This window comes from Parasteatoda tepidariorum, chromosome 3 (assembly GCF_043381705.1).
Source record: "Parasteatoda tepidariorum isolate YZ-2023 chromosome 3, CAS_Ptep_4.0, whole genome shotgun sequence".
NCBI lineage: Eukaryota > Metazoa > Arthropoda > Arachnida > Araneae > Theridiidae > Parasteatoda > Parasteatoda tepidariorum.
Window position 1 is genome coordinate 22,223,842 of NC_092206.1, and position 125,473 is coordinate 22,349,314.

Below are 125,473 nucleotides of genomic sequence, written 5' to 3' on the forward strand. Positions count from 1 at the left end.
ATAATAAATCTCGAAAATACCTTTACGGAAATATAACTTGATAAAAAAAAATTCTCAGAAAGAGCAATGTTGAAAGTCTGTTATAAAGTTGGTCAGATTATAAAAAAAGAGCTGTGTGTTGAATTCTTAACTGCCAGGAATCGCAAAATTGTCGTAATCGGCTTTTTCTCAGAATCATTAATCATTTCAATATGATTATGACTGATTCTTCTTATCGTATTCACTCACTTTTAGTTATAACTTTAACTTAAAATACTATATTTTTTTCAAACTTTTATTTATGAGTACAGTTTGATTATTTTTCAATTTGGTTTTAGCGAGAATAACATCAACTAATTTGGTTCTTATGGGGTAATCGATTTTACTGCATATGATATGCATTAAAAAATTCCATCGCCATTTTTTTTTAGAAAAAATAAAATTAAAATCACAATGTTTTTGGGAAAATAGCTTTAACTTCCAAATATTACATCAACTTTTCGCATTTTCTTTTCTTTATTATGTACATATTTCATTATTTTACATTTTAATTTAATTAATTTGGGAGATATAGATGATCGAATACTCTACACATTAAATAAATAAATGAACTGAAGAGGTGAGATATCATCCAAATAAAAACTTCGTTAGCTTCAAAAAGGTACGAATAGAAAATAACATCTAGATAATTCATGCGCTCCAAAAAATGGCACCCATACTCAAGACTTACCAGACGTGAATGAAAAGAAGCAACTCTGATTTGAAATAAAATAAACGTAAAGTTGCCAACGAAAACGAAAAAATAAAATTAAGAAACGAAACTAGAAACATCACAGCAGTCGAGAGAGAGAAAAAAAAGGAGAAAGGGAAGAAGAAAAACCACAGTTGTCAAGAGAGGCAAATCAGGGAAAATGTATTTCCACGCGCTATGAAGAGGTGGTGAGGAACAAGAGAAACATTCATATGAATAAAACAAGATTCCAGGGCATGAAGATAGGGTGGAAATAAATTTAGCATTGTCGAAATTTAATTTATGTCCAAGATTCCAACATCTAATCTAAATTATTTTTCAAAAAAAGAAATATTTACTAAAATTATAAAGTGCTTGAAAAAATAAATAAAACGATCTTTAACCCCTATCGATATTTATTACAATTTTGTTTACTCTTTTATATTTATTCTATAGAGTCCATTCCTCTTTCGTTTATAAAAACGAACTGAATTCAATAATCCTGAAAGTCAAGGTTTCAGTGAAGGACGATTTTCAGGGTAGTTGCCCTCTTAAATTTCCGTTTCCCCCCTTTTGGGGGTGAACTAAATTGAATGAAGTTTGTAACTGAATCAATCCTCTCGCTTGAGCCTCGGGCTCGTATATTATGAAAGAATTCGAATATTTTTTTATGCACTTAAACCATAAACATTCCTCCAGAACGTGTAACTGGTCATTATTCATTGAATAATAAAGACCGGTTATTGACTAATCATTAATTCTGAGAGCGCGGAAACAATTTGTGAAACTGGTTCCCGTCCTCTTGTTTGTATTTTTTTAACCCCTTTTTTACCGAAGCTAGAATTGTGTTATTTCAATTTAAGTTGTTTGAGATTTTTTTTAATATTTTGGCTTATAGATATAATTTTTTTTTCTCGATTGTTATATCAATTTCAATTTAAAATGTGTAAATATATACAGCTATATTTTTTTATCGAATCTCATATTTGTTTCAGTAAGAATTCACATTAAGATTTTATTATGGAATTGGTTTCTATCTTCTTTTTTTCTTTTTTTTTAACCCACTCTTCTTAAAGGTAGGACTGTGTTGTTTCATATATNTATAATAAATAAATAAATACAAGAAAACACGAAGAAAGTTAAGAAAAACAATAAGTTTCATTTATTGCGCTTAAGCTGCAAGTAAACAGAACTCATTAGATAAGTTCAAAATGAAGAATGAAACAAACAAAAATTATAGACATATGAAAAAAGGGGGGAAATAATAAGTAAAAAAATAACAAACAGTTTTAAAAAAAAAAGGATGGAATTTTATTTAAAAAAAACGGAAAAAAAAGATATAATCTTTTCATCAGCCCACCCGATTATATCCGTTTTTCTTAACTTTCTTCGTGTTTTCTTGTATTTATTTATTTATTATATTTGAATTATATATATATAATTCAAAACTCATATTAGTTTAACTAATTATGGACATTGGTAAACATCTTAACCAATTTTATTGCGATAAGTCGAATCAAACTCAGTTTAATTGAGTAATTTATAGCACATTTCTCAATTAGTCTAAAGGCATATAGGTTGATTGTAAAAAGTTAAAAAATATTAGGTTGATAAAGTAAATATTGAAGACTTTTCTAAATAGCCTAACGCATTACGAACTAGTGTGATATTTGCAAAGGATTGGATTTTTCAGGTTACCCATCAATAAAAAAATAATAAATATTTAATAAAAGTTATAGATTTGCATAGAATTATCTTTGGATAAACAAACTTCATAATTGTGTTCAGAAATTTTTCAATTCGCTTAAAAAGTTCTCGATGCAGGGCAAAAGTAAAGTGTTAACTTTAATACTTTGAAATAGGTAAAAAGTAAAGTTAACTTAAAGAGGTCCATACAGGATCGCTTTTCTGACCAAACTGTGGGGAGCATGTATTTCGGGAGTCAGAAATCCGAATCCGTTGAGAAAAAAAGGTATGTTTACTTAAAAAAAGTACATTTTTATGTCTGATTTCCTAACTTAAAATATCGTCTGCGATAATTAATTAACATATTTGAGATCATCCGCTCGAACCATTAAGATTGAGTCTTAGAACGTAAGATTCGATTATTCGATCAAAATTTATTCAGGATGGAGCGTATATTTTTTGCTCACTGTACACTAGATACGCAATGTTAGAATTCTGATACTTTAACCATAAATATTAAAATCACTATAAAATTTCGACTTTTGCACTTGAACTTTGATTTGAATCAATTGCACTATATATTTCATGTGAACGAACTATTTCCACATTTATATTCTACTTTTTGTACAACATATAACTATATGCTTCTACATAGCAACAATTAAATGCCTGTTTATCTGCCTGTGTAACCAGAGCATTTCGAATAAAAAATTTATATTTTGCTGTTACGAAAAACAACACGAAAGTCAGAAGATTACAACAAAGGTTGCACTTGAAACCCGGTTTTCTATTTAACATTTTTTATTTGTAAAGAATCCTTTTCTTGATTTCTAGTGATTTCTGCGCATTGAAGCCCAATTCGTTTGAACTTTGTATTTTTCTCAATGTAAAGTTCTTACGCTTTTTTCAAAACTTTGCCTTTAATTTTTTTGTTGTTGAGGAGTTGTCGATGCTTAGCAAATTATATAACTAATTAAAATTGTAAACTTAATTACCTAATTACTACTAAAATTACCGACATGGCTAATTAAAATTACCTTCTCCATCTTCTCCCTCTAACAAGAAATTTTAAATTAAGTTTTTCTGGAATCTTTTGTAGATTAAAAAGCACTGGACAAGGACAATAAGTTCATGTTGATAAATCAACTGGCAGCGAGTAGTCAACTAGCACCTAGATGAAATATAAAAAAATGACGCAACTTTGAGATTGCTTTTCGAAAATTGTCGAATGAAAGTTTTAGGCAAGAAAGCATACCAAACTTGTAAAGTTTAGTGAAATATGATAGATATTGCTATGCATGTGCATAAGAACCATTTAAAATTATCAGAATTGGTGATACGACAAGCCATTGTCTTCCCATTTCTCCTATTTATTACTTTGAGAAAAAAGATAAAGTACAGTAACGTGCTTCTGGCTCTATGTGAACACCAAGAAGCTCGGTAATTTTCCCAAAAGCACTTTGGTAACAGTTTTGGAAAAATAACAATAAAATAGGATTTTATAACAATTGATAAAATTTGGTAAGCGTGATAAAATGTAGTTATTTTAACATGATACCTTCAGTTTTCCCCAACCTTTTCATCACCTCGGACGTGTCTACGTTTGATAATTTTATTGCAGCCCNGGGGGGGGGGGGGGTGCGTTGATTGTTTATATTTCAGATTATTTTGATTTATTAATTTTAATTTAATTGTTTATTTTAATTGTTTATTTAATTATTTTAATTAATTTTAATTAAACATGCCTTCAAAATAAAATACAGTTACACCAAAAAATAAGTGCAAAGTGATTTAACATTTTAACTTACTAGAACGTTAAATTAATGAGAACCCTGAGCTTGTTTCTTTGCAATGAGACGCTTCCATCTAGGAGGAATCGGAGACAATGATACATTACAAACGTTGAAAAATTTCTGTCACCACCGGGGTCCCTTTTCTTTTTAAATAAATAAATTTATTTGTGGAACACAGATATTTTTAATTTGGGGTATAAATTTAGGAATTTAAATTTAGTTTCAATGAAATGGACGGCCTGGTACCATTTGATCCACGGACCGGTACCGGTCCGCGGACCGGGGGTTAGGGAACACTGCATAATCGCAAATAAAAAGAAGAAAAAAACCCTTTTGGTACTTTTCAATTTTGTATTTTTTTTACCAAATGTGTGGTAATAGGGAATATAATTTTGAAAACCAGAATTTCTGGTAAACCGTTCCCATATAAATGGAAAAATTACCAAATGAATGGTTTAAATACTGTATATTTTGATTTTAATAACAGAAATTATGTTGTTGTTGTTTTTTTAACCAGAAATGTCATTACCATACAGTACAGTAGTTTCACCAAAACTTTTTTCCGTGTATACTTTAGAGCAATTTGCCTTTCTTTTTGTTGTGCAATGCATATTTTTTAATTAAATATGCAAATGTAAAATTTAAAAAAAATTAGCTCTCAAAATGTATTTTTTAATTTCAATAAAAAGTATAATCAAATTTAGTTTTCCAAAAACTAAACACGCTTCGTAGATTATATAATGAATTCTTATCTTCAAAATCGATAAGTATTAATAGAAAAACAGGTTAATCATAAGCAACTAACACAACCACAAAGACTCTGTATAATATAACCAGTAAATCCTTAATTAATAATTAACAAGGAAAAAAGTCCATAAATCTTGTCTGAATCAAGCTTAGTGTCTCCTTGAAGCAAGCAAACGATATTTATAGTCATCAGGTGCTGATATGGAACTAAGATTGTTTTAATTTCTTGTCGAACAGCTCGTTGCCTCGCGGAGAGGGTGTTGGATAAATGAATCAAGTTCAGTGACTCTAATTAGGCTATTACAAAACAAATAGGGTCATTCCAATAGACGCAGATCCATTCACTCGTTGCAGTGTAAAGTTTCCGTCGGTCAGGTAAAATGGGAACAATCTCAGCTGAGGCTCAGCTTTCTCTCTATTGCACCTTTTTTATCATTTAGGTCATGTCTTATGAATTCATAATTGTTATCGAATCATTGAATGTCTGAGTGGTTTTGTTTTTATTTGAAATATGGAGAAAAGTAATTCGAAAGGACAAAAATTTTCTATTGAATGGATTTTAAGGTAACTAATTCATTCGAACATTTAATATATTTCTCCACTATTATGAGGTTATTTTTTTCCCTCCAATCAGTTTTCGGGAATAAAAGCAAAGATAATGCTTTTGCGAAAATAATGGTTAAAAAATTGCAAGTATTTAATAATTTCACATTTTTTACCTAAATATTCGCTTTCGAAAAAGGAATTAGAAGTTGAAGGTTAATTGAACAGATTCGAAAAAAGTGTTTTGGAATAACAAATTGGTTCATGTAAACACGAAAGAATATTTCTTAATTGTCCCCTTACATTTTATGTAAGCCAATTTCTTATTCAAAACCATTTCGAACATCGGTGTAAACTATGTTTTCCAGTTCGTTTGTCTCCTTAAAGTAGTGTAGCATTTACTGCAATTCTAAAGTACCTTGCAGTCACTACATTTAATAAAAAGCAATTGTAGTTGTAGTACTACATTCGTAACAGAGAAATTGTACTTGTAGTAAACTACAAAAATAATGTAGTTTTCTGACAACTGGCCTTACTACCTATGTTTATTTAACATCTGCAACAAATCTACGTAGTTCAACGATACCCAATTTTTTTAAGTTCAATTTTGAATAAAGTAATAGTTTTACGAACATAATCTAGTCAAAACTACATTTTTTTCAAAATAAAGGCATATTAAAAAAGTAAAAATATAAAAACTGAAACTAGATAATATCATAAAATAATCCAATAGTGAAAGAATACACCAGAAACTCAAAACAATTAGGATCGAGAAACAATTGCAAGAATTTAAACGACATGAAATAAAGTTAAAAAAAAACACGTTTTATGCTCTACAAAATAGTATGATTCAAAAAATTTAAAAAACAAATTTTTTTTAAATTTCCAATGAGCTGCACAATCGGTCTTGCCGATGAGCAGACCTAGTGCGTTCTCCAGAGGTGGTATCCACTCTTTCAGGACCACCACAATGGGTGAGATAACGTTGGTCATCTTAATTTGGACGTCTAGTTTCTGCCATACTAAATGGCAGCACCGAGACTCTAAAAAAAAAAAACGGATTCCTGCAAAAAAAAATACACTATTGAAAATGCAGATTGTATGTTATCGAAGTTTTGATTCGTTGAAAAGTATTCGATTTTAATAACAATAATAATAAGAAAACAATAACACTATTACACCTCAACATCGTTGAATTAATTCTTGTACAATATCTGAAGTTTCAAGTTTCAAGAGACCAGTTTTCATCAGACACTATAGTTCTAATAAAATCGAATCGAATGTTCAGAATTAAAAGTTAGTTTGATTTCGGAGGAGCTGCTTATGTCATCCTTTGAATTTGATGACAATCCTCTTCATGTGTGTGCACAAAGTAACTCAAATAAATAAATATAATTACAATATTTTTTTGAAAAAAGGAATGCATGATTTATTAATATCTTCTTGGAGAGTTAACGTTATTGTATAAAGGCAGTTAAAACAAACTTCATTTGTAACAAAAATTTTAAAATGAAATAAAATTTTGCTCATGATAGTAAAAAAGGAAATCATCAAGTGAAGTAAAATTTCTAACTGAAATATCTACATAAGGTTTTTATTTTTTATTATTATTATAACTGGCGTTGAACAGCCATTTTTGAGTTTTAGGCATTTATTGTTCAACTCCTTAGTCTTGTAATATATTAAAAACGTTGCAAGCATTTACTAGATATTATCAAAAACGTTGATATTATCTAGATGTTATCATTGCAAGAGCGTTGCAAGCATTTACTATACTTAACTCCGTTGTAAAATCATCGCCAGTATGTATTACGGGGACCGGAAAGTAATGTCATTTCGGCTATCTAGATGAATTATTCCAAACTAGAAATAGCATGACTTCTAGTAATTTGACTTGTAAATAAATGAATTACATATTACTAAGTACGATCTTTATTTAAAATCATATACAAGTATTAGGAGGATCGGAAAGTAATGTCGTTTTGGCTCATTAAATATTCGCTAGTCTTAAAAACCAATTAATTTTTTTCGAACCATTTCGATTCATTTTCAATCCGGCATTGAAAGGTTAACTAGGGTGAATACATTATTGATTAAAAATAAGATCTTGACAACAAATATCAAATGCACCGAAACGATATTACTTTCTCGTCCCCCTAATATATTTCGAAATAAAAATCTTCTTTCTGCGAAAACTTCCAGTTCTAAAATTTATTATAAATAATATGATAGCCATGTAAATCTAAAAACTCAACCAAAATAAATTTACTAAGATTTAAGTTTTTTGCTGCAACACTTCCAACAATATCTATTTATCACAATTCCGATCAATTTAAACTTTCAAAGCATTTAAAGAGCAATTTATTTCTTTTATTCCTTATTTTCCATTTAGAACAAAAAAAGGCGGAAACTAAATGGACCACACCTCAATTTACACTAACCAGAGAGTGTGTTTCTTTTTTATTGCATCGTGAAGCAACATCAATCATACAAAAGAATTAAACAATCAGAGGTGCTTACACTATTCCATTATGTCATTACAGACATTTGTTTGGAGATTTAACTCTAAAAATACACATCCTTAACAGTTAACTTTTTCCTTTTTTTTATGTTTTTCTCCAAAGGGATTCGCTCTGATGACTTTCCCACGTTATTTTGGCATTATGTCCAAAATCGCGTGTTTCGTTATTTTAGACATAGTTACTTTGGCGATCATTTCCACAAGGAAAATTTGACCAGGAAAATAGAGATCACTTTACTTTTTTCAGCTCTGATGAAAACACATTGATGCCGTTATGTTTCCAAAGTGATTGTTTCCTCGCTATTCGGAAGTTGGAAAATTTAGATTAATACTCTAACATTAGCAATTTAAATCCCATTGTGGTTGTATCACTTTGCGTGTCGCCTTTATTGAAGTAAAAGTTTTTTTTAAGTGATTCTTGATGTAGAGTTTGACTGGAATCTTGTTAAAGAGAAATAGGGAACGAGGAAAATAACATTTATACACGGGAAAAATGGTAACTGAAAAAACTAGAAGACTTAACAAGACCAGTGGTTCCCAATTTTTTTACAGCAAACTTCTTTTTTCGGAACACTGACATTTAAAAAATTTTCATTATCTGTGTGAATATACTAACCGGAAAAGAAACAAACTACAAATTAAATTGGAAACATCTTATGAAAAGAATAAGGACTGTAGTGGCTCAGGGTATAAAGCACTCGCCTCCTAATGAGGTGTCCCGCGTTCGAATCCCAGCGAGGCTCCCACCTGAGCTGGTCGATACGAATAGAGGGAGATTTCCGTATCGTGATCTGTGGCAGAATGATCGCCAAGTCTTGGCATCTTCCGGGCAGTGGCCAGCAAGAAACTTTAAAAAAAATTATATATATATAAAAAAAAACGACATGGAAAGGAACTAATTTGAAAGGTATAAGTCGTAGCTACCCCCAGGCAAACATATACATGTTTTTTTTTTAATTTGCAAGTTTAAAATCTATTTGGCACCTTGGCGATTGTAGTTGCGCAACAGATCATGATACTGAAATATCCTCCGAATTCCGCATCCGGCTCGCACCGACCACAGTGCTGACGTAAAACATCCTCAGTGGTAGACCGATGATAGGTTAGAGTGTTCTTGCCGTGAGGCTAACTATGGGAGGTTTTCGGGGTTTTCCTCTCCATGTAACTCAACTGCGGATCAGTTTCATGAAAAAGTCCTCCATTAAGGCAAACTTTTCCCAATACTTGATCCAGGAGTTCCTTTGTTTTCTGGATTTTGTTCAAAATAACAAGGCTATGGAGTTTAACATTGGTAGTTGTAAACTCAAAAATTGGGTCGGCATTTCAACGATGATTATAAAATAAAAATAAAATGTGAAGATTGAAAATTTTTTTACTATTTCATCAATAACGATCTTAAAATTTGTATATGGCAATTTAATTCTGAAGTCTGTATCGGCTTTTAGTTTAGTAAATTTTTCTAGTGTGCATAAATCAAATTGAATAAAATAAGCTGAATTATGGTGTTAGAAAGTATTATAAACGGCGAGAACGGTTATACTCTCTCAGGGTGCTCATGAATATGTTCATCAATATATCTCAGGGTGTTCAAAATATTCATAAAAATGATGAAATATATAATTATAATAAGCTTGTTTCTTTTTAAAGTTGTTTAAAAAGTATTATTTTTATGTGAGTCATATTATGAATAGTATAATTTTTTGTCTTCGAGAAATTTTGAAGCTGATATAAGAATATAAAATCAAATCATTAAGATATATGAAATGTGAAAAATCTCTTTCTGCAAATTTCAAATTAATTCTTGTTTATTTCAATTTAAAAATAATATTTTATTCATTTATTAACATTTAATTAATTAAAATTGATATGCAACTGATTCAGGCTGATTTGATTAATTTTTCCTGGTAGGTGAGTTATAATTAAAAAACGGCTGGGAATTTATTTATAAATGAAAAAAATATTCTTTTCAGAAAAAGAAAGCAAAAAAGACAATTTTTAAAAAAAAAAAAAAACTAGCTAGCAGAAAGACTAATACTTATATATTTACTTCGTATTAGCTGACCTTTATGACTAAATATAAAATTCTTGTCAAAAATGTATTTAAAAAATATACACTCTAGGGGTCACTGATTAATAATAAAGCAATGGATAAATCGCTATCAAAGTATAACGAATCACCAGTGAGGAAAATGGGACTGAAGGTATCAAAACATGTTTGAACACCGGTCGAAAAGAGAAATTGAAAGGCAATTATATAAAACACTTTCAAGTTTCATTAAGCAATCAACTGCTTTTGTTGTTTTCCAGCACGTTTGCCTTTCTAGTTGTTCGACAATAATTCAAATATTAATTTGCTGTTAAACCCCGAAAACTTTATTTGCGAATTAATAGCTGTCATATATTAATTTGCGACACCTTTTAATGCGTACACGTTTTTACTTCCAAACTGCTATAAATTTTACTACAATAAATCGATACTAACTATTTTTTAACTATGAACGTGAGAAATTAAAACTGCTTTTGACAATATATAATTATTTTACAGTCTTTTCAAAAACCTGGTTGAAAGACGCTTTTTATCTCTTGTATAAAATTTCTGAAAACCCAAATTAAGCTAATTTTAACAGTCGAGGCCTCATATATTCCATGTGCCCTATGGAATGGAATATATGTAACTAATTGCCAAAGTAATCCCTATGTAAAGTGAGCTGTGGCAATTTTAAACTAATGCTTGTGTAGTTGGATATTGATATCATCAATATTGGTTATAAATCTTCAAGATATTCTGCAAAATTCTTAGACATTTTATTAAAATGCTTACATAAAGTATATTGCTTACTTATATAATGTAAAATTAACAAGTGTTATATATAAAACTTAATTAAGAGTTTATGTTCTTTTATTCTATGACTGACGCCATTTCATTCTATCAATGATATCATTAGAAAATATGGAGTTTTAAAAACACCAAAATTTCCTTACGACTTATATGAAAGGCTCATTATATTAGTCGATAGCCATAAGAAAGATTGAACAATTAAGATCCTCGTCACATTAAGTGTGAAACATTTTTATGACTTTAGAACAAAAGAGGATTAAAACAATCAGGAATTATATTTGCAATAATAAATGCTTTCATGTAACATTTTCTCGCCTTAATTTCTACTTCCGGTAAAAATTGCAAAACATTTTAACCAACAAAGAGACATTACGCAATCTGTCAAAGCTATCTAACATCACAGGTAGTCATCAATATCTGTGTTTGGAATCTTTTGAATGGCGCCAATTTCTAAAACCTACAGAGACCTTACTTCCTCGATCATTTGTAGTAAATCAATGAAACCACTATTCATTCTCTTCTATAAAAACAACTTCATTCGGACATAATAAATCCTTAACAGTTATCTCGGTAAACGATCTCACGTAATTTTTCTTCCGACTCTTTCATAAATGGCAGACGATTCTAGAATTCATATTACTGAAACGAAGAAGTGAGTTCAATACTGGATCTTACGGCAGACGATTCTAGAATTCAATTTAGGGAAACGAAGTGAATTCAACACTGGATCTTATAGAACAAAATTTGCCATTCCGTTGAGGTTACTTACACCTCGGAAGGACTTAAAAGTAGTATACCTGATCAGTGATTGGGCACGGAAATATCAGAAAATGACTCGCAGTTATAAAGAGATACCGGATTTGCCTGAAATGTGTTTCGCAAACGTGTCTAGAATATGAATCAGGCGTTAAATTCAACTTCGGGGTGGAAGGGGTAATTACCTTTCCGACAACTGTGTAGATTGCTATCGTGCAGTGCAAAAAAATGTAGAGTTGATATTCATATCAAGCTATTTAAGAGTTCATTTGTAGTACTATGTGGAAAAAAAGCTAAGTTTCTATGCTTTTTTTTATTTCAAGGACATGCTGGAACTTTCACTAACATCCCTCGCATTAAAGTAAAAGAATAATTTAAAGCTGAAGGTTTGTTCAATTAATAAAACTACGGAAAATGTAAAAGGATAATATTTAGAGAAAATAAACCATGCGATAATTTTAAGAAAGCTCATTTAATTTTCACGCATTTTATTTTTCCATCCAGTTTATGGACGATTAATTTACTAATACAAGCAATTGACAATTTAAAAAAAATCATTTATTCAAATCTAAGACTGGAGGATGTCTTGAAATGTTAACTTGAAACATCCTTCATTTTAAAGAGGGAAGGTTTTATAAAGATTTGCAATCTGTAAGAAATAGTTATGTTCGAGAACTTATGTAATGTTTGGTTTCATTGACGCAAGCAACAGCAATTAAAAAAAAACATAAGTTCACATCTAAGACAATTCAAAAAGTGTCTCATAAATATCAATTTGATGTGCTCATAATTTTAAAAAGGATAGATAATACAATCGTTGTAAAATGGTATGAAATAATGACATTTCAGAACTTAGGTAAGGCATAAAGTCATTGCAAAATTTCAAATCAATATTTTTAATCTTAAAATTAAACACAAGGTGACACTTAGCTTTCAGGAAATAACAGTTCATGTTCACGATTTTCGCAAAATTTATTGCACGAGATAAACAATGTTTCAAACTATATTTCTCACTTTAAAAGTGAATTCACACAATCCGCTATATTAGTTGTGCACGCATAATAATTGAAAATGAAATTATTATAAACGGACCAATAAATACAACAGTGCTTTGAATACATAAGATCACCATTTGAGCACATGGCTTTTGCAAAATTAAACATGAAGTATGCATTTATTCAAACGAAGCTTTTATTCTTTTGTAAATTTGCATCAACATCGATTTTTTCATCGATTAGCATTCTCGATCAGTTGGAATAAATTCATGTCATACCAAAACCCCATTAGAAGGCTTAAATTCTAACAAAATGCTTCGGGGGAAACGATCTTGGTCTCATTTTATCGGTCTCACTTTGAAATTAAGCTCTTATTATCATCCAATGCAATTGGTAGAACACATGCATATATGATATTCCTCAAATATGATATTCAGTACAGTAGTTTTGCAAAGTTTACAATTTGAAGCATAAAAATAGAGTAAATGTCTTCTGCAACAGTCAGAATTGTTGGTCAAAGCGGATATGATGGAAGTTGAGGTTCCACAATTCCGCGTTCAACAGTATGATAGTGGCAATGTGGACACTGTTGTGCATCGGCCGCTTCTCATACAACTTATTCTATGAAAGCTTCAATCTTAGTCAAGTCTCAGCTCTATTTTACTATTTTTACTTGCATTATCATTGATTTCAATTCTGCATTATTTTAAATTTTTTGCGTGATAAGTGAAGTACTTTATTCTATATGGTATCATTGGAAAAAATATTATCGTATATCATAAAAAAATAAATAAAATACACAAGACGTAAGGGCTGGAATTTTAAATTCATTATTTTTAAGAAACTGGTTAATGCAGCATTGTTTTTTATTTTAAATTTCAGTTTAAAATTTTTATTTAATTTAAAATTTATTACATTATAATTGCGTTTTTATTTAAAAGACACGCGATGGTTCAGTGGTTAGGATGTAATTGTCATTGTGAAGAGCTGTGAGGGTGCCTTCAAACCCAATGTATTCGTATATATGGGTAATAGGATGTCCTAAGTAAAGGCTGTCGGTGTGCAATGCTGACCACATTGCTACCATCCGTGCTGTTAGTCGTCAAATTGTATGACTTTAATCTCCATAACCTCCTGGTCTGCGATTGTTTTTTAAAAGATGTTGTTAATGAATGAACAAATGCAAAAATCAATTGCGCGATTTAACTTTTAACTTGACAAACGCAATAAATATGAGTCAAAATTTCAAGCAAAAGGATTATGATTGAAAAAAAAATGATATAAATGAAAGTAATAAAAAATATGAAATAATCGATAAATCCAATACAAATCATTTGAATGGACGTATTAACTATATCAAGAAATTACTATATCAATCGCTTAAATATCAATTATTGTAAGCAATCGATTTTTAAAAAAATCGTTTTTCAAATTATTTTATTTTAAATTTATACTCCTTGTTTTCTTAACACTAAAAAGACACTGTTGTTAATGAATTAACAAATGCAATAATCAATTTCGGTGATTTTTGAAAAAATAGTCTTTTAAATAAATGAAACATTAAATGTTGCATTAAATATACAACACAATTTCAAGTAACGAGTTCATTAAAAAGAAACTTAGTTGTAAATGAAGGTATTGATTAAGCTGAACAGTAATTGTAAAAAAATAACCAAATGAAAATAAAAGATGGAAATAATGTTAGAAATATCTCCTATGGTTTGTTTCATCCCAAATTATTACATGATGCAGATTTTGCTAAAAACAATTTCAAATTATTTTATTCTATCATAAGTTTACAGTCTTATTTTTTAAAATATCGATTATACAATGATTTAAATTGTTATTGTACTTAAAGGATCCGCAAATGCTATTTTCATTTATTATTAATGCAACTTTCATTTCATTTTTACTTATTATTAAATAAAATAATGAAGAAAAAAAAAAGACAAATGGAAGGTGATATGTCATTATTTCACTGAAATATCGGTGAAAATACTTGTTATTCGAGAATTTTTTCAAAACAGCAAAATAAGATTTAACCTATTTAGAGCAGAAAACAATTCTCAAATATCAACAAAATCTCCTAGAGAGAAAAAAAAGAAAACAATAATCGATTCCTTTCTAAATTTAGTAGAAATCGTCAGTTTTATATCCGCTTATAATGACGAGTTAAATGTCAGTGCTTTTTCAAGTAGACTCCATGCTTTAAACTGGGACAAGACTATTGGCGTTATGGTCCATACCCCAAAGAAATTGCTAGATGATATTTATTGATGTGAAACAAGATAATCAGTCGTCGTCGCTTGATCGTTAATCAACTCAAAGGCAGCATTTTCCAAAATGTCCAATATTAAAATGACACTACTACTGGTTTTGGGCAAAGAAAAGGGTGTCACGTCGACGTTTGTCCGTAATTTCCAGTCATTTTTCGCTGTAGCGCAATTGGATCAATTTTTTCCAGATATTCTTTTGCGTTCCAGTTTAAACAGACAACAGACTGGATTCTGGGTTCGTCTTTTTCAAACACTTTTTTGTTCGCCGTAATTGCTTTTACGGACGCTTTCGCGGTAATTACATTGTAAGTTAAACAACTCTCGATGTGGACGCTTTCATTGTGAATGAAATTGACGATTTTGTGAAGGGAATTGAAGAAAAAAAACTGAACTAATAACCACTCCAAGCTTTGCTCCACTTTACTCTTCTTGTAAAAGATGGCAATCGGGTCAAGGTTATTGACGTTTTCCATTCTTCGTGATCGTAATTTTCAAGGGTATATTTAAAAAAAAAGTATAATAATCCCGGCTCCATTGATTTTTTCTTTCTATTTTGATTACTTCTTTCTGTTTATTGTTATAATTCTATATATTACCTTATAATAAGTTAATATTTTACAAAGATTTAATAATCGTGCATTAACACTGTTAAAAATTCTGGATCAAAATACGGTAAAAGTACCGACAATTATCCGTAAAATCCATTGTACCGTAAAATCCATTTTTGTTGTAAAATATTATACCTCTATTTTTACAGTAAGATTTATTTTATTAGAGTGATTCAGGGATTTTACTGCAGTTATTACTATAAAAATGAAGGTACATCAGATTTTTTGTTCCGTAGCATTTTCCGGTAAAAATGGATTTAACGAAAAAAAGTACCGGTAACTTGAGTGGCGGATCATGTGTTAAAAAATCCCAATGCCATCGGGCTAACCATGAGAGGTTTTCCTTGGGTTTATTTTCCATGAACGTAAATGCGGGTTAGTTGCATCAAAAAGTCTTCCTGGAAGGCTAATTTGTTCCATCGTTTGATCAAGGATTTTTCTTACCTTCTGGATTGGAAGCAAAATAACAAGACTGCGGAGTTGAACATTGATAATCGTAAACTCAGAATCGATCTCAGTTGTTCAACACCAGTTGTAAAATATAAAATAAAACAAAATCCAGTACACTAAAATGTCTCATCTGTTAAAATAGGGTGTTCTATGCCTATCCGCTAATGACCTTTTGGTGGAACGCCGAAATATCTCATTCAAAAAATAATAGTTACAAAATAAAGTCAAAAAGATTATTTTATTTTATAACCGTCGTTGAACAGCCGACCCAATTTTATGGGTTTACGNTATCATAATATCGTGATATGAAGCTCACAATATACCACAATATCGAAATTCTGACATTGCCCAGCCCTACTAGCAACCTGGTCAAGGTTATTGACGTTTTCCATTCTTCGTGATCGTAATTTTCAAGGGTATATTTTAAAAAAATCAAAAAGACAAAATCCCGGTTCTATTGATTTTTTTTCCTACTTCGATTATTTCTTTCTGTTTGTTGTTATAATTCTATATATTACCTTATAATAAGTTACTATTTTACAAAGATTCAATAATCGTGCATTACACTGTTTAAAATTCTGGATCAAATAACGGTAAATTTGGGTGCATTATCCGTAAAATCCATTGTACCGTAAAATCCATTTTTGTTATAAAATATTATACCTCTATTTTTACAGTAAGATTTATTTTATTAGAGTGATTCAGGGATTTTACTGCAGTTGTTACTATAAAAATGAAGGTACATCAGATTTTTTGTTCCGTAGCATTTTCCGGTAAAAATGGATTTAACGAAAAAAAAATACCGGCAACTTGAGTGCCGGATCATGTGTCAATAATGCCCATGCCATCGGGCTAACCATGAGAGGTTTTCGTGGGTTTATATTCCATGAACGTAAATGCGGGTTAGTTGCATCAAAAAGTCTTCCTCTAACGCTAATTGGTCCCATAGTCTGATCAAGGATTTTTCTTACCTTCTGGTTGAGAATCAAAATAACAAGACTGCGGAGTTGGGCATTGATGGTCGTAAACTCAGAATCGATCTCAGTTGTTCAGCACCAGTTGTAAAATATAAAATAAAACAAAATACAGTACACTAAAATGTCTTATCTGTTAAAATAGGGTGTTCCATGCCTATCCGCTAATGACCTCTTGGTGGAACGCTGAAATATCTCATTCAAAAAATAATAGTTACAAAATAAAGTCTAAAAGATTATTTTAATTAATTACCGTCGTTGAATAGCCAACCCAATTTTATGGGTTTACGACGACTAATGTTCAACTCCATAGCCTTGTAATTTTGAACCCAATCCAGAAGACAAGGGAACTCCTGGATCGAGTACTGGAAGAAATTTGCCTTTGTATAGGACTTTTTTGATGGAGCTAACCCGCATTTGCATTGCATGGAGAGGAAGACCATGAGAACCTCCCACGGTTAGCCTAATGACGAGGGGACTCTAACCCATGATCTGTCTACCACTGAGGATTTTTCACGTCAGCACTGTGGTCGGTACAAGCCGGATGTGGAATTTGTATCGACTGGGATTTGAACCCGGTTCGCCTCATTGGAAGGCGAATGCTCTTTCCCCTGAGCCATCGCGGCTCACGTCAAAAAAAAAAAAATTTAAAAAAACTGTTATAATTCCTGGCTCTGAGTGTGAGTACTAAAGTCGAGGCTGATACTTATACAGACTAATCTATTTGATGTCGCCTCGACTTGCAGAATTTCTCGACTCACAAGTTTCGCCTTGACTGAAACAGCTTTACTTTTGAACGGCTTTCTGATAGATATGTTTTTATGCATGCTGTTTTGAAGCAAATTAATGTAAGTAAAGTAAGATCTAAACTAACATTAATGAAATCTGATGCAAATACTAATGCATACATGGTGTATTAGTCCTTGTTTTATCCACTAGGAAAATTTGCGTACAAAGTCTTTTTCAAACTTTGAACCCGTTACAGATGTAGTTGTAAAAGTGGTAATCTTCAATCGCTCCAAGTGTGACATTAAATTTAAATTGTTAACAAAATTAAGAAAAACTCGGCACACACAATTTACACTAAAATAAATTTAGTGTTGTCCTCCTCCATTTCTTACCTATATATTATGGTTACTAATTTTTTTCGGCTACGGAACCCTAAATGATAAATCTCCTTTTAGCGGAATCCTGACTTTTGAAATAAAGTTTATTAGCACCCATAAATGCGCAACCCAATAAGAGATTACTAATTATTTTGGAAATATTTAATGTGAAGAATGAAATATTTTCATCATTTAATCATTATTGGTCTTATAATTTGGTTTCACAACAGACACTTAAATTCACAGGTCTAGAGCGGCATCTGAATATGTTTTTGATGAAAGAGGAAAACGAATCAAATAAACTAAATTATGGTTTTGAAAAATGACTGTTGAGAATGGTTATGAGATGAGCCGTGGTGACTCAGGGGATTAGCTAACCGTGGGAGGTTTTCGTGGTTTTCCTCTACATGTAACGCACATGCAGGTTAGTTCCCTCAAAAAGTCCACCACGAAGGCAAATTTCTCCCTATACCTGATCCAGGAGTTCTCTTGACTTCTGGATTAGGTTCCATATCGCAAGGCTACGGAGTTGAACATTAATAGTCGTAAATCCAAAATTGGGTCGGCTGTTCAACGACGGTTATAAAATGGATGTGAGATAAAAATAATTTTTTAGTCCTGAATTTGGTTATTTTATTATGAGTTAAAAATTTCGATGATAAATACTGACTAAATTATTTATAAAAGCACATTCTTTCATAATTTATTCAGTATATTGTTATCAAAGTGTTTTTCAATTTTTTTTATTGACTACATTTACATTTTACTTAAATTAAACAAAATTTTAAATAGTTCATTGATTGGATAATAGTTTACAAAAATCATTACTGATTGAAAAAAAATTTCTGACTCTCGGAGCACCTGTGATTCTTCCACGGAACCCTAAGGTTCCAAGGAACACAATTGGGAACCTCTGATTTGTATCAACTCACGATGGGCCCAAGTGTTTTTCCGATTATGTTGGTGTGACCTCGGGCACAAAAGGTTGAAGATCCTATGTTCTTCTTCATAATATTAATTATTTTATTAAGGAAATAATTAATTTACTAAATACTTGGCTTAAGCGAAGTAGTTTAACCAGAATAAAATATGAGCTTCAAACAAATTTAATAATGAAGTTTTAAATAATTTAATTATAAAAGTTAAATATTTCATAATTAAATTAAAAATTCAAATATTAAAAATTTTAATTTAATTAAGAATAAAATTTAAATATAAAGAAATTTAAATATTTTTATAAAAACGCTTAATTCTTTTTTTAAAAAATTGAATATTTTTTACACTTGCTAACATGCAAAAAAAATTTTATGATGCTGATAAGTAGTTATAAATCGAAAAAATTTCAATCTCATTTTGGATAATTTAATGTTACTTTCTAAAACCTAATTTTGATTAAAATTCTACTCAAAAACTTCACTTGCGCAAAAGCTGTTGATAGAACTCATTAAAATGATAAAATAACTTAAACAACTTCTTTGTCCAGGATATTGCAGTCATTTCTTTTAGATATCGAAGTGTAAAACGGTACATTTGTTCTCAAATTGCGGATATTTGCTAGATAGAACAAGAAAATTAACTAGTTCAAAACCACATTTTCAGTTAAAACAGTTAGTTCCGGTGAAACGAGTTTACATTTCATTTTTAATGATTTTTCTCACAGAGATTAATATTTTCCAGAATTCGAATACATTCTTGGCCTAGATTTTACACTCATTTCCTAAGTTCGTTTTGTTTTTTTAAATCCTTCATCAAAAATAATATAATAGTTTTGTGAACAATTTAGAATGTACGATATAATAAAAATATAACTAAAAGAAATAAACGACTACCTAGTATCTGTTATTTCAAGTAGGAAGTTATAAGATTTGGCCAATTTGGTTTAAAAGTTTATAAGTGTGTTTTAAATTATCTCATTACTTAACTAAAATGTTCATTTGTTGAACAAAAGATAATACATTGCTTAACTTAATTAACTTATCATAATTTATTTTATATTATTCAACATTCATTTTAACTATTTTATTTAAATTTTAATTCATTTAAAATTATTTTGCGTTTTTCATTTAAAACGGGAAAATAACATAATATGAACAAATAATTTGTGCAATTTGGAAAGGGAAAAAGAAGAAGAAGAAGGAAAAAAAAAAGGGTTTCTTAAGGAAGATTTCTTTTAGAAAAGGTTTTTCAGAATTTTAAAACAAAATGCTTAAAACTTGTTTTGCTTTAACATAATTATGAAACATTTAAATATTTGACATTTTTTTCTTCTTATAATAAACGTCGTAGAGCAGCCGTCCCAATTTTTGAGTTTACGACTACTAATGTTCAACTCTGTAGCCTTGTAATTTTGAACCCAATCCAGAAGACAAGGGAGCTTCTGAATCAAATATTGGGAGAAATTTGCCTTCATGGACGACTTTTTGATGGAACTAACCAGCATTTGCGTTACATGGAGAGGAAGATCACGAGAACCTCCCACGGGTAGCCTGACAGCAAAGGGACTCTAACCCATGTTCAACTGAGGATATTTCACGTCAGTATTGTGGTCGGTGCAAGCCGGATGCGGAATTCGTACCAACCAGCCATCGCCGGGATTGCAAACCGGTTCACCTCATTGGAAGGCGAACGTTCTATCCCCTGAGTCATCGCGGCTCAATATTTGACATTTGTAAATTCTTGTATTATTTTTAAATTATTTGTAGGCATTATTCTATGACATGAATGGTGTTTTCTCACTAGTATGTGATGCAAGCTCTTTACTGCCTATGCTTCCGGGTTACTGTTTCCGGTGTACTTTGCCGCTACCTGGCTCACAATGTGATCATTATGTTTTGAGACTCTCTAGAGTAGTCCTGAGCAACAATTTTACCATAGCTCCAGTTGAGCTCAAAATTGGCTCAATAAGGGTCCTATAAGAACATGCAACGAGAGACCAATGTAGGGATGTCACGATTTTTTAATATTGGTCCTAGAATGATCTATATAGGGCCTATATTGGCCAATATAGAGCCAATAGTGGCTAAATAATGAATATTAAATATCAATGACAATTTTATAAAGGGCCGATAATGATTGTAAAGTGGTTGTAAAATATTGGATGAATCGGACAATTTTATATAGAAACAATAGCGGAAAAAAATCCTTATTGAGCCAAGTTTCATGAATATCGGTCCAATGAGAGCCCAAGATGTTTTGCTGATAGGGTATATCTTGCATGCGTGTATTTGTATACCTGATTTATTATATGTGTTCAGAAAAGAATCCTTATAAGAATTGTCATTTGAAGACCTGTCATTTCAAAACGGAAGAATCGTCTTTCGAAAATAGATAGTTATGATCTCAGTCACCCACCAAAATTCACTTTTTCAGCTATTTATATTTCACTAGATTCATTTACTGTTAGAGTGAGTACTCATGAACACATAATTAACTAAGAAAACAGCCAGATTAAGTCACATCACAAATATAATGTATAGAAATATCTAGCTCAAAATACAGCACACATAAAATCCATACACACTGAAAATGCATCCTTAAACTAACGCATACTTCAGGGTATACTTTTGAAAATAGATAGTTATGATCTCAGTCACCCACCAAAATTCACTTTTTCCGCTATTTATATTTCACTAGATTCATTTACAGTTACAGTGAGTACTCATGAACACATCATTAACTAAGAAAACAGCCAAATTAAGTCACATCACAAATATAATGTATAGAAATATCTAGTTCAAAATACAGCACACATAAAAGCCATACACACTGAAAATGCATCCTTAAACTAAGGTATACTTCAGTGTTATCCATATTTTGAACGCTCACAGTAACGGAAATGGTAAACGAAAAAAAGTAGCATCGGAAAAAAAGCCTGAAAAGAACCCAAGAAAATTAAAATTAATGGCCCATTAAAATTACTAGACTGTTAACAGTATTCTTTGAAGATTAAACTGCTTTCCATGAAAACTAATTTTTGGTAATATCTGAAAAACCTGACATGATAGAGCTTAACGGTTTTCAGATTTAAATCCAGCATAACAATTTTCATTAGAAATGGTAAACATCATGCCAGATATCAATAGCTCGTTTATGAAAGTTATCTTTGTTTACTACGATTTGCAAATATAATTAATAGAACGATTATTAATTTCGGATATTTTGCTTAGAAATACACGCATTTGCCACCATGTCTCTTTAGCGTCAATCTATTTCAACTGTTCCAGATTCAGCTAATATATTTTCACCGATTTCAGCCAATTCAAGATTTAATTTAAAACCTATTAGTGCTATAAATCAAATGTCTATCGACAAAGGAACAGAACCAGATCTTTCGTAATTCAAGTTGTGAATATCGAACACCAAGGGGCAAAGTGAGTCAAGGACATCACAATTTGCGACTGACTCGGGGATGGGTAAGATTTTATCAGAGCAGTAGGTAAACAAACACAGACTTTGTGTCGATAAAAAAGTAATAAAAAAAATGGAAACAGTGAGCTTTAAGTTAGATATGGCGACAGGAATAGAAGTTACTTTTCTTTCGAATTCTACTTGTATTTCTACAGGGTTATAATCGGGTCAGGTGAGCGGAGGTGAGTTCCGAAAAAACAACATTCCAACCTTCTTGCCATTCCCACGACTCGGGGGCAGGGTGCCCATTAATTCGAGAATTTTACGTGCTCCATCTTCTTCTTCCTCGACTTTTCATCAAAATTCACGCTGTGAGATCATTTACTTCGTCAAAAACGTTTCCGTTCGAGATATCAGAGAAACTACGAACTAATTGTATCAAGTTTGTTCATATATCCGCCCTTTTGTGTCTTTCCGAGATACTTTTCAGTGTTATTTATTCACCTCTAAAAACTGTATCAATAATATCTGCTAGGAAGTTGGATGAAACATTAGGAATCTTGAGCCAACTGTGGATATTATGAGCCAAGAAATATTGAAGGAGAGATATTACAAAGCTCTTAGAATCCTAAAAAGCACTAGAAAATTAAAATCTATTATAAAATGAGGAATTATGGGACTCTATTAAAAACCAGTGAGTATGTCACTGTAAAAATAGAGTTTACCCAATCAGATTTATAGCAAAATTTGTACTCGCAAATTTGAGGCTTTTAAAATTAAACACAAGAAGTGTATTTTGTTTAAATTTACTTTGAAACATAAAAATATGCTTAAAAATAAAGTTGGAATGAATCTATATTTAAAGCATCTAAATTAAAAAGAAAAAAGACTATGCAGATTCAAGGTAGCAGAATTTTCATAGTCACCCTTCAACACAATCTTCATAAATTCAAATTTGTCTGCGACCCTACCATAGTCAGACAGACTCTATTATGTTAAAAAATTAAGCTTTATCTAACATATGTAGGTACAGAAACAGAAGAAAAAATGCTCAAGATTTGAAATTTTTAATTAACATTTTTGAACACTTTAAATGAATGGAATAATTAAAATTTGAAAAATCGGACAAATCCCTTTACATCAGTCTGTATTATGAGCAACTGGAGTTATCGGTAATTAAGAATTCCTTTATAAACTTTTTTTTTGTGTTTTAAATTTCTTATTTCTTAAAATTCCAATTAATTAAAGAACATTATTTAAAATTTTTGAAAGTCATTACTTTTCTTTATCATTTTATATCTACAGATTGGCAAAATTTTGTCAGAGATCTGAAACAAAAACATTAAGTTAACTAAGTTTCTTAATGAAACATTTTTCTATAGTAAACATTATTCTTTAAACAGTGACACTTAAGGCTTGTTTAATAAATCTGAGATGAAAAATTATCTTTTGGTGCTAGATATATATATATATTTCAAATCTAAACAACCTGGTGAAAAATAACCTGCATATACTCTAATAATCTGCAGCTCTCGCAAGAGGACTAAAGGATTTCTAATATCGGGGGAGGGGGGGACGACCAACTGGTTTAATTTTGGACCAAAACACATAAAAATATTGTATATGTGTATATCTAGACAAATGAGAACATTAATCACTGATTTATCGTGAAGGCTAATAGATGCGATAAATAAGTGATTATAACTTTCCTTTTTTGATACAACATATAAAAAAATTTATTTTATTTTATTTTATTTTATTTGTCTATTTATTTATTTATTAATTTTTATTTACTTAATTTTTTTTTCTTTTTGGCAATTTTAGCTCAACAAATGGAAAAAATTGTAAGTACTGAATGCAGACAAGGGATGAGAGTTTTTATTTTATGTAATTTTATAACCGTCGTTGAACAATCGACCGAATTTTCGGGTTTACGACTTCGAATGTTCAACTACGTAGCCTTGTAATTTTGAACCTAATCCAGAAGACAAGGGAACTCCTGGATCAAGTATTTAGAGAAACTTGCCTTCGTTGAGGACCTTTTGATCGAACTAACCCGCATTTGCGTTACATAATGAGAAAAACCTCAAAAACCTCTCACGGCTTGCCGAAAGGTAAGGGGGCTCTAACCAGGGCCAGATTAGGCATACGCGGGGCCCTAGATTAATTTTTTTTCCGTATATTTTTTATTTATTCAAATATAAAAGTATTTATAGATCTTTTCATTTAAGAAAGCATATTTAAAACAAAAATAAGTAATAATAAATTAAATTTTACTTCTTTTTATTAAATTGGAACTAAAATTTAATCATAACATTTAGAAAAAATTTGAAAAATCATTGTTTTCCTTAATTTTTTAAAATTTATTTTCAAAAAATCCATTTTAAGGGGGCCCCTAATCATTGGAGGCCCAGGATACGGCCGAATGGGTAATCCAGCCCTGGCTCTAACCCATGATCCGTCAACCACTGAGGATATTTTACGTCAGCACTGTAGTCGGCGCGAACCAGAAGCCATTAAGATTTCCTATAGTATTTAAAATTGCGAACATTACGCCAAAAATTATGGATTAATGATTGTAACGTCTCTTATAGTCGCATTGCACCACAAATATGAAACAAATAACCATTTGCTTCGATCCTTTCTGCCGAAACTTCAGTGCAACTTCAATGAAACTTTACGAGAGAAAAGAGTACAAAATAATCACTAATTCAGACTAAAGCATAAATTTAGAACATTATAATTTGTGTATCCAATTTTTAGAAAAACTATAATAACTGCAAAGAAAGTTGAAACTATTTTACAATACGTGCTTAGTTCTTCTTTTCTTTATTCCTTAATAAAACTTTGAAGAAAATTAAATGAAAGCTAAAAATAAAAATATCGTCATTAGTTTCATTACAAACTTTAAATGAAATGTTTTTTTTTCTCCACGTGAAAGTACCTAATCATTCATTCTATTATGCTTTACAATTCTTTTATAGAGGATTTTTGTCACGAAGTTTAAAGCTTTAATTGTATTCTTAATTAATAATGAAAGACTATAGACCTGAGAGAAAGCAACTAACCGAAGTAGAAAAAAAAGTGAGCAAAACGAGTTCAAGGTATTGTTGGGTCTTAAATAAGAAACTACATGTTTTTCTTTTTTTTTTCAATTCAAATACTCTTTGCGTGTTCAACATCTTGAAAGAGAATAGTTTTAAATAATTAAAAATAAAAATAAAATGTTACTTTCAAATCAGTGAGATTAGGTCATATGTTTCAGTAAAGAAATGCAAGTTAGTTTTTGTTAGTTTAAAACGTTTTAAAATGTTTGTAACATTTAAGACTTTTACCTAAGGCTCTGGCATCATGCGTAATAATGCTTTTTAGTTAATAATATTCTGTTTTCATAACTGTTATTAGTATGTGACAGTTGTTCATGATTGTTAGGTTAAGTATTGTTTATCTTTAACTAGCGCCCCCAAAGCTAATTTTAAAAATTGTGCAAAGACAGGATAGCCACAATTTTATGTAAAAGAAAAGCAATTTTTTTAACATTTGAAAACTTACTACATTGTCTTTGCTGCACTGTAAAAAATTCCGGTAAAAAGTACCAGCACTTTAGTAGCATCATCCGTAAAATCCATCTTTTCTGTAAAATATTATACCGTAATTTTTGAAATAATATTTATTTAATTAGATCAATTCAATGATTTTACTGTACTGTAACAATTACGAGGTATTAGATTTTTGTACTGTAACAAGTTCCAATAAAGGTGGATTTGACGGTAAAAAGTACCGGCACCCTGAGTGTTAGGACTGCTGTAATTTGATCCGGAACTTTTCACAGTGTAATAAAAATTTGTAAAAATTGAGAATTATTATTTGATTTCAATGGTTTTCATTTAGATGGAAAAATCTAGGCAAATTGGCAATTTTTAAAAAAGTTGAATAATATTTAAAATACTATCTTATTTATAGTTTTACCTCAGTTTTAAAGAGTTTTAATAGTGGCTTATTTTTATTTTAATGGTCGAAAGAGCTTCAGAAACACCCATATAGGTTTTTTAGTTGACACTCATTCTTAAAAATTCCGCTAATTTTAGCACAAAACAATTTTCAATATTTTAAGTAATAATTTAATGTGATCATTAAAGGGATCAATTAATCAATTTGGAAAATTATAACTTAAAATATAGGGCAATATTTTACGCTATAATTGAGGCAATTGGGTGAACAAAAATACAGCTATAGCAATCAACCCCTTTCAAAAAAGCCTCAATTTTTTTTCCATAAATTAAAATTATTTAAAATCAGTGATATTTCATATCAGCATCTCTCAAGTATCCCTTAATGGTGGTGTAAGTTTAACAAATGCAAAAATAAAACATGGTTTTTATTATTTTTCTGATTTTATAACTTTCAATATCATACATAAACATCTAGATAAAATAAAAATACGGATTATTAATTTTTTTATTTTGATCTAGATTTATAATATTTAATGCAAAAGTGAAATAAATTAAAAATGTTTTTTCCTGTTAGCTTTAACTAAACTTACATTTAAATTAAAAGAAATTAATTACTTATATTTAAATTAAACATGGTTAAATATATTGATTAAGCCGGATATCGTTAAAAATATACCAATATAATATCCTTTCTAATAATATCCTTTCTAATAATATCCTTTCTAATTATACAAATATAATATCCTTTCTAATAATATCCTTTCTAATTATACAAATATAATATCCCTTCTAAGATTTTTTTTTTCTGCAAAAAATATCCACAATTAATAATTACTGGTAAGTAAGTTAAACAGTTTTATTATTCAGTAACCGTTATTCGTAAAAACACTAAATAAGACTTTTTTTAAATCCTTTCTTTTTTTGCGTCCTTTTTTCAAGTGAAAAGATATATTTCAGCTTTCAGAGTACCTTCCTGATTTATTTGTTCTAAATTTTGTTAAAAATATTTTGCAAATCCTCCGTTTAAGTACCAAGTGAGAAAAAAGTGGTTTGAAATACATGCGTTTAATTATATAGTGTGCCATTTTTTCAAGTTAAAAGATATATTTCAGTTTTAAAGAGTCCCTTCCTAATTTATTTGTTCTAAATTTTGTTAAAAATATTTTGCAAATCCTCCGTTTAAGTGCCAAGTGTGAAAAAAGTGGTTTTAATTACATTCTATAACCTGGATGTAACTAAATGCTACTGTTATTTCAAAGATCAAAAAAAAAAAAAAAAATTCGATTAGATTGATAATAGCTGCTATTTTTAGAATTCCTTTCAAGTTGAATAACAGGATTTCGGTTGATTAACTGCGAAGATTTATCGCGTACCCTAAGGGTGTGACATAATACCAGATGTTTAAAATTTCACAATCTCAACCGTAGATAAATCAAGGCTTCCTACAAAGTTAAGGAAATTTTTAAGGCGTCTTCCAGTTGAGCAACAAAAGAACTGAAATAATTTTAAGATATACCCTTATTTATTTGTTTTTGTCTAACAGTTAAGGAAAATGTTACTTTTTACCTTTTCTTTGCCCTCCTATACGATATATATAGCTTAAAAATTTAGACCAGCTTTGAGCGTTTATAAATCTTATAAATTATAAGGAACTAGTGGAACTTTCTTTATTTAGCCAGTATTTTTAATGTTAACGGAAAGTTATGTAATTCTAGATCTAATAAGAAATTATTTGTGAAAATGAAAAAAAAAAATACTATTAGTTAACTTTTCATTTATTTGATTATGGTTGTGGAATTCTTAGTTTAAATATAAAATTTAGAAAAATGGCAGAAATTTACTATTAGTTAATTTTTTAAAATTTATTATATTAAGGTTGTGAAAATCCTAGTTTAAATAGAAAATTTACAAAAATGACAAAATCTTACAATTAATAATTTCTAAATTTGTTTCCGGGGTAGGGTTATTATGGTTTTGTAACCTTAATTTTAATATAAAGTTTCGGAGAATTCAAAAAAAATTACTATTAGTTACCTTCTATATTAATATATTCATTGCATAAGGATTGTGAAATCATACTTCGAACATGAAGTTTGAGAATATGAGCAAGAATTAATCATCATTATAGTTGGCCTGACAGTCCAATGTGGGCCAATGCCCTCCTCTGAAGATTTTTCCATAACAACTTCCGACTTATCTTTGATCTCCAATTCTTTTCATTAATTACAAGAAGATCAGACTCCACAGAGTCAGCCCATCTCAACCGCTTTCTTGTTCCAGTGGGTCTAAAAAGCAATGTCTTTTTTATCACTCAGTCGAATCACGTGGGCCATCCTGATGAGATTGAGAAGATTTATTAAAGATTTATTAAGATTTACTATTCTTTCTAGAAAAGCAAAGTTCTTAATTTACAAAACTATAGTCAGGCCGGTCTTGACATATCGCTGGTTCAAAACTAAAACGACACATCTGAAAGCGTATTATGCTTGCAGATTAGTTTTGAACCAGCGATATGCTTCTGAAAATTGTAGAATGACAAAACTGGAGGAAAATTGTATCGCAATGTTTAAGAAAAAGATTTTGCGGAGTATACCAGGGCTAAAGAGAATACAAGGGCTAGTTCACTCCGCTCTTAGAGCTGAAGCTACGATCGCTCTTAACCTAAAAGATAAAAAGAAACATTCATTTTTATTAAATGGATGTCCAATATATATTTTTTTTATTAATAAAAGTAGAGAGAACGAAACAAACGTTAAAGTTTATATCGGCGGTAAATTGATAATGACTTTAATACGAGATATGTGTTTTTTCTTATTTCGAGTTAATTGTCTCGAATATTCTGAATTACATCAGAAAAAAATTGAAAGTCAATTATTCCCCCTTGTAATTGTGTTCATTTATATTCAGGCAAATTAATTAATTTTTTTCCTACAACATTTAAAAAAAGACAAACAATGAAGGAAATGCAAAAAAAAAATGAACAAGAATTCTATCTTAAATTCAGTGAAAACACCTAATTTTGATGGAATTTTGAATGTATTAAACCAGAGAGAAATGTGACTGTTTAAAATTTACTTCCTGCTTTTGACTAGAAAAATAATTTGGGAATATTCAAAGAAAATTTGTTTTGCGTGTTTTAACTTTAAAATAAGCTTCTGTAACCATTTTTGCACAATTAACTAAACTTCTTTAAACCATTAAAATCTACTTATAAATAGTGTTTTTTAAATCATTTTGAAATAAAGAATACAGTTCTGACCGACAAGAGTGAACTATCTAACTGATTAATAAAACTTACTTATTTTTGAATAAAATTACAAAAAATGTAGCTTATTCAAAAACGATATTTATTGCCGATTATTATTATAAAAATTAGAAATGAAAACGATTATTATTATAAATAAAAACGATATTATTATAAATAAAAACGATATCATTATAAATAAAATCGTTATTATTGTATAACGATTATTATTCTAATAAAAACGATTATTATTATAAATAAAAACGATATTATTATAAATAAAAACGATATTATTATAAATAAAATCGTTATTATTGTATAACGATTATTATTCTAATAAAAACGATTATTATTATAAAAATTAGAAANATGGAGGTGCTCTACGTGTTCTATTTCAGACCGCGGCAAGAGATACTTCAAAGGAGTGAACCAGCCCTTCTATTCTCTTTAGCCCTGGGAGTATACTAGGTGGTGCAAATGAAAACAATAACTGGAGAAGGAGATTTAACTTTGAACTGCACAAGATTTATTAACAACCCCATATTTTAAATTATTAAATGCATGAGCAAAAATTATTATAAGTTTAATTTCGAATTTTAGATTTATTACAGTAAGGTTTTGAAATCCTAATTTCAATATAAAGCTTACATGACTACAAAAAATTTACTGTCAACTAACTTTTAAATTTTTTTTATTTGATTAAGGTTTTGTAACCCTAGTTTTCCAAAACTTTAATCAAATAAAAAGTAAGTGAAGTTTACGAGAAGTTATACCGCTTACGAAGTTAAGTTTACTAGAAGCTATACTGTTTAAGTAGCAAAGTTTACGAAAAGCTATACCGCTTACGTAGTAAAGTTTACGAGAAAATATAAAAAATACTGTTAGCTTACTTTTCCTTTTTTTAGATTTAATTCACGAATACATTTTTTAAACCTAACAAAACTTAAAATAGAAATAATAAGTGCAAAAAATAAAACATTGGCTTTTAATCATTAAAAGTTACGCCTATTATTGCCCTGACTGCTATTCAGTATAACTATTAAAATTAACTTCATTATTTTTCTATTTCCTATACCAATGTTTCCCAAACTTAAGTTTTTTGTGCACAATGTCTAAATTTTTCGTAACGCTGTGTACCACTAATAAAAAAAAATGAATGTATTTTTTACTATTAAAAAATTGCACGAAAGTTAAAAATCACACTGGATGTTACCACCACTAATTAATAACTGTTAAGTCTGCAAAAAATATAGAAAAATACGTAATCTTAAATTTTCATGGCTAGCTTTGTTTTTAAGAAAATTTTTTGAAATTTTCGTTTGTTGCAAGATATTTCGCATAAGAACGCGTACCCCTGCTAAACTGTTTCCTTGGCCCTGGGGGTACACGTACCACATTTTTAGAAACACTGCCCTAAACTAACAAACTTTGCAAAAGTATCAACATTTCAAATCAAACTAATATTAAATATAAATACAATGCTATCAAATTATTAAAAGTTACTCATTGTGCTGCTCGTACTCAAAACTCCAATTCAAATTAACTAATTCTTTTTTTAAAACAAACAGCTTTTCAAAGTAAAATAAAAATAAGAGTGACTTACTTTACATTTACTAACATTTTTTAATTAAGTATTTGCAGTAAATTACACTTTACCAATTTGGCAATAGTACACTAGTGTTTCACTAATGCAGCTCAATGCATTATCTAGTTCTGATATATAGCTTAAAATACTATAAGCACTTAAGCAAGTGTAGTAACACGTGTTACTGATAAAGTGTAGCAATCGGTGATTCAACAGAATATTTAGCTAGTGAACAGATTAACTAAGTTGATCAGTTAAGTGCCAAAATTTTTTTTTTCATTTTTCAAATTACTTAGGGAATTTGAAAACTACCTAGATAATCTGCACATTACCTACTCGGCACTCGATAGAGTGAAAATAAGATCGTTGCTGCAGCGTTTCTGTAAGCATAAATATACGTAATGTTATTTATTTACTTTTCACTGTCTAAGAAATCAAGTTACTTAGATAAATTGAAAATTCATTTGATGGAAACTACCTGTAAAAATTTCTTAATTTTATATATGAAGTTAAAGAGTAAAATGCAGTAGTTTATAACTTTCTTAAAAAAATTTTTTTTTTGCATTTATTAATTGAAACTGAAAGCATAAAAATTTTAATAAATTATAAAACTGAATTGACAATAAACACCTTACACAATTTCTTTTTTAAAATTTAAATTATTAGTAGCATTAAAATTAAAAAAAATGAATGCAATTTTAAAAATTTCTCGAAAGAAAGAAATTGTACACCGCTCTACTGTATACTCAATTCAAATTAGAAACACTGAAATTAAACTAAAATAAAAATGAAACTGTTTCAAATTTCTATGTGTTAAGTTAATTAATTAATTTTGTAATTTTTTAAACGTTTATTTATAATGTTTTAACAAAGAAAGCAAAACGTAGTAATTCATAACCTTATATAAAAAACATTTCTAGTTTACTATTGAAATTTAATTAAAATTTCAATAAATTAATAAATAGAAATACCATTAAATACCTCATACACAGATATATTTTAAAATTTAAATTATCAATTAATTAAATAAATACAATTTTCAACATTTCCTTAAATTAATAACTTTCATAATAAATTTCATTAATCTAAAATAATGAAAAAAAAAACAGTTTTACCATTTTAAGAGTTAAATTAATTAATTTATTGCAGTTATTAGTAAAAATAGCGTTGTAGAAAAGGAAAAAGAAAAAAAAACGAGAAAAAAAAAACGCAGTAAATGATAAAAAAAAATTGCATTTATTTCTAAAACTTTACACATTAAAGTTTCAATAAATTCATAACCTTATATAAAAAACATTTCTAGTTTACTATTGAAATTGTATTAAAATTTCAATAAATTAATAAATAGAAATATCATTAAATACCACATAAACAGTTATATTTTAAAATTTAAATTATCAATTAATTAAATAAATACAATTTTCAACATTTCTTTAAAATAATAGCTTTCATAGTAAATTCAATTAAACTAAAATAATAAAAAAACTGTTTTATCATTTTAAGAACCAAATTAATTAATTTATTTGCAGTTATTAGCAAAAATAGCGTTGTAGAAAAGATAAAAAAAACGCAGTAAATGATAAAAAAAATTGCGATTATTACTGAAACTTTACACATTAAAGTTTCAATAAATTAATTAATAGAAATTACTTCTTTAATTTCCTAATACACAAATACATTTTAAAATTTTAACTATCATTATCAAAACAAAAGATATAGAAACCGCTAACTTAAGTAATAAATGCAATTTTTAAAAGTTTGACAGCGCAAACCCCTTTTCCTCCCCTCCTTCAATGTTGATTGTATTATTTTTTTTTTAAGAGTGGTAGTCATGCCATGCTTAGCAGGTCAGATAGTTGAGCCGTTCTAAGAACCTAGATCGGGCACCGCCATTTTTCAGGTACAGGTAGTTCTTCGCAACTAACGCGCATGTGCGAAACCACCTGCTTGCTTCGTGGCATCGAATGTCAATTCATTTTCCAACCCGTAACCCATTCATCCTATGGATTCCACCCAGAGTATTTCGCGGATGAAATGGGGGAATATGCGACAGTGAGTGTGTTTTTAATCCGCGATTTAAAAGGGTTAGTTTTGGTTTTGTGATATGTTTTCTTTTTTGTCGCTGGAATTCGCAAATGTGTGCTCTAGATGATATTCTCAAGTGAATCATTTGCTGGATATATTTTCTTCGATACTGAAAATTTAAAGGTACACCATTGTTTTTGTTTCTGAAAATTTTTTTTCTTTCATTTAATTTTTATTGTGTTAGTCTGTATTGCATAAATTTATCTCTAGTAAGTTAGCGATCTTTACAAAATTAATAATTGCAATGGAAATAACAAAATGTATTTAGAGCTTTTTTTTCTTCTTTTTTTTTTTAGCTGCACCAAGATTGTTTATCATCCTAAAAACGCTATTAAATTTTTTGTGCATGAAAATTATTTGAACTTTGTTTCGTTATTTGCACTAAAAAATATCGCTTTTTCACTTTATCATTGCACTTTACTGCAATAATTCGTAAATAAATATTAGTATTAATTTATTAATAACTTAATATGTAAGAAAATAATAAATAATACGCACAATGATTATTAATTTTCAAAGATAGAAACACCATAAAGTTTTAATTATCAATGTTCCTTTCATTTAAGATCTGAGTATTAATTTACCCATTTACCATCTTTTTCGTAAAAATAAATCCCGGGACAACTGCCCCCTCTCCTCCCTACTATATCATTTGTTTATCTTTTAAAATGCAATATTGAGTCTTTTTTATAATAATATTAATTTTCCTCAAAAGAAAAATGAGGTATTTTATGCATTATTATAGTTTTTTAAGGAAGTTTAAGATATATTTTTCATTAGGTGTAAGAAAAGAAGCATTGTTTTTGTTACGATTTTTATTTAAAAAATTAATCGTGTTTCAGTTTATTTACGTAACAATGCATTTTTTCTCAAAGATATTTTAAAATTCATTCAAGTTTTCCATCGAAAATTTTTTTTAAAAAAATGCACTTATGAAGTTGCATTGCGGGAAAATGTAAACACGCAAATGCAAAATGTCACTTACCTGCAATCTGAATCAATATGCAGGAAAAACAATTTTACGGTTTAGTACTGGACATTCTTTTCGTTTCTAGATCTCTATGCTAACCTAGTCCAAACTTTTTGCACTGAAAATAATCCAAGAAGATAATATTAGTTTTTGCATTATTAAATTTTATATATATAGCATGGACTCGTTTGTCTACTGTATTTAATTAATTTCGTTAAAAAAATTCATTGTTGGTAACAAAATAATCAAAATTCAAATGTTATTTGCACAATTGGATTTTTTTTAAATTGTTTTAAATTTTTTGTTATTAACTTAGTGTATGAAAAATGTCATTTACCTGTACTCTAAATCAATACGCAGAAAAAACAAGTGCTAGATATCTTTCACGCTTATATATTTCTACATATATTTTCTTCGTCTAGATTTTTCTGCGCTAAAAGCTTGTTCGAGAGTATAATATTAGTTTTTGCATCATAAAACAATTTTTTAAACGATTATTTTTCTCCACGTTTATATATTTCTACATTTTTTTAGTCTAGATTTTTTGCGCAGAAAACTATTTAAAGGTTTAATATTAGATTTTACACCATAAAACAGTTTTTTCTTACAATTATTGCTCGTCATTTTTATATATTTCTAAATTTATTTAGTCTATAATTTTTGCTTTTCGGACTTCGTACTAGTTATTTTTCGCGCTTTTTTACGCGTACAATTTCTTTGTTTCGAATGTTTGCTCTGGAAACAATTCGTGGACGAAATAATATTTCCCGCAACATAAAACAATTTATTTATTTATTTTTAAAAAAAAGTATAATCGCACGTTTGTCTTACATTTTTGATGAATTTTAAATATACTTTTATGAACGAAAAAACTTTTGAGTGCAAATATTATTTACGAATTCGAAATTTTGTTAAAAATTTCGCTTCTTAACAATCACTTAGTAATAAGTTAAAAGTGTTTACCTGCAATCCGTATCACACTGCAGGAAAAACAATTTTCAGCTTAGTACTAGTTTTTCTTCATGTTTCTTTATTTATATATTTTCTTTGTTTCGTGTGTTAAATAATTATTGGAAAAATTTTCAGATTTTGTATTCATAAAACGAAATTTTTAAAATCGCCTTAATTCTTTGTCATATTCTTACAATCAATTTAAAATAAAACGTATAAATATTTTTAACTTTTTTGTATATACCTAAAGAAAGGTGTTTATGGATTTCTTTTCGTTTTTATTTAGTTTGTTCTTAAACATTCAATTTTTTTTAACTGTCTTTGTATCTTAAATCATTGTTAAGTTTATTATATTCTAAAAGGGCAACGCAGCATAATNTTTTCAGCTTAGTACTAGTTTTTCTTCATGTTTCTTTATTTATATATTTTCTTGGTTTCGTGTGTTAAATAATTATTGGAAAAATTTTCAGATTTTGTATTCATAAAACAAAATTTTTAATATCGCGTTAATTCTTTGTCATATTCTTACGATCAATTTAAAATAAACCGTATTAATATTTTTAACTTTTTTGTATATACCTAAAGAAAACTGTTTATGGATTTCTTTTAGTTTTTGTTAACTGTCTTTGTATCTTAAATCATTGTTAAGTTTATTATATTCTAAAAGGGCAACGCAGCGTAATTCACACTAAAACGCAGTATGGTCAGAACTACCAGAATATGGTAAAATTTACCGTGTTTCTGGTTTTATGGGAACTCAAAAAAAACTTAGTAATTTTTAACGAAGCGCTTTTGTAATGGTTTTGGAAAAATCACCAATGAAATACGGTTGTATAACGCGTAATAAAATTTGATAAATGTGGTAAAATTTGATAATTTTACCATAATACCTTAGAGCATGGCATAAAAATTACTTAATCGGTTAAATTTTCTTTTCAGTAGTAATAAGATAATAATTTTAAAAACCAGAATTTCCGGTTAATTGTCACTATATCAACGGAAAAATTACCAAATGAATGATTTAAATACCATATATTTTGGTTTTATTAATCAAAATTATGTGTTTTTTTTAACAGAAATGTCATTACCATGCGGTGTGGTAATTTTACCAGAATTTTTTTCTCCGTATTTAAAACATAGCATAAATAATATTTTACTTTTATTTTAATATTAAGCATAACAATTTTTAGTTCATTTTTTAATAAAAATATGAGTCTAAAATAAAACATTTACTTCGTTCTATTCTTACAGTTAGACTTACCTTTACAATTATTAGTTTAGGTATAGAATTTCAAAAATAAATTATTTTTTAAGGAAATTCAAAATTCTTATAATATTTTTTTTTCCAATTATGACATTACATATTATTGTTACTCATTAAAAAATATTTTTATTTATTGATTATTTTTTATTAAGTACTTAATACGAACATTATATTTAAATTATAGTAATTGTTATGTATTATCAATGTGTTATCTATTCTATGGGTAAAGGTAATATGCAATTTTTAAATGCAATTTGAAAATTCATTTTTTTTATAATATTAAGTTTAGGTTAATTAATTAAAAAAATATATATTTGTCTATTAGACTTTAAAACACGTAGTACTGATCTTTTCTATGCTAAGGATGTTCAGTCTAAGTCTTTTTCTTAGCAAATAGTATTAATTTTGATTCAAGCAGCTTTTTTATACAATCTAATCATTTTTCTAAACGTTTTTGTGAAAAATAAAAGTTTTTTTTTAACCCTGCAATTAATATGTTATAATAATTAAAGTATATGTAAATGAGCTAAATTGATGTTTTTAAATGCACAATGAAGATCATTTCAGCAATACAAATTTATTATAATATTTTAATATAATATTTTAATATTTAAACAAACACCAAAATCTTGCTTCCCAATTTTCGATTTTTTTTTCTCAATTTATTTGCCTTTTTTGCAGCTGTTTCAAAATATTTTATCTTGCGTTTTTGGAGTTGTTAAAAAATTTTTAAACGTCATTTACTGTTATATTCTGATATATTTATATGATAACAAGATTACTACATAACAAATAAATTTCTGAAAACATGAATAAGTTATATAATGGTTTTAATAATAAATTGATTAAACGAATGTAAATTGAACAAAATACTGAAACAAAAAAAAGACATAATGTGTGCACTGTAAATAACAACCAAAAGCTATATTCCCAGATGAAATACGGTAAAAAATACCCAAAATTCATGGTGCAAGTACTTTTTATAGTAAAATTCATTTTACCATAAAATTTTACATTAATATATATTTAATTGCAATGATTAAATGAATATTACTATATAATTATGTTATATCAGTATATGGTATATAATTATCAGGGGTCTGTTTAAAAGAAATTTGGGTCCGTTAACGGACCCTTCACAAAATATCTTTTCATAAAAACGGACCCTTCACAAAATATTTTAACTTAAAAACGGACCCTTCACAAAATGATTTTTCTTTTAATCGGACCCTTCACAAATTTGTTTATCTTCATTATTATTTTGTTAATTGAATAAACCCTTTCCAGGGCAGAAAACAAGAAAGATGGATGTAAACGAATTAAGTTTTGTCTTCGGCAGACGATTCTTCCATTATTCGTCCAAAATTAATATTCTGCGTTCAGCAGTATAGGCTAAATACCTAATATTTGTATGCTGCATCTCTAATTTAAAAGCAGCAATTGTTGTTTATTTTTTAAAATTTAAGTTTTTTAATTATAATTTTACAGTGTTTAGCATAATCTTGTATGTCTTTACAATTTGAAAACTCCTTGAAAAATTTTTTTTTTTGCTATAACGGACCCTATTTGCACAAATTCATAAAAGCGGACCCTGGTTGAAAGAATGTGAGTAAACGAAAAACGGACCTTTGACGAACGGTTGACGAAAAACGGACCTTTCACAAAATGTCTGGACAGACCCCTAATTATAGTATGGTATCAATCTCAATAACTTCTGGCGTAATATTCAGAATTTTAAATACTAATAGGCAATCTCCATGGTTTGAGAAGCCATCTTAAAACATGATAATAATTTAATTTACCGACAATTTAAGTTTCTAAATCAGACACTTAACTTTAAATTCTTGAAGTTAAATAATAACTTAAATAATATTGAAGTTAAATAACAGTTTCAAAATCAGACACTTAAATGTAAAATATATAATATATCCCAATCCACTGTAAAAATTTCTGAATCAAACTGCGGCATACGGCACTTTGGGTGCATCATCCATTAAATCCATTTTACCGTAAAATCCATTATTACCGTAAAATATTATACCGTAAATTTTATACTAATATATATTTAATTACAATGATTTCAGTAAATATTACTGTAAAAATTTTGGTATATCAGTTTTCTTTGTTCTATTTTTTTAACGTCAGTCCATCAGGAATTTTTTACAGTGTACTGAATACTTTACAATCCGCATTTTTAATTCAAGTATGGTTTTGAACTGAATTAGTTGAAGAAGGTTTTATAATATTTTTTTTTTTAAAAATTGATTTTAAAAAGTTAGTTAAGCTATTCATTTATTAAAAATTAATTTAAAATTCGCATTCACTCTTAATATTTTGTTTTAAGCACGTTTTACGTTTGAAGACTAATTATATACTCTTAATGTTCCTATTTTTAGTGTATACTTAAAAAGAAGATGGCATTGAGATAAAAGTATTCTACTTGCACTAACATAAATGAAAGATAAATTGTTATAATCTTAACCGTCTATGGAAAATCAATGATACATTTGAATTAAAAGAACCATCATTTAGCTAAAAAATTATTTATTTAATTAAAATTGTTCTAATCTTTATTTTCAGTAAACGCGAATATTATTTAAGAAGTAATGCATACGTAACTTAATATAACACCTGACAAAGAATAACAGCTGTTCTTCAAAATCAATGATCCGTATCCAATCTACAAATGATATGCAACTAATAACAACGAGCAAATGAACTTTAAAAATAGAGATATATCTATGAGCAGGGTTTATTCCGAACGTTTTCAGAAAGTTTCTGTTTTTTTTATAATTGCGAAAGAGTTACTAATAATTTTGTGAAATTGTGGAAAAATGATCCTTTCTTTGTGAAATTATACACGTAGAAAAAAAATTCTAGTAACCCTACCGTACTCATGTTAATGACACTTCTGGTTAAAAAAAAAAAGCAACATAATTTTGGTTAATAAAACCAAATTATAAAGTATTTAAACCATTAATTTCGGTAATTTTTCCGTTCATAGAGTAACGGTTTACCGGAAATTCTGGTTTTCAAAATTGTATTTCTTATTACCTCACATTTAGTAAAAATAAAAAAACTGAAGAGTAAATTTAGCCAAAATAGTAGTTTTATTTTGCCATACTCTAAGATATCATGATAAAATCAATAAATTTTATCACATTTACCAAATTTTATCACATATTATAAAACCAAATTTAATTGGTAATTTTATTAAAAATATAACCAAGGCGTTTTTGCAAAAGTATCGATCTTTATATTTTTCCCATTGACGATTCGGTTTTCCCATAAACGCGGTTAATTTTGTCATATTCTGGTAGTTTTCTCGTAGTAGTTTTTTTCTCAGTGTCTCATAGTACTCAATGTCTCATATGAAATTACAGCAGAATCAATAATATTCTGTATCTGTGGGGAAAAAACACAAGAATCATGAGTTTTTTGAAGTTATTTTTTGAAATTATAAATTATGGATGTCGTCAACTCTGGTTCTAAAATGAAAAATAATGTGAAAAAGCTCATTTTAAGATGAAATATTTTGTGAAGGGCCCGATTTCACGATAAAATATTTTATAAAAAGGTCTGTTTAAAACATCAAATATTTCATGCCAAGTCCGTTTTCACCATAACTTTTTTTTATGAAAGATCTCTGTTTTAACTGTAAAAATAATAATTACTGTTATAACAATAATTTTGTTTTAACAATAATAATTCCAATAAGGGATACAAATCTCTCAAAATATGAACCCTATTTAGCTTGAAATTATATCGTTTAAAACTGGGTAAATCAATTGTAATAAGAGCTTTTCTAATTAGAAATCTGAAACATGTAATTGCATTTTATTTTCAGTAACTGCATTTTGTGCATTGAATTATAATTTGACTGCTTGGCCCCATAAATGTTATTCTTTTTTTCACTGAGGGTATTGAAAATTTTGAATACTTTTCACTAAACATTTTATTCTTTACACTTGGCATAGTGAAAACATTAATTGCGAGGGTTATTCCAGGCTTTTTTGTGAAAATTCCTGTTTTGTGACATTGTAAAGCAAATACTCCTAAATTTCTGAATATGTAAGAAAAATGGTCCGGCTTTTGTAAAAATGTCTTTCAGAGAGTATGAAAATTTGATATATATTTTTTTATGTTATAATTCTTTAAAAGAACATAATTCACCATTTCCTTTTTGATGTTTATGAATGTAAATTAATTAATAATATAAAATAAAGAGAATGCTTATTATTATATCTTTTTTTTCCTCAGAAACTAAAGAATTTAAAAAAATTAATTCTTATAAAAATTCATAGATAATTTTTTTCTTCAAAATAATTTTTTTTCTTACATTTTACACAATGTAAAAAATTCCAAAATAAATTACGTTATTAGGTACCGGAACTTTTGGTACATCATCAGTAAAATATATTATTATCGTGAAATATTAGACCGTAATTTTTATAGTAATATTTATTTAATTAGAGTGATTCAATAACTTCACTGTAATTAATACTGTAAAAACTACGGTATATGAGATTTGTTGTTTCGTCACATATTTCGGTCAAAATAGATTTTACGGTAATATATACCGGCACTCTGTACTGGTGCCTGTACTTTTTACCGTTATGTGATCCGTAATTTTTTTACAGCACGTTCAAAAATTTTATTATACCAAGTATATTCTCTTAGTAATTTTAAGAAACAGTGGTATAAATAGTATGATTTATTTATCAGTTGTAAAGGTGACTATTAATTATGTTAATATTAAATATTTCTAAATCCTTTTTATTAATAAATAATAAACTATAAGTTTCACACCACAGTAAAATATTTAAACAAGTTTAAGAAATAAAGAAGTTTTTGTTATTGAAGTAATGCAATTTTCATACATTAAATTTTATCTTTTTTATTATTGTTTATAAAAAAGAAACAGTATTTATTCGATTTACAAGCTCGTTAACAGAAACCCCACACCACAATAGCGCTGCTGCACATTATAATATCATATGCAGATTATTTTCCTTTAAGTGTTCTTTTTCTTTTTAAAAAGCAAATAAACAAATAGGGAGAAATTGCAGAGACTCCTTTTTAAAACATCCCTAAACTTGTTTCCAATGAAAATAAAAATAAAAAGATGAATCGATAGAACATTTCAAAAAAGAAAAAGATTACCGGTTTAACTATACGGAGATTTATTCCATTTTTAAAAAAGAAAAATATTGTATGCAATTTCACTTAAACATAAACGTCATAAAGGTTTTATACATAATATTTAAGAATCTTATGTAAAATTTTGCTGCATGTATGTCACATTGTAAGAATTTTCATTTTTAAAATACAGTAAAATAACCCGAAGCAGTGAGTCCATCCAATTAACCGTAAAGTTCACGGTAAAAAATATTTTTCATATTTACGGTTTTGATACCGTTTACAACTAATATGGTTAAAAAACGATGAATACATAACTGTACGGTAGCAATTAGCTTGGTTTCGGAAGCGTGAAAAGAAATTTTTATTGAACATTGGAGATAGTTTAACAGCTTTATGGAGCTGTCACCATGAGAGTATCGTGTTCTAACAGCCTAGGGTCACAAATTGGGGAGTACAGGCCACTAGAAGTTTTTCATGTCTTGAAGTGAATGAAGGGAATCTTATGGTGTCAACGTTGGGATTCGAACCACCATTCTGTCAGTCATGAGATTGACAGATTATCCCTCTAGTCTATGAAAATGTACTCAGGTGCAAGGAACTAAGTGACTTCATTAAGTGATCCTAGTTGGTGAGATAAAATTTTGGTTGTTTAACCATATTAGATTAAAGCAATAAATATACGGTTTTTCTCATAGCTAACAGTTTGAATTCCATCTTATTAATGGTTATTTCACTGTTTTGTTGGAATACGGTAAAATAGCAATTAAATAAATTGTTATTTAACTTTTTTTCCGAGAAATTACTATCAGTGTAGATTAGGCTGAATTTTTACAACAATTGTTACTGCCTTGAGGTCGCAGACAAATTTGGTTTGATGATTGCTGCAAATATGTTCCGTTAGTGGGTTTACAAAAAACTATAAATTAAGTTTTTAGCTTAAATATTTTTAAAAAGCATAAATTTCTTTTGAAAGTTTTATTTTCAAGCAAAGCGTTTAGCAACAAGTTTCAGTAAATCTGTCAAGCGGTACAAAAAGTGAATTCATAGCTAACAGTGTGAAATCAATTCAGAAATTAAAAATTACATAAAAACTGCACATTTGTAAATATCTTGTGTGGTATTATATAAATAAACGACTAATATAAGAGGGAAATAATGAAAAAGCATATACACATACTTAATGTGTAAAATAATGTCTAATCTGTATCAGGTGATTTAATAATTGAATGTATCACTATAGTCATAAAAACAATTTCAAAAATCGAATTTTTTTTCTCTCACTTGATTGACTCGTAGGTATTTTTTATTTTATCCGATGTTTAGCAAGTTTAAGTAAATTTGTCAAACAGCCCATAAATGAAATTCATGTGAAATCAATTTCGAAAAAATTAGAGATTTAAAAGTTACATAAAAAACTGGTCATTTGTAAATATGCTGTGTAATATTATATAAATAAACGACTAAAATAAGAAAAAAAGGAAAAAGCGTAGACACATATGCGATACTTGTATGATAAATAATATCTAATCTGTATCAGATGATTTAATAATTGAATATGCCATAGTATTATGAAAACAAATTCAAAATTTTTTTTTATTTATTTATTTATTTATTTTTTTTGCTCTTGACTGCTTTTTAGTAATTTTTTTTATATTCCATATTTAGAAAGTTTCAGTGCAGTTTGTCAAATATCCCAGAAATTAAATTACACAAATATACAAATAGTTACAAGTGTGAAATCAATTTCGAAATTAAAAGATTTAAAAGTTACATAAAAAAACTGCACATTATAAATTGTGTAGTAATGTAAGAAAAAAAATAAAAAACATAGACGCATGCTTAACTCCTATATGAGAAATAAAATCTAATCTGTATCAGATGGTTTAATAATTGAATATGTCATAGTAATAATGAAGAACAAATTAAAAAATTGAATTTTTCTCGCAACTAACTCGGGTAATTTTTTATTATACCCGATGTTTGCTGTCGAGAAAATTTTACTATTAATATTAGGTTTCTAAGGAGAATTGATTTAAATTTAAATATTTCAATTTGAATAGAATAAACAAATCTAAATATTTCTGATGTTTAAAGTTTAGAAAATTTAATAATTAATATTAGATTTATAAGGAGAACAGATTTAATAATTAATATTAGATTTGTAAAAAAAAAGAAAACAAATTTAATATTAAATATTTCAATTTGAATCTAATAAATAAATATAAGTACTTTTGATGTTTAAAGTTTAAATTTTTTTAAAAGTTAATATTACTTGTGTGGAAAATATATTTAAACTAAAATATTTCAATTAGAAACTAATAAATAAATCAAAATAGTTCCGATGTTTAAAATTTAAAAATTTCTATAATTAATATTAGATTTGTAAATAGAACAGATTTAAAGTTAAATATTTCAATTTGAAAATGATAAATAAAACACGTATAAATCTAATGCTATCAAAATAATATTTAATTAAGAAATATTTTAGTATTCTAATTGTTTGAAAATTTTAATTATATTGCTTTATTACTTTTTAATTAATGTTTGCAATTTAAAAACTGATATGGAATAACATAATTATTTTTAACTATTTATATACATTATACCATCACTTCCTTCTTTACTATTGCTGTATGATTTTAATAAATCTTCTCATTTGCTAAGTCTTATTATGAAAAAAAGTCTGCAATTTCAGTAATAATTATGTTATTATTTTTCGTACTCATTTAAAAGTTGTATAAAATTTGTATTGATATCAATAGCATATGAACTCAGCACTATTGTTGTTTTTCTGTACTCTATTCTAGCTTCTTAAGATTTATATCATTAGTACTTAGCCCTCAATTAAGTAATAATTATTTTTTCAATTAAATATAATTAGAAAAACAATTCCATTCATAAACATTACATATGGCCCATTAACAACAGCTACATCGTATTTAAAACTATAGCATTTTTATTTAAGCGCTTAATGTTTATTTTCTTTTTCTTGAAATTGCCAGAAAAAAATCTAAATCTTATTTTTCTTTATCATTGACTTTATGGGCTTTATCATTGGCTTTATCACGGGCTTTATCACGGGCTTTATCAAATGGGCCTTATCATTTACTTTATGGGCTTTATCATTGACTTTATCTCATAATATACCATTTAAGAGAAGGAAACTTTTTATTTTGATTGTATCATATATGGTACAATACAGTTATGATAACCATAATTTTAAGAATTTTGCCAATTACGGGGAGACATTTTTATTTGTACGTGAAAATTGTCAAGTTATTTTACGAACGTTGCGGTTATAAATATCGTGAGCCTATTTTATAGGTTTAAAAACTACATGTAACCGCAAAATATACTCAAAAGCAAATAAATTTTCATTTCTTGAATACTAGTGAGAACAACTTGAATAATATTTCTGAAGGATAAAAACTACAAATTATAAGGATAATCTTTTTGTAGTTTGAAGCAATTATGTTTTCAATTTTTAAAGCTGCAATTCGTATTGGACAGAATCGAAATTTTGAAACAACGTTATATTCTTAAGCTATATCGATTTTTCACAATATACTCAATTTTGTGAAAAATTGATATTTTTCCAGTTTTACTGATTTTTATTATTTTTTTATCGGTCAATATTTTAATTACCCAAATAAAGCTTATTAACTCTCATGATTATATCTCGTTCGATAATTTTTCTTAAGGTCAAAAAATAAAAGTGTAATATTATCGTTGTTGTAGCAGAATCGTTTAAGAGCTTATCGTTGTTGTCGTATATATTGCTATCTCTAATATCACGATATTATCGCTTGTAATATTTATAGTTATCAGTAATGCTCCCGACATTATCGTATTCACTATTGATCGTAATAGATTACACTCACATCAAATTTCGAGAATACGTTTTTTAAATATGCATATCGTGACATTTGAAAGACATCGATAATTTTACGAAATATCGAGATTACCGAGCTCTAGTTGTTTTGTCTTTTTGTAAACTTGGACCAAAAAGACCATTTTCATGATAGATTTCAATGTGTATTTACGCAAAATATTTCTTTCATTGGAAACTACTTTTATCATATTTAAAATTTAAGTATATCCACATGTTTTATGTAAACTTTTATTTATAAAATTAAAAAAAAGAGATAGTTACTAAATATTTTTTTACTACTTCAACCTCCGCACTTGCTGTTATTTTTTAGTTGCACTCGAGCTTCACTTTTGGTTGACGGATTAGTATTAATATTTAATGACGATTATAAGATAATGCACACACTACTACATTATCACACTATTATATATATATATATANCACAACAGAGGACAGCACAAAGAGAGAGAGAAGCATCCATGCCCAGAGCGGGATTCGAACCCGCAGCCTATGCGCTTCGCAGTCAGGCACGCTAACCGCTCGGCCACCTGACCGGCTATTTGCCAGAATTGTTGCTCATTTCGCGTTACCCAGTGGGCACCTGTGAACCAAAGTCACGGAGGCGAGCAACATTGCCCACGCCACACTGCCACAAACCCGTTTATAGGGTCGGCCACATTCACACATCATACACACAACAGAGGACAGCACAAAGAGAGAGAGAAACATCCATGCCCAGAGCGGGATTCGAACCCGCAGCCTATGGTACTGAACCTTTTAAGGCACAATCGGTGATAGATCAGATGCCCAACCTTCAGCACAGGGAATCGAACCTCGGTCCAAGCCATATTAAACGAAGAATAAACCCATCACATCGCCGCTTTCAAGCTGACGTAACTTAATTTATCTGTCTACTTAAAATTTAGCAATGATCAACCAGTTACCAGTGGTAACCAATAGAAACAGTGCAAACAACTAGTTCCCATTCACAACCCCCAAAATTTCGGCAATTGATTGATTTATTCTACTCAACTCCTCGTCTGGCTCAGATATCTCAATAGCGCCATTTTTTTTCTTCTTAAAATAATAGTTGTTTTTTTTTAAATCCATGCTTAAATCGAACCTCACGAGAGGAAAAAGTAGGAAATTGACAAATCGATCCCGTATCATCAAAGCTTCCGAAAATTTAACTCAAGGCCTCTAACTCACGAGGGTGTGACACCCACTGATGCGCTGCCTTTTAGAGAAATCCAATCCTTTTTCCCTCCGCAACAATGGCCTGCATGCCTGGTTGACTGGCGACTGAAACAAAGCTACATGGTTCGGATCTTTGGTTCAACCAAGTTCACGAATTGTCTTCCAAATATACTTACTCTACATTATGGATGAAAAAGTAACTTTTCCCCCTTATATTATTCGTTGAAGGGGAAAAACGTATTTCTGTATAACAGTCAGTCAAGTATAACAATTTTTAAGAATTGATTATTTTACGCTTTTAATTAAAAGTTTTAGAATATTTTCTTTGTTTTACTTCACATAGTTTTATTTCGGTTAGATCGTCAAAAGAGTTATTTTTTTTTTCTTAATTTTTTCTTTGTTATTTTTCTTTTAATTTTTATTGTACTTTTCTAAGAAATAAATGGTTCACTTAATAACAAAGAAAATGCTTTGCTGAAGATAAGCATTACTTTTAATATAAATTTTCATAAGAGGACATTTTGGAATATAATTTGATTTGACGTCGCATTACTAGAGCCTTACTGATCTGCTATTTGCGAAGTTATTGGCGTTGTTTGGCGCAGTAAGTCCTATCAGATGATAAAAATCGCCCATTCTACACAGTCCTCATCTTCCCATCTCTGCATCTCGCTCAAGAACCGTTATTACACTTTTTGCAGCTCTGATGCAACTGGGATTTATATTACAGGATTTCGAACCACTTAGACATGATCCGACACCTCCTATCACGTGAATCGTGTCGTGGTTTAAGCCATCGTATGCGAAGTTCCTACCCACCAGTACTGATTGGCGAGTTTAAATTATATTCGTTGGTAAAAAAATAAGATGTACAGCGTGCAAAAAATAAAGGGAACACCCTGAATAACTTTTGATCTAAACATCTGATTTTCGGGTTCTAGAACTCAATCTTAATGGTTCAAGGAAGTGACCTCAATTATGCTAATCAGTTAGGGCAGAAGATATTTTAAGTTAAGAAATCACAAAAACGTACTAACCTCGAATAAATATAACTTTTTTTTAACGAATTGTGATTTCTGACCACCGAAATAAAAAAGGGTAGCCGCAATCTGGAAAATATGGTCCCAATAAGTTTGGTTAGGAAAGCGGTCCAAAGTTTGAACCCCTTCATGTTAATTTTATCATATTTAAGTGAAAGTTCCGCCTTTTATTTTCTTATAAGATAAAGTGTTTTGTACCTGAATGAAAACTTGGTCTTAAATGTGGTTGAACTTTTTTATTATTTCATGGTTTATTCTTGAACCAGAATATAAACAAACTTAATAGAGTATTAAGGTGAACTATGTTTCCAGTTTTATTTTTTCTTGTTCTTGGAAAAAATGTAATGTGTTTCAAGCTTGGATAGAAATTTACACAAAAAAAAAATGATTTTATGAAAGATTTAAGAAGATGTTATATGAGGCATGATTCAACTTATATTAAGCCTCAATCATAATTCATTTTATTTTTTTAATAAATTTTAAAAAAATTTTTTGTTTTGTTTGAAAGTTGATGTTATAAAAGTTGAAATATTCAAAATATATCCCGATTTCTTGTTTAATTGAAATCAGTAACCAATCGAAGCTCAATTCTTTCACGAACTCTCTTCATCGATTGTATTTAATTTCGAAATGGATATAAAGAAAGTTCATTGCTTACACAAACCTCCATATCAGAAAACGGACAATGTGGATGAGTCTACAAAATAAACGTTCTTCACTTCATAATGGACTTTTTTTTTCTTCTGACAGTGCTCAAGGGTTACCCTTTCTATTTTAAAGTTGAGCAATCAGCGGCTGAATCTCTTAGAAAGTTGTTCAAGATGAGGCCCAAGCGCACTGAACCGTTAAATATGTTAGGAGTAGGTTATATAGAAGATTCTGGAGCCCTTATGAGCTAAAAGCTTGCTTCGTCTTTGTGTTCGATTCCACCTGCTCTTCATGGCCTCCCTCCCCAATTCCCATTGTTTCCCTTTCGTTGAATCTGAAGAGAAGAAATCGTTCTAGAATGAACAATGACCAGCCATTGCTGGTGTTAGATGTACCGCGCCGATTGAAATGTGTCGCCTCTTAAGTTGTGCAAGTTTTTCCGAAGTCTTTTTTAAAACAACCCTCGTAAATGGAAGGAAGTGTTTATCAACGGTGCCTGATCATTATGTCATCGTATACTTGCAAGAGATGATGGCAAGGCAACCGTGCGTTAAGCATTAATGGGCAGATATTGTTTTCTATCAGACCCTTACACTTTGGCGCTTCCAGAGACAAGCATTTTCACTTGTTATTTGAATTATTTATTTTGCGTTTTTGTTAATGTTCGCGCTTTAATTTTATCTTAGTTAGAATCGTTAGCTGCGTGAAGAATTTATGAATAATATTTTCGGTAGCATGTAGGGGAACAGATTTCCTATTGAGCGGTCATATATTAAAAATTCGAAGAAGAAAAATTTATCTTTGATATGCTTAGTTCCTGAAAATAAATTGCATCGAAATACAAACAAAGTTGATATACTTAAAATTTAATGTGTGCTCACGTCTTTCCTATATACGTATTTGGAAAGGATTGTAAAGTTTGCTACTTATACGGTTAAAAAAAAATCTGGTAAAATTACCGTTCTATATGGCAATGACATTTCAATTAAAAAAAGACAACATAATACTGGTTAATAATAGCAAAATATGTGGTTTTCAAACCATCCATTTGGTAACTTTTCCGTTCATATGATGACGATTTACCTTAAATTCTGGTTTTTGACATTATAGTTCGTATAACCACACATTTAGTAAAAAATACAATACCGAAAAGTTATTTTAACCAAATAAATGGGTTTTTTATACCATGACTTAAGGTATCAGCATAAAATTACCATACTTTACCACATTTACCAAATTTTTCACATATTATAAAACCATACTTCACTGTCAATTTTAACAAAATCATTACCTAAGCGTTTCAGTAATAATTACCGAATTTTTTGGGGTTCCCATAGAACCAGAAACATTATAAATTTTACCATATTCTTTTAGTTTTATCCATCCTTTTTTATAAGTGTTTGTTTGCATTTATCTTAACAGTAATATTTTGATTAATTTTATGCTATATCATAAAAGTGAAAGAAGCGAAAAATATTCAAAATTATGCCTTACTAATACATATATTAATGACGTGTACTTGATGGTGGTGTGGCAAAGAGAAGGCATACAAAGTTAGTTCGTTTTTTTATTATTAATTTTTAAGAAACTATCATTTATACTTCCTTTTTAAACTATGTATAAGGATTATCGAATTGTAGTCAAGTCTGAAAAAACTGTCTATTTTACTTTTGCAAAACAAGGCTACTTTAAGTTTGAAAGTGTTTTCTTATTTTATTTCAATGTAATTTTCTGCGTTAAAACTACAGGGGCTTAATATTAGCAATTAATTACAGTGATGTGAATGAATGTTTACAGAGAAAAAAAAATTACATTTCTATTTTTTATTATTTTGAAAACAATATGGAGCATTATTCGATCTTATTTTTTAGCAGTCTAAAGCTATAGTTTTAAATATTGAACTCATTAAAAGAAATAATTTTCAACAACTTAGAACTATTGAAAGGAACCATATCTTTTATTCGGCATAAATACCTGATTTCTCAAAAATAATAAATATCGATTTAATAATTCGATTTAATAATTGATAATTTCTCAAAAATAATAAATAAAATTTGGTTCTATTTTTTTCAAAATAACTAAAGATTAAATTAACATATATAGGTATCAAATTTGAGTATAAAAATATATAATATGGAAAAAAAACCAGTTAAGGCAGGCTTTATTTTTAAAAAATTACTACTTTTTTAATGAAAACCAGAAGTATTTTTGGTAAAACTAGCAATTTTTATTACAGTTATATATTTTAAGAAATAATGCTCAACATTCATGTGTATAGAATTTATAATCTGAGCAATGTTTTTTTTTTATATTAAAGCAATGATCTATAGCAGTGTTTCCCAAACTTACGACTTTTGTGTACCCTTTATAAATTTTTCGTAACGCTGTGTACTCTAATAAAAAAATTAATGTAGATTTTACTATAAAAAAATTGCATAAAAGTTAAAAATTACAACTGGCTTTTAACAATACTAATTATTAACTGTTAACTCATCGAAAAATAGCCAATTGAAAAATACTTAATTGTAAATTTTCAAGGAGAGCTTTGTTTTTAAATAAAATTTTTTTGAAATGTTCTTTTGTGGTAATCGCATAAGAACGCGTACCCCAGCTAAACTGCTCCCGTACCCCTGGGGGTACGCGTACCACACTTTGGGAAACACTGATCTAGGGAATCATTTTTTTGATTGAAAGCACTCTCATAAAAGTTAATATTTAGTTACTTTTTTACTATCATTTTACATTGAGAAAAAAAAAACATAGTCAAAACTTCCAGAACTTGGTAATGGTGAAATTTAACGTGTTTGTGGCTCTGTGGGAACACCAAAAATCTCAGTAGTATTTTACCAAAGTGCTTTGATAATGAGTTTAATAAAATTTGGTAATTTTGTCATTATACCTTAGAGCCTGGTATAAGAAACAATAACCCGTTAAATTTACTTTTCAGTTTTGGCAATTTTTACTAAATGTGTGGTAATAAGAACTATAATTTTGTAAACCAAAATTTCTGGTAAACCGCTACTCTGTAAACGGAAAAATCTCCAATTGAATGGTTTAAATACCGTATAATTTTTTAACCAGAATTATGTTTTTTTTACTTGGAATGTACAGTACGGTAGTTTTTCCAGTTATCTTTTTCTATGTGCATCTCTCTCAATTTCTCTAATCTGTAAATTTTGTATTTGACCTTTGAGAATCAAAATAAATGCGTTGAAAAAGCTAATTCTTTAAAACCATTTTCTTTAAATAACACTGAATTTAGGGTGGTTTAAATATATAATTGTATTTAATCAACATAAGCACGATCTGGAGATTTCCTACCAACTGCCTATTCACAGAATCGTAAAATACCTATAAAAATATTAGCATAAACTGCCTCCGAATTCTTTCTTCGAACGCCATTTTCTTGATTTTGCCATCTCTATTCCACGATAATCCCAATAATTGACGAAAATACGCTTTATTCCAGCATTGTTTATTCCTCCGTTCTACAATTCACACTTCAAAAGATTTATTCCTGGTCTCACAACATAATACATTCTATGGAAATTCAAAACAAAAACGTTGTGGTTTCCTTTCCTCCAAAAGTAAATAAAAAAATGGCATTTCCCGAAACTTCATCGCTAAGGTCTATCATCTTGCCAAAATGGTAGGCAAAAATCAGCCAAGCTTGGCATACTAAATCTACTCAGCTTCCAAAGGCGTGCCAAGACGCTACTTGAAAGTGTTTTGGTTAGTAAGGCATTCCATCTTTTATGGGCATTTGAAGATAGAAGTACGATTGCCATCACTCTAGTTATTGCTGCCATTTATCTTGACATTTGAATACTGACAGGAATATTTAGTGCTAGACATCGTCATGAAAATATTGCCTGTTATATAGTTCATATTTTCCATAAATTATGGAAAGCGAGTTTCCTATTTATAGTCATAAAAATTCAACGTGATTATAAGCTGAGATATTAGTTCCTCCGTAGTTATCATTCTTTTCAGAAACTGAATAAGTTTGTGGATTCAGGTTGTTAAGGCTTGGGTTCATTAATTATGGAAAAATGAAATGTTCTCTGGGTTTTAAAATTACAGAAAGAAGATAGGTTAAAACTCTTGTCATTATACGATATTAACAGATAAACTGTTTGAAATTTCTCGGAAAAAATAATTAACTTACAATTTTTTTCATTGTTCTCATTGTTATATGGAACCAAAACAGTCAAACAACCATAAAAATAGATGGTAATAAAACTTTTAACTATGAAAAAAATCGTTTATTGACTGTTTTCATTTATTGTATCCGACTACTTTCGACAGCTTTTTTTTAAAAATATTAATATAAAATTTAAAAAAAAAAACAGTTTATTTGTTGTATTATACGTAATAACTTATAAAACAAGCAAAAAAATTTTAATATTAGTTTAAAAAGCCATTTTTAGGTAGAAAAAAATGAGGCATATTTTTGCATATACGCTAAACACAGTAAAGAAATTTCTATTGCTTAAAACAAAAAATCCTTTGAGGATTTCATTACTATCAACACTATCGTTATCAACTGTGTTTTGAACTATTATCTTAAAAGTCAATGCATATACTACTGAGTTAGGGATCAATGTAGTTATTCTACTTTTTTCTCTTAGTCTTAGTCGGTTTTTTAACCATATCAGTTGTAAACGGTTTCAAAACCATAAAGGTAAAAAATTTTCCTAATCGTTAACTTTACAGTTAATTGAATAGACAGGCTGCTACCGGTAGCTTTACCGTAATTTTAGAATGAGAATTCTACCCTTGTATAAATTACGCAGTTGTTGCCAAATTTTCTCGCGGAACTTACTTCAGCATTATTTGGTTTCTGCAAACTTAAGGCTTTTGTTCAAAACTACATGTTTTACAGCTGATATCGCTTTTCTTTTACATACTTATTTTACTTTTTTTTATTAAAAGGTGGTATTAAGATTATTTTGACTGTGTAAGTTATAAAGCGGTAACTATGCAATATGGTTTACCGGAAGAAAAATTTTTTTTAATCAACCTTGCATTTGATAAGCAAGAATATTTTTAATGTGGCTTTTTAAAGAATTTTCAAACCAAACTTGTTCGACTGTACAAAGTTACTTATTGCTCAAAATTGCTCAAAAAAATATTGGGTTTATATTTTAATCGAGGTTATATTTTAATTAAATTCGTATCATTAATATACCATATGTCACAAAATTTTCAAGTTAGATGGTTTAAAAGAGTATAGGTGAAGGAATGAAATATGTAACCAAAAATAATTTTTAAATAAATTACATTGAGTTTCGCTTTATATATATATCGATTTTTTTGGCAATAAATAGGTTTATAAGCAAAATTAAGAGCTATTCAATAAAACGACCTAAAGTGTTTTCTATTAACACAAATTGGAATAAAATTTAAAATTTTATAATTTTGCTTGATTATCTCAACAAATTAATCCGCCCACTTGTTTTTTCAAATTCTTATTTACTGTTTGGTTACAATAAAAACTCATTTTAAACCTTTTTCGCATAAGCAATAATGTGAAAAGTTAACTCCTAGTATTTCTTCGCGATTTATATGACTATTTTGTAACAATTACATTAACTGCATTAGTTAACTCCACACAGTTTTACATAAAATAAATCACAAAACAAATATAACTTATCAGTATACAATTTATATGCCAATAATATACTTAACATTTATAACTTAGTATCATAATCAAAACTATCTCCCCGTTTAATAATTGTAAATTAGTAAATCAATATGGTATCATAAAATGTTGCACAATAAGATATTCTCATAGAATTATTTTATAATGTAATAAAAGAACACCACTTGTAATTTTGAGCCTTGAGTTCTGAAGTAGCTAATTGCCCCGATTGTCACTTCCCATTTTAATAAATATATTACATAAATAATTGAAATAACAAAATAAATATAAATAACAAAATGGTTAAAATTGATAAGGATAGCTTCAACAAATGTACTTATATTAAATAACTCTGCAATCAAAACAAATCAGAATAAAAATACAGTTAATTAGAGATAAATAACTAATTTACAGGCAAATATTATAATAACTTTGTTGTGTTGTAATAACTTTGTATTATTGTAATAACTTTTATTACATTTATGTTGATGAAGTCTTAAGATTTTCCAGATCTTTTTTGTCTCAATTGAGTATCCCATTACAATATTTTTCTTTTTAATAAGAATGCAGCGATAATAATGAAATATGGCTTAAGACAATTACCTTTTTATGTTATGTAAAGATATTGGATAAAAATCGTTATTAAATTATTTGTGTTTATTTTTGCAATGACAGTTATTAGCTGACGTAAATAAAATCTTTAATCATGCATGCTTAATTTTTTTTTACTTCATTGATAAGTATAAAAAATAATATTATATACCTAGTTCATATAGCTTACTACATCTTATTTTGTTGTAGCTTATTACATCAAAAAATATTATTTCATTAGCTGTCTTTAAGAATATTTATTTAAAATTTTAATTTATGTACTTCTGTTAGTACACCCAAACTAATTTTTTATTATGCAAAGGTTTACATTTATTTAATTTTTTACACGTTTTAAATTTAAATTGTTTTAGGGTATTTAAAATAAATTTTTCAAAAAAAAAAAATATTTTTTAGGTGAATAACTTTTTTAGGAGTTAAAATCTTAATTTTGATAAAGAAAAAACCTATTTTATTGATCATTAAAAAATGTTCAGTTAATTTATATTAATTGAGTAAATTGTTTTATTACGAAAAATTGTATGTAACAAGCAGCTACTAAAAATATTTGCTCACAACTTTTATATGCATACTTAAATTCTATTGTAATATGCTAACACACTTTCGTATGAACAAATATTTAAATTTAATTTACTTTTTGCATCTGCTTTGAATTTAAAGTAACCGAGGTAAACTCTAAAGTAACTGTTTTTCAGGAAAATATTTTAAAAAAATTTCTTTCTTTGGTAAATAACTTTTTTATTGGGGTTAAACTCTCAATTTTGACAACGAAAATACCTTATTCCATTGTTCCTAAAAAATGCCAAAGATGAATAGCGCTGTCTTGTTTTCTTATATATTTTTTCTATTTTTTTATTTTCTTCGCATAAGAAAAGAAGAATTCTTCTATGGTTGACCAAACCTTTTCGTTCCTAGTGTTTATAAGCTAAAAATACATTTTTTACGACCCAAATAAGATCCATGTGCTTCAGAGGATGTATAAATATTGATCAGAAACCGGTCTTTGTGAATTTATTGTTAAAATAAATCTCACAAGATTTTAATAAATAATTCATGTAAGGATGAAAATTTTATTTTATTTTAAATAATTTTTTTCACTGATAACTTTATATTCAATTTTTAACTTTCCTTTCGAAACATAGACAGTAGCATTTGGTATGAACCAGTTTATCAATAACTAAGAAGACTAGAGTTATTTCTAAAGCAATGAGAATAGAATAATAAGTGGGTGTTTTGATACCGTTGAAAAACAGAGAGTGATGTTGATGAAACAAATAAATCATTCATAATTATTGCTCTCTTTATTTTTAAATGAATTTGTAGTTTAGAAGAAAAAAAAGGTTAGTAAGGAGAATGCCTGTTTTTAAACACTTAAAAGTGTAACTAATTTTATTAATTGAAACAAAACTTTTGTTCAATTTTTCAAAAGAATATGTTCTTATTAATAAAACGTTTCATTATTACTTTTTATTTTTATAATGCATCTAGAAGAAACCAACTTTCATTGTCTCATATTTATGAACAAATTTTTTCACCTATCAAATTTATTTCATAATTTTATAACCGTCGTTGAACAACCGACCCAATTTTTGGTTTTACGACTTCTAATATTCAACTCCGTATCCTTGTAGTTTTGGACTCAATCCAGAAGACAAGGGAACTCCTGTATCAAGTGTTGGGAGAAATCTTCCTTTGTGGAGGACTTTTTGATGGAACTAGCACTCATTTACGTTGTATGGAGAGGAAAACCACGAGAATCTCCCACGGTTAGCCTGACTGCAAGGGGATTCTAACCCATAATCCGTCTACCACAGAGGTTTTAAGTCAGCCCTGTGGTTGGTGCAAGCCGGATGCGGATTCGTATCGACCAGTCATCTCTGGGATTCGAACCCGGTTCACCTCAATTGAAGGCGAACGCTCTATCACCTGAGCCATCACGGCTTTCACCTATCAATTAAGCTAAATATCAATAATTCCATTCCAAATAATTTTATTTTAAAAATATTTTATTTTTTCTGGAAAAAAAATCTCATAGGCTAATATGATTTGTCTTGGAATATATTGTGAGAATCGTACAATTTTTGCAAAGCTTAGAAACAAAATGTTTTTAAAGAAACGTTTATAAAATTTCTTTTTACCAAAATGTTTATAAAGCATTCTGGCAAAAGCCCGTTGAGGGCCAGGGATCATGGAGGTTAAAGCTCCACAATTTCGTGACCAATTACTAGATAGGGAAAATGCGTTCAACACTGCTCACTACCCGCTTTACGCCCCAGACAAGCTGTTACCCATCGATCTGAAATTTCGTGGGCTTCAAGCCGCCACTGGGGATCGAACCTCAGTTCTTCGTGATGACAATTCATTGAATTAACCACTGAGCCATAGCGCCTCCAAAAATGTTTATTTTTACAACAACTATTTAAATGTCAAAGCGGACCCGTCACAAAATATTTTATCCTAAAAACAGATCCTCATACAATATTTCATCCTAAAAGCGAATCCTTCATAAAATATTTCATCCTAAAAACGAATCCTTCACAATATTTTTCATTCTGAAAATGGACGTTTTATAAAATTATTTTATTTAAAAGTGAAGTCGATGATGTATTTAATTATGTTTATTTTAGATTCCGTAAACAGGTAGGTTTTTCTCAGATTCCAATTACCAAAAACATGACCTTTCACAAAAAAAATTTGTACAGGACTTAGTAGTGATTTGGCATAAAATCTAAAGGTAATGGTTAAAAAAAATGCCATATTTCTTTCAAATCATATGATTGCAGAGTATTCTATTATTTAAAGTTGAAATGAAATTAAAAAAATAAAATTTTTTGTTGTTTTCTAATTTTATAATTTTTTTTTCGTTGAGTAAAATGTGCTACATATGTCTTTAGGAAATAAATTACTTAATTTCAAAATCGCCAAAATTTTGAAATAATTTGCCATATATTTTATTTAGAATGTATAAATGCAGGTTTTGCTTATACTTTTGTTATATTTTATGTTGTTTTATTTTATTTTGTGTTGAAGGAAATAAAATGAAAGAGCGGCCTTTTGCAATTGTTTACTAATTTTTAATTTTAAACTTTTTTTTAGAATGAGATATAATATAATACTTTTAGTTTGGTTATATATTACTCGACTTACGCAGCTTGCACGTCGTGAAAAATGTTACCATATTTTTTTTATAAAATGTATGAATGTCTACACATTTATTTTATTGTTTTGTTCTTTTATTCTGTTTTAGGTTGAATGAAATAATATAAAAGTTTATTTTTTTCTAACTTTTAATTTCAAAATTTTTTTGTTAAATAAAAGAATGTGTATAAAGCATTTTTAGGTAAAAATTCTACTTTAATAACTTTTAAGATGTAATAAACTTTACTATATTTTATGAAGATTATTGAATATCTGAAGAAGATTATCGAATATCTGAAACTAACGTTTTCTTATACTTTTACACTGTAACAAATTCCGGATCAAATGACGGTAAAAAGTACCGGAAACATGGGTGCATGCATAATCCGTAAAATTTATTTTACGACAAAAACCCTTTTTACCGTAAAATTTAATAGCATATATTTTACAGTAATAATAATTTAACTACAGTGATTTTACAATAAATATTACAGTGAAAATTAAGGTATATTAGCTTTTTGTTCTGTTAAATTTTATAGTAAGAAGTACAGACTCTTTAGGTGCCAAAACATTTTACCGGAATTTTTTATTGGGTGCGTTTACACTTTGTTATTTCTTTCTTTCATAAACTCAAATTAATTATGCAAAATTTCCACGCATTCTTATGAAAATCTCTAAATTTTACACAATTATAAATCTCTTGTGCCGTATTTCAGCAATTAATAAGGACTCCCTTGTTGATAAGAAAATGTCCTCATTCCGCAGACTTGTTCTTAGTTGCTAAACTCGATCGGTTTCAGCTCTCCTTGACATAGATTTACGAACTGGTGCGACAGAAACCTGTAATCTCATTAAAAAAGAATTTGTTTCTAATATATCAATAACTTTATGAAGTACATCATTTGTATTTTTCCTTTATTTCAATTGTCGTAGCAAACTTTGGATCATCATTCAAATACAATAATGGCATTAAATGTGTATTGTAATTGGTTTTGTTATATGATCAAAAATGAGGCAGTTTTATATAAACGTGTGATTCGTGTTACTCAGTTATTTATTTGAATTTAAAATTTTTGAAAACTTCATCATTCGTTTCAATTGCTAGTTCGAAGTCATTAAATAGCGTTGGAGTAAAGCATTTCTTCTTTGTAGAAAATTTTAATACATTTTCTTTATACGCATGTAATGTGTATTTAGAAAATTTAAAATATTTATTTCTAATTTACAATTAAAAAATGCTATAATCAAGTGAGAAATAATATGCAACTGCATATTATTCAAGTAACTATGACTGCATAATATGCAGTAAGTATATTATGCAGTAAGTATACTATGACTGCATAATATGCAGTAAGTATATGTATATCATGAATGTAATATGCCTAATTAACATTCATGAAATTTTTTTGAAGCAATAGGAAATTCATGTTGCAAAATTTTTTTAAAAAATCGTTAAATATTTCTTAAAAGTAAAACATGCTATTATTTAAAATAATGCTATAGTTGCAAACGTTATAATTTATTATAATATGCATGGACAAAGACAAGTAGAAATTTTACATAATTAATGCTAGTCATGTTAATTTGCGACAACGTTTTGAGCATTTTCTGAATCATGCAAAAACAGCATTTTCTACAAAAATTAAATATTTTTTTCCTTTTTCTATATAATATTATTTTCAACTCTTGTAAAATTTATTTTTTCTTGTTTACCACCATTCAGAACTGTTATTTTGATCTTTTTAAAAATGTGTTTAAAGATATAGTGTTTCTTCAACATGTGCTAAAAATAGTGATTTATCAATTGACAAATTATTGAAGCTAATAACTTATTTCATATTTTTTTCATGTTTTTGCACTTATTTTCAAAAAAAGCTAACCATATATACATAATATACACGAATGAGCGAACTTTATTCGCAGATTATCGTCTTACTGATAATGAAAAAGAATTTATTTAATATTTGCATTAAAATGTTTTTAAATTACTTAGATTTTTGATATACAAGGAAAACCAATTTAAGGTAAAACAAAATAAATCAATAACTAGTTTTATATCTTCAAAAAACTGCTAAGGTTAAAGAAATATTAACTGGTATGTATATGATAATACAAAGAAGAGTTTTATAAAAATTAAATTAAAAAAATCTGAAATTTTCGAACAAATTTCGTTAAAAATTGATTGTAACGAAAAGGTTGAAACCAGTCAATAATTTTTTTTTTTTTTAGATTTTTTATTCGTAGAAAGTTTTTTTTTTATTTTTATCTACATTTGTTACCAACATAATGAAAAGATTTCATTCTGAAATCAGTTATTCAAATAAATGAAAAATCAGGCTACTTATTAATTAATAATCTCTTTTAAAAGATGACTTATTTTCGTTAAAATTAGATACAAATTTCGTTCAAATTAGAGGGTGATGAAAAAATTGAAATCAGTCAATAAAACGTTTTTTCCTTCTTTTTTTTTTTTTTTTTTTGAGATTTTGTATTCATAGAAAGTTTTTTTTTTATCTACATTTGTAGCCAACATAATAAAGAAATTTCATTCTGAAACCAGTTATCCAAATAAATGAAAAGTCGAGCTACTTATAAATTAATCATCTCTTTTAAAAAATAACTTAAAGTAATAATTTAATATTTCAATACGTTTTCATTCATGGAAGTAAAATAATGTTTATAATTCTAATTTCATTATTTAGAAATTCGCCTTAATTGCTTGTTTGCGCCTTAATTGCTTGATAAGTTACTTGTGTAATAGTGATGCTAACAAGTAACAACTTACTCGTCGTTCGTAATATAATAAATGAGGCTTTTTTTAAAGCTTAAAATGCCAGTACAAAACGCCATTGTTGTGTAAGATTGAACTAAGTTCTGTAACACCTGTCGTTTGTTTGTAGCTCTATTAATGAAAAATATATATTGCGCTTTGTGATATTTTTAAGTTTAACGCTTGATACCTTTAAAAAGATTTCTATAAAATTATTAGTTGTTAGAATTAATTAACTATATTTTACAGTTTAATATTAAAATTAGATGCTAAATTTAATTCATAATTTAAAATGAAAACTTTTCTGTTTATTATCTTTGTTTATTTTAAATTTCAGTTACCTTGACTTAATGAAAATCATTAAGTTTGCGTGAATATTATCTTACTTTATTTTATACCCGGCATTAAACAGCAGACCTAATTCTGTGCTCACGACTATCAATGTTCAACTCCGTTGTCTTGTAATTTTGAACCCAACCCAGCAGACAAGGAAACCCTTAGATGAGGCATTTGGAGAAACTAGCCTGAGTGGAGAACTTTTTGATGGAAATAACCTGCATTTGCGTTACATGGAGTGGAAAACCACGAAAACTTCCCACTGATAATCCGATGGCAAGGGGATTCTTACCTATCATCTATCTACTACTGAGGATATCTTCGTCAGCACTGTGGCCATTGCTAGCCGGCTGCAGAATTTGTATCAACCAACCACCGCTGAGATTCAAACCTGTTTCTATCAACAACAAAAATTTTAAAAATTTCAAAATTAAATTTTTTTTCATAATTATAGAGCAAACAAAACATTCGTTGTGATTTGCAAAATATCATCAATCAAATTGAAATTTATCCGTTTCAAAAAATTTATTAAACAAGCTAATTACTTTAATTGCTTAACTAAGATTACTTTTAATTGTTCTCTGAGTCAACGATTGCTTAACTCATTGTATGATTATAATACATTTTGGGCACACAAAAAATCAAATCCATTTTATTTATTATTTTACACGATTCAGTTTTTGGTAAACAAAATCAGAATTAAAACTCCCAAAAATTAGCTAGATCTATTTTTTTTTATCGAAGTCAAACTGCTAGAAATTCGTTTAATTAAATCCACATATTCGAATTTAATCCTATTATTTGATTTTATTATTTAATATGAAAGAAATTATTTTATTTTGAACTCAAATTCAATGCTGAAACACGTCATAGAAACTGGGACAAAGCATTTAGTAAAAGAAACCGGTTGATTCTACTTTTCTACCAAAACCAGATGGGATTTAAGTTCATTTAATTGAATCAATTGAAATCAAATTATAGCGAATTAAGCATTAAAGTATTTAGTAAAAGAAACTTTTTGAAATTAATTTTTTCCCAAAGCCAACAGTGACTTAAATCCATTTAATTGAACCAATTTAAATAGAAATTATATTATATTATTCAAATTTATTAGTTAATATGAAAATACTATTTTAATTTTCGAATTTTTTAATGTAAGTCTTTTGATTCAAACCTGATTTGTTCGATTCAAATTATTGTGATTCGCATATCGAGCCTAATTTAGAAATTGTTATAAGCTGATTGTGTAATCAGTTTTTGGTAAACAAATTCAGAATTAAAACACGCTTAATTAGCTAGATTTTTTCCTATCAAAGTTAGAACTGGAATAAATCCATTTAATTAAATCCGCAGATTAAAATTTAATCATATTATTTGAATTTATTATTTGATAAAAAAAATGATTTTATTTCGAACACAAATTCAGTGCTAAAACACATCATAAGAACAGGAACAAAGCGTTTATTAAACAAAACCGGTTTAAGCCACTTTTTTCCCAAAACCAGCAGTGATTTATGTCCTTTTAATTGAATCAGTTCATATCGGATTATATCATATTATTCAAATTTCTTTGTTGATATGAAAAATAAATTTTATTTTTCGAATTTTTTAATGGAAGTCTTGATTCAAACCTGATTTGTTCGATTCAAATTATTATGATTTACATATTGAGCCTAATTTAGAAATTGTTATATGCTGATTGTGTTATTAATTTTAGGTAAACGAATTCAGAATTAAAACTCGCTTAATTAGCTAGATTTTTTTCCTATCAAAGTCAGAACTGGAATAAATCCACTTAATTAAATCCGCAGATTAAAATGTAATCATATTATTTGAATTTATTATTTAATATAAAAGACATTATTTTATTTTGAACCCATTGTTAGTAATGAAAAAATTATTTCATTTTTCGAAATTTTTTTATTGAAGTCTTTTGATTCAAACCTGATTTGTGCGATTCGTATTATTATGATTTGCATATTTTGTCTAATTTAGAAATCGTTATGTAATCTGCTTTTGTTTATTGGTATAACAGATTCATCTAAATACTTATAACAACAGAAACAGGACATTTAGTCAGCAAAAGCTTTTGTTTATTGGTATAACAGATTCATCGAAATACTTACAAGAACGGAAACAAGACATTTAATCAGCAAAAGCAGCCTGATCCATATTTTCCAGAGAAAATTCAGATGCAAACCTGTGGAATTGAATTACATTATGCATATTTATTAGTTAAACTAAATCTATATTAGTAAATTTATTTGAATACTATATTGTTAATGATTAATTACCTATTATTTTTTAATAATTTATAAAAGAATAAATTGGGAATATTGAGTTGAAAATATGATTTTTTTTTTTCTCGCCGCAGAATAATTCCGCGCACATTTACCAAAGAGTTGTTAGGATTCAAACTTTTATAAATACGGTATATCTTTCGCTTTTTTTTTTATTTTATTTAATTTTTTTGTCGCTGCGGTGTTTACTTTTGCTTCAGAGTCATTTAACTGAAAAGCTCCGGGTGACCACACACTTCCACACTCTGCTGCAATAAAATAATATTTAGATTCACTATAGTAAAATGTTACATGGCGTATGCACTTGTAAAATTCACAGAAGGTTAAACCTCGGCTATTTCTCCCTAATTATCCATATCGGGAAAAAGTATGTTTTCGATTTCTAAACCTAACGTTTTTCTGCAATTAGTTAAATNACATTTAATCAGCAAAAGCTTTTGTTTATTGGTATAACAGATTCATCGAAATACTTACAAGAACGGAAACAAGACATTTAATCAGCAAAAGCAGCCTGATCCATATTTTCCAGAGAAAATACAGAAGCAAACCTGTGGAATTGAATTACATTATGCATATTTATTAGTTAAACTCAATCTATATTCGTAAATTTATTTGAATACTATATTGTTAATGATTACCTATTATTTTTTAATAATTTGCGTTATAAAAGAATAAGTTAGGAATATTGAATTGAAAATATGATTTTTTTTTCTCGCCACAGAATAATTCCGCGTGCACTTACCGAAGAATTGTTAGGATTCAGATTTTTATAAATACGGTTTATTTTTCGCTTTTTTTTTAATTGTTTTTTTTTTTTTTTTTTTGTCGCTGCGGTATTTACTTTTGTTTCAGACTCATTTAACCGTAAAGCTCCGGGTGACCACACTCTTCCACACTCTGCTGCAATAAAATAATATTTAGATTCACTATAGTAAAATGTTACTTGCCGTATGCATATGCGATCATGCAGTATGCACTTGTGAAATTCACAGAAGGTTAAACCTCGGATATTTCTCCCTAATTATCCATATCGGGAAAAAGTATGTTTTCGATTTCTAAACCTAACGTTTTTCTGCAATTAGTTAAATGTATCGTAATTAATTCTAATTTGTCTGTATTTATTCAACTCAAACAATGAAATATGCAATTAAGTATTTGAAAATCTGACTTTAGATCGTGAATTATTTAAGATGTTAGTTTAATCTCGAATATTTTTCTCCCTAATTATCCGTATCGGAAGAAGCATGTTTTTGTTTTCGATTTCTAGACATAACGTTTATCTGCATTTAGTTCAATGTATCGTAATTAATTCAAATTTGTCTGTATTTATTCATCTCAGTCAATGGAGTATGAAATTCAGCATTTAAAAATTCGTCTATTTTTGACCGTGAATTATTTAAGGTGTTTTTAATAGATAATTGCCCATATCGAAAAAAAACATGTTTTGGTTTTCGATTTCTGAACAACGTTTGTCGGCACTTAGTTTAATGTATCGTAAATAATTCAAATTTGTCTGTATTTATTCAACTCAGGCAATGAAGTATGTAATCGAGTATTTGAAAAACATACCGTTTTAGATCGTGAATTATTTAAGGTATTAGAAGTTTTTTGTTATTGTTATTTGTAAACATTTGTAATGTAATTTGATTTTTAAGTAACTTTAATTAATTATCGCTCACTATTAATGAGTAATATTAAAATAATATGATTAGTAATTAAATTATTTTTTTTAAATATTGTTTTAGTTTTTATTGTAAAAAGTATTTTCTTATAAAAAATTCTCATTTAACATTACTCTCTAGATAAATTATTTCCAACTAGAAATGACATGACTTCTACTAATTTGACTTGTAAATAGTAAATGAATTGCCTATTACTAATTACGATCATTAATTAAAATCGTATACAAGTATTTAAAAAAAAATTAAACTTTTTACTCGAGGAAAAAAAACCTGGAAGCAAAATATCTAGAGTGAAATCGCTGCAGATGAATTGGAAATGCACGAATTTTATCGTTAAAGTATTTAATCGTTTCCTAATTTTAAAATGTGAACTTCTAGTTAGGAAAAAAATTAAGCACATCATTGTATTTAAACCACACGGAGAAAAAAATATTGCTAAAATCACCGTACTCTATAGTGATGACATTTCTGGTAAAATATATGTATGCATATATATAAAAACAGAATTCTGGTTAATAAAACCATAATATACGGTATTTATACCATTCCTTTGGTAACCTTTCCGTTCATATTGTAAGGTTTACTGGAAATTCTGTTATTCAAAGTTATAGTTCTTATTAAACACACATTTACTAAAAAGTACAAAACTGAAAAGTAAATTTAAGCCAATAAATTATTTTTATACTATGCAAAAGATATCTTGATAAAATTACCAAATTTTATCACCTTTACCAAATTTTGTCACATATTATAAAACCATATTTTATTGTTAAAAATCATTACCAAAGCGCTAGTAAAAATTACCTTGCTTTTGGATGTTCCCATAGAGTCAGAAACACGGCAAATTTCACCCTTTTTTGGTAGTTTTGACCATATTTTTTTCTCAGTGCACTTACATTTTTGTGTAATGTAAGCACATTACGACACACTTGGCAAATAGTGTGAAATATATTGGCTTCAAATGTACTCGACTATCTAAGTGAGTACTGTGTTTTTTTTCTTCGAAACTTTATTCCAATGTGCAGTAGTTTAGATTGCTCCTCAAAGCATTGCTGCTAAGTTTTCAATTATTAATGTCCTATTTGAAAAATTTATTTAAATTTATTAATTTTATTTATTTAAATAAATCTATTGATAACGACAGTAAAGCAGAAACAATTTCTTTAACATTAAAAATTTTCGTTATATCATGATGATACACTTAATGATACACTTAAATATATTGAAGCCTGTTGAATCAAAATATTGTACAAATTTTTCTTCCTTAAACTTAAGTACACGATACTTATGGTTCGTCCTATTACCTTATTAAGGTAAATTTACATGATATTTTAATCCTAAGTACAAAGTACTTTCACCATTTAGATGCTTTTAAAGTACGAAGTTAACAAATTACAAGTTTATTGTGAAAGTAAATTTTTTTATTTAGAAATTAAAACTTCTCCAGCGTTTTAATGCCAATTCACTCGCTGTTTTTAGCCAAAATTATCTTATTGAGAATATCTGCCTTCACATAACTGAAAATAGTACTTTTCCGAAATATTCCTTTTTCATATTTTTTTTTTATCAAGTGGTGTAATTATTTTTTATTATACTAAAAAGCGTTCTCTAATTTCTTGAAAAATTATAGCGTTAATAAGCCTGAGAATTTTAAGGACTATTTATGATGTGTCACATATTAAAAAGGATATTTAACACTCCAAACACATTATAAACAGCAAATCTCTCTCAGTGTTAAAAACAAAAACCGTACTCTCATTAGATTACAAAGATACTTATCTTCCTTTTTTTACTTTTTAATCCTTTTGAATTGATCCCATGCTACATTTTCATTCCACTTTTGCCATTTCCTTTTTGTAAATAATTCCTTTTTTTCTCCGCGAATTTGATGTTAGCATAGGCATCACACTTATTCTAGCTTTAATCCCCATTATGCCTAGTTTTCCGTTCTTTTTTTCTTCTTTAAACAGGCTAATCGCATTTGAATGACATCCGAAAAAGGATTTAGAGAACATTTCAGATTCATTCTTTTGGAATGCCGTTTTGCGCTAAGTGAAAATTGAAAGGGTTATTTCATCCTATGAACCGTTTTTTGATTATTTTTTTCTCACATATAATGTGAATGTGTACTTTTCCTACAGATTCACCTTTTTTTTCCATTGATGAAAGTTAAAGTATTTTTTTTTTACATTTCGTCTTAGTGAAATTTGGGTTTAAAGCAAGTTTGTTGCCCTCTTATTAAGAACAAATTCACATTTATTTTCTGTTAAAAAAATATCGATGATGACAAAATAATACACTCGCTTATAAATTTGCCATTATAATATATTATACCCAGTTGCATTTTTTTAAATCTTGCGAATAGTCTTATCTGTGCAAATACAAACATTTCAAACTTAAGCTAATCTTCGAAATTTCATAAATATCCGATGCCTAAAATTATATAAATGATAGCCAAAATACAATATATACTAAGTTATAAGAAACCTACCTGAGTTACATTATCCTGTTTTAATATACGAATATTTTTATTGCTTTATTAACTTAACTTTTATATTGACTTATTTTATTACTTTTAAATTATATATATTTAGCCTAACTTTTTCCGTGAAACAGCAAAATTGTTTTGCTTAATTTGTCAGATGCTATACAATGTTATGTATAATGTAATTTATATTACATTAAAAAAAAACCTGCCTAAGTTACAGCCTCCTGTTTTAATGTATGAATATTTTTATTCCTATTCCTTGTTTCTTTTTCTTATTCATATTCTATATTTTTATTCCTATTCCTTATTCCTATTCCTTATTCCTATTCCTTATTCCTATTCCTTATTCCTATTCCCTATTCCTTATTCCTATTCCTTATTCCTATTCCTATTCCTATTCCTTATTCCTATTCCTTATTCCTATTCCTTATTCCTATTCCTTATTCCCATTCCTTATTCCCATTCCTTATTCCCATTCCTTATTCCTATTCCTAATCCTTATTCCTTATTCCTATTCCCATTCCTTATTCCTATTCCTTATTCCTATTCCTTATTCCTATTCCTTATTCCTACTCCTTATTCCTACTCCTTATTCCTACTCCTTATTCCTACTCCTTATTCCTATTACTTATTCTCTTTAAAGAGTACTTTTTATACTTATAAATTATAAGCTTAGCTTTTTGCGCGTATCTGCAAAATTACTTTACGTATCATTAAATTCCCAGTTACCATAGGTTTTCATGTATAATAGTCAAACTATATTTTGGAGAACAGCATAAATTAATGTATCTTATTTAGATATTTGATAAGAAACCCGTCTAAATTAATGTACCCTATTTAAATATTTCTATTATTAATCTTACATAATTTTAATTTATTCACTTTTAAATTATTTTCTATTGCCATTTCATTGCTTTTTAAATTTAATTTTATTTATAAATAGTATCATGGGCTGCCATTCTAGAAATTTCAGGTGAACTGAAAAAAGATCAAATGTTTCATTTTTGTATGCTTTCCCTGAGACAATGGTCTTCACAAAAATGTTGAATAACATAATTCTTTAGCTAAACTTTCGCCATGCGTTATCAAAATTATTTTGCATTCCACTGATTTATCAGGTGTTATAGTTCATGAGTAACAACCAAATTGTCATTTACAATACATTTCAAGAAACCAATCGCCAAAATTACAGCATCATAAAACAGCACTTAAATTTCAAAAAAAAAAAAAAAAGAATTGAATCTTATTCGATACAATGTAATAAATTGCTTGACTATTTTATTACCTCAGATCGAAAGTTTAAACGAATGACACCCACCGGGTAATAACCTTTTGTTAGAATGACAGCATAGGAAGTACTTGAAGATGCAATTGTTAAACGTTCGGCGACGTTGAAGTGGGTGAGTTTTTATAATATAGTTACAAAGGCGTAGAGATTAGGCCACCCTCACATTTAGGTGAACGTACTTTTCAAGTTGATTGACCAGTGTAGGCACAATTCGGAGTATTAAAGATATCTATCAGTAATTTACTTTTTGACTAAGTGAATTAAGTAATGGTTCACACGTTCTCGCCCAATGGAGTAGCTATCATTAAGAAATGAATTAATCGATGGCTAATCGGGCAAAATAATAAGTTATATGTTGAATGTATTTATAATTTTACACTATACAGGAGTCTGTTTCGAAGAAATACGGACCCTTCACAAAATATCTTTTCATGAAACCACAAAATATTTTAAAATATTTCACAAAATATTTTAAAATATTTTGTGAAAATATTTTACTTTATTATTTTTGTGAAAATATTTTACTTTATTATTTTTGTGAAAATATCTTTACAAAATATTTTAACTTAAAAACGGACCCTTCACAAAATAATTTATCTTTTAATCGAAGCCTTCACAAATTTGTTTATCTTCATTATTGTTTTGTTAATCGAATAAACCCTTCCCGGGAAGGGAAAGAAAGACAGATGTAAACGAACTAAATTTTGTCTTAGGCAGACGCTTCTTCCTTTATTCGTCCGAAATGAATATTCTACTTTCAGCAGTACAGGCTAAATACCAAATATTTGTTTGTTGCATCGCTAATTTAGTAGCTGCAATTGCTGTTTATTTTTTAAAATTTAATTTTTTTAATTTTAATTTTACAGTGTTGATAATAATCTTGTATGTCTTCACAATTTAAAAACCCCTTGAAAAAGTTTTTTTTGCTATAACGGACCCTATTTGCACAAATTCACAAAAGCGGACCCTGATTGAAAGAATGTGACTTAACGTTTATTTTATATTCACAAATTACGAGTAATTTTTTCACAAATTTACAAAAACAGACCTTTCACCAAATGTCTGGACTGACCCCTGCCTGCTATAGCTCAGTTAACCATCGACATTTGCGACAATTTTGTTATGAACTTGTGTGTCGGGTCAACCATGTAAAAGGATAAAAAAATATTAATTTTAAGCTAATTGTATGGTTTACCAGAGGGGTCAAAAGTATTTTTTAGTAGTCTAACCAAGTTATGCGACTTTTTCTTTTGTATCTTCATATATCATCAGCCGTAAATGCATAAAACATTCATGGTAAACATTTTTCATCAGTAAAAAAATTTATTTCAAATTAACCGTTAAAAAATTATACTGGTAGATGTTTATGTTTCGAAAAGAATAAATCTCAATATTATTAGTTTCAATAACAATTTTATACATACAATGTGTGAATGGCCTTCATCTTCGAATCGTACTTTATTACATATGATAAAAGTAAAATTGTAAACGTAGTTTAATATTAGTTGTAATTGCGATTCGAATTATACTAACAAACTATGATTTCTTATAATTACAGTTGAAATTGAAATCTTTAATTATGATAGCTTGTAAGCAATCACCCACTGTGCCATACAGTCTTTTCTCACACTGTAAAAAATAACTGTAAATTCTGAAGAAGAAAAACAGCAACATATATTTTACCGGAAAAAAAACTGTTTAAAGATAATACAGATTTTTTTATTTTTGTTTTCAACCGTTACCTGCACACAACAAAAAATAAAAATTCTTGTTTTTCTTTTTTTTTACAGATTTTCGCCGTATATTTGACTGTTTAAGTCTTTTTTTTTTCATAAAACACTTTTTCTTTGTTTTTCAACGGATTGAAATAAACGGATTAAAACTGCCTGTCAGTTCAAATTCTAATTTTTTTCACGGTATAAATTTTGCTAATTTTATACCGTAAGATAACCAAATCTCGTAAGATAACCAATTCTCAAATCATTTTACGATTATTTCTATACTTGATCCTTCTTCTCTGGACTTTTTTTTTTAATGATTTTGAACATCGTATAAGTAAAATTGCAATTCGATTTCATCGTTAAATTAATACTCGACCTGTTATCTGTCTTTAGATATAATTTTTCGGCAAGTTAAATTGTCGGACATTTTTTAAGGGTCGGCCAATATAGTTTTAAACCTTTTTACACTTAAATATGATTTCAATAAGTAAGATTTGTAAGGTAAAGACAGTTACAAAATTTTCTTCTTAATGAAACACTTGAGCTGCAGTGGCGTAGCTAACAAAGTGCTTGACTCCTAATGAGATGACCCGCATTCGAATCATGCGAAGTCTGATTTCGACTCGCTCCAACCACAATGCCGATATTATTTTGTAGAGTTTATTATTATTTTTTTAAAAAAAAATAACAGTATTTATCTGCTTAAAAACCAGGTGTCCGTTTTTTAATTAACAGTATTTTTATGTGAAATAACCGGTTTTATCCTGGCACACTAGCTGACAGTTTTTTCTGTAAATTTAAAAAAAAATTACTATGCAGACTACCATGGGTTTAAGAATCTGCGGTAAAATCTTCTTTTTTAACCTTTCAAAACTAAATAAGTTTAAATCAAAAAACTGAAAAATTTCTTTTTTAAATTCCCGAGAGAATTTCATTGTTGTTTAGTCGAAATATCCTACACAAATTCGTTCCTGCTCTCCTCTTAAAACACCTCATGGGAAATAAGTATCTTCTCAGCTAAGACAATAACTTCTGTCACAAGCAAAGATCCATTCGTGCACGAGGCATAAAAGCAGGTCACTAACAACAATCTCTTAACCAACAAATTCTACTTTATTTTCTTTCATTCTTTCTATTTGCTGTTATTATTACACCATATCTTTAGTTGAATGGCATCAGTGGAGGATTAGAGCTTATTTTTCATATTTAATTTGCATTTTTCCATGCGGCGTTTTTACACTGATTGTTCCGGTGGAAAGGCAGTTTTTAAACATATGCATTTTTTCCGATTCTGTTAACTCGTGTATTTAATTCATTTATGTTTTATTTTATACTTCTTTTGTATTTTCCACCTAATGCTTTTTTATATCTTGTTTTTATAACTCTTTGATAACTCTCCTCTTGACTATTTAAAATAAGCGGTTCTTACATGAATAAACAAAACAACGTGCAATAATCACTAATAAAGGTTCAAAAATGGACATACCATAGTTTCGGCATTAACAAAAGCACTTCTCGGTGCCAGAAATTGTTAACACTAATCAAATTGTCAAATATTTTGTGTTCCGACACTGAGCAAGGTTCTTGTTGTGCTTTATTCACGCCATTTAACTTTATTTTTACGTTGTACGAAATATGCAAATTGTTAAATATTTTGTGTTCCGGCACTGAGAAAGGTTCTTGTTGTGCTTTATTCACGCTGTTTAACTTTATTTTTACGTTGTACGAAATATGCAAATTGTTAAATATTTTGTGTTCTGGCACTGAGAAAGGTTCTTGTTGTGCTTTAGTCACGCTGTTTTACGTGGCACGAAATATGCACTGTCTTTATTTGGATCGTTCTTATTTATTACACATTTATACCATTAAAAATAAGTATTATTTATGTCGAAGAAACAGCTATAATTCATTTTTAAAAAAAATAATTATTTTCGTTTTTAAAAAATATGTAGTTTTTGCCTTTGAAAAAAAAAATTATATAATGAGTATATTAGATGTTATTTAAAAACTTTTTACGAAGACATTTGGTATAACTGAGCAGGTTTATGATTCATACATACAAACTCTGATTATTTGTTTTCTTAATTATCTAATCAGCACGTTGTAATTTCTATCTAATTTAAGCAATTATTTCACTATATATTTTTAATAAACTTTGAAGTCATATTTTTTAGTCGTGGCTCCCAAATATGAGACACACCTTTTGAAATTAAGAATAGAACATAACAATTAATATGAGGTTCATTATTATTATATCTAATGTATATATCTTAAGTGTATGATAGTAGAAAGGTTCCCAATATGAGGCACTCTTTTGAAATTAAGAATAGGACATAATTATTATGATGCATAAAACCTACAAATTTTTCGTATCCCGCTAACAGCTCTATAACAAATTGTAATGCATGAATGTAAAAATAATATGGCTACCTGTATTTTGAACTGAAATCTTTAAAAAAAATCAACTATACAATGAAATAGAACTAAATAAATTGTTTAATATGGGATTTTTTTAAAAGAAAAATGCTTACATTCTTACTGAAAGCTTTATAAAAATGATAAATTCTAACTGAGACTTCATTCAAAACATAGCTCACATTATATATATAAAATTTACATACTAAGTTTCAATGAATTCTATAATGAACATTATTTGTAAGATGTGTTAGAGCAACGAAATTTTCTAAAAATTATCATTGTTCTGAAAATGCATTTATAGAATGTAATCGCATTAAATACTAAAGCTATTTATTTTATATGAATAAAAAAAAATCATAACAGTCATTCTAAATTGAAAGAGATTTAGAAAGTGAATGGACAAAAGTTCAAAAGTAGACAATAAAAAAAATTTAAATTTTCGAAATTCAGAAGATTGCTTTAAATTATTTCGAATTGCCATTTAGAAGAGAGCTCATAAACCTAATTATTACTTTAAGTATTTTTTTTAAATTTTTACTTTATTATAAAGTGACAAAAAATTTCTAAAAAATATTTATTATTATTTTATAAATTAATGCTTATTATTTTATAAACTTTAAAATTTTTCAAAAATTATTTTAATATAAAAAAATAAACTTACTCTTATAATATTAGATCCGAAAGTAATTAAAACCAAACGTTTATAAGCATCGTGTTTTAGATTCAATAAAACGTTTTTTACTCTTTCTGATTTCTTTCAAACACTAACTCATGATTATAAAACATCTTGTTTCTTTGGACTCAAATATAATATCTTTTTTCAATTATTTGAATGCACTTCTAATGACAAGCTAATGATATGTATCCTGTAGGAACAAAAAAGGATCTGCCTTCGATGTTAATAAATATACCTACCTCACAGAATAAATAGACTTGTTTGCTTGACTGAAGAAAATACGTTTTTACGTTTCACGAAGCGAAATGAATACGAGTTAGTCGTTCTCCGAATAAAATTGTTAAATCGAACGAGAGTATTGTGTACAAAATAATATTATATGATTATGAATCATGTTAGTAAAAGTCATTAATAAACAGCCTTGCTCATACAAAAAAACAAACTTTTTCTTCAATTTCTAAATTTCATAATTTTTTTTATTTTAAGGAATTTCGTACACGAAAGAATTTTGTTAAATATCTTCCTAATGCATTATTTCAATATTAAATATTTAAAGGCATTCTTTAAAAAAGTGTTCCCAAGTAAATTATCGTTTAAAATATATCGTTAGGATCAACTTTTTTTTAAAAAGGAACTTAATAAAATGAACCTTTAACTTTTACCCAATATATAAACTTCTTTTTACACTAGAATATTTTATGTCAAATACAACTCAAGAATTCCTCAGAAATTTCTTAAAAAACGTTTAATGCAATGAAATTTACAGTCGTAAGTCGTGAAATTATAAGCTTCGCTCAATGCTTTTTCAGGTCTATTGCAAGAAATCAACAAACACTGCGTTTCACCTGTCATAGCTTTTTTTTCTTGATTGATTTTTTAAATACTATTGTTTTCGTTTGACCTCATTTGTCTTTCAAATATTTCAAATCAGTTTCATTTTTCGTCAAGTAAACCTTTTCAGGGTCAATAAATAAACTCACAGCTCACGTTACTGAACCTTACTAAAAACGATATCAGTCAAAATATAGTTTCCTTCTTACTACTGAATAATAGAGATGTTACAAGCACCACTTAGCAGCGCCATTCCATCTTTGTTTTGCCTAAAATGGCTTTTTTTACGCCATTAAGATCAATTTGTTTTACACCTAAGACTTTATTTTTGCAAACAATCCTTGAAGCAATAATTTTTGCAAACGATTCTACAAGCTGTAACTTCTGCAAACGATTCTTCAAGCATGAACTAAATGATACAATCGTGACAGAAGCTGGTTGTTTTCAGTGATTAGATCAATTCTAAAAATATTATTTTCTGGTGCAATGCTTTTAATTCGTAGAGCTATTTAGTTATTGCTCCTGCGATCATTAGGAATATTAAATTACTCTTGTTTTATGACTTATAACGCTTTTTGAATTCCATGTCGAATGAACGGTTGATATCCTTTTTGACCTGAATGGAACTTGTCTTATCATTCCAATCGATGTAAATAAAATTTCTTGAAGTGATTGGAGCTTATAATTCTATTTCTAATTGCACGAGGAAATAAAATAAGAATATTATTTGCATTCTGAGAGTGGAGATTAGTATATATCGCTGTAATTAAATAAATATCAAGGCGGAAAATCATCTAGTTTTAATTATAATACACATTTCTTTACACGTTATTTGAACTAATAATGAGTCGTTTTATGTTCGCGCCGCCAGTTTTAAATGACGCTTCAGCTTTATACAACTTATAGTTTTTTTTTTAATTACATGCCGTATGAAAACGACTGATAACCTTTTTTTAAAAAAAGAAAAACATAAATGTTTTTGTTATCATTGAAAATCGATGTAAATATTATAAGAATGAATTTAATTTTTCCTTTTACTAATTGCTTGTATTCATGAGGAAATATATTAAGAATATTTGTCCAGATTAATCCGCTTCATAGTAATTAAACAAGATCAGAGCGGCATATAGGCTTTATTTTTAATAGTGGCTATAATAGCTTTTAATTTGTAACTTGGACCTTATACTCTACTTACATTACTCTAGAATTCATTTTACATTTATTATTTTTTGCAAGGCTGCAGGTATGTATTAATGGTTGATACATTTTTGACCTGAATCATATTTGGCGTTTCTATCAATGCGAATAAAACTTCTAAAATTGATTGGAGCTTATTGATCTGTTTCTAATTGCACATATGTAAAGAAATCAAGCGGAACCGAGAATGTCATTTATGTAGCAAACAAAGATTATAATTATGATAGATAAGATACGATAATAATTTAATCGGTACCAAATCATAAAATCAAAGCATATTTAATAACGCTTTGAACTCTCTAATATGTACACAGGTTAAGAATTATTTGAAAAATTTACCTTATTTACATTTGCGGTGCCAGTAAGTGATATTCTTATAATACTTTACATAAAATAAAGTAAATTACCAGTTTTCTGTATTCTTTTCATTTCTGTAACTTTGTAATGCCATTCGTTATGTCTAAGCACATGATATCGGATGTTTTACAACGCAGCATTTCTTTTTCCTTTAAAAAAAAATACTTCATAATTCTTGCATTATTATTCATTGCGCTGTTATTTTCAAGCATTAACTTCATTTCACTTTGATGGAGATGAAAGTATGATATTGTAAGTTGTTAAAAATTTTGCTTTATTTTATAATTTAAATATAAAACATATTCCTTGCTGTTAACGTCGCTTTCATATCTTATCAGATTTTATGAATTATTAGTCACTTTTTTAAACATGAACATGGCTTGCCTTATCATTTCTACCAACATTTTTAGAATGAATGTAATATTCCTATTTTTACTAAAAGTACTAGTTTTACACTAAATGTATTAGTCCAGTTAATCTGCGTCATAGTAGTTAAATTATTAGAGTTTGATATCTGTTATTTAATGATGGCTAAAATATTTTTTAATATTTTGCGTTTTCTTAGTATATTTATCTTTTTAGTTATTATATTCTTCCATTGTATTTTTAAGTTAAATATATATTATACATTGGTAAATTCTTTAAAATGTCATCACTATTAATATCATAAAATTTGAAACGTTAAAACTTTTGGTTGTACATTTATCATGAAATATATTGATAGATTTTATGATAAGTGACTATTATTTCATATAGGGTAGTGCATAACATAAGTAAGTAACAACTGTTAAACATTGTTAAGTACATAAGGTGTGCTAAAAACGAGCCATTAAATAAATGCCATTATTTCAAAAAAAACCTAATGAACATGATTCCTCTATTTGTTTTAATGACATTATTTTACAAGTCTAAATTTAATTGTTGAAATGTTTTAACTAATTGATATGTGTTAAAAATCTATTGCCTTTCGAAGTATATGCCTTTTAAATAATCTATCGGTAATTTCAAGAACAATTTATACTAAATTTTGTAAAATTAACACTTATGCAAATGCATTATTTTGATACAAAAAATCACTGTTTAACAATAAAACGAAAACGTGTCCATAGACATATCATAGTTTGTCACTCCTGTAATAACAACAATTATAAAAGTTTCCTTTTTACAATTTAATTGCATTTTTATGTAATCAATTATAATGCTTAATTTTTTTAAATAATTTATAAATTTTTCGATTTATAAAGCTGTTTTAGTAAAATTATGTTGCTTAAAATAGATTAACATTTAATTTAGTTTACTTAATTATATTAACTAATTTTATTGAACAACAATTGTAATATTTTATGATTTTTCAAAAAATATATAGTTGGTATCTCTTTAAACCACTAAAAAAATTACAATAAAATATATCAGCATTAAATGAGAAAATAAATTTAACAAACTGGTAAATGTATCATTCTATCTAGGCTTAACAAGCATTTCCCTCCTCTATAATTAATAAAATGACTAAAAGCAAATCTCTTGTAATAAAAACCTAACGTCAGAACTATTTTTTTAAAAGAAAAACTTGTAGTAAACATTTTTAAGGAGGTAATAGTAATCAGCTAAAAATAGTGTTTTTTCTAGTAATAAAAAATTAAAACCACTGCTACGTATTTTTCAAAACATGTAGTTATCAATTAACGTAAGGCATCTTTTTAAACGCATTTTCTATTTAATGGGACAGATATTTTCTTTGTCTCACAACTGATTTTTTCAATACTGTAATAGATTTTTTGTATAAAATTGTGGAAATGGACTGGAAAATGCTATACAGTGTATAATTCCTTCGACTTATCAAAAACTATGAATTCATTAAAAAGAAATAATTTTTAAAGGGAGCTACGCACTATTACTTTTTTTTAGAAAATTTGATAAAAATGTTAAAAAATAGTTGAGCCTGGTAGATATATATATTTTTTTTTTTTTTTTTTTTAATGAAATACGAAATTTATGAAAGTTAATTCTATTCCACCTGTGCGTCAATGTGATATGCACTACATCTTTCTTTCTGGTTTATATGAATTTTATTTATTATTTCTGAAAATAATCGATTTAATTAGTTTGGAAATTATAAGAATGATGTTTCGGCTTAAACATAGATTGGTATTACATTTTTTTCTTGTTCTTCTCTAATTAATACTTATTTCCATTCAATATTTCAACTCTTTCTCACTGTAGGTTTGTATATCCCTTAGTTTTTCTTGGCTCTATTAGGTGCGCATGAGGAAATTGAAATATTGAATAAAAAAATGAGTAAATTTGATTTTAATTTCGTCTAATTTATCATATAACTCTTCCTGTATGATTATCGGAGGCGTATAGTGGAATTTACTTTCGTCTTGCGTGGGGTAAAGTGGTCTTAGTAATGCCTTTGTTTACATTTGGTGAAAGAAGTTTCCTCATTTTTCCCGTTTTAGCAGCCTTCACGCGTGGGACAGCACCTTGAAGGTCGCCATATGATTACAAAACTTCTTTCTCTACTAAATTCACTTTTTTTCTTCTTTTTTTTAACGCCAAATTTCTCAGATCCCACTTAGTGATTCTTAATGATTAAGCGTAGGTAAAGTTGTTTTATGTGTTTCAAATGAAACTTTTTTTTTCTCTTACTCATCAATACAAAAAAAAAAGTATTTAAGAAGAAGAAAAATAAAAGTACTAAGAGAACGGTAAATTTTTTTTTTTTTTTTTNTCGGCTCTTCCACACAGAAAGGTACATTTTTTTTTTTTGTATTTCTGATTTTTCATTCTTGACAAGTGATTCTGCAAAACAATAATCAGTTTTGTTTATAAAATTTTTATTAAGTTACAATTTATATATAAAATTTGAAATATGATATTGATACCTGCTAAAACACTTAAATGTTTTTTACTCATAATTATTTTGTTTTTGTTTGTTTTATTATTTTATTTGTTTTTATTATTCATATATTATTTATTTTTATTGCTCATTATATTATTACTCATCAATACAAAAAAGAATTGTATTTTTTTAATAAAAATAATAAAAGTACTAAGAGAAAGGTACAATTTTGCTTTTTGTATTTCTGATTTTTCATTCTTAACAAGTAATTCTGCTAAATAATAATCAGTTTTGTTTATAAAATTTTTATTAAATTGAAATTCATATATGAAATTTGAAACATGATATTGATACCTGCTAAAACACTTACCTAATATTTATTTTGTTTGAATTAATTAATTTATTACATTATTTATTTTTGTTTTCTCATACGTGTTGTTCATTATGTAGATAATAAAAATAAATGAATAAAAAAAATTACAACCGTTAATATTTTTTTGACAAATATCTCTCCTGTGTTTGCAGTTTTCAATTTATTAAGTAGTTTTTAACATCAAAAAAAAATTAAGTCTGAATTAATACAAATTTCAAAAATAAAAATGATTATATTCTTATTGAAAACTTAAGATATAATTTTTGAGCGTGTATGGCAATGTATTTCATCAAGAGTTATCGACGATACCAAATAAACATAAGCTGTTATGGTATTTCAGCTGTGTTTTCATCCATTGTTTTTATTAGGATTAAAATAAAATCGTTTAATAATCCTAATGAAATAACTATTTCAAATACAACTCATTACATGAAAAATATTATTTGGTTTAAAGATTAAAATGAATACTTAACATTCCTTATTCTAATTATTTCGTTTCTCTCCTCTAGATTGATTCCTTCATCCATACCGATGGCAAGAGGCACAAAACCTGCAACTCAACTCAACCCACTCGTAAATGATGGTTATTGGCCGCCTACGGCAAGACACTGAAAACCAGGAATACTTAGTGCACTGTGTTCCGAATAGAGTGGATGCTATTTTCTTCAACAGCTGATAGCTTAACAAGTCCTTTTTCCGCAACTAGAAAATCGGGACTCATTTTAAAGAGTTTGCGGACGACCCCGTGATTAACCAAGAATCGCACCTTTCGATTGAGTATCTTCTTTCATGTTCCTTTTTCGTCTTCTTCTTGGCGTCGTCATCAATAATTCCATCATCCGTGATTCTGAACCTGATTAACCTTAAAAAATATCCAGGACGATGGAGTTAATGGATTTTGGTGTTCTCTGATGTTTTAATGTCACAATTTTGTTTTCTAGTTACTGACATCACTGCCATATTTATATTTTTTAAGTGTCATTACTCTCATCAGCAGTGATTAATCCTTTTTTGTGTTTTTTGTTTGTGCTTTAAATGGATGAAGTTTTGTATTTTTTAAATGTGGAAACCATTTCGCCACTGCTTTAAGAACACACGCCAAAAGAGAAGCAAAAATTAATCGAGCTTATGACACAACCAGTTTAGCATTTAACTTTTACAATATTTCATCAAGCTTTTAAATGGGAATAAAACGCTTCTTTATGTTATGTGTATTTGGAAAGGAATATTTACAACTTACGACTCTAAGTAGTTTTTTATAAGTGGTGATGATACACTGGATACATGTTCTCCAATGTTCTTTTTCTTCGACATTTAACTGTAACCCTAATGCTACAAATTTAAACGTCTTACTAACTGGTGCTTGAAAAATAATATTATTTTAAGTGCTGTCCTACGTTTTTAAATGTGTTACGTAGTGAGCCGTTGTAAATGTGTGGATATTTCGTTGAGCTACAAGTTCACTGTTCTATTTAGTGTTTTTCCGTGATTGTCCAAGGTATATTTAAGTTTTCCATAATGGCTTTTCGCGGAGGCAAGAGGAAAGATGTCAAAAAGCAATCCTATTATGTTTGGTTTCTTGGTGCTAAAGAAAGCAAAGGTCTGCGCGGAGAGGAGTATATCAGGCCAGTTCTTAGACATTTAGTCGACAAAGAGCGTGAGCTTGAGCCTATGAAGGTGACCTTGCAAATCAGTAATAAAGGTATAAAAATAATACAGAATGTTCCCCGAAAGAACAATAAAGGTAAAACAGAAATGATAAAACATTTTATACCACACCACGCTATCACATGCGTGATGCAGGAGTCAAAGCCTAATGACGACGTTGTGTGCTGTATATTGCTCATCTACAATCCCCTTACTAAATGCCCTGTACATGTACACGCGTACAGGTGCTGTTCTGTGGAAACTGCTAGTACTCTACGTTCTCAGTTACAAATTTTAATTGATAGGCCTGAAAATCAGAAAAAGTTTCGAGAAATTGAAAATAGGTTAGCCGCCAAAGGGCTGTTGCCAACTAGAGGACATAATTCGGATGGTAGATCTACAAGAACTGATGGATCTGATCGAACAGAAGATTCTTCTGGAGGTACGTTATAAGCGTTTTTTTAATTGATTTTTTATAACATTTTTTTGAACTATAGGTATAAAGAAACGTTCGTAATTTTGAAAACAATTTTATATGTTATAATAGTTTGTATAATCCATTTCTAAATAATTTTTCCTACTTTACTTTTAAGCAAAAAATAACACTCTTTTAGTTTTACACCTTATAATGCACCATATAATAGCTTTACTAAGTGTAAGAGCGCAAAATTTGTAGGTAATATAGTTGAATTTAAAATGTCTCAAATGCTGCAATTATGTAATATTAAATAAATGTTTTTCAATCAAAAACAAAAATCGTTGCAATAGAAATCAAAGTGAAAGTGCATCAATGAAATTTTTTTTCATTCTGGTGTTTGAGTTATTGCAAAACTGTTAAGGTATAACCAATTTTAATCCCAGGAATATTTAAAGGAATTCTATTTATTTTTAGTTTTAAAATCTTATTAATTATTTTGCATATCTACAGCTTTCAAAGATAATGAACAATCTTCATTGTTTTCCTTTTTTTATCTCTGGTTCTTGTGCTTTTCCAGTAGGGTGATTCTTCTCTAACTTCCTGATAGTATTTCTATCATATGAGAGACTTACCAAAGTTCAGTTTCCGATTTGATCTAATTGGCATGTGTCAAGCGCCAGCAAAAAGGAGGTAATCGTTAACAATACCAACGATTCACTCCTTGCATCTTAGTGTTAAAATTAGAGCCTAGACCATCGCTAGACTGCTCCAGCGCGCACACGAGCGCAGCTGAGAGCGTAACTGATTAGATTACGCTGTGTCCACCGACTGGCTATTGTTCTAAATGAAGATAGAATATTTTAAAGATTTCCTCGGGACGGTGATCAAGAGTATCAAAGACTGTCGGCTCTTCCACACGGAAAAAAAAGCTTTGGATATCCATTTCTTCCTGTTCTTCGTCGAAGCTTTTTGGGATTTGTCGGACTTTCTGGATGAGTACCTAAGCCCGATAATAAATTACGCAAATTTTCTGACGTTTTCTTCCATGAAAGGATTGAAATAGCGGATTTTTTTCCGGCTTTGTTTTGTTCCCTGTCTATAGTTGTTGATGAGGTCGCCTTTAACTTTCAGGGCAATGTCCTTCTTGACGATCTAAAGAAATTGAGGAGATAGTTAAGAGTATTTTTACCTTTTTCAGTAAGCATTTCTAATTGTTAAGCTCATTTTCATCTAGTGCGTGTGAGGATGTTCCACTACTAACTTTCTTATCGAAATAATGTTGTATGAGAAATTAAAGTTTTTTTTTTACCATATTAATAGTTATTTAAATTATAGAATTGGAAAAAAATCTCATAAAAGAATTATGAAATATCTCTCAATGCAGTGTAAAAAAATCTGTTAAATTTACCTAAAAAAAACTGTCATCTGGGGTTTCTGAATAAAACCGTTTATTTAATAGAGAAATATTCTTATTAAAAAATAGACGCTTGTTTTTAAAGCAGTTACTGTTATGTAACAAGCAAACTGTTATTTAAACAAACAATTCTATAAAATAACAACGTCAGCATTGTGATTGGTGTGAGCCAGGTGCAACATTCTTACGACCAATCGACGCTGGGATTTGAACTTGGGTCCCCTTATTGAAAGCCGAGTTCTCTTTCCTCTGAGCTACCACATCTCTATTGTTACGGTATGCAAAAAATCTTAAGATTTTTTTATCTTAAAAGTTTTTATTTTTACTATGCAGTTAATAATTATTTTAAGGTTAAAAATCGTAAAATAATTTCTGAAAAATAAGAGCAAGTGTAGAAAATAATCGCCAAGTAATTTGAAAAAAAAGTAGAGTTATTGTATGGTAAGCAAAACTGCATGGCAAAAACTAGAATTTGAACTGACGGTTTTAATCTGTTTATAATGTTTATCTGACAATTAATCTGTATATAGGTTTTATCTGTCAAAGCAGCTCAAAATCATCAAATATACAGAGATACTCTGTAAAAAAAACGGGAATATTTTGCAGTTCGTACTTGAAAAATTTCTGAATTTTTAATGATTTAAAATCAAACGAAATAACGAAGAAAAATATTTTCAATAACGTTAATTCAATAAATTACCATTATTCAGTAAATTTTGATAGTCAATTTATGTGTCGAGCTCGCAAGGAAATTAAGGTCAAGATATGTAAGGAAAGAAAGGATAAAATAGCTAGAGCATGTAGCCACTGAATTTTCGCTCATTCACTGTGCTATTAAAATGCTATAACAGAAATATGGTCACCATGAATGCTACCAATGCCATCTACGACTGTGGAGCACGACTACGCTTATACTTTTAAAACCTATTGCATTGTTTTTCACATGTGCTATTTTATTTGCCTGCTATTTTCCTTTGAATGATGTTGAACCATGTAGAATAAATACTATAGGTCACGACATTTTTTGTGACATTAGAATTTTCTAATTTTATTTTTAACTACGCAAAAAATCATAGCAGTCACATAATCTGAAATTTATATGCGTAAATGTTATTGAAAAGCAAAAAATACATGGATATGAAGTTCTGAGATCCACGCTGTTTATTGCTTCTTCGGTTTGTCTGGACCTTAGTAATCAGAAAGTTATGGAAGAAGTTTGTGAATATTTTTAACTTTTCAAACGATTACAAACCCACCGTTGAAGTTTATCCAGATTTTTCAGTTTCTATTTCAAGTTGAGTTTTTTTTTCAAAACAAAACATATGTACGGGACAAAAATATAGATGCACTAAACAACAAATTTAGTGGTAGTGACATGAAGAAAAAAAAATTTGAATTTTTTTGCTGATTTGATTAGTTTTCGAATTATATTTAAATTTTTAAATTATATAAAGCTTAGAGATATTTATTTTTGAAGTAAATAAATCTAAGGCCATTTCCATTCGTTTTGAATGTAATATAAACAGTTAGAAATTTAAAAAACTTTAAAAAAAAAGGATTAAAATTTAATTGTTGCGGATGTGACATATTGTGCATGATATATCTGTGAAACCCAGTCTTTAGTTTTTTAAAATATTGAGTTATTTTGGAAGTTAGTAAAAATTGGAATAAATATAAATGACATCAGATTTATTTTAACAAAAAATTTTCAAAAATAATTGTTATAAGAACAGCTAGATTTTTTAATGACTTACGTGCATTTAAAGTCTGCAAATATGATATTTGTAAATGGTAGAAGTGTCCCTTAGCACCAAGCAATTTCACCTTTTAAAACCGTACTGTATAGTAATGTATGGTTTTAATAACCGTACTGTATGGTAATGACTATTTTGGTCAAAACAAACATAATTCTGGTAAAAAAATCCAAAATATACGGTATTTAAATTATTGATTTGGAACTTTTTCCTTTCATAATAAAACCTTACATATGAATTTCCTTTCATACCGAAAATTCCGGTTTTTAAAATTATTGCTTTTATTACTACATATTTAGTAAAAAATACAAAATTGAAAAGTAAATTTAGCCGAATCAATGATCTTTGCCGTGGTCTCAAAACATGATGAAATTACAAGTATCATGATAAAATTACCAAATTTTACATCATTTATTAAAGTTAATTGCATATTATAAAACCATATTTCATTATTAATTTTACCAAAAGCATTAACAAAAGCTCTTCGGTTAAAATTACTGAGCTTTATGGTGTTCCCATAGACCTAGAAACACGGTAAATCACGCTATTCTGGTAGTTTTGACCATACTTTTTTTCTCTATGTGCAGTGACATCAGAATGACAATGTTTCTGAATACACCCATGTGTTCCATATTTTACATTATTTGGGGGAAATAAGATTAGTTACGCTAATAGAAAGAAATTATTTATATAAAAATTCGCTACAATTTTAATTCTATTACCTCACCTAAATAGAGCGAAAAAAAATCCCATTCCTCGTCAAAATTTAAAATTAATGCATACTTTTATTTTATTGCTATACTTTATAAGCAAATTAGGGATATCTTTTCGAATACGCAATTTTACTTCCCGTCTTAAAAAAGCTATCTCTATTCATGTGTCAGAGTGTTCGTCCTTCGTGTCATTTAGGCGCATTACCACGTCCAGCCGAGGAGAGAATGACCTAGTCTCGACTCATGAGTAGCCATTACATTCAAATAAATTTCGTACAATCCTTGCTGTAATGACCATTGCCTAGATACTAGTTTCCGCTCTCAATGGGTTTTTGAATATGTGCGTTTGTCACCTTTGAAATTCGTTCCAGAAATCGAATTTTGAAATTATCGTTGGACAATTGTCGTGCGGAAGTGAGAAAAAAAAATTCGAATAAAATTCATGCTTATTCAATTGTGATTGGTTATTAAATTATTTAGGACGTGTTTATTCTGAAATATGTTTGTACGGAATGACAAATATTAATGCAAAAATTTTTTACACAGCAGTTAAAAATAATGATGTATTCTAATTTAAGGTGAAAAAGGTGTAATTTTTAATTTCCAATTGTAAAAAAATAAAGAAAAAAATAGAAAAAAATAAAATTAAATGATTTTAGGATTTTTGGATAATTGAAGGACTTAAAACAATATGCTACATCTCAGATAAAATTAATGCTGCAAATATTGCGACATTTTCAAATTGTTAAGCAGGGCATTTTTGATGAAAAACAACACATTATTTTCGTGTTGGCAGTAAGGCGTTTTTGTGTACTGCTTTATTATCTAGTAAAATGTTCGATAACTTCTTAAGTACCTGTTTGAAAATAATACTGAGGAACAATTTGATTTTTAAAAAATCACTTTTGGGAAAAGTACGGCCTTGTACTGTATTGCCGCTAGCCCTTCAATTGTTGTGGATAAATGTATCATTTAATCTATCACTTCAATTTTAAAAAGTAACTTCACGAGATTATTGCACTTGAATTAAATGTGTTCTAGTATAAATATTTTGAGACTTTAAATCCGCATGAACTAATTAAAACTAATAATATTTTCCCACTGCTTTTTTTTTCAAGGGAATTTTTTTTTGTTGCTTTAATCTAGTTTATTAAATATTCGATGCTAATTTAAACCACAATTGTATCTATGTTTTCTATATTTATTTATACTAAATATTTCAACGATATATTATTTAAAGCACATTCTACTCATTCTGCTATTAACATTAAAACATACTTTTTTCACTAAAACTCTTAATTCATCTGTTGTAATGTAATAATAATAGATGAGCTTCATTATCAAAGATGAGTTTGCACAAACATAAGGAAATACAAAAATATAGCAATCTTTTTTAAAAACAAATAAGTAAACTTCTTAACAAGATTGAATAAATATTAAGTGGCGGATATTTTCCTTTTTTGAAAGAAGACAATCGCTGATTTTCCATTTTTTAATAACTTTCATTGAGATAAATACTTTCTAATTACTTCGACGCAGAGAAACAAATTGTGATAAAATTATCTCACTTTGTAGTAATAAAAATTCTAATTTAAAAAAAAGACATAATTCTAATTCTGGTAATAAAAAAATATACACGCTATTTAAGCCTTTCATTTGCTTAATTGCTCTACTCATTAACAGTTCACCGGAAATTCTGATTTTAAAATTTACAGTTTTTATTACCCTACATTTATTAAAAAATACAAAGTATTTTTTTATTTTTTGAAGTAAAAGTAAGTTTAAAACTGAAAAGTAAGTTTAAACCAAAGAAATACCACTATTTATGACATTCTCTAAGGCATCATGTTAAAATTACCAAAATATTATTACATACTATATAAATAATATTTTATTGTTAATGTTACCAATATTATTACCAAATCTCTTTTGCAAAAATTACCGAGCTTTTTGGCCTTTCCATAGAGTAAGAAACATGGTAAATTTTACCATATTCTGGTATTTTTGACTATATTTTTTTCTCGATATAGAACTATTTTTAAATTCCAGACACGGTAATAGTCGCAAGCAGGGTAGTATTTTAATACGCATATATAATGTTTACATGCGGACATTGCAATAGATCTTCAATAAAAAAGTATCGATAAAAAAATTGACAATTACAATTTATTAATAATCTAATTGAATGGGAAATATATTAAGATTCATATCACTTGAATATACTATTTAAGTCTGGAAAAAAAAACGATAATAAGTATCTTTCGATTTTTTTCCTTTTCCAATTAAAAGGAAATTATCTGAAGTTAACATCATGGTAGATCTAGTTTACACAAGGAAATGTTACCATTTCCTTTCACACATCCTTTGATTAACTTGAGTGTGAAATACTCATTAAGAAACAGTATGTCTATCTACATTTAGAGACAAGGAGAGTGTTTAACCTATTTATAGATTCAAATAACATTATTTCATTGTTAGTATTTTTCCCCAATTTTTCTAATTACGATCTTGTTTCCAACTGTTAATCAATTAGTAAGAAAATTATTCAAATTATTGATGCAGATTTTTTTATTTTATAATTAACGTGCACAATATATTTTATCTGTTTAATCGTATATTTTTAAAATTTAGGTAATATTAAATGTATTCAAACGGAAAAATACATTTGTAAAATGTGAAATAAAATACACAAATATAATTTTTAGTTAATTGAACACTTTTCGTTATTTTCTTACATTTCTCAATACTTAATATAATTTAGTACAATTTAGAGTTTGTTTTTAACGAATAGAATTAAGTTTTAAATGAATCTTAATAGGATTTATTATTTAAACAATTTTTTTAATGATTTTTGTGATATGTTAGGATAGTAAATATATGTCAACTTCTTTTACATTTATTTCAAATTGCATCTTAGCTAAAAAGAAAAAGAAGAATTGATAAAAAGAATGTGAAACTGGCGTTTAAATTTTCTATGTGCGATATTTATATAATATTTATGTAAAATTAAATTGAAATGAGCAAAAAGGGCGAAAAACAGTGAATTATTCTGCTACAAATGAGTCATTAATTTAATATTTACTTGACAAATTTTCCCAATTAGGTATTAAACTTCATAGTATAATTTAATGAAGATCTAATTTTTTAAAACATTCACTGTGTATCACAATTTTTATCCACTATGTATCACAATTACAATATTTATATTGATAAAAATATATTTCCCATGTTATCTTTCCTGTATTAGGATTTAAAATAAATTCATGAATCTGCTAAAATCCGGTTCATTATAATTGTAGCCTTAAATTTCACAACGCACCACACTAATTTTAAAAATCTCAATGAATTCCATTTAGCCTGATATTTTTAGGCTTATCACAATCGGCTAATATTCTTTTAGGCTTATTAGGCAATGTGCTAAGAAATATTGATCAGACTTCATTCACTTAGGCAATGAGCCTTGTCCTCTGTCGGTGCTTTGAATAGAGAGATGCTTGTTTTGATTTATACGTATAGTTTCTTTTTGTTTGAAGCTAGTTTCCTTTAGTTTGAATGCTTTTTAATAAGCCTTTACTTCATTTGCCTCATTTTTATAATCTTTCATTATTCTGGGCATATTTGAAAAAGCCTAAAAAATTAAGTCTTCAATTTACCTAAAGCTTAGCATGGTAATTGTAAGTATCCTTAAAAAAAACTATCAGGCTGATTAGAAAATACTAGATCTTTTTTTTCTTCCAATTAGCCAACGACATATTCATACAGCACGATAGATTAAATAAACAAATAATATAAGTCTTAAATTTACCTAAAGCTTAGCATGGTAATTGTAAGTATCCTTAAAAAAACTATCAGGCTGATTAGAAAATACTAGATCTTTTTTTTTNCACAATATATTTTATCTGTTTAATCGTATATTTTTAAAATTTAGGTAATATTAAATGTATTCAAACGGAAAAATACATTTGTAAAATGTGAAATAAAATACACAAATATAATTTTTAGTTAATTGAACACTTTTCGTTATTTTCTTACATTTCTTAATATAATTTACTTAATATATTAATTAATTACTTATTATATATATTAATTAATTACTTATTATATATATTAATTAATTATTTATATATTAATTAATTGCTTATATATTAATTAATTATAATTAATAATTTACTTATAATTTACTTAATATAATTTAGTACAATTTAGAGTTTGTTTTTAATGAATAGAATTAAGTTTTAAATTAATCTTAATAAGATTTTTTATTTAAAAAATTTTTTTAATGATTTCTGTAATATGTTAGGTTAGTAAATATATGTCAACTTTTTTTACATTTATTTCAAATTGCAGCTTAGCTAAAAAGAAAAAGAAGAATTAATAAAAAGCATGTGAAACTGGCGTTTAAATGTTCTATGTACGAGATTTATATAATATTTATGCAAAATTTAATTGAAATTAGCAAAAAGGGCGAAAAACGGTAAATTATTCTGCTACAAATGAGTCATTAATTTAATATTTACTTGACAAATATTTCCTAATTATGTATTAAACTTCGTAGAATAATTTAATGAAGATCTAATTTTTTAAAACATCCGCTATGTATCACAATTACAATATTTATATTTATAAAAAGATATTTCCCATGTTATCTTTTCTGTATAAGGATTTAAAATAAATTCATGAATCTGCTAAAATCCGGTTGTTTATAATTGTAGCCTTAAATTTCGCAATGCACCACACTAACTTTAAAAGTCTCCATGAATTCCATTTAGCCTGATATTTTTAGGCTTATCACAATCGGCTAATATTTTTTCGGCTTATTATTTAGAAAATGTGCTAAGAAATATCGATCCGACTTACTTTATTTATGCAATAAGCCCTGTCCTCTGTCGGTGCTTTGAATAGAGAGATGCTTGTTTTGATTTATACGTGTAGCTTCTTTTTGTTTGAAGCTAGTTTCCTTTAGTTTGAATTCTTTTTAATAAGCCTTTACTTCATTTGTCTCATTTTTATAAACTTTCATAATTCTGGGCATATTTCAAAAAGCCTAAAAAATTAAGTCTTCAATTTACCTAAAGCTTAGCATGGTAATTGTAAGTATCCTTAAAAAACTATCAGGCTGATTAGAGAATACTAGATCTTTTTTTTTTCAATTAGCCCACAACCTATTCATACAGCACAATAGTTTAAACTACCAAATAATATAAGTCTTCAATTTACCTAAAGCTTAGCATGGTAATTGTAAGTATCCTTAAAAAAACTATCAGGCTGATTAGAAAATACTGGATCTTTTTTTTTCTTCTAATTAGCCAACGACATATTCATACAGGTATTCTTAAACTTTCACTGGTTTTTATTTAGTCCCTATATATTTTTTTTATTATCGTTCATTAATGTTTTTCCTCTCTGTTTCTAAAATGCAAAAAAAACTCTAAATGATTGCAAAAACATTTCATTTACTTAAATTATGCTATATTCTAAGATTACAGCGCAAAAACATGCTTTAATTATGTTACATTTTTTTTGGGATAAACGAATATTTCTAATGCACGAATAGGACTAAGTAAGTTAATTATACTACATTTTTTTGGGATAAACGAATATTTCTGATGCACAAATAGGACTAAGTAAGTTAATTATGTTACATTTTTTTGGGATAAACGAATATTTCTGATGCACGAATAGAACTAAGTAAGTTAATTATGCTACATTTTTTTGGGATAAACGAATATTTCTGATGCACAAATAGGACTAAGTAAATTAATTATGTTACATTTTTTTGGGATAAACGAATATTTCTGATGCACGAATAGGACTAAGTAAGTTAGTAGTTTTATACTAAGTGACCATAAACATAACTTATGCCGTTACTTTTTTTTAAAAAAAAGTTCTAAAGCAATTTTTTAAAATTATCCTTCAGTTATTAACATTCCAACTAAGACTATAAAGATTAATTGAGTTGCAAATCGCTTGCATTCACAACACATTATTTTCGNTTAATTATGTTACATTTTTTTGGGATAAACGAATATTTCTGATGCACGAATAGGACTAAGTAAGTTAGTAGTTTTATACTAAGTGACCATAAACATAACTTATGCCGTTACTTTTTTTTAAAAAAAAGTTCTAAAGCAATTTTTTAAAATTATCCTTCAGTTATTAACATTCCAACTATGACTATAAAGATTAATTGAGTTGCAAATCGCTTACATTCCGAAATTACTTAGATAAGAAAATAATAATAATAAATTATATTTGATTTACTTATTATCATTTCGAATGAGGATTTGTAACTATTAAGTAATATTGTGGTCTGGAATTTTTTGTTCTTGTAATCCGTGCTTAAGAAAATGGCTAAGCTGTTTCGCTCCGCTCGACTGAAGGTTTAAAAACAAATTAAAATACATACCCGAATATTTTCGCTCGTTATACATCAGAGGCTGCCGAACCGAAACAGGCATGGGTCAGATTTGCAATCACGCAAAAAGCATACAATTTTGAAGCGAAAATACTCCGTCCACGGTTAATTACCCGTCTTGCTGAAGTTGCTGCACGTCATACTTTTTTTTCTTCAACTCGTTGGTCTTCGTAATCTATTATAGCTCATTATCTGATATTTAAATTGTTCAGTATATAAAAAGCATTAAATCGCGCAACCAACATTCCAGTGGCATAAATTTTAAATTCATTATAGGTGATTTATATACTAATGAAGCATTTCGATTATATTATGCAAAAAAAAATTTTTTTTTGCTATCGATTTATTATTATACATTTTGTGTTTTATTTATTATCTTCTTTGTTGAACAAACAAAAAAATGACTGTTTTTTTTTTCTTTTGATATAGCCTACTTACCGACATTTGTAGAAAAATTTTCATTCTTGTTTCGTTAAAAGATAATGATTTTAAGATAAAATTTTGAAGGGCAAATTTTCTCGCTGGCGGAAATCCTAAGAAGATTGAATTTTTCGAAACTTATTGTGCTGGTTTAAAATTTCATATGAACAAAATTTCATGTAGACTTAATTTTGTAGGGATAAAATTTCACATTATGTCCGAAGGACAAATCCCACATTCCAGTGCCATAATTTTAAATTTGTTATAGGTGATTTATGTACTAATAAAGTATTTTGATTATAATACATAAAAAAACGTTTCTGAGTTTATTTTTTATGTTATCGATTTATTATTTTACGGACATCGATCATCTTTTTAACACTTTTGTGTTTTATTTATTACTTTTTTTGTTGAACAAACAAAAGAAAAGGAAGAAAGAACGTTTGTTTTTTTTTCTTTTGGTATGTCCTCTTTACCAACATTTTTAGAAAAATCTTCATTCATATTTAATTAAAAAATTATGATTTTAAGACAATTTTTTCACGGGCTTTCGCCCGTATAAAACAAATTTGATATCCTATGAGGACTAAGAAAAATCCTATGAGGGCTGAATTTTTCGAAACTTCTTGTAACTGGTATAAAATTTCATAAGAACAAAATTATATGAAGACAAAATCTCATGTAGACTTAATATCGATAAAATTTCACATAATATCCTTTAGAATTTTAATCCTAAAACCAAATCCCACATTCCAGTGCCATAGTTTTAGATTCATTATAAGTGATTTTTATGCTAATTAAGTATTTTTATTATGATACATAAAAAAAGCTTCATACATTTATTTTTTATGTTATTGATTTATTATTTTGCGGACAACGATTATCATTTTCACTCTTTTGTGTTTTATTTATTATTTTCTTTATTGAAAAAAAGACATTTTCTTTTGGTATATCCAAATTACCGACATTTTTAGAAAAATCTTCTTTCCTATTTCATTAAAAGATAATGACATAAACACTAAATTTTCTCTCCGGCGAAATCCTACAAAAACTTAATTTTGCAAAACTTATTGTGGCTGGGATAAAATATATGAACAGAAACATATGGGAACAAATATCTCATGTAGACAAAACATCGCAGACAAACATTTTACATTATCTCCTAAAGACAAATCCCAGGTAAATAGAATTTCTTAAAACAAAATTTCACAAAATTTCTTAAAACAAATTTTAGGGGACAGAATCTCATGAGGATAAAATTTGATATGATCTGAATTTAGATAATTTTAATTTTGCAGAATCTGGCTTGCTATAATTTAGAGAATCAGAATGTCCGGTAAACCGTTTACGTTTGAACCGAAAAATCAAAGACTTAAATACCACTTTTTTGATTTTATTAACCAGAATTGTGATTTTTTTACCAGAAATATTATTACCATATATAGTAATGTAAGATTTTGGTCAAATTTATGTCATTAAATATTACAGTGCTGGAGGACATATGGTATGCATTATGTTATAATGAGGCAACCTCATGTTCGAAAAAACGAAAATTTGGGTTATACGAAATTTCGTTATAAATAGCAAAATGACGATTATGGACAATAAAACACTTTTTAAAATATGAGTGCATAGCTTTCGAGTAAATTTTAAAATTTTCCGACCGTTATTCCGACTTCTTAACACACAATTAGCGTAAATCATACCATTACACCAGAACTTTGTTTCTAATTAACGCAAACCCTATCCAGTTGTTTCTAACGACACAATTTCGATGCAAAGCTTCGAGCGTTCCATATCGCGATGTTTATTTGCACGATTTTTCATTAAATTGAATCGTTAATTCATCACGATTAAAGTAAAGCATGTTCACGTTATTTTCAAATCTAGCAATTGATCGTTTTCGTTTCTAATGCTTATAGTTAAGCAAATTGAAGTCAAACGTGTCATTAAGTAATCACTTTTAACGTTACATGATTCGTTAGATTGCGAGCTTGCGTAATATTGTACAAATCGAATCACATGTATACTACCGAGCAACAAAATAAAATCACCGTAACAAAAAATTCAAAACTGAGATTTTTGATATATTTAGTATTTTTGTATGTAACCTATTGTAAAAAAAAAATCGTTTTATCAGTTTTTGAAATACTAGTTTAAGTATTAGCAGGGAAAATAATTGTCAAGCACTTACGTTGTTTTTTCAATTGCACCGCAGTATACAGATGTTCAACCTATAATGCTAGTGACGTACATAAACTTAGATGACCCCCCCCCCTTCAAGATTTATAAATGCAAGCTATCTTAGACTTAACACATTTTTTAATAAATTATAATATGAGACAAGAACACTATGAAGAGACATTCTGTTGTTTATAATAATTAATTTTGTTTTAATTTATATATTTTAATTTTAATTATTTGATAAAGAATTATTTATTACGATGGAAAGACAAAATTTAAAAAAAGTAATTAATCGGAACAATTAATACTCTTGCCAATTAACCACATTGGAATGAAATTTATCTCAATAATACGAGGAATTAAGTATCTTGCAATAATTTTTATTAAAAGTTTTGTTAAGGGTTAATTTTATTTGTAAAGTGAAAGAAAAATGTTTTTATAAAGGAAAAAAAAGTATTGTAATTCATACAGTGTTATTCATAATTCCCTCCGCCTGTAAACGCCATTTTTCTGGTAACGCCATCTTTCTGTAAACACCATCTTTCCGCCTGTAAACGCTACAAACTGGCTTCAGTGGTACATGTTACTGCCATCTACCGGCAACTGCTTAAATTAAAACTTGAATACATTCGGAATAATTTCATATGTTCTTTTTTGCCATATTAGTCTTCGTTTTTTTACTACAACGCTTCGAAACCCCGGAGGGAATTATGAATTACCCTGTATTCTTAGGGTTGCACAACTCTTTTGAATTAAGAGCTGCGTGCTCAAGTATTTAGACAAGCTGATGGCGACTAGGATAATTTTAATGTCAACTTCAGTGTTTCAGACTCAATTCTTTTTATCGGTCATTTTAATAATATATTTACATAAAATTATATTTTTTTATATATTAAAATTCATTCAAAATTGAAGAAAACCAAACTGATACTTTTCAAAATAAAAATATATTTCATTTTTATCGAAAAATAGATTTATCGAAAAAAATTTAAAAGTCGGGAAAAAGTTCTGTTTTTTTTCATAGCATCACGTAACATAAAAGTGTATTTTAAAATAAATTAACTGTAATGTTCTTGAATGAAAGTAAAAAGTAAAAAAACAAAATGGATAAATATTTTATTGAGTAATATGGATGCAAATTAAATATTTTAATTAAAGAACTGTATGGGGTCTAAAATGATTTAAAATAGAACAGAACGCATTATAGCTCAAAATAATAAACAACATTCTGTTGGGTGGGATTCATATATTTTAACTTATGAACATTTATATATTAAGAGATTTAATGAATGAGATTTAAGTTATAAAATTTTAGAATAAAGGTTCAAAAACAGTAAACAGTTTGAAAAACCACATTCGAATTTCCTGATTCGAAAATTGCAATTCGTTATGCTATTGGATAAAAAAAATCAGGATTTTCAAAACCCAGAGGAAAGCATAGCCATGTAGAAATGCGTAGTGCCGAAAACATGATAGAAAAATAGCTTGGATTCACGATAAAAGTGACACAAATAATGTNATATTTATTTCGAACATTCAAAATTGAAGAAAACCCAAACTGATGCTTCTCAAAATAAAAAATATATTTCATTTTTATCAAAAAAATAGATTTATCGAAAAAAATTTAAAAGTCGGGAAGAAGTGCTGGTTTTTTTCATCACATCACGTAGCACAAAAGTGTGTTTTAAAATAAATTAACTGTAATGACTTGAATGAAAGTAAAAAATAAAAAAAATAATAGATAAATATTTTATTGAGTAACATGGATGCAAATTAAATATTTTAATTAAAGAATTGTATGGGGTCTAAAATGATTTAAAATAGAACAGAACGCATTATAGCTCAAAATAATAAACAACATTCTGTTGGGTGGGATTCATATATTTTAACTTATGGACATTTATATATTAAAAGATTTAATGAATGTTAAATTTTAAACAATTTTTTAAGCTGTAAAATTTTAGAATGAAGGTTCAAAAACAGTAAACAGTTTGAAAAGCCACATTCGAATTTCACGTTTCGTAATATTATTGCATTTAAAATGTCGAAATTTAAAAATTAAAAGATAACATGGATTGAAGGATAACGTGGATTGACAATGAAATCGGCACAAATAAACCCGTCAAAAGCGAACAATTAATTGCTTGATTCGAAAATTGCAATTTGTTATAATATTGGATACAAAATATCGGGATCTTCAAAACCCAGTGGATTTAAAATCCCGATAAAATTGACACAAATAATATAGCACGTCAAAAGTTAATAATGTTTGCTCAGATTACAAAATATTCACTCCTATTAAAAATTTGTTCTTAACTTGTAAAATCATGCAAGAATAAATATAGTTCCTTTTTTAATAATATGATACATAAATAATTTTTTACCTAATACAAAATCGTTTTTTTTTTCTTTTCGTTTTTTTAAATAACAATTTTGATTCCCCTTAAATCACAAGACTAAGTTAACAATGAAAACAGGATTTAATGTAAGTCAATTTAATTTGTTTTACCAAAAAAAAATAATAATAAACTTAAAAACAGTTTTGAATGAAGCTTTAATGTGACAATTGAGCTGTCACCTTGCAAGTACCTGGAACGAAAAGTAAATAAACTAACAGATGGCATAAAAGGTCATTTCTTAAAGTAGCTTCTTCCTTTGGAGGTAGGTCAAGTATTCGGAATGCGGGCGTCGAAATTCTTGGTACTTACTTCCCTCCTTAAACTCTAGTTAAGAAGCTACCGTTCTGTTTTGACTGTAGAGTCTATGTTTTCAACACCAAGGTCAAAGCAGCACTAACCCTATTTTGATTTCCTGCCTTTAACTTTTAAATCGTTTCGTGACTTAGTTTATGGAATTCGAAGTAAACAATGGGCCCCTAGCCTCTTAGATATTGTAAAGCGAGAAATGTATAAATTAATTACAACGATGTGTCAGAATAAGTTATTTGAATGATAACGGTTTTGTTCTAAAACCTCAGCACGAAAATGAACTTCGTGAACTATGCACTGTTAGAATTTTCATTTGAAAATTATGGGCAAATAACCTGCAGCAGTTTGTCCATCCGTTTAACCGTTAAGTTTTTACGGTTAAGAACGTCTTTTTACCTTTACGGTATTGAAACCGTTTACAACTAGTATGGTTATAAAACTATGAATAACCATTTATAACTAGCATGGTTTCAAAACCGTAGAAAAGAAACTTAACCGGACACAGAAGCTAGGCTTTTCGTTAGGTAATGGGTATTGGGAAGTGCAGGACACTAGAAACTCTTCAGGTGTTGAAGGGAATGGTGGACATATTGTGGTGTTAACGCTGGAATTCGAATCCCCATTTTGACGTTCGTGAGACTGACAGATTAGCCCTCTTTGCGATAATATGCACGCAGTTCCAAGGAACTAAGTAGTTTTATTAAGTAGGCTTACTTGGTTGTTTAACCATATTAGATGAAAGCAGTTAATAAGTTGTTTTTCTCACATTTAACAGTTTGAGTACCATCTTTTTTATGGTTACTTGACTGTTAAGTTTGAATATGGTAAAATAGCAATTAAACAAATGGTTATTTAACCTTTTTTCCGAGAAATGTCTTAACAGTGTGGATTTAAATGATTTGTAAAAGTATCTGGAACAAAAATGCAAAAAATACTGGGAGGTAAGTAACTGTTGTATTCTTGGCCTCACACGCAAGGGAGGCGTTTGGGAGTTTAGTTGTGTGCGTTGTAGGTAACATTCAAAATACATGAATTAACAATTTCCTCATGTCATTGGGTTAAATTCCAATTGCAGTTGTAGTTGCTTATCAGCCGAATGCTATTCATCAACGGAGAAAAAAAATGTCCTGCTTATTCAAGACTACGTTAAGAAAAAAAAAGTATAGTGAAAATTACCTGAATATGGTTAAATTTCCCGTATTTCTGGCTCTATGAGAACACCAAAGATCTTAGTAATTTTAACTGAAACATTTGATAATGATTTTGTTAAAATGAGCAATAAAATTTTAATTTTCATATTATGCTATGAAATTTGGTAAAAGTAGTAAAATTTAGTAATTTTTATCATGATACCTATATCAGCGGTTACAAATGGTGTTCCGCGGACCCCTAAGGTTCCGTAGAAATTTCACCGGAGTTCCGTGAGTTGAGACTTTTTTTTAACCGTTAATGATTTTTGAAATCTGTTATAGGTTTGTATTCAACCAATAATCCATTATTTGTTTAATATTAAGGTTATTTTTATGAAATTTTTCGTGTAAAATTGCAATAAAAAATAAAGAGCAAATTAAAAAATCAATAAATAAATCCTATAACGATATATCGAATAAATTTCTAAAAAAATATATAAATTTTCAAATGACTGCATCAGTATTTCTCATCAAACTTTAAAATTCAAAGTAAAATAAACAAATTCAAGAATAAGAATTTTTTTCTGATAATTAGTCTTACAGTTCATAACAGTTTTTTTTTTTCAAAAACTTAATTTTGCAGTAAAAAGACTAGCTAATTCAACTGCCCAACATGAATCCTGATTTAAAAGACTTATTGATGAAACACTGAAAAAATTCATTCGCATAAAATATTTCCTGATTTATCATTTACTTATTTATTTATTTTGTTAGAACTTGCTAATGAACGTTTTTCAACTTAGCGTAATTAGCGTTTTTAGCTCTAATGAACGTAATTGTGGTTGTAATTATTTATGCCAAATTTATAAGGAATGCCAAATTTTATATTATATCATAAATGGTAAATATTGATTATGTTTCTTATATGAACTGAAGTGAATTTTATTAGTAGAAAAATATTAAAAAGCGTTTTGTTCAAAAGTGTTTTTGTAAAATATTTTTATTAAAACCTCGTCTCTTAATAAATTTATTCTATTAGACTATTTGTAATCGATAACTCAGACACTCATCATGAATAAGTAATATGAACTCATTTAGTTATTGCGTATATTTGTGAAACATTTCTAACAAAACCTCGTCTCTTAACAAATTTATTCCATAAGCCTAAAAGTAATAGAAACTCAACCGTCTAAATAATATAAAATCCCTTCAACAAATGTACTCTTTTTGTAAAATACTTATGATAAAACTTCGTTTTTTAACAAATTTTCTATTAGACTATACGTAATCGAACTTATCGTGAATAAGTAATGTAAACTCATGAATATGAACTTATTGCGTACATTTGTGAAACATTTATAATAAAACTAGATCTCTTAACAAATTTATTCTGTGATAAAATCACTCAAAACTACTACACTTTATATTATCATACACCTCATTCAATTTAGAATTTATAAATGTCACATACGACTGCCTCTTATACTATAAAATAACAACAAAATCATCAGTTAGTAAAACAAATAGCTATCTACGCAAGGGTTTTTTCCATTCACAGAATCCCTCTAACTCGTTACTAAATCCCTAAGAAAAACATCGTTTTAAATGATTTAGTCTGGAAAATAAATACGCTTCTGTAATATTCCAACCATGAAGCATCTGGGCTGGAAGTGTAGTTTGAGAAGTAAGCGTCGTGGTGAGAATAACGAGTAGGTATTTGAACAAATCATTTCCATCTGAATGAGTTTTCAAACTATTTATATTTCTTTCATTATGAATAACATTTCAGCGAAAATAGTGAATATTTCTAGCCACTTTTAAAATATTGTGTTGTGTTTCTCATGATAAGTGAGAATTACCATAAAGTTTAATTTTCTCTCAAAAGTGTATTTGAAGTATAATCACTTGTTAAATTAATGATTCCAAGAAACTGAAGTGGTACGATGTTACTTGATTTGAAAAAAACTTAATTGGCCTCGATAATATGTAGATGGAAATTAAAGTCTTCAAGATTTCAGCTCTCAAAAATAGGCGCCCATTCTCAAGACTTGTCAGACATAAAACGTGACGTTTTGCTGTTACTTTGCAACCTTATGTTAATTCTAACCCCCTAATTTTCACAAAATTTCTGCATTTCATACTTTCGTTTTGCGTGCACTTAAATCTTTGCTGTAATTCTTCTTCTTTGGACTCTGAACTAACTTACTCCACTCGCTTGCTATTATCCATTTTGCCCTTCTATAACTGATTCGGCTTTTGCTTAACTCATAGACCCAGACACCCCTCTTCTAATCCTTATTGTAAGCTTGTTACTTGACCATTTTTTCTCCTTTTGTAACAAAGTTGCTAATACCTTCCTCGTTTTCATTCCAAAGTTATTTTTAGGGCTGTGAACAAAATTTAAATTAAGTCTCTTAATACTATCAGTTTTGAAAATCGATTTTGCATTTACCCCATACCTTACCAGAGCAACCTTGGCTACATCAGGCAAACTAGACGCGCTTTAAAATTTAGACTAAAGGAGCAAAATAGATATGTCTGTTATCAAGAATACGATAAATCATAAATTGCTGCGCATTGTTAGAATCTTGGGCATAAATTCAATTTCGACAATGCCAAATTTATTTTCACCCAGTGACGCCAGCTTATCTTGATGCCCTGGAATTTTGTTCTGTTCATATGACTGCTGATTCTCTTAACTACTTTAGTTCCTCACCACCTTTTCATAGCGCGAGGAAATGTATTTTACCCTGATTTGCCTCTCTCGATCACAATGGTTTTCTTTGTTCTGTTTTTTTCATCTTTATTTTTGTTTCACTCTCTGCTACAGCGTTTTTACTTATTTTCTTTCTCATTTTTATTTTTCGATGGCAACTTTACGTTTTTTATTTCTAATTCACGACTGGCAAGTTTTGATAATGGGCCCCTATTTTTGAGCGCTTGAAACATGTCGACTATTATTTCCATTGTAAATATAAATTTCTGTCGCTAAATCGGGAGAAATGTTTCAGATTAAACATTATAATAGGTGTTCAAATAACATTGAATTTATGAAACGGTGAACTGACTTAACAAACAAAAGGGAAATTTTCATGAATGATTTTATGATAATTTTGATTTTTTAAAATTGATTTCATAATTTTATTTTATTTCGTGATCAAACGGTGAACGGTCGTTATGGTGGAAGAATCGCTGTTATAAGCGAGATCGTAATAAAGAGTGTAGACTGTTTTAGAATCTAAAACTGATCACTAACTCAATGTCGCCTATTATAATTCTTAGCATACAATGAGAAAAATAACTAAGCAAAAGCACTGATCCGCGTCCGAATTGCGTTTCAATCTTTGCATCTAATTTAGATTCTCAAAAATAGCCAGTCAGGAACATAATTTACTCATACGATGAGCAGTCATCACATTATTTTTTTTCATCCTCAGTACTTTCGATCCTCATTCATAATTGCCTTTATACAAACAACGTTCGTAAAACTGCATCACGGCAGCAAAACTATGCCCTGGAACCAAGGTGTTTTCGTTATTTTCGTTCAACATGGGAGAAATTATTGGTTACACGTATATAATTTGGAGCTGAAAACTAGTGCGAAAGTGATTTAATTTCGTGTCTGAATGAAATAATACTTTGATCATGTTATAAGTACATTAGTGTTGTTATTTTTAGAACTTCTATTTTCCTGAATTGGATAAAATGTTGCTTGTCATCAAAATTAAGGAGTATTTGTTGTTTTGACATATTCTTTGTTTTGAGGGTGGTTATTTTTTTGTTCGACACATTTCAAGTCCAGTGACTCTTGTTGTAATGATTAGGGAGACTATGTCTAACTAAATGATCAGACGTAAACAACTCCATTGTAACAGTTATCGTTGAATAATGGCTCAAATTTGTTAAAAATACAAAAAAATATTTACTATGTTACCTTAGAATCCATACCTATGTAAAACTATGAAAAAAAAAAGACTTAAATTAGTTATAATTTTAAAAAATGCATGTTTCATTATAAAAAATAATGTAATTTATTTAATGGGAATTCAGAAATTCTCACTAAATTGAAAACGTTTCTGTGTCGAAACACTTTAATACGTTTAAACGTAGTATTAAATAAACCTATTATTGTTTTAAATACGTGTTTCATTACAAAAAATAATGTATTTTATTTAATGGGAATTCAGAAGTCTCACTGAATTAAAAATGTTTCTGTGCCAAAACACTTTGATACGTTTAAACGTGATATAAGTAAACGTATTATTTTTTTAATACTTTTACTGATGTTATCTATTCTTCGATTTGAATCCTGGTTATCACTGTTAGAATATCATCGAAAAACGCAATGAATATTTTATTAAATATCTTAATTAATCAATTTATTGTTCTGACTATTCTCACTAAGTTTAAAATTTTTGTTAGTAGAAACTCATTTCTTAAATATTTTTATTTGTGTTGTCTGTTGTTTAATTTGATTCTTGTTTATCACTATTCAAGTATCATCAAAACTCGTTATAAATATTTTACTAAAAATCATTACTAATTAATTTATTGCTATGACGTTTCTCACTGAATCGAGAATGTTTGTGTGTCGAAACACATTTCTTTGATCCGTTTATTCGTGTTATCTGTTCTTTGATTTGATTCTTGGTTATCACTATTCAAGTATCATTGAAAATCTTAATGAATATTTTATTAAAAACCACTACTTATCAATTTATTATTATAACGTTTCTGACTAAAGTGAAAATTTTTGTGTTTCAAAACACATTTCTTAAATCCTTTTATTCGTGTTATCTCTTGTTTGATTTGATTCCTGGTTATCAATACTCAAGTATCATTGAAAATCTTAATGAATATTTTACTAAAAATCATTACTAATCAATTTATTGCCATCACGTTTCGCACTAAATTGAAAATTTTTATGTGTCAAAACACATTTCTTAAATCCTTTTATTCGTGTTATCTGTTGTTGGATTTGATTCTTGATTATCACTATTCAAGTATCATTGAAAATCTTAATGAATATTTTACTACTAATCACTAATTTACTAATAAATCACTACTAATCAATTTATTGTTATGACGTTTCTCACTAAATTGAAAATGTTTGTGTGTCAAAACACATTTCTTAAATCCTTTTATTCTTGTTATCTGTCATATGATTTGATTCCTGGTTATCACTACTCAAGTATCATTGAAAATCTTAATGAATGTTTTTTTCTAAAAATCAATACTTATCAATTTATTGTCATCACGTTTCACACTAAATTGAAAATTTTTGTGCGTCAAAACACATTTCTTAAATCCTTTTATTCGTGTTATCTGTTCTTGGATTTGATTCCTGGTTATCACTACTCAAGTATCATTGAAAATTTTAATGAATATTTTACTAAAAATCATTACTAATCCATTTATATTTATAATGCTTCTCACTGAATCGAGAATGTTTGCGTGTCGAAACACGTTTCTTTGATCCGTTTATTCGTGTTATCTGTTTGATTTGATTCCTGGTTATCACTATTCGAATATCATCGAAACTCGCAATGAATATTATATTAAAAATCACTACTGATCAATTTATTGTTTTGACGTTTCTGAGTAAATTGAAAAATTTTGTGTGTCAAAACACATTTCTTAAATCCTTTTATTCGTGTTATCTGTTCTTTGATTTGATTCCTGATTATCACTATTCAAGTATCATTGAAAATCTTAATGAATATTTTACTAAAAATCATTACTGATCAATTTATTGTCATCACGTTTCTCACTAAATTGAAAATTTTTGTGTGTCGAAACGAAGTTGTTCATCTCGTTTCTTTGATCCGAATACAACGGACTGAAGGAAGTAGGTCGGGAGAAGGCATTTTTAAAACCAGTAATTATCGAACTTGTATTTTTCTCGAAGGTTCGTCAAGTAGTGTATTCGCTATCGAAAACAAAAGCCCCAGAAAGTAGGTCTGATTGCAATTTTGAGTGTGAAGTGCCCTCTGTTATTTATTTGATTTGTTTTTTTCCCTACTAGCTATCTGTCGTACAAAAGCTGCTAATTGTCGCTGACCACTGCTTCAATCTAAATGTGGTGTATTAATCAATTTTCGACCCAAATACCGCGATATTTCCTTTCTGTCCGATATATTTTAAGGAATTTATTCTCTAGGAAGTTGAGGAGTCTGACAGATGACGAAATAATATGATGGCAGCAAACTGAAAAACATTCTTCGCAATGTTCTACCATATTATATATTTCCTTTAGAAAAAAAATAACTTAAAATTATCCTCAAGCACCCTACCTATACCGACCAACAAGGATAAACTAAATTGTATCATTACTTATAATCCCTTGTAATAGTGTTCAAACAGAGAAAAAAAACTTAAAATATTAGGGAGACCTGAAAGTAATGTCGTTTCGGCTCATTAAATATTCATTAGTCTTAAAAACCGATTTTTTTTTTCGATCCTGCGTTGAAAGGTTGTTGTTAACGAGGCTGAATACATTATTTATTAAAAATAAAATCTTGATAAAAAATATCAAATGTACCGAAACGTCATTACTTTCCAGCCCCCTTAATATTTTTTTAAGTGATAAAATTGTTTCTATTTTGTCCAATATATTGCTCACTGGGTTTCACTAGATTGAGCCATGCATTAGACGCTATGAAAATTATTTTCAAAAAAATTTAAAATGCTATATTAGAAAGAAGTATATAGAAAATGTCTTTTAATTTGTGTGTGATTTTCTCTATTTAACCAATGAGTTAATAATAATCGGCAACAATTAAAAATTTCTCTCTGGATACGACAGATTTTGTTGTGTATTTGTTACAGTAAATGACCAAAATCAACAGAATGTTGACATTCACCGGTGAATGTCAACAATCGCATATTCGCTTGGGTGAATGCCCGAAATATTTGTTATCCCCAATTTGATGTTAATTTATTCGTTGATATTATTATATTTATTCGATATTTTAATATCTGCTGAGAATAGAGTAGGAGAAACATCACTGTTCGGAGTGCCAGTTAAATGTTGAACAGTGGCACTTGACCTTATAAAAACATTCAGGTAGGGCATACCGGGCAAATGTAATCCGGACAGTGGCACTGAGCTAGTTTAAGTATTTAAATTTCGTTTCACTGAAATCGTTATGTACGAATATCAACAAGATTTTACAAAAAAAAAATTCATTTAATGGTTTTAAACATATTACTTACATAAAAGTGATAATCTGGAATTATGCTGATAAATTATAGATAAACCGTCTAAATGTTTCGATTTTTTGAATGAATAAAATGAAAAGTTTTTTTAGGGATAAAAAATTTTAGTAGCTTTTATCGGAAAAATTCATAAGTTTGTGTAAATTAGTGGGGCACATGTCACCTACACTAGGCCCTCAACATGACACCTATGAATGTAGCATGTTTATTCCCTAAACTATTTTCGTGAAGTTTTAAACGTCTTTTATTGCAGAACTGTCCTGATTAATTTCAGTTTGTTTGTTATCAGCTCACGATAGCGGGAAGGCTTATTGTAAATAGCATCATTAAAGGTTTATTAAAGTAAACCTCTGAAATACAGCATGATTAAGTAATTATTCACACAATTCCTAACTATTCTAAAACTATATGGACTTGGTGTGGCAAGCCGAAACAGTAATGGGTATATTAAAAAATAATGTAGTCTCTTCAAATTAGCCTGACGCATTGCGAAATGCCGACGCAATTGCAATTACAATTTTTAATTATCCAACATCATCATCAGTAGCTCGACAGTCCTGGGTGGACCCTGGCTTTCTCAAGAAGACTGCACTTGTCCTTTCTTCTGCGTGTTTTAATTAATCTAAAATATTATTATGTTAGAATCTAAACTTCAGTATTTCATCGCTTATGTAACTTCCTAAAAAAATTTTTAGCCAAAGATTTTTCGAAGCTACATTTCAGCAGTTTAACCTCCGGGATCACTTCGTTTTTACAGTTAAATTTTTTTACCTCATTTATAAACGAATTTTTAAAAAAAAGTTACAGTTTTTGTCCTTATTTCAATCTAAGCAATTTTTTAAAAAGATACTGTTTGTATGTGTAAGAAGAGAACGAAATTAATCTACATACTGTTAAATATACAAGAGCTATCAAGTCTGCGAATGTAACAAACACTGTTGTACAATTTTTTAAACTAATAAAAAATTGGGAGTTTTAGAACGAAATTGATGAGCCTGGTCTAAGGAAAATTTAAAAAATGCATAGGTGTATAGAGAAAGAATGGACATAAAGGAATATGTGAGGTTAAGAAAAACACCCTTAAACATTTTTTTAGCTTATAAATTTATAGTCAAATAGTCCACAAAGATCACCGAAAAAAGGAGAAATTAAACTTTTTCTAAATGTTTAGGATGAAATTGTAAAAAATATAATAATAATTTTATAATCATGGTAAATCCCTTGTAAAATTTATGTACTCAGAAGACTATAAACTTTTTAAGGAATCCAATATTTTTTTGCTTGTATATTTCACACCATTCCAAATATTAATTTTATGTTTTATTTCTTTTTAGGATCTTCCGAAAGGGAGGTAGGTGTGCGAAAGGAACATATTGCAAGCTTATACGATTCACTTGCTGCAGAACTCCGGGAACGCCTGAACAATCCCAATAGTTGTCCTATTCTATTGCCTCCAAAAGACTACGACACAGTGAGCAGGCGACAAGGCAAGCTAGACGGCATAGATTGCCGACGAAGCACTAACTACAATTTGGTAGGACTAACAAAAACAGTATCGCCTGTGCCTCTTGTTCATCAGTCTAGCAATGGGAAATCTTCGCCCAAAACTCAAGACTCAACTAGTGCAAAGTCGTCTGGGGGCAAGTCTAGCAACAAGTCCAGCAGCGGTATCGGATCGGATGAGGCCCTTAGTTCAGCCATTCAGGAAGTGTCCTCTCATCCGGATTTCGAGAGCAAAGAAATCGATCCTGACACGAGCTCGGATGACGAGGAGGATTGGCCTGATACTAGCGGGCTCCCGGATGATGATGAGGAAGACGATGAGGAGGAGGTCATCCCATCCTACGAGTGGCGTCGACCTCCTCGATACGCACCGGCTCCGGCAGCTCTCAATATGCCACGAGATCGCAGGAGTCGGTCTTCTCCAGATGAAGAAGACGATCCACGATTTGGCCGAGTCCACCGTGGTGTCCGGGGAATAGTTGATAAATTCGAGCGAAGAGCTGTTTCACCTCCTCCTCCCACTCAACCAGAACCCCTTCCCTCCTCTCACCACAATAGAACCCCTATCAAAATAGCAGCTAATGCTCGAAGATCAGACCCATACGCTGATCACGGTTACAGAGAAGTCATAGAAAGGGATATACCTGAACCAGAACACTTGAAGCACTTTGAAGTTGTCTACAGGAGACATAGCAACCCTATAGAAAAGAAAATTCCAAGAGATCCCCGTCCTGTATCCTATCCTGCTGCTGTTATTGACCCAGTGTCTCCAAGACCCAGCAAGGGTAGGCCTGTCTTAGAATCTGCAGTTGAGCACCGTCCCAAATATAAAGAGCTGCCTCGGCAAGGGTATCCAGATCGTCAGCAAGATGTTTTAATTGACCACCATAGTCCTGTTCAAAGGTATCCAGTCAGCTATAATGATAGGTATGTTGACAGGCATTCTCCGTCACACCTGCCTGCTCGTGAAATCGATTATTACAGGGACTCCCGTCCACTATCCTCATCTCCTGTTGGCGTCAGGCAATATCGTTCGCCAGAGAGACAGCCATCACCATTTAACATGTGCCCTCGACAAAGACAATATAGTGCTACAGACGTTCGACAGGAGAGAGCTTTTCCATCAAAATATGTTGAGCCTTATCCAGAACCTAGACCTTCTTACCACCCTCCACCCAATGAAGAAAGGAGAAGATCTGGTTATTTTGATCTACCAGTCGACCCCAGAGACTACAGACATAGTTTTGTGGAATCACCATTTCGTAGACTACCTCTTAATACCCAGTATTAGTTGTGGTAAAGCCTGAATTGCTTTATTTTTTTTCTTCCTCGATCTGCATTAATGATGTGCCACATAAAACTTTAATAAAAACTTACTACTTAGTTTTAAAAATTGTAAGAAAATGTACTCGTGATTTTCTGCTGCGTTCGAAAAGTTGAGATATTTCCTTCGCATTTTTAATTAACGAAAACTAAGGATGTCAACTGCTACGCATTTTCCGTAGTTACTGCAGATTTTAATATTCCATCAATAAATACTTTTCCCTTCAGGGAAATTTACAGGAATGATTTTATGATAATTTTGATTGTTTTAAATTGATTTTATTTTATTTCATGATCTTAATTATGATTTATTAATAGGTTTTGTAACTTTGTCGGCGTCTAGGAAGTTTACCGATCAAATTCATTATAAACTTTCATTGACATTGATTTAAGTATTAACTGACTATGACCACAAGTGCATAAATTTTAATATTTTCTTGATATGGTTATAAATTAGAAGTAAAATCTTCGCCATGAATATCAGCACATTAATTAGTAAACAATATATAATTTTATTTAAACATGTATAAAGATTTTTATGTTATCATTTCACTATTTTATTACACAAGATATTGCAAAAGCATTACACTTTTCACAATTTTTTTTATCTACACTGTCTTGTATAGAACGATGAATTTAACACAAGATATTTTATTTTTTAACAACTGTTATTTAACCACTTTGAAGTCTTATTTTAATATTGAATCACTTAAAAAAGAAGCTGTATATCTGTCACTGGTTTTGAAAATTATTTAGAGAGCTTTTAAAGAAATAAAATCTCTGATAGAAATGAGATTTCTTCTCTAATTTAAAAAAAAATGGAAAATTTCCTCTGCTGGTTACAGAAAAGCAAGGTTGACATCCTCGGAAATTTATCCTTACTATATTGTTCACTATAAAGTTTCGAAGAGCGTTCCTTAATAAATTTTCAGGGGAATGTAATGTGCTAGCCTGTCTTAGGGAATAATAACATTGTGCTATATTGTATTTAAGATATTTTACCAACTAAAATGAACTCTTGTTATTTTAAATTACAATACATATTATGATTTATGGTTGCAGTTAAGATAGCTGCAAAGCTCCAAAAGGAAAATTTTTTTGTCTTTTTATTCAATGTTTTTCCTTTTGATATTTTTATATCATATCATCAATTGATGATTTTCTAAGAAGCTTTTGATACAGAAAAATTAAGTCATTTCGACAAGTTCTTTAAACAAATTTTTTATGATTTATTTTAGAGTATTTTAAAATTTATTGCATTTATAAAAAAAAATATACATACCATCTTAATATTTTACGTACAATGGAAAGATAACTTACAATATTACTTAAACTATTTATTACTGTTAGGGATTTTTGTCGAATAAATCAAAATTTTTGCTATTAAGACTCATATTTTTAGTTTAGTATTTTTAATAAATTGTTAACTAATCTCAAGGTCCAAAATTTAGAATTTATTTTGTTTCAACGTTGTTCGAAATAAATATGTATGTTGAGAAAGAGTGTCTTGTTTGAAAATTCTATTTAATGTTCTTTTAATAGAAATCCTATGATATTGTACTGGTATAAATTATCTACTAATTTCAAGAATTTGTACAGTTGTTGAGAGAACTAATTTATTTGTTACAAAGAATAAATATGTGAATATTTAGAAGGCCTGTTTGTTTCTGTTGTACAAAATTAGCGATGTTCTTTTTTTTCTTTATGGGAAAAATAAAAATTCATATTTTGTACTTGTTTTTCATTTCTTAAAAAAAAATTTAAAACTAATAGTAGGACCAGAATGGAATGTCGTATTTTACAGTAAATTCAGACCGAGATAAATTTTTAAGAAGGTTTTGTTTTTAATCGATGCTGTTATCACCCACGCTAACAACACCCTTTTGCCATCTAGTGTGCAAATTTTTAATGCCGGATCGATAAAAATTTATTGGTTTTCAAGAAAAATCTCTGGAGGTGGTATTTTGGACACAATCTAAATTTTCACTTTTTTTTTATCACTTAGAAAACATTGTAGCGATCAAAATAAATTAAAATCTAAAATCGGGCGAGTATAGTGCGTGAAATAATGCTTCCCACACCACTTTATTAATATTTTCCAGGGTGGTCTTCCTGATCAACATTAATTGAAAAGATGAGATTACCAGATTCGAATTTTAAAAAAACCACTTAAGCATTTACGGATGTCTAATGCTCTTGGATAAACACCGCAAATAATTTTGGGAGAAACTTCTGCATTATTACTTGATTAAAAACTCCGTTCACTTCAAAAATATACAAATTGGAAAGTCGACAAGTTTCAAAAAAGGCGCCTTCTTTTTCAAGACTTGCCAGAAGTGAGAGGAAGAAAAAGTGATTTAAAAAGTAATACGTAAAATTGTCTAAGAAAAATGGAAAAAGAAAGGTTAGAAACAAAACTATAAAAACCATAGTAACCGAAAGGGGAAAAAAAAGATGTAAAGACATGCCCGTTATAAAATAATTCGAAAAATTAGCAATTGCTAGGCCATAAATTTAACTTCCACGATACCAAAATTATTTCCACCCCAGTCACATCAGCTCATCTAGATACCCTGGAAGTTTGTTTTATTCATATGAATGCTGATACCCTTCCCTTGTCAATGACAATTTCTTACAACCTCTAAATACCTCTTGGAAATTCATTTGCCCCTCTCGACCGCTGTGGTTTTTCTTGTTCCGTTTTTTGTCTGACGGATACTGTGATATTTCTTGCTTTGTTTCTCATCCTTGTTTTTCCATATTTTGACAACTGTACGTTTTATATTTCAAATATTATTTTTTTCTCATTTAGGTCTAACAAGTCTTGAAAATAAAATAGGCGGCTGTTTTTGAGCGCTTAAAACATGTCGACTGTTATTTCCAATTTGTATATTTTTGAAGAGAATGAATTTTTTAATCAATATCTTACCCCTTCAGCTTATGGGTATTATTCGATCAATATTGCATTATTATTCTTGTAGATGTCTAAAAGCCTACCATACCAAATATGTAACTTTTCTAGCATTTGGCAGGCCCCATAAATTTAAAACTAAATTAGGATCATGTCTTTGAAGTATATAATTAGATTATGGGTTGTAATAAGTACATTAACGACTACAAATCGAAATACGCAGAAACGACATTACTTTCTGGTCCTCATAAGTGTCTTTTGAATCACTCTCAGAAAAATGATACCGTGCAATTTGCAATCTTTATGAGCTTCTTAGTACTTGAATCAGGTTATCAAGCAATTAGGTTTCAGAAATACGATAATATAGAGATTTCGCAATATGTTAAGGTTTCCTATTTTAACTTCGCTGCGCATTTGTAAAAATTTCCTAACAAATCGATAAGGTAGGAAACAAACTTAACGTTACACGAACTCTATGCAGAATTTCTCAAATATGGCTATCAATATAGCATCTTATTAATGTTGAAGCAAATTTAAACAATATTATGATTTCACTTTTTATTAAGGATGGAAGGGACTGATGTTTTTTTGCTTTGTTCCCTGAACAAGTTGTCGTTTTTTTCCAAATGTGTAGAAATAAAAAAATGCTTACAAAAATTCTTTGATTCATTTAATAACCCGAGATATGACAAATAAACAAATAATAAAAATTGAAACTAACAATCTTTCAACCACTTACTGACTTAACTAATGGAACCGCGTTTTCGAAATTGCAGCTACTCTTATTTTAATAATCAAACATACAAATCCGTCAAAAAGAAATTTTATTCAGAAAAGATAAGATTTTATATCTGATTCCGTTACTAAATTCATTGTTATGAATAATTAGTTAGCTTACGTGAGGTCACCCTTTTGAACCCCTAAGATCGGCACTAAGTTTGAGAAAATCCAATCATTAGAACAAGAATTATTTGGTTGATTATTTTTTAGCTTTGCAGATACGTTATTTTTCAACATGCATGCATTTCCTTAAGAGTTCAATTAATTTTGCATTGCTACATAATTTTCATTGTGCATATCGACTAAATCGTGCAATTTTGTGTATATAAAGTTGAAGGACTTGCAACATGAATATAAGGTTTAAAGGTTACCTCATTTTATACAACTTCTTCAAATTTATGAATACATTTATATACAAATCATGAAATTCAATAAACAGCATAGTTATTAGAAAAAATAAATAGATTTTAGTTTTAAATTATACTTAATTTTAAAAGCAAATAAATATTTATTTTTCTAAGTTTTGAAATTTATCTTCGTTACTCGGGGAGACTAATCAAGTTGCATAATCATGCTGTGTAATAAAATTATTTTAACTATTGTAAGTATTACTTTTACAATAAGTAATAACTAAATGCGCATAAATTTGCCATCCGATTGTTTTCAAAATGTCGAACAGTTTTTACTATCTAAATTGCTTAAGAATGATGAACTACAATATTTAATAGCAAAGCGATCTGAAAGGAACTGGGAAAGCAGTTTGGATATTAGCGAGCAGAGAGCGGCTGTTTCCTAATTATTAAATAATCTCTTGCTAAGAAACAATTAATGAGTTTTTATAGAAATCAAAATTTAAATATGCATTTAAAAAAAATTGTGCATTGTGGGGATTGTTGAGTGGTAGCGAGCAGGGGAAGAACACTAATAATATAATGTTTTTTTTTCAACCCTACGTCTCTAAACTTAAATCCGTGTTACTCTGTTGTTAACCAGTCGAGTATATGAATTAAAAGCATGCTTATTTTAAGTCTCTTTTATTTATGTCAAGCAAATTAGGAGGGTGAAAGTGAAATTGTTTTAAATAAGTAATTTAAATTATAAATTCTTAATGAATGTGTTAGTCATATTAAATTTTGAATAAATTTCTTAATTAAATTATAAATTCCTAATAAATTTGTGAATCATAATTTATTTTTAAATTGTTTTTAAGTAATTAACTAAAATATAAATTCTTAATAAATTTATTAATTCAATTAAAAATTCTTAATAAATTTGTTAATTAAAGTATGCATTCTTAATAGCTTTGTTAATTAAAAGACAAATTCTTCGTAATTTTAATTAAATAATCCAGTAAGTTAATTATAAATTCTTAGTAAATTTGTTAAGTAAATTGTAAATCCTCAATATTTGTTTATTATATATTAAATTCGAATTAAAAAATTAAGCAAATTAATTATAAATTCTTAGCAAATGCGTTAATTATATTATAAATCCTTAAAAAAAATTTAAAATTAAGTTATACATTCTTAATAAATTTGTTAATTAAATTATTAATTCTTTGTAAAGTTGTTGTTTAAATTCTTAATAACCTTGTTAACTAAATTACAAATTCTAATTCAATGATTAAATTCTTAAATTTGGTTAAAATTAGTAAAATGTCACGGTAACATCTCGACTTCGCAACACCAGCACAAGTCAACGAATGTTTATGGCATCTGAGGTTAAAAAGCTCTTACACAGACTCCTAATTTAAAGCAAATTACAATAAACACTCGTAGAATAACAAATAAAAAAAAAACTTTTTTCCTTTTATATCGCGCATTTACCTCAACTGCTTCCGAAAATTATTAATTTATTTCTCCATAGTGATTTAGTATATCATCGTTTTCTATTTATTTTTCGGTTTAGTATATCATCTCGACATCAATTTATACCATATTTCAACTGTTTTTTGTCCCTTCTTTGCCCTAAATGATGCATACATTTATTTTACCATCTGTTTTCAATAATTTCTCATTAAGTAGTTACCGAGTTCAGCTACGGCGTAAGATAAGTCATTGTCCGTTCTTGGTAAACAATTCAACAAACAAGTTTTGGGGAATGTCGAGAATTCTTACAATAGCATATATAAAATGAAAATAATGCGCCTTCTTCTTAAAATAATAAAACAAGAAGTTAAATTTCTGCATTAGATATTTTCATAGAATAATAAAAATCTTTATCTTTCTTAGTAGATGGGAGTAACTCACGAATCGTTAATTTTGTATTCAAATGATTTGAATTTTCTTAAAAGTATTAGTAAACCAGTTTATCTAATTTATACGCATTGTAGGGTGTATATTCAATAATTTTCTATAAAGATGCAACGTATATTTTATAGACTTTTAATGCTTTTTAGCTGCCATATTAATATGGAAAATGAATTCTTAGGAATAAAGAATATTTAAAAGATTTTTTGTTTATAATCTGTTTTTCTATATTACATTAAAAGATAACTAATCGTCTGGTATATTCTTATTGAACAGAAAAATTGCTTCTTAAAGGTGTCCAATATACAAAGGATATAGAAATTTCTTTCGCTGTCTACAAATTAAAATTAAGAAAATTTATAACGGTATTTTCCTTTAAATCATTCATTTATCTCGTTTTAAAGGTATATAATGTTTACCGGCAGTATTTATTATACCTTCTTAATATTATTTTTTAACATTGATTGTTTTCCTAAATTAAATTTGTTGTTCCTTTCTTATAATATCAACGATATTATATGACGGCATTCAGCTATATTTAATGATAAAAATATTTATTAACAAAGCATTAAAATTATTAAAAGGTAAGTAAGTTATATTTATTCATAAAAAAAATTTTATGCGAAACTATTTTCAATTCCCTTACATGCAATGAAAATAATGAGCACAAAACATCCGTTTAAAATTCCAAAGCAAGCCTCAGAATTAATTTATAGCACTAAATAATTTTTTAGACGAAAAATATTTATACAAAAATAAAATATAAAACAAAATATAAAATTTAAACAAAAAATTTTTTGTATGAATTTACAGTAGAGATGTCCAAGTCAGAGGCTGAACTGTCTCACTTGAGTAAAATCAATCAATTAATTGTAGTTTGCATCATTCTTATTAGACGATTCATATTCTCATCCCAATAGAAAAGTATTCCTGTTAGTTGCTATCCGAAACTGATTGATCATTGATGAATTTCCAGTGGTGAAATGACGTCAGTTTAGACCTCACTATGGTAACTGAGCAAAATTATTAAATTTAATTTATAAGAGAGTAAAAATTTAAATCTGTGTAAATACAACAAAAAATTTTGGAATCTTTTAGTTAAATAAATTTTATTTTTCAAGTAACTATCTGTTTATCGTAAAGGGAAGAAAAAAAGGTTTGATTGCAAAAGAATCATGGAAATTGTGAGCAAAGTTGGCAAGCGGCCTTTCAGCTTATAATTTTTTTTTTTTAAATAAATATGAAGCAAAAATTTTATTACAGAATTTTATTGAAATTTAATCAATAAATTAATTATTAAATAAAGCTTCACAAAAACCGTTACGGAAAATTTTCAAAACCCGTTTTTGGAAGTTTAAAACAAGTATTTTTAATGCTAGATTGACAATTATTATTACGCTGTGGAATTCAAATAATGTATTTTTAAAGTTAGAATTGGTTATAATTACGTAGTATTAGTATAGTAGCCTTACGTAGTATCAAAACATATAACATAACGGAAGGAACTTAGTAACTTCCGCGACTTAATGACATCAAAATTTCAGAAATGATTACCGATTAATAGGTTTGCTTTTAACTAAACATATTGGTATTCGTTTAATTTAAATAATTATCATTCATAATAATATTTTTAGGTATATATTTTTGGGGGGTAACATACATGTCTGACTTATTATGTGTTTTTCAGAGCATCGATATACTCTTAAAAAATTTGAAAATAGACACTAGCATAAGACTGATTAATTTTGATAATCAATTTTCACACTTAATTATATTGCTTTTCTATCACTGTAAATGCAAAATATTAGTGAACAACAGCTGCCACAAAGCGGTTATCATTCAGTTTACCCACGTAATTGACGTACCAACTACGTGCTGTTCATTTTTTCATTGTAATCCATGCTTTCATATGGAAAGAAACAGGGACATTCTACCTAAGAATATATCGGTGACTCCTCAATATTCTTTGGTACTAACAAACTGCAATGTCCGAGAAACCTATCATTATGGTAGTGGAAGTTTGGTGACTTTAACACATCATTTTGTATGGCCAAATACTTTAAAAGAAATGAATGAAGTGAAATACAAAGGAGAGTCTCGTTTTTCAAATGGTGTAGTCAGCCCTGATTTAATTTTAATGAAGCCACAACGAGCAGCAATATAGAGATCATATGGTATACGATTTTTTGGAAACTAAATACATTCGCCGGATAGGTTGGCCAGTATGCTCTCCAGACACCTACATTATAGAATATGTCTAGGCTCTGCTGTGGGAAGAGAAATCTTAATCACCACAGAATATCTTAAACTGATATTCTTCAGGAGATAGAACGCTCGCCTCCCAATGAGGTGTTCCAGGTTCGAATCCCAGCCATGACTGGTTGATACGAATTCTGCTCCCTGCACAATGCTGTCGTAAAATAGCCTCAGTGGAAGATGGATCATGGGTTGGAATTCCCTTGTCGTAAGGCTAACGATATGAGGCTTCGTGAATTTCCTCTCCTTGTAACGCAAATGCGGGTTAGTTCCATCAAAAAGTCCTCCACGAAGGCAAGTTTCTCCCAAACAGCTCCCTTGTCTTCTGGATTCGGTTTAAAATTTACAAGACTACGGAGTTGAACATTGATAGTAGTAAACTCAAAATTGGGTCAGCTGTTCAACGACGTTAATGAAAATGAAATATAAGACTTCCTGTATGAAATCTTGGTGTATATATACACCGAAGAGCCATTACATTATGACCAATCTGCTAATAACATGTGGGACCACCTTTAGCCCTCAAAACTGCTAGCACCCGCCGTGGCATTGATTCCACAAGGTGCTGATAGGTAGTCTGAGGTATCTGGTACCAAGCGCTCACCAACTGGTCCTGCAATTCCCTCACATTGCGAGGGGGTAGCGTGGCAGCACGAATTTGGTTTTCCAAGTAGGACCACAAATGCTCTATTGGATTAAGGTCAGGTGAATTTGGGGGCCAAGACATGACTTGAAAGTCACTGGAATGTTCCTCGACGATTCAACCCTTATGACATGGTGCATTATCCTGTTTGTAAACACCATTCCCCGCAGGAAAAACTGTTGCCCTGAATGGGTGAACCTGGTCTGCAACTATGTTCAAGTAGCTTACAGACGTCAGAGATTGTTCTATGAGGATTATGGGTCCTGATGCACCCCATGAAAACATTGTTCCTGGGCGGAGAAACCGTGAAAGCCTGGGCGAGCCCATTGTTATAGATGGAGGGTGGTCATAATGTAATGGCTCTTCGGTGTATATACTATAATATATACGGTGTATAATATCTATAAGAGGGTACCCTCTATATTAGCCACTTTTTTTTCGATCCTAAAATTACAGTTTCATACCTTCCAACTCCGATGAGTGTGTATTATAATCATCTAATGGTTTTTCCTTATTTAAAAAAAGAATTTCGTATTCCTCGTATATATTTAAATCAAATCTCATTAATATCTGTTAATTTGTTTTGGAATTATTTAATTTTTAACATTAATTTTCTTTCAATAAAATTTATTCCTTTCGATGAATTTTGTTAATTTTGAAACATTTTCGTTTCAGTTCCCTTTATATCAATTATTACTTCATATATATTTTTGCGGTTGATCTATAATCAGTATATTGAACTCTTCATTCGAATAAAAATCTCGTTTCTGAATAAAGCAATGAAGACAAAATCGTTAAATCATGAATTTTTTCTATAACAACTGTTGAAACAAGCAAATTAGGTTTTATGTTTTCCATAAAAAAAGTATTGTAGCTATAGCAATAAAACTAAATAAGCTGTAATTGAAAGAGAGATAAAAGGATATTAATTTATCACCAGGTATAATCACGTAAAATAAACACGATTATTGCGCAAAAATAAAAACATTTAAATAAGGATGACAATAAAGCATTGCTATTTTCAACCCAAATTGCTATTATGTGTTATGGCCTTAACAATCTCCCTTTTTCTTGAATATCTTTAACACAAAAGCTACATAAACAAGTATTTAAATACATTTTAAGATGTTCATAATGATGGGAATCCATGAAAGCAAATCGTTAACACGCAAACCTAAATTGCTTTCGCTTTTTTGAAAATCCACTCCTTTTTGCTCGATTCCAGTGGTTGATGAACTTTACGATGGGTTTTTTCGGTTGATAGAAAAAAAAATTGTTTTCCCTCCTTTAACGAGGAAAATATTCTACGAACAATTTGACCTAAGAGAATGTTCTAATGATTTTTCGAGGGTTAAGGTTGAGGTCATACGTCTACTGAAAATGGAATACTTTATTCAGAATTGTCGACTGGTAGAGAAAAAAAATCGTTACAGCAAAGGTAAATTAGGGACATACATTTTTTAATGGTGCTAATTTAAGAACAAATGAAAATGACCATAAATAACTTTGTTTTCTATCAGAAATAAATCCCCTAGAAATATCCATTTTTTTAGGTAAAAAGTTTTATTCTAAAAAGAGGACAAAACATTAACTTTGTAAAGGTCATACGGTCAAAAAATATGCACAGTAAAATGGTGCCATAATTTATTAAATTATAGTTGATACTATGCCTACTTATAGAAATCAATGTTTTAGGACAAATGTGATTAATCAGTATAATGCATTCTCATTTATGTCTAAGTATATAAATACATGTGATAGCAAAAAATATACATAGTAAAATGGTGACCTAATTTATAAAATTATAGTTGAAACCATGCCTACTTAGGAATCAATGTTTCAGAATAAATGCGATTAATCGATATAATGCATTCTCATTTATGTTCAAATATACAAATATATGTGATAGCATTTTTTAAAGCATGTTTCAACAATAAAAAGCTAACAGTTTTTTGGTTAACTAGGTATATACATGCCTGATCGCCAACCTCAATCCTTTGATAACTGAGCTCACTTGCTGAACTTGATCACTGAGCTAGCTTATTTCCTCTTAATCCTATTCAATACTCCCAATTACATTTGTTCCATCCCTACTCGCTCGTTTGCCAATCCTCGGAACTACTTTCGTAGTTCTCTTCGGCGTGCTTCGTTCTCTCATTTCTCTTATCTGACACACAGTGGAACAGATTACCGATAAAGTAGGAAAAATTTAGATACTGAGGTGAATTGATATTTTCTACTAGAGCGAAAATTTAAAACTTCAAGCATTGAAAATCATTAAAAATTTAACTATCAATATTAGCTTATGTGGTTTGGGTTTTATATTTAAAAAACCTCTGAGCTGTATACTTAAAAAAGCAATAATTTTTCCAAACGCAGATGTGCTTCGCGCTTTACAATCATCGGATAGAAAAAACAGTATGCGTAGAAGAATTTTAAAATTATTTCTATGTTAATTTGCCTAAAAATTCCATCAAGCCCCCAAGTTGTAAAGAATCTTCTTTTTTATGTTAACAAACGCAAAGTTGGAGAAATGTGAGCTCTTCTTTAATTCCCGACAAACCAAGACGTGATGCAGTTGCGGCCTTCCGCTTATATACAGGCCACGATTGTCTTTCTGCTCACTTATAATACCGCATAGGTCTTTCCACCGCGCCGTTTTGTCCACTTGGTAAATCTGGAGAGAAATTGGGCAGGGACCACCTGCTTCTATGTGGGGCCCTTCATGGACACACTGAGTCCTCAAGATATTGGGAAGCAAGAGAACTTTTAAGGGAATGACTTCTGTCTTTTTTCTTTGTTATCCTACGTACATTTGTATTTGTTCTTTATTTCATCTTTCTACTTGTACCTTTTTGCCTTTGCCATTGGAAATAAAAAAAATAAAAAAATTTTAACAAACGCATATTGTTTGGCCATGTTATTTCCTAGAATACGATAAAAATGAAATAAAAATTGTTTTAGCTTTTAGGGATAAAATAAGTTTCTTTGAAAAAAAAGTTCAAAACTACTAATGAATTTTATATAAAATAGCAAGATTTTTTAAGACGTAATAAAAGATGGCTTTTTGGGATTTTTTTTTTTCAGACGTAATAAAAGATAGCTGCAAAGAATTATAATTTTACAGCTATTATTTTTTTTCTTTGCCTATAAAAATCTGAAAACCTGCAAAGCTGCAATTTACTGCAAAGCTTGAAACAAAGCAAAAAGTAGTGCTCATCTAACAATGTAAGGTATGCTACTGCAAAGAAATTGCTATTTTCCTGCTAATAGTTTTAACTAAACTAAATTACATAGCTTTAATGAAAGTGAGAAGCTTGAACGGTGATTTCGGAGGTAGTAATTTTTCTTTTTCTTTCTATTCTATTCTATTCAATTCATTCATTTAGAAACTAAACATACAATGCAAAGATTTAAAATACATGATCCTCCGAAATTTCAAATTCTTAATACTTTTGATTTAAAAATAACGATAACGAAAACGGAGGTGCGTTAATAAACAGTAATACATGCTGAAATTTAAAAAATAATAATAATTAATAAAAAAATAAAATTAAAATATCACAATTTTAGTATTTTTAAAAAATATAAATGGAGCAATTTCCTTTTAATCACATAAATTCTCTATCATATAAGTTAATTAAAAAACAATAAAGCAATTAATTTAATTATATAAAGTATTAAACACTGTTCCCAGGTTACATTCACCTCTTTTCTACATATGCGTTACTATAGAATGTTCTGCGTCTTTCTATTATAGCCATTTTAAAACATGAATTTCAATTTATATTTCTTCAGTCACTACCACAAATTAATAAAAAAACATGACAATCAGCTTAAGAAAAAAATCCATGGTGATTTTCCCCTTAATATTTTTTCACCATGTCGATCTAATTCTTAAAAATATAGAAACCAATTTAGAGAAAAATCCATAATATTTTTTCCCTTGATTTCTCTCAATAGGTATATAATCACATCCATGTAAAAACAGGGAAATTATTAACTTTAGGGAAAATCCAGAGTAATTTTCCCTTTCATGTTTTAAATTATAGTATTACAAAAACACAAAAATAAATTTAGAAAAAAATCTATGATGACTTTGCCCTTAAATTCTCTCTCAATATGTACGTTGTCGGATTACTGTAAAAATACTAAAAATCAATTTAGAGAAAAAAATCTCAGTGGTTCTCCCCTACTCTTTGAATTTTTGAAGCACTAAGTTTTTCATGTTGGTACTTAAAATCTTTTTAAATCGCCATACGAACTAATCGAAAGTAATGTTTCGATCAGACGTATAAGTCCAAACATCTACTTGAATTTTTATTTTGTTTATTTATTTTTAAATCTCAACAAACAAGATGCTATGTGAGAAAAAAATAAACTACTTCTTGGCGATCGCTTTCAAATAAAGTGACCTTTCAGAGAAGAAAACTAACGACGCTAATCGAAGTAGCATCTCCATAGTATTCCAGCTCGTTAAAGATCAAGAAAACTCTCGTTATTGTAGTTCAACACTGCTTTGAGAAGAAGAAAAATAATAAAACGCTTTCGAAAGGGTACCAAACAATAAGATGAGAGATTCCATCTCAAGATTTGATATCACACTCTGTTCCTACGCTAAACCACGCACGAGAAAACGGTTTGTTCATTATTTATTTATAAACGCACAAATAATAAAAGAATCAGGTCATGGACTTTCTGAAATGAAGCAATTGGTTTTATGCCTATCTTTTTAACGCTCTTCAGAACAGTTAATTATTATAGTAAATTTTGATAAACATGATAGATTTGCTCAGTGGTTTTTAATTTCTCAGGCTTTTGAAAACGTTTTTTTTTTCAAACGTGCTTTTATGAAGGCTAGAAATTCTTATCTTCCAGAAAAGAAAGTTCTTTAAACATTACAAAAGACTTCTGTTTCTTAACGTAACAGTTAAAAGATTTAAAACTGTTCCTAAAATTCGCATAAGAGAATGCTAAGTATGCTTCATGCTAAGAATGCTTAAAACAATGCTTCAATATATAGTTAGTCAAGATGAACCCGAAATTTTATATTTCGATATATTTGGAATACTGTATTCTGACTTTTCAAAGGAGAAAGTTATTATTGAACGATACTCATCACTTAACATTTCTAAAATTTAGCAATTGGTTTTATGTGTATCTGTTAAACACTCTTCAGAAAAGTTTATAATTGTAAATTTTGATAAACTTGCTAGATTTGCTCAGTGGTTTTTAATTTATCAAGCCTTTGAAAGTGTTCTTTTTCAAACTTGCAAGGTTAGAAATTCTCATCTTGTAAGCAATAAAGTTCATTTTAAAATAGCTGTTTCTTAACGTAACAGTTATATGTTTGAAACTGATCCGAAAAATCATATCTAAGAATGTTAAGTAGCCACAATCAAAATATTGTATTTTGATGAACCTGAAATTTTATATCTTGATATATTTGGAATACTGTATTCTCATCTTGAAGAGAAAATATTGAATTTTTCCCTTTTAAAGGAGACATTATATTCACGTCTTCAAGAGGAGAAAGTTATTACTAAACGATATTCATCCCTTACCGTATGGCTGAAATCAAACGCTACCGAAAATAGCATGATTTACATGCAAAAAAAAAAAAAAGATAGTGCTAAGTAGATGAAAGAAAACGAAGCAAAAAAACATTTGATAAACTCAAATTATTATACTTACATCTTTCAGAAAGAAAATAATAAGTCATCACCTTAAAAATAAAAATAAATAAATAAAAAACACTCAAAATTAGGAATTGTTTGAAAGAAACACGCTCTTTTTATAAAATAAATAACTAACTAGGAGGCACCGCTTACCACTCACCATGGTTGCTGCTCATATTTCTTAGGTTTTTTTTTCCTTCTTTCTTAACAGTCGTAATTTTCAAAAAAAAAAAAAAAGAATAATTTTGTTTTTAAACTTCATAATTATTATAATTTCATGTACGAAAATTTTGTTCATTAGTATTCGTAATGAAATGAATGATTACTCGGATTTGAAAAATAATCAACTATACTTGAAAGAAGAAAAAAATAATTAAATTTAGGAATAGAGAACGTGTGTCACAAAAAGAAGTAAAACATGGAAAGGAATTACACTTATGAACAATATACATAACGTATAACAATAACGTATAACAATAACCTTATTGTATAACGACGGAAATTGGAAACAGTTTTTGTGTCTTTCATAATTTTTAAAAATTTAAAGGTTCACTTATTAAGATTTATATATTTGGCTACATCTAATCTTTTCCTTTTATTTTTTTTAAATTTTATTTATTATTTCCTTTTTTTTTTTTTTTGTTAACATGTTTCTAACATGTAATGTCGAGTTTATAAATTTCTCGAGAGTTAGAAATAAATTTTTCTACAACAATGAATAAAGAATCATTATTTAAACAGAGAAAAAATCAATTAAACTTTCAAACAAATTTGAATTTCGAGGGAAAAAAAACTTGCTCTAAGTTCATAAATAAAAATTGCCCTTTCAACACACTAAAATTCAACTCTGTAGTTTCATTCCAGCGGGCAGTAAAATTAGCCCAATCGGAATTTTTTAAAAGTTTAACAGTTGATAATTCTCGAAATGATAATCGTACACCATAACTTTGAAGACTTTATGAACGAAAGCATTTCCCAAGCAATAAGCAGCAATAGGACTCAAGAGGTAAAAATAGTTCAGCCGGTTCATAATCTTAAAAATATATTATTTAACATTTCTTTTTAAATCAGACACGAAAGTCCAGAAGTAAGCATTCGAGCAGAATTCTAGAATTGTTACAATCATGTGAGGTACGCGTGCTGCCACTCATTATAGCAAATCTCATATATATTTTTACATAGAAAACAAGGCTAATCCGAATGCTCAATGTCCGAAGAAGATGTAAACACAAAAGCTCATTATCTCTTTCACTACAAAGGAAGCATTGATGTTTGATATAAATACTCAGGTCGAAGAACCTAACAAAACCAATATATTTTTATTTGTCATAAGCATTACGTTGTAAACCGTTTCATGATTCCATAATGTATCTTTCGTGGTAGTAAGTAAAATGGGGTTTAAAATATTAATTATTTAGGAACTGTTAGTGATCACGGACATTTAGGCGTGGTTCCTCCAGATTAAATGATGCTAATTATAGTTAATCCGTATTGTTTGCAGTAATAGAATCAGAGTAATTGTATAATAAATTTTAAGAGGTAAAAGAAAATTAGACTACGAAATATATATATGTTTGGTATTTTTTTTTTTCATTTAAAGCCAGCAAAGCAACTACTGTTATATAGCAGTCTTTTTCAGTCTCCTTTTATACAGTGAGCTGCAAAAAAAGAAATAATTTAGAAAGCACTTCCCATAAGGTGTTCCACGGAACCCTGAAAGGGTCACAGGAGATCTGAGAATTGGGACGCTTTTTAAACCAGTATTTATCATAAGCATTACGTTGTCCAACGTTTCATGTTCCTATAATGTACGTAGTCAATTATGTGAGTAAAATAAGGTTTAAAGTATTTATATAGGAACTGTTAGTTCACTGATATTCAGGTGTGGTTCCCCCAGAATAGATTATACTAATTATTGTTAATCCGTACTATTTGCAGTATTAGAATGAAAGTAATCGTTATAATAAATTACATAGCAGTATAATAATATAGCATTTTTATAATTTTAAACAAAATCTTTTGGGTTCGCACGTGCATATATATATTCGCATTTCCAGAATTATTATTTAAAAAATGCGAAGATAAATCAAATTCTAGTTTATGACTGAGATACTTGCGTTATCAAAACTATAAATAACAACCTAAATTTTTAACACTTATATTTTTAGAAAAATCAGTTGCAGAATGAATTCTTTAGTAAGCAACTTTGAAAAATCCTAATTGCAGGCAGTTGACCTTAATCTTCACCAGTAGAAGGATTTTAAATTATATTTTACAACTTTTTATTGTTCATAGAATATGCTTGGTAGAAATTTAACTGCAGAGTGGTTATTTTTAAATCATCAGCACTTCATAAAGTGCACTTAACTTGTAAATACAAACATATGCACTAAAATTCTTGTACAAAAACTACATTTTGAAAATAGCGTAGTAGAAAATTTTTGATAGCGTGGAATTTTTTTTTAGCCACTATTGAACAGAAAAGTATTGGGAAAATAACAAAATTTGGAAAACATAAATAAAAAAACAGAGAAAAGGAAAGAAAACGTGGTGGGTGGTGTTCGTTAAAAATATAAAGCCTGAAAATCCCACCTAACAATGCCTAAGTAACCATTATGGAAATTCAATCGAAATATTATTTTTAAACATAACTTAAAAGGACTGTTTTATAAAATTTAGCATAAAACATCAAACTTACCCACCATTTTTCGCAGTTACTTGCCGCCGACTTTCTATGTAACTCAGCGTAAATGTTCATCAGAAACATTCATTATTTTCTGTTATCTAGTAATTAATTCGAATAAACATTGAATAGGACATTCTTGGCTTAGCAGTCACGCCGTTGTGCCAAAACTTAGTAGGTTGGACGTTGCAGGTTTGAATCCTATTGCAATCTTGTATGTATCATGTTTTTCTCTAAATTGTGCTATCTGTTCTTCAACCTGTCCCGCAGTGGACTGATCGTTAAGACACGGTTCCCAGCAGATCACCGAAGTCAAGCATCACTGGCTACGGTCAGTGTGCGGGTGGGTGACCACTTGGATCAGTCTGCGTAGGGACCGAGGGTGTGCGGTATTGGTCCTCGTTAAACTGTGCTACCGTAAAGTGCTCGACTTCGCGCGCAGGTCGTCGGGCTACC

The 125,473-nt window shown here is 28.6% G+C and overlaps 1 protein-coding gene across 1 annotated transcript; it reads left to right on the plus strand.

The window, feature by feature from the left end:
* The first annotated feature begins 33,030 nt into the window (after positions 1-33,030).
* On the plus strand, positions 33,031-109,550 carry LOC107437506 (uncharacterized). The gene is made up of 3 exons (XM_016049530.4): positions 33,031-33,340; positions 79,480-81,059; positions 106,326-109,550. The coding sequence occupies exons 2-3, from the start codon at positions 80,489-80,491 to the stop codon at positions 107,783-107,785; spliced, it is 2,031 nt and encodes a 676-aa protein (XP_015905016.1). The 5' UTR covers positions 33,031-33,340; positions 79,480-80,488; the 3' UTR covers positions 107,786-109,550.
* The last annotated feature ends 15,923 nt before the right edge of the window (positions 109,551-125,473 follow it).

What these genes read in the sequence shown, in the direction of transcription:
- LOC107437506 (XM_016049530.4), top strand. Translation starts at nt 80,489, where the DNA reads ATGGCTTTTCGCGGAGGCAAGAGGAAAGATGTCAAAAAGCAATCCTAT. An exon ending in AACAGAAGATTCTTCTGGAG is followed by an intron (nt 81,060 to 106,325) that starts GTACGTTATAAG and finishes ATTTCTTTTTAG; the next exon opens with GATCTTCCGAAAGGGAGGTA.